A 144179-nucleotide genomic window follows, 5' to 3' on the forward strand; every position below is an offset into this window, starting at 1 on the left:
CTTCACATCTAAAATGCCGGCCTCCCAGTTTTCAAGGAGCACTCATTCCACTTCCTGAATGTTTACAGGAACCACTGCAGTGAGCTCTGAGCCACCGTCATTTTCGGACATGCAGACTAGTGATGGGAAGTTTGGATCATTTAAGTGACTCAGTTCTTTTAATATCTTTCATTAAAATCTTTTTTTGAGTCATTTAGTTCATTTCATTCTTTTGATCAGAAATGAAACAAAATTTTACATTTACAATGAACAGCCCCCCAATACGTCTACATACACAAATTTTGGCTTTAGTTCCAGTAATGAAAATATTACAATGCAGCTAAGGACATATTATGATAAACTAAATGAGCAGCTCACCTCTCATATCTTCTGGTCCGAATCGTTAGTTCTTTTTTCACGTGACTCTCATAGACGTGATGCAGTGCATTACACAGAAAACAGAATTGAACGGTTCTTTTCATGAGTTTTATAGTTATTTGTTTTTTTGAATCTATAGCATCTATGGGGGTCAAAAGAACGAACAACTCGGACCAAAAGACTCAAAGTTACCTGTACATAACCTACGGAGGTTTTGCGATGCTTTGCGCATGCACACCCAGTAGAAAATGAACAAATCACTCTCTGAGGCCACACGTTCTTTTGAGTCACATTAAAGACTCATGAACGACCCATCACTGGTGCCGACTTCTTTGAAGAGAAATTTCATAACAAATCCCAGTTTGACTTGAATGCCCTTGTATTATATACAGTATATCCTTGATAATAATGAATAGTGCACAAAATTACCACCAGGCATACTCCATTAACTTCTTTTTTACTCCATTACTGATGACTGTAATGCAGCTTGTCAACTTCTGAACTTTTGGCATAGGAATGAACTGTTGTTCACTTTCCCTACACTGTTCATAGTTCCCTTTAAAGTTAGCAGTTTCACTCTCTATGTTTTGGAATCTTATTTAAAATAGCCGAATACCCTGTGCAGGGAACTATTAGCCGATTGGAACGTACCCTGAGTCTTTCACATGAATTAAAAACCCTCGATGCCTTGTGTGCCAAAATACAAGTTGTGATCTACAGTATATTGGTAAATCAGCACCTACAATATGATTGACTAAGCCGGAAAGTCACTTTTTACAAAGACCACCGCACAATAAGTCCATTTCTTTCATTTATTTAAAGACAAATCCAATATTTTAATAATATATCTTAGAATATACCTGATGATCTCAGCTAATGAGGTTGTTTATTGTAATGATGGCTTTCTACTATTTCTGTAAATATGGATTTATCCTGCATTTGCTTCACATTTAGATTCTAAACTCATCCAAAAATGCCCTGGAGAGATTGTTATTTACTCATATCCTATAAGCATACGCTGTATACTGTATGTTTTATTAAACTTTATGCACATAAATGCATACACGATATGTGTGGGTAGTTTCACTTTTATGCCTTAAGGAGTATCTTTGAAATTCCAGTGTACAATTAATGCAAATGACACCTCATCCGTTACACATGGCATCATCATCAGCTGGTAAATAACCAGCACCTTCGCTTATGTATTCTATCAGATTGAACATGATGCATAGTACGATTTACTCGGGATCTTAGAAAATCATGGCCATCTTTCCATGGAATTTATATTTATTTTAAATGTCAAATCCTGTTCATCCTGGTCTTGTTAAACGGTCTATGAAAACTAAAAACTAAAAAAAAAAAAAAACCCAGACTTTAATTTTCGAAGCCCGAGATGGGCCCACGCTTGATGGTCTGATGCAGTTGCTACGTCCACGTTTACTGAAAAGCTAATCTCGCCAAAACTCACATTACTCAGGACAAATGAATTCGCTTCATGTAAACTTCAGTCTAAATGTACCGAGTCTCAACGTCAATCTGGCTGCCAATATTCATATACACTCCTAACACAGCACAGCACTAAAGTAAACAAGGCACTAGCCTAGCAGGAAGCTAATAGAGAAAGCAAATAAAGACAACAAGGGTGGTTCAGAGATACATTTGTGAGATACAAGACAAATGTTGAGCGAACTGTTTGCATTGTAAACTGAGGTGTGAACAACTTGGGTAGGGCTGCTTGCCCTGCTGTATTTCCGCTCACAGGGAGATATGACCAGCCTCTCCGTTTCGGCCTGTTTCGTGTATATGTGTGTGTGTGTGTGTGTGTGTGTCTTGCTTTCTCCCTCCCTCAGTCTCTCAGTGTGTAGTTGTCCTTATTTGGCTCCGAGGAGAGTTTCCCTCCTGACTGTGACTCACCGCTCCTCTGACTCACACACACCACGCTAACAAAAACAGTCCTGCGTCTCTATGGAGACCCAGACTCCCTTGCCCTCCCTCTCTCCCCTGCTCACACGTCTCCCCTCCCTCTCCCTTTCCTCCCTCTCCCTTTTTCCTCACCGGGCTCTGGGGCGAATGCCAGCAGCTACCCTCTTTCTACCTCCTGAAGCGTAGAGAAATACAGAAAGTGCTCTGTAAAAAGTATGAGCGCCCTTTTTTTTTTTACGGAAGACAGTCTGGTTTCATATCCGAAAGGGATAAAGCGCATATAAAATGATATTTTCGACTCAAACATACAGAGACATTATATAAATAGTATGTAATTAAAAGAAAATACTAGTTTCGAAGTTTTTACTTTTACAATTAAGATTTTGCAATGCCTGTTTCGCCGCCCTCTTACTTACAGTATGGATGGAACAATGTGCTCAAGGGTCACACTTTCCGAGGAAATGTCCAACAGTTTCAGACATGAGAACATTTCAGTTACAGCCCTAAATGTGCTTAAAATGATTTGCACCCGGTGTAGATTCATGACCTGATTCGTTGAGTTTAACGGCTATAAATGTCTTTTGCAGTTTCGGGTGTGTTGATTAGCATGCACTGTATAGTGGCTATGTAAAATACTTTCTAAGCTCTTTGGTTTTTCGGACACTCAAGGCATTTTTCAGATCGCAGAACAGGGAAACTGATTGGATTTGGAACTTTTATTCTGATAAACCTTATCAGATCTGTCCAATCATCATGCCATTTGCGAGTACTTATTTCTAGGCAAAATTTGAAAAAACAACTGCATCGAAACAGTGTTTCTTTTTTTTTTTTTTTTTTTTGCTCAGGGTTGAGGCACTGGTTCATATTTTTGGTGACTATACCACCGCCTAGGATACTGGCATTTGAAACTAAATCTACACATGCAGCGTGTGGGCAAACTTCAGTTGTGTTCAAAGGATGCAATATTGCTTTAGCTACAATTTGCTATGATACTGTAGCAATGGCGTGGTTGTATACTAAAAGATGAACTCATCATTATTATGTCACAGCAGTATGTGCGTGAGATGAAGTAATAAGTGTGGGCATGAATTGGGGTATTACTCATTTGCTATCGGGGAGGGGATGAAACAATCAGTCAGTGTTAGCGTGCTTGGGGTAGTACAGCACACATTCTATACTCATAATCAGTTATATTTTCTACTTTCGGGACAGTCCACAGGTCTCTGTGATATCCTGTACAGTTATCTGCCACTCTTCTATATGTTTCTGTACAGCATTACATAACCAGTCAAGCACAAGAATAAAAGGCTGTTCTCTTTTATAGGCTCTAACCGCTTGGGCATCATCCAGCCCATAGTTTACTGAACACATGTTTATCATATGCAAGAAATTATTGTTTTCACGACGTAATGCACTGTAAATAGCTAACTTATGTAAGCAACAATGAGTGTGTACACAGTTGTTTGATGGGAGAGCTAAAACTTCAAGGAAAGTTCAAGCCAAACCAAGACTTTTGATTTTACAGAATAACAGAACACATTTATAAGTGTAAAAACTACCTTTATTTCTCCTTATAATTCCCTGCAACACTAATGCACTTGTCCCGGTGTTTCACAATTACCTTCAAGGCAGAACGTTTTCTCAGTACATTGGATCCGTAATCGGACTGCCCGCTCAACTTCTGTATTGCTGGCCTCTCAGGAACTCCGATAATCACCCAAACATGTGGGATGTGGAAATAACTCCCAGCCGAGTTCCTGTAATGTGCAAAGGGTTTTTTTTTTTTTTTTTTGGTGAATAAGTGTGTGTACAGTTCCCACAGACAGATGTGCCTCTTCTGCAAGTTGATGACAAGTTATCTTAGCATCAGGCGTTCTACTTCGTGAAGTCTTCTGTAAATGTCAATCGGTTTTATGCCTTCGTGCACAAGAAATTTCATAACAAGTTCTGGTTAATGTTGTATCTATGAATACCTCAGTGAAACAGTTAGGATTGAGTAGTGACTACTTAAATTATAAAATTATATAAAAGTATTTTAAGTGTACAATGTACAATATATTTAAAAAATGCTTTTAATAGTCTGTTATGCTCTAATAGGTTCATGCTGTAAACCAAACATGGTAAACAGAGAAGTTGTCACACTTCCATTCGATCCTATACCATAAAACACTACAGTACTGTTGTCTGGCTTTGTGTTTAATTAACTATGTAATAATTTTAATTCATACATATTTATACATGTTTAATTTATACTCATTTCATACTCATTTCCCTAATTATTTTTATTTTCTTTTTTATTTTGTAAGGATGCTTTGTGACAATGACAATTATTAAATAAAATTTAATTTGAACTTAACACTGACTTGTTTTCATCTTTGAAAATATATGTATATATGTGAAGAAGTCAAAACTATGAAATAACACATGAAGTTACTTAATGGCTGAAATCATAAAGAACAAATCGCATTTTAAGTTCTCTGAAGGAGTTTTGCTTGCAGTGTATATTTATGGTCACTGACTTTACACCTACTGCTGTGCACAATGCATCCGTCACTCCACCTCGTGAAGCACATGATCTGAGTCAACCGAACAGATATTAATTATTACTTATTCTTTTATCGCAGTGCTTCTGACAGTGGTTTGTTAGTGTGTGTTATGCTGGTGTGAGCAAGTGGAGCAATGTTCCACAAAGTGCACCTATAGGACACCCTTATTTAAAAAAAAAATAAATAAATAAATAAATGATTATTATTTTTATATAATATTAATTAATAATTCATGTATGACTGGAAGTATGGGGCCAAGTATAACTTCTGAAAAACAACCGCACACCAGTTCCAACATGACTGCGCACCAGTGCACAAAGCAAGGTCCATAAAGGCCTGGATGAGCGAGTTTGGTGTAGATAAACTTAACCTTTGGTGTAGAAGAACTTAAGGTCTTAACCCAAAGGAACATCTTTGTGATGAATTAGAGAGGAGACTGCGAGCCAGGCCTTTACATCTAACATCAGTGTCTGACCTCACAAATGCGCGTCTGGTGGAAGGGTTAAAAATTTCCACTAACACACTCCTAAACCTTGTGGAAAGCCTTCCAAGCCTAGAAGAGTTAAAGCTGTTATAGCTGCAAAGGGTGAACCAACACCATATTAAACCCTATTGATTAAGATTTAGATGTTACTCAAGTTCATCTGCATGTGACGGCAGGCGAGTGACTACTTTTGGCAATAAATAATGTATATATATTATTAGTTAGTGTTATATATTGGTATGAACACGTATACAAAATAAAATTGATTTAAATTAAATAAAGACAAAATAAATAAACAAATCTGATGAACTATGTAAATAAGTGACATAATGCTAACCCAGTTTGTTTTAAAAAGGGCCAAAACACCAGCAAACACACCAACACACAATCTGTGTAATTATTTTGTATTATTGTTGTAGTGACTCATTTACCCTTATGCATAGTCTATAAAGTGTCTATAAAGTGTGTTATGACATTAAAATAAAAATACATAAGATAATAATCATTTGTATAATAGAGACGAGGATCCGCAGTGTGTGGGTTGCTGTACCAGACACACAATTCAGACACACAAATCCGGCAAATGAACTACAGGAGGTGAAACCAGCTGATATTCAAATTTCCAGATATGTAAAGTATAACCTTTATTCTGTGGAGTTTCAAAGTTTTCAGTGTGTACTCATGTTCCCATGTTACCGTATCACTGTTACCATGGCAACAGTGTACACAAACTATAGGGGAATACACAGACTATTGTAACGATCATAGCTAAAATCACAATCAGTAACCATCTATAAGCACTGCCCGGGGTGTTACATTCATTCTGAAACTCCATTGTGACACTTCCCTCCTGTTTTAATATTTACTCATACGTGAACATCTGACATCAATAGATCAAATAGAGGAAGGATAAAAGAAGATTTACTGTATATATATATATATATATATATATATATATATATATATATATATATATATATATATATATATAATTAAAGGTTATTGATCTTTGAAAAAAAAATATTAACGTGTCAACTTGTTTAAATAAAGGACAGAATTTGCACTTATAATATGTTTTGAACAAAAAAAATAATGCAACCAAAATTTATGTTTTTGTTAAAGTAATTAACATTAAATAGAATAAAGTACATTTTCAAGCTTATTTTTTTGTATTAATAAAGAAATTATAATGTAAACCTGTATGTAAAACTGCACAAGTCTTTTTTAAATGTTAATAATAAAGAGAAAAAAATACACTTCACAACATAAAGAATGATATAATACATAACTTGCGGAATCAGATTTATACAGTATTTTTCAGTACTTTAATACTCAAAAAATAAAAACCGCTATTTGGATACTTTTTTGTTTTAGATTAATTCAGGCGAAAGAGTGAGAGTTTAATCTAATGCTTATATGTCATGTATTAAAACTTTTTTATTAAATTTTTTTTATTTTGCATGAATCACTGAAGTTCCCCAAACTTTAAAACTATGTATACACACTGCAGGTTTTTACTCCCTAAGGGTCAGTTGGCTGAGCATACTTTAGGAATATCATTTGCTTGGTTTGTTGACTCAGCATTTTGAGCAGTAAGTCAAAGTGCACAATATACTCCAACCTGGGTCTTTGCTCTCACCAGAAAATTATTTTAATAAAGTTACAAAATGCTTGTCAAAGCCAAAGAAAAAAACAACAGTCTAAACTCTACACACATTCTTAAACTCTTGAGAAAGTGTTCTGTACAGCGCTCAGGTGTGTGTGTGTGTGTGTGTGTGTGTGAGTGAGTGTGTGAGTGTGTAAGTGCGTGTGCAAGTGCGTGTGTGCTCGTGCAAATGCGTGTGTGCGCGTGAGTGTATGTGTGTATCTGATGTGTATCTGATCTATTGCATAAGTATTTAGCTTTGTGGTGTTGGTTGACATGGTCACAACGCTGTGAGTAAATGTTGCTATGAGAAGGTGACTTTTTGTTAGAATAATTTATAAAACGATGGCATACAGGAAGAGTGAGTAAAAGGTGACTAAAAGATTTTCTTTGAGTATTAAAAGTGGTCCATTTTATAAATAACTTTCTGATCAAAGCAGTAGTTTGCATAGTTTTAGATACAGAAGTTTGATGTGTTTATTCACTAATTTCTGTGTTGGTGTTTTATATATATATATATATATATATATATATACACACAGTATGTGTGTGTGTGAGTGTATGTTATGACATGAATATAACGCGCACACACACACAGGAAAACAGAACACAAAATTTTTTTTTCGAAAAAGAAATTATTGCATATGGACGCCTTCTGCATTGTTTAACAATGTAGAAGGAAATACAAATAAGGAAAGACCATGAAGTTTGTGTCTTGAGAAGGTGTGTCTAATATATACAGTATTAAAAATCACAGAAGTTCTATGTTAATATGAGCAGATGTCCTCTATGACCTGATAGTTTTTTGCCAACATCGATGCTTATGCACTTTCTACCCCATGGCTAACCTTTTGCTCTGTGCCTAAGATCCTACTCTCAGGATTCCAAACTAAATGAATGAATCTTTAAAAAAAAAAAAACTCAGTAGATGAAGTTACACTCTGACTCACCTGGTTTTGTGAAGCCACAGATTCAACTGACTGCTTTGGTTCATTTGTGTATATGAGTGGTGTCATGACATGAATGTGCCACTGGTGTGGGTGATGTGCAGAAGTGTAAGAGATGCGTATTAGACCTCTGCCTGACCTGGGCTGAAACTGAAAAAGATAGTAGCAATCAAAGAGCTCTTTTTTTTTTGTGTCATTTGATCGTTAAAGCTAAGCTACTGCGAGAGCTTAAAGCTGTGAAATAGCCCTCTGACGTAGACATTAGAGTATAGTACTGTGCATAACAAATTATAAGAAATAGGTTAAATCATTTTGATTGAAATGAAGAAATGTGGCGACAAGCTGCAAAGTGTCTAAAGGTACAATTTAACAATTGGATGTTTATGTAACAACCTCAGCATATATATATATATATATATATATATATATATATATATATATTCATTACATACTTTTGCATATTTTTCATATTCTGGCAATAAGTTTTTATGCTTGAATAATTCACAGGTCACTGTGTGGCTTAACAAAATAAAAACATTCATTTTCAGGAAGCCTGAGGAAATATTTCACAAGACTACATTTACCATACAAGAAAATCTGGCAATTTGAAAGCAAAATATGAAGAAATGATGGGGTTGCTCAAGACTTTTGCACAGTACTGTAGTACTGTAGCCTCAGACTCCTGTTCTTCCCTGAACCTTTTGCTGTTTTATCTCAATCATCTTAAGGATGTTATGTACTGGACATTCTGAGATGCTTTTCTGTTCACTGTGTTGGAAAGAGTGAATAATGTGAGTTAATATAGACTTCCTGTCAGCTCAAACCAGTCCCTTCTCTTTCATGGAAAAATCCCAGGAGATCAAAAGTTTTGAATATCATCCAACCGGTCAATCCGGCATCAACAACCATCCCAATGTCAAAATCACACAGATCTCCTCCATTATGTTGCTGTATAACCTTGAACATTAGCAGAAGCTGCACATGTCTATGCAAAATAGTAAAATGTAAAATGTTCCTATTAAATTGGCACATACAGTAGATGTACTTAATAGTTGTTGTTTTTTTAAATACAGTATATGTGCTTACTAAAAATCATCACCTATTTATGACTTCTATACCTATCACTGTAAATGTCAGCAACCATAATGTTTTGACGTGTTACAGTACAGTATGTGACAATCGTCTGTCACGTTCTTGACCGTCTGGTTTGTTGACATTGCATTAAACATCATAAAGGTTTTTCCCTCTATAGAACTCATACAACTTTACTGCCATCTTTATTACACTGAACAACTTGTTTGCTTTGTTCCATGTACATTAGTTTTTTACCTACACAATGGCAAGGTGGAATAAAGAGCATCTGATACAGCGAGTGGCATTGCCAACACACACCTCCTGGGTCCCTGGTATGATTCTGAGCTGAAGTTTCCAGATTTGCACTGTGACACTGACTGCATTAAAAGTGCAGGGGTAGCGCAGTTGTACTACTAATCGAGTTGCCACTGTAATCCTCAATTGCTCAGATGTGTAATGAAATAAAATGTAAGTTACTCTGGATAAGGGCGTCTGCCAAATTCCATAATGTAAATGTAACAAGGTACTAATGATAATAATAAAATCCATAGTCATAATTCAGTATGTTTCCTGTTAAACTCACTTGGTCACACTGCCAGCATGTGCGAATATCACACTTTTATTGAAAAAAAAAAAAGCAACCTGGCATATATTCCCATAGTGAATATACATGAGCATACAGCAGAGGTCTGAATGCATACACTGTCAGGAACAGAACAATATACTACAGCAAACACAATAATGCTAACAAACATGAAAAGAAAGCATTAGTAAAGTAAAAAAAAAAAAAAACAGTAAAAAGTAAATGGTATACCTCAATGTAATTTTGGGTATAAGGCAAAATAATGATGTTATATACGCAGAGTGAGAAATGCCACAGCACATCAGGACTGAGCTTCTATAACGATCCAAGCCTGGGTCGCGTTTTGGAATGTACCGAGTTCAAGCGGTTAGGATGTTAAAAACTGTGAGTGGTCATCTGTCCATGTCTACATCGTCTACTGCCTTAAAAGCAACAGAAGCCAATTCGAATGTCTCTAATTGTCATTAGCGTATCGATTCCGCAGGAGCTTCTCGTCACTCACGTTTGAGTTCCTTCCTTTCATCTATCCTTTGTCCTTTGATTTGTGAATCAGATAATACACACTGCAGCCACAATCTCATGACTCTCTCGACCTTCAGTCAAATCAGTAGGTCACAATTGTGTCCTTCGCTTCTTCCTGTTGGACTTTGGTTTACATAGTGTTTTAGTTTCATCTCCAAGAATCTAATGTTCAAAAAAAGCCGCATATTGTTGAGCTGTTAAACATCGACGTGGTCGTACGACGTGTTTGTTCATTTTACAAACTAAAACTCTAAATATGTGACTTAGAAATGGCTCCCTCTAGTGGTTAACATTTAAAAGTTCTAAGTCAGATGTCCTTAAGTCACTTTCATGGAGGAGTCTAGTGGACAACAGTGCCCTCTAGTGTTGTTGTTTATTAGTCATCAGATACACACTTGTTTACGCGTGTACCTTCACTCTTACTAACAGAGGAATTTCCCTTTATAATGTCTTAATAAGTCACTCATCGTCTATACCGATTTATCCTGTATGCAGGGTGATACCTATCCCAGGAGACTTAGGGCACGAGGCGGGTTACACAAGGCGGGATGCCAATCCATCACAGGGCACACACACACACACACTACAGACATTTTTAGCCTAACCTGCATGTGTTTGGGAGGAAACCGGAGCACCTGGAGGAAAACCACCAATTACAGGGCGAGAGCATGCTCTCCATGCACACAGGCCCGAAACAGGATTTGAACCCGGACCCTAAAGGTGCGAAGCAACAGTGGTAACCACTAAGTCACCATGCCGCCTGTAAAACCTTACTAAGGCTGATTCCTTTAACTAATACTGATTTCTAGTTAACATACAGCGCCTCAAACGTCCTTCTTAAAGGGTTGTGCTCAAAGTCATTTTTTCTTAAGGTTTCCGCCAACAAGAGCAGAACTGCTGAGGTACCAAGATGTAAAACTATTGTATTACAATCAAACATCTACAGATTGTGTAAAACTTCAGTCGCGATTGGTCGTAGCAGGAGCAGTAAACTTACGTGAAAGCAATACAAAATAATTCAACATTTATAAAATTTCCCTAGGGAATGTTCTTGTATCTCTTCTCTTCTTATTCTTCTTGGCCCTTTTCATTATAGTTGTAGGTTTTTTTTTATTTTTTTATTTTAATCCTTTTGTAGTTAAAATGAGTGAAAAAATAGACTGAATCTTTTCCTCTCCATCCGCTCCAATCATCCTTTAAAAATATTTTTCCGGGTTTTCATTTTCTACAAAAATAACAGCCGTCACCATATGAAGCAGTCAGTCGAGACACATGGGTTGAGGGGTGCATGTTGGGGGAAGTCTGGACTGGGGAGTGTGTGAAACTCCACATGTTCAGAAATTGCTAAAAATCTCGTATTTCTTATTCCAGTCCATCTGTGGTGCCCTCTTCCTGCCACGCTTGGCATGTGCTTTCTCTTTGGCCTCCGCCGCTGTGGGGCTCAGTCTCAGCCCGATCTCTGCGAAAGGGTCCAGTGAGTGGCTGTCACCATCCTCTGAGTTCTACACACACACACACACACACACACACACACATATTATATACATATGCGTATAGAACCGCTTATTGTATATCAGCATTTCTGCTTTCTCTCTCGAAACCAATTTGGTATTAAGTGAACATGTACACATACAGTACTCCAATCAGCCATAACATTAAAACCACCTAGGTTTAGATGCCAGGGGAGTTTCTGGAGTTCGGTTCTGGTGCCTCTGGACTGACTTTTATTGGCGATTTGTGCTGCATTGGCTTTTCTGTGGGATCGGAGCGTACAGGCTGGCCAATAGGGCGCACAGGCCCTGGGTGTCATCATCCTGTCACCAGTTTACCAATGATCAATCACATCGGCTGTCAGTGGTCATAATGTTATGGCTGATCGGTGTATACAATCACATATACAGACACACATACATACACACACACCCAAAGCACAAGTCCATTCAGTGTCATACACTATACACAACTTATCTTGCCACGTATAATACCACACACACACACACACACACACACACGTGCACATACCTGTGTGCTGGTGTCTTGGCTGCTGTGGTCAGAGTGTGCTGACTGTGTGGAGTGGCCATTGACTCGAGGATTTGATGAGCCGTTAGTAATGGACTGACCCTCAAAACCTGAGGGAGGAAAAGAAAACACATTACTGCTGTACGTTAAGCCACACTGCTTTAGACATTTCCACTCACAGTGTGCAGAAACAACATTCACGCCCCTTCAAATGCTATTTCAGTTTCAACCAAAACACAATATTTTTTTTTTCCTTTTCTTATTTCTGATTGTTTCCCTTCAGACAATTCTCTCTCCTGTCACTCGACAGTGGCCAAGGTGAACACATGCTTTTTTAAAATGACATCATGCGAAGCAACTGTATCCTCTAACATCCTGCACTACACACAGAGAATGCACTATCTATTGTCCACTGTCGCCTAGCACCTCCAGGGCCTGGGTTCGATTCCCGGCCAGGCTCGATTCCCGTCTCTGTGTGCATGGAGTTGGCATGTTCTCCCCGTGCTTGCTGGGTTTCCTCCGGGTACTCCGGTTTCCTCCCACAGTCCAAGGATATGCAGGTTAGGCAAATTGGCGTTCCCAAATTTGCCCGTGTACCCTGCCAGAGTACCCAGAGTGTACCCTGCCTCGTGCCCTAAGCCAAAGGCCCCTGTGACCCTGAATGCAGGATAAAGCGGTATAGAAGATGAGTGAGTAAGTGAGGGTATGAGGACGGGTTCCCTTTCGAGCATGGTTCCTCTTACGGTTTCTACCTGCGTCATCTATGCAAATGTTTCCTTGCTACCGTCACCTCTGGCTGGCTCGTTAAGGTATAACTGATGAATTGATAAAGCCATACATTCATGAATCTATATATATATATATATATATATATATATATATATATATATATATATATATATTTTTTTTTTAAATGTTATTTATTTATGTAAAGCTGCTTTGTGCCATTGTCTATCGTTGGAAACCTTATATAAATAAAAGTGAATTGAATTGTAAAAATCCCAACATTTTATTATCCACTATAATCCAAAAAACAAAATTAACTGATTTATACAATACACATAAGACACATTATACATGGCAGTAAGAATAGAATTACCTTATCTATGAGGTAGTGTGAAGTAGTAGGTTCGAGTCAAACTGGGACTTGCGATGAAAGTTTTGAATGTATGAAAGCGTAAAACTGAATTACATTTACAGCCGTGGCCAAACGTTTTAAGAATGACACAAATGTTAATTTTCACAAAGTCCGCAGCTTCCGTGTTTTTAGACGTAACTAAAGTATAATCATAAGCATTTCATACATTACGTTTATGCAGAGTCAATATTTGCAGTGTTGACCCTTCAAGACCTTGAAGCATGAAGAGGTTTTTAAGACCTCTGCAATTTGCCCTGGCATGCGGTTTAAAATGCTGGGATAAGTGCATTACTGTAGCAGGGGATTATACAGAGAAATCAAGGTAATTTCTGCTCTCATATCTCTGTTCTATTATTCTATTCTGCTCTCTCGTCTTCTTTTTCTCTGTCGAGCTACTGTATACACGTCGCTCCTGAGCTTCCGGAGATCCAGACCCCCTCCGCCCCTGGACCTGTTTGACTCATCCTGGTGTCGCCCTCGGCTTGCTCAGCAGGGACAATCTTATTATTTTGATTCACGCATATTAACTCTCATACAAACTTCTGTAATTTGTTTTGATTGTGTAAAGCTGCTTTGCGACAATGAGAACTGTTAAAAGCGCTATACAAATAATAATGAATTGAAATGTATTGCACCAAAAGTCCCGGTTTGACTTGAACACCCAAAGTAATTCCAAATGAACAGCTTTTTTTTCTCCTTTGTCTTGTCGTTTCTCCGATTACATACTTAAATAAAACCAAAGAGACCAAATAATTGCACTGTAAAAATAAAATGAGAAAATAATCAGCTTTTATCACAATTCCTTTCCCAGAAACTGCACAGCACAAAATGTTTTATTTCTTACAAATGATCCATTTTATATAAGACCTTCCTGTCCTGTGAGCTTCATTTCTGACCACCCACATCCCACACAAGAGTAAAAATATCCCCACTCGCACCTTTTTTCTTGGGTCCTTCATGTTAACAGTACTGATGCATACCTCTACAATGTGGGATTTAGATGCTCCCTTTTTTACTCATGAAAATACTGGGATTTGTTCAAAGATGGATATTTTCTAAAAAAGCTAAATCCATATTATCAAGCAGTGCGTTTTCTGTGAATGTTCTTCAAACCACAGCAGGTGCATTAATAAACAATACTAAGTAAGTGCATATAATTACTTTATAGCACAAATGGTAATCCTTGTGTTTGTACTGTTATTTGGATGGAACTGTACCTTTAACATGGCTGCTGCTCGGGGTGATGCCCAGCTTCTTGAAATGCTCGTCTGTGTCTGGATCCACCACCAGTAAACGTGTCTCGTCCCCTCCGCGCTTGATGAAAGCAACCACCTCGGCATGACGCATGCCCTCAATATTCACCCCGTTTACCTGCACGAAGACACGGAGACACAAGGGCAGAATTATTAAACCAGCCGGCTTTATTGGGAATGCTTATAATCTTTGACTATATAATGAACCTACGGAAACATTCCAAAGAAAAAGTACAAAAGTCAACTATCTGCTGTAAAATTGATGCTTACAGTTTTTCACGGATTCTTAAGGGCCGGTGTTTGAACATAATCATGAAAAAGGTTTAACAATCAGCAGTGCTCGTTATAGTGAGACGCTGGATTAAATGGCAAGAAATGCCATCCAAGAGTGTTGTGATCTTGCATAACAATCCATGTCCGCACACTGATGACACTCCCTAAAAACTTTGTTTTGATGTGTTTTAAGCATACTCCTTGTAGTTCTGATCGTGCTCCATAAAACTTGTTCGGACCCCTGAAAGCAGCACTCCGGGGACAAAGATTCACTTCTGATGAAGAACTGAAGATAGTGGTGCATTCGTGGCTAGCAGATCAGCCTAAAACTTTTAGATTATGTCTTAAAATTATGTACAGTAAAACCTCGGATTGCTTGTAATGCGGCTTACGAGTGCTCCGCAAGACAAGCTAAGATTTTTAATGAATTTTGACTTGGAAAACGAACAAGTCTTGGTTTACGAGTACAGAGTATCATGTATCACGCATGCGCTTCTTGTTTTGATGCCAAGCGTCCTGTGATCACAGCTGAGCCAATGGTTTTTTTCTCTCTTATGCTGTGGAATTGTGGGTAATAGTTTCCCCTGCTGGGCCTTAGTGTGCGCCTCTCAATGGTATAATCAACATCCGTGCTTGCGTGTACTGTGTCTTATAACACTGTGACCACGTGGGTGTGCGTAAAACATATTTTATTTTGTGTTTGTGCGCGCATCTATAGCAAAAGCAAGTCTTATTAGAGGAGTTAAAAATCCATTTTCTCTCTCTGTATTAGCCTGCTCTACATGTCTGTGTGCGCGCATCATTGGACACTATGCCCCCCCCAACACACACACACACACACACACACACACACACACACACACACACACAGACCCCTCCTGCACTCGCCTTCAGAGACACACACACACACTCTTTCTCTCTGCTCTATACAGAAACATGGCTCTTTTCAAAGGTTAACGTGCAGGTTAATTTGTTTTATTTTTACTTTACAGCAGTGATTTCGATGGTGTGTCGCTCAATCGAGTGTCATTAAAGAGATTTCTTGTTTATTTTTCCGATAAAACAGTGTTTCCATTGTGTGTGCGCGTGTGTGAAAAGAGTGGAGGAAGTGTAACTGTCTAAGACGAGAAGGGGGAGAGGGGAGCTTACTTTAGATTCACACACACATACACAGCGGCTGCACGCACAAACAGAAACACTTATCTGTCGAGATTTATTTTTACTTTTTTTTTTAAAGGTCAAGTGCAGGTTAATTCATTTTATTCTTACTTAATATGTTAGGTTAATTATTTTTATGTATTTATTTTTGGTGGCGTGGAACAAATAATTTGAGTTTCCCTTATTTCTTACGGGAAAATTCCATTTGGTTTATGAGCGTTTTGGAATACGAGCCCGCTTCCGGAATGAATTATTTCGGATTCCACTGTATTGGTTCCACTGTATTTGTCTTTTCTGAAACTTAAACTTTATTTATTCAAATAAATTCCACAGCCGGATTGGGGATAATTAAAAGGTCATGGGGGGACTGGAGCCTATGCCAGGTGACTAAAGCCATGAGACAGGGTAGACCCTGGATGGATGCTAATCCATCATATGCCACACACTTCAGGAAATTTGGAAACGCCAATCAGCCTGCAGTACTCTTTATGTTTTTGGACTGTGGAAGGGAAACCCACCCAGCACTGAGAGAACATGTAAACTCAACGCACACAGACCCGAGGCGGGAATCAAACAACATGCAGCCCTCTCTTGATATGTTTGTGAAACTAAAAAAAATATATAGATATAAATCTGTTCCACTATAAGCAGGAGCTCTTTCACTGAAGTGGTAACGAAATTTTTCCACAGGCTTTAATACTTCGACATTATTTCCTGTATATATTTCCTGCAATTAGAGAAAATTACACACTTATACGCTCAACTAAGATATTCATAAAAAAAAGCCTCTCCTAGACCGTTATTAAATGTTTACGGCTTTCTCGAGACATGCAATTTCATGCACTGATGCTGTAAAACTCCACCACGAGTCAGGTCATGAACGTTAAATCAAAGCAATGAAAATTTATGCCGAATTAGTGTGTGGAGATTCGGTCTTACCTTTCCGCCTTTGTGGACTTTTTGCTGAGCTCAGCAAAACTATTGTTGTCTTTATACAGTATATTGCTCACATTTAAACATCTGCATCTTGGAGTTATCTTGAAAAATACTTGAGTAATTATACTTTACTCATTTTATAATCTTATGTTGGGGTATTTTGTTGGTATTACTGATATCGACTCCTTGTATTCTTTCTTAACTACAACTTCCTTAAAAAAGAACTTGATTCCTTCCATTTTTATTTAGACTACATCCATCAGGGAGGCGCTGATCTCCACCTCCCGTCACCCCCATGTTCCTAACAATATGCACCTGGTTCGCGTTAAGCTTTAAACAGTTGGTTCACTTAAGTTCCGTATTTTATTTCCGTTCACGTTTGTTTTAAATGTGTTGTGTTTTGATCGTGCTCACAGTTGTACATATTGTTCCTCTTTTAAGCATTTGCTTACAATGTCGATTAAAAAATCACTTTGCACTAACATCTGTTAAAAAAACAAACAAAAAAAAAAAACGGGCGCAGTAGCTTAATTTAAAAGCTGCTCTGCCACCAAGCCCACCTCAGAGCATCACTCTGTCCCACCCTGTCTCTGCCAGTGGTATCACTTCCCCCCTCCTGCTTTGTGGTGCACACCACTCCCCCCACTCGCAGCACAAAGAACGTTTCTCCCGCCCTCACAGCAAGAATTTACCTCCCCATCCCCATGCTTCCTGAAGGACTCTCCTTCCCGCCCTTTGCTTCATGGGGTGGACGCACTGATGTCTGATGTCTGTCCACTGGGGCTTGTGCACGGAAACATGCAAACAGTAACAAGAGCTCAGGATTGAACCAGAAACTGTACAGCTGTGTCCCCATTTTATCATTTTCAGGGATATAAGTATTCATTCTGGTCAGCCTTTATTTCTCATATATACATTACTGCACAGTAAAACTCTTTATTCATATATATCTCAGGTTTGTCTTAGTCGGCTGGGGTCCGAGGGCAGGGTCAGCCAGTATACGGTGCAGACAGGGTTAAGGGTTAACCTTCTGATCAGTAACTCAGAGCCTTAACACACCGAGTCAGCGTCCACAAGTAAAAATATAAAAAGGGTTCGTCTAGGGATCTTAATAAAACAATCTAAGAAGTAAACAATCCGACATATTTACCTGGATTTTATACACTATTTTGTAAAGATCTATGCATTAAGAGTCCCCTGAGAGGAAGAGAGACAACAGCAACTTTTTTTTTAATAATGCAAGTTGGCCACCAGGTGGTGCTACATACTATGCAAATTTTGCTCAGCCTATGCAAGGCTTAGAGTTGAGAAAGACAAAGAAAATAGGTCAGTCTTTTTCCACTGTAGTATTTCTCCAGTTCTATTTTGATTTTCAACATGCATGGCTAAATATAAAGATGATTAAAACAAAAAAAATATCAGTCGCTCCTGAGAGTGAGGTAACGAAACAGCTGGTTTTGCCATTAAATCAAGTTTCAAATCTTTTTCTAATAGTTGGCATCCATTGCCGATCGAGTTTTCCCTTTTTCTTTCAGTCCCCCACTTCAGTTAGTCTCTTAGCAACTAGTTTGGCCGTGGGATCAGGTTCACCAAATGGAAAAGGAGAGAGAGGAGAACAGAATTAGGTCAGAAAATCTAATCGTAAAAAAAAAAAAAAAGGAGGCTCGTTTCAGAAAACAACACCATGCTTGATCAAGTGGGACGGCATTATTTTTATATATCTGTATATCTGTATATATGTGTATATATTTATACTATATTAAGCATTTTCATCAGGTTTGGAAAGGAGATAAAAGGCAGGTAGCACATAGCTATCAAATATTGATGCAGGAGTACGGTGTTGTGGCAATAGTGTGGGTTTCAGGTGACACTGCTGTGGGGGTGTGTGTGTGTGTGTGCATCTCTGTGCGTGTGCGCGTAGGTGCATGAAGGAGCTCTCCATAAAATCGAACCTGCGTATGATAAAGCATGTTGATGAGCAGGTCCTGTTTCTGATGATGTTCAGGAAGGAGATAAAGAGAAACCGCTGCTTTTTAGGAATCACATGAATTGCCTAATGCAGGCTGCAAGTCTATTGCGAATAATATGCTGAAAGGTTTACATGTCAACAAAATGTGGCGTCGTTATGCAAGCGGTGCAAAAGCTTGGTGCGTATTGTGAGATGACATGAGTGTGCGAAGTTGTGGGTCGTGTACATTTAGGTAGCAGGATCAACATGCATGTTCGATACACTGAGAGAGAGCGAGGACGGAGGCACATGATTATCAGACCTACAGTACAGTAGGTGATCGTGACCTGTGGTTGGAACAGAGATCTTGTTTTCTCGGGTCAGAATGACACCGGAGTCGTATGATCGAGTCAGACTTCTTTTTTCTTTTTTCGCTATTTCTTTCCAATAGACCTTTTTTTCAAGAAACCCCTCCCCCCCTCCCCCTACCTCCACCCCACTGCACCCCTTCTCTTAATTCAAGCGCAATCCAAAGGGCAGGAGGAGGGAGGGATTAGCAAAGAAAAACATGTTGCAAGCGTCCAAGTTTCCATCAAATCAACAACAAATAACACACACACACACACACACACACACACACACAGAATACAAATTCCTGGCCTAAAGTAGCATTTTTTTCTGCTTGATCACTATTGAACTGTTGCATATTTGAACATTTTTCCTTGTTGCAGTCAATCAACAATTATGCGAAGCCTGTACACTTGCTTGACACTTTATTAGGAACACATGTACACATGCACATCCATGCTATTATCCAATCAGCTAAGCATGTGGCACAGCAGGGCAATGCATACATTCATGCGGATACACCTTGGGTTAATGTACACATGATGAGAAAATGCCAGCTGGAGTATTTTAAGTAAGTAAGTGCTGATCAAAGAATGGTGCAAAGCAAAAAAAAAATTTTTTTAAAGGGTGATCTGCAGGAAAAAACGCTTTCTGAGTGAGACAGGCAAGGGGAGAGTGGAAAGGCTAGACTGAGCTAGCAAAAGGTCTACGCAGACTCGGATCGCTTCATGGTATAAGAGTTGTGTTCCTTATACTGTATATAGCGAGTGGAAAGCATACATTAATGTATTATTTATAATTTCAGAGATGTGACTACTGTACTTTTCCAGAGGGAGAAATTCTACACAGTTTGTATGGATGTACACTTTACTACTGAATACCACTGCTTTAGAAAAAGTGTAGGTGGCCAAATTGCTATTTGCTGTATTCTCACCCTGTTTAAAAATGGATTTAATATTATTTATGTATATAAATTTTAATTTTTTGTTTTTATAGGAAAACATAATTGAAAAAAAAAGGAAAACAACAATGTTGGTGTATTCCTTTTAACACACACACACACACGCACACACACACACACACACACACACATTCTTTACAGGTTTGTTTTAAAGCCCAACAAAAGCAAAGTAGGTTCTCACCAAAAACACCAAAGAAGAATAACCAGTTCTCATTCATTCATTAAAATAAAAGAGAGAGAGAGATATGCTGATAGTTAAAAACCCACAGAAACATTTTCCCTAAGAATTTACGAAACACTTATTTATGATTTAAACTGTATATAATACTTGAGCACTATCGCCTTGCACCTCCAGGGTCCGGGTTCAATTCCCTCCATGGGTCTGTGTGAATAGGGGTTTGGATGGTCCCCCTGTGCTTGGGGGCTCCGGTCCCCTTCCGCACTCCAAAGTAATGCAGATTAGGCTAATTTGTGTGTTAAATTGGCCGTAGTGTGTGAATGAGCATGTGAGTGTGTTTATGTGTGTGTGCCCAACGATGGATTGGCTCCCTGTCCAGGGTGTACCCCGACCCGTGCCCTAAGTCTGGCTTTCTCTGTGGACTGTATGTCTGTCTGCATGTCTGTATATCTGTGTGTTTGTCAGTTTGTCTCATATGTTTCCTGAAACCGTGGTGCTAAATAAAGCCCTCATGTGGACATGTACGTGGGCTTAACGGTAATAAAGCTAGAAAAGGGAAAATCGGTATAGACGACATGTATATAGTAGGGCTGCAACTAACGATTATTTTAATAATCGATTAGTTGGGCGATTATGTTTTCGATTAATCGGATAAAACCTGACCGCTTCTTTAATTTGATATTTTGCTTATAACTATTAAAAAAACAAAAAAAAAAAACAAACCATAAATCAGGGTATTATTTATGTATAAAAAAAACTTTTAAAAATGCAAAAGCCACATATAGAGTTTAATAATCTTTAATTTTGACATTTTAAACCTTAAATGAAATGTAGTATATAATACATAGTGTATATATATATATATATATAGTTAAAAAAAATACACTGATCTATTGGACTATAAAAACAACTGTGGAAATGCAAAAAGCTAATAGTCACAAATATACTGTTATTTGCATTCACTGAAAACCACAACAATCACTAAATGTAATATTCTACTGTTATTCGCACCGTGTAAATTAAGCTAATCTAAAATAGCGCCATTTAACTAATCACTATTGCTCATAAGGTGATTGCGCAATGTGATGCTAGCGAGTAGCACGTGAACAGATCTAGCGCGACTGTCCCGAAGTTAGCAAACTGTTTAAATAAAAGCATTTAAACTATACAACTTGTACACGATGAAAAGATACAGTTTTTACCGACCCTGCTGACATTTCGCCATCCGTAACGCCAACATGTTTTTTCTAAGTGTTCGTGCATGACATGCAATGAAATCTCGGTCTTGAATAGCGTGCAGGTTACCGTCTTCTTAGAGGAGTTTAATGTAAATTGCTATAAAACCTTGGAGGACGCGGGGCGCGCGCTTTTTCCTGCCGGCGCTTCTGTAACCTCCATTGCGCGAGCGGCTGTGTATCTGTGTGTATTTGTGCATCTTGTGGTCGCGCGCCTCAGTGACGTAAGCAGCCCAACTAATCGATAACGGCATTCGTTGACAACGAATTTCATTATCGATAATTATCGATTTTATCGATTAGTTGTTGCAGCCCTAGTATATAGTAATTCCTTATGGACGTACACTACACTTAACAGCTACCGTTGTTCATTAAAATAAAATCTTAAAATATATATATAATACTATAAGTAGTGTTTGTAACAGTTTTTTGGTGTTTATGTTTTTTAAAAACTTGATGTTTTGTTAAAATTTTTTGTATTTTATATCATTATACACTATATGGCCTAAAGTTGGTGACACGCATTACTGAGGTCAGTCATTTTCCGTCATGTATTTAGCTTCAGCATATATAGACAACTGTGGACTCTTGTCTGAATAACACTGATTATTAATTCTATACCATACAATACCATACAAGTATAAACTGGTAACAGGATCGTGGCTCACACCAAAGGCTCATTTATGGCAGTTTGCTGGCTGGTCTGATCCCACAGAAAAGCCAATGTAACACAATTTACTGAAAAAAGGCCATATAGGTTCAAGGTTGTTGACCCGGCCTCCAAATCTCCCAGATCTCAATCTGATCAAACATTCTCGGAATGCCCAGGACAAACAAGAGTGATCCATGGACGCCACCAAAGGATCTAATGTCCCCCCTTCCAGACACCACAGTACACCCCAAAGGTCTCGTCACTGGAGTCGTGTCCCAAGGTAGCACGTTATTGGGCTTAATTTTTTGTAGTTTTAATGTTATGGCTGATCAGTGTATACTGTGCATTATGTATACATACAGTACAATGCATAATACTGTATTTATAATAGAATTAAGTTATAATGTCGTATGACTGTCAATAATGAGCACTCTTGAATGAAACGAATATAAATGTTCTCAGTACAGATTTACTTAAACATACAGTACATTACAAAAAATTCCTTTAAAACATTATAATGAGGAATGAAATGAAAGGCCATCACACACTTGGCCTTGACACAAAGTGTAACTAGGAACTGTTCAGTTTGATTTTCCAACTGAAAAAGTCATCACATAGAGTCCAATAAAAATAGCCAGTGTTTCCAGGTCAAGGATACAATAATAGCACGCAGTCACTTGCAATTTTTTTTCCCATACATACCATCTTGCTAAACTCTCAAACAATGGAAAACTTCAATGTCATCTCTGGCCAGAATAACGCATTTCATTCGGAGGCACAAACCACAGTGCCAAGTGCACACCTCAGTGGAAATCCAGGAAAGCTGAAGGTCAACATATCCACTAATGACAAACAGGATGTTTCCCCTTTGAAAGTCCTGATGAAGCTACGAGTACACACAGGGTTTAGAGTGAGGGCTGACACAGAAAAGTAACACTTGATCCTTTTTCTTCAAGCCCAACATGCCTCATGCATCTCGCTAATGCTTCTGCTTAGAAAGAAAGAAAGCGCATTACATTTACGGTGTTTCGCGGACGCCCCCTAATACAGAGGGAACTAAGGTGTTGTCACATTAGGCACGATTGATTCGTACTGTGCTCAGCAACAAATGCAGCCCTCCCCCTCACATTATTTTTTGTGCACCGTTCTCGGGCACGCTTGTGTATTTACTCAGCAGGTGGCAGCTATTTAGTTTGTGAGCCGCCATTAAACACAAGAGAGGAAATGTAGAAGGAAGTTACCTTAGGCCTAATATTATAGATATTTCAAGATTTCAAAAAACAAAGCTCTCGTGTGCCTTTTTACTTTATTATCTATAGATTTGTAGATCAGAGGATGAGATTGGCGCGTCATACAGTACATGAGCACAGAGATTTCAAAGGAGACCAATGGAACATCTAAACAGCAATCCACTTCCATATTTGATTCGGTCCAGACCCCAGGCATGGAATGATTGCTTGTGAGCATGGACCTTACTTAGAGGCTCAATAGTGGTAACGTGGTGGTGTTGGGGTTTGAACCTCAGACCTTCAGATCAGTAATCCAACACCCTAAGCGCTAAGCCAGCCCTGCCCTTGGTGGGGTGAGATGTGAGTAAATTAGACACTCAGATTGGAGTTAACCCCGTTCCATTTCTGTTAGGTTTTAAGGTTCTATTTAACTGGGTTTTAAGGGTAAACAGCTGACGCATGACTAGCAGGGTCAGTGGTCAAGGGTCAAAGTGCATAACTAATTTGAGGCTGTGTCATGATTTGACTGAGAGGTCTGTGTGAGATCTTGCTTATGTGAACAAACCTTGAGGATCTGATTTCAATTAAGGTTAAAAAGCTTAGGTTCGTGCAGTTCTGTCAGAAGCCATGCATTTCTATGTGTGTATGTGTGAAACAATACATTTTTAAGTGTTAGTTGTGAATCAGGGGTACTTATTTTACTGATTTATTTCAAAACAGCTGAGAATAAGACGATATGTAAAATATGTATTTTCTAGTTTGGTATGCAATATCCACACTCATCATACATTTAAAAAAAACATAGCTTTATAACCAACACCACTGAATCAGTGCTTTAGATCCAGTGTGGCACAGTGGCGTAGTGGGTTTCCTTCCACAGTCCAAAAACATACAGACTAGGTTAGGGTTAGGTTTGTTCCCAAATTACCCGTAGTGTGTATGTGTGTGCCCTGTGATGGACCAGCCCCCTGTCCAGTTTGTATCCCTAAGTCGTCTGGGACAGACTCCAGGCCCATGTGACCCTGTACAGAATAAGTGGTATGGAAGAACTTTATTTATCATGCGCTACAAAGCAAGCAGGATTATAGACAGAAGTTGTGTAATTAAATTGTATTGAATTGAATGTGATTTAAATCTGAATAAGGCATGCTCTAATTTAGAACCTTTATTAGCATTTTCAATTATACATAAAACATACCAGTAAACATCCAAAAAAGTTCCAAAAGAAATACCAGCAAGGTCGGTTAAGTTTTCTCATTTTCCACATCACTTCATACAGTAACTGGTCTGAACTAGAAATTTGCCTAGGTAATATTTTACCAAATTTATATGGCGCTATTCTTCAAAAAATGTAACAAACCAGGGGCCAGACATGTGCAAAAGAATGTGGAGTTACTGTATATCAGCCTCATATCTGACATCTCGCTCACGACTGCATGAATGTAAAAACCTCCCACACGTAAATATTTGGTTGTTTATTATGTGACGCACATGTCTAGTCTCACCCAAGATGCCTCATAGCCCTGCTATCTGTATCCGCTTCATAAGGGACACCTGTACACCTACACATTCATGCAGTTATCTAATCAGGCCAATCGTACGGCTGCAGTGCCGTGCAAAAAGAGTCGCGCAGATACAGGTCAAGAGTTAATGTTTACAACAAACTTCAGAATAGAGGAAAAGGTGTGATCTTGGTAACTTCACCAGTTACTTGTTGGTACCAGTTTGGCTGGTTTAAAGGTTTCAGAAACTCCTGGGACATTTCGTACACACAAGACTTACAAGTTCAAACAGAATGCTTCAGGTTTCTGAAATACTCAAAAGTCATCATGATCAAGATTGAGTTCATTATAATAACAAATAAATGCATTTAAATAATAGCCGACGCTATTGTCAGAGATGTCGTCCAGCTGCTTCTGCATCATCTTATAAAGATAACATCAGTATAAGTTACAAGAAGTAGAAAGAAGCAGAAATTCCCAGAGTGACATGTTGCTTAAAATATGTTACAAGACTTGTACGACGAGGTAGCCTACCTTTGAATGCAAAAAAAAAAAAAAAAATTGCACGGTAGAACTTTGTGTACATGATGTTCTAAATCGATTTGATAACCCGATAAAGAGACCTCTTTACCATTCTGTCGAAATATGTTAAAACATCTGCTGTTTTAAGGATCGTACTGCCGCTTCGGAACTGCATGGTTATTAAAGACAAAGTAAAGAAAAACATCTAATGAAGAAATGTTTATTATGGGCCTCCGAGTGGCGCAGTGGTAAGATGATCACTAGTTTGATTCCCGGGTGATGCTACTGTATAACCTCTCGCAGCTGAAGGTTTGGAGAGAGCTGATTGGCCGAGCTCTCTCAGAGGTTAGGGATGAGAGGTGCTCCTACATTAATCACGGCTCTACAGCCAATCAGGGGCGAATCAGCGGATAGCGCTGTCCTCCGAGTGTGTTACGCCGCCCCCAATGGTCCGTGAGCAAGAAGATCAAAAAGATGCGATCGGCTGGGTCACGTGGTTCGGAGGAAACACGTAATAGTCTTCTGCCCTCTCGGCTGAGTGGTAGAAGTAGCCTTAATGTGGAGCCCCCTAGTGACGGGGAGGAATAGGACACAACTAAAATTAGGGAGAAAATCTGGGGAAAATCCCCAGTGTTTTTTTTCATACCCTGTATAGGCCACAATACTAACACCACTGCCAGGTGAACTAAAGAACACTGATTAGAAGCTATCTACCAGTAAACTGGTGACAAGATCATGGGCACCCAATGCTCACCCATGCCTGTTGGGACCAAAGGCCAGCCCGTCTGATCCGATCCCATTGGAACAGCAATGTGGAACATTTTGCTAACATTAAAAAAGCTACCCATAATAGAAAGGTATCAAAACACCAGAGTTCAAGGGTGTTGATCCGGCCTCCAGATGCCCCCAAAGGTGTTCAGAAGAGGTCAAAGGGGAACTCACACCATAACAAGCATAATGTTTTCAGTTTTTATGTCACGACTGACCGGAAATCCTAATTATCATTAATATAAAAACACTGTTCTCACCTCGATGAGTCTGTCTTGTGGTCGAAGACCTGCACGGTCAGCTGGAGAGCCCGGATCCAGAGAGCGGATGTACTGACCCGGTCTGGATTTCTCACTGTGCAGGTTGAAGCCGTATCCTGTTTCTACCCGGACCAGGTTACACAGCCTGGGGACGAGCTCGGACATATCTGCCGGAGCAGACGGCACCACTGAAGCCTCCTGAGAGAGAAAGACGCACAGTTACAGTAAGCTTTGATTTGAAGACTGGGTTTTAGTGGGTCAGTGGGGGGTTATTATTATAATTATTTTAATTCTTAAGAAGAAAATGTTAATGTATTACAAGCACTGGCAGAGCAAACAGTTGTGATCATTCCCTTCTGCGCCTTCTCCATTCACGCTGATGGCGTGTGTCAGTCGCGCTACTTTCCGTAAAAGCATTCCAAAATTTGTTAAAACAATCCGATGTGGATACCAACCATCCAACCTCACGCTGCTGAATCAGTCCTACAGCAATCCATGAAGATAAGTCACATTACTGTGGAGAAATGATAAGTTGCTCTCGCACAATCTGTAGGTATTTCTGTCTCTGCCACTTCCTACACACCCTTTTGTTTTTCCCCCACTCCTCCTGCCGTCTGAAATGCTAAGCTGTGAAACTGAGTGCAAACAAAAAAACAATCAAAAGCTCCCTTTGTCTCCCAGTCCTGTGAACATAGTTCTTGGGTTTTTTAATTTATTTATAGCATATATGCACTCATAAATATAGCAAATATAGTAAACAGTAGATTAGATCAGTAATGCTAAAGCCAACATCACGCTCTGCTGAGCGTGCCAGAAACACTGAAGCTGCAAAGTCAGAGTGATAACGTAATTTAGGACTAGTGTTAAAGACACACTCGTCTTGAAAACATCTAATTAAACACAGGAAGCCTCGCCAGACACACACGAGCTACATCATTAACAATAAGAACAGATCTTCTCTTATGTTAGAACTCCTTGGGTCGTAAGCCTGTGACTTAAGTGTCTCTTACAGTAGGTTGTCTCTGTGTTCGGGGACTGACTGTCCTTCTTGTCGTTGTGATGACTGAACATGTGAGACATTTCACCGAGCTTTTCTATAAGCTCTCGCTGCATGAGGTCTGACTCAGATGTAGATGACGCACGGATGGACGCAGCGCTGCACAAATTAAACCCTCCGAGGTGATAAATGTCCTTCACTTTGTCTCTGTTTATTTGGTAATAATGACCAGCTGTCTCTACTTTCTCCTTTGCGAAGGTAATAATGTGACGACAACATTTTAGTCTCGAGGACATCATTTATAAAGCTAAAAACATCTGGACCGAACTAAAAAAGTGTTACTTAATCAAGTCTGGCTTAATAAACATCAGCTGATGATCTCATATAACATACTGTAGGTATACTGCAAATTTCTCTGAATTTGATCTGAATTTCCTACAGTACATGTTAGGGTTGTGCCGATAGACGATACTATTGTCTATCGACGATAGTCTCGTCTATCGACGATAGTCAGCTATATGGACGATACAGATGTCGCCATTAAAAACCCACGTTTCAAGAAAAGGAATCCCGTGACTTGCCACGGCTGCGCACGGCAAGCTGTGAAAATGCCCTTCATTACCTGTATGGGGCAGTCGTGTTTCAGTCTGAAGTATTGTGTGTCTACTGAAGCCGAAAATGTGTTCTCTCTCCTAGTCACCCATTGACAGCAAGCGACAGAGCTCATAAACATGTCGAGCTCAAACTGTAAATACTGATAAGTATTAATTCTTCATTTTCTTCTCTCCTTCAATGATGATACTTCTTCGACGGCGCTTTCTTCATTCAGTATAATTATTATTAGTAGTACTGCTCCGAATTTATTATTGTGATTTTTCCTTATTATTATTGTAACGCACCCGCGCGTGTGCAAAAAAACTACAATGAGGTATGATATGTTAGCCTAAAACAATTGTTTTATTGTGTTTATGCGCCTTTAAATATACACTAAACAATAAACACTGCCTTGTGCAAAGTGAAAGTGAGTTGCGCGTGCAACTTTTTGATCAAAAGGCTGATAAACGCGTGCGCAGATATGAGCAGATTTATCGATAAAACAACAGACATGAAATGAAAAAAATAACCACAAAAATATGTACTACTCTCTGAATACAACGCGACAGCACGCAGAATCCCTGGGCTTTGACTACTATCGTGTATCGGCGATCTTACAGGCTGACGATAGGACGATATGACAAGGGGCATATCGCGCAACCCTAGTACATGTTTCCAGTCAGTCTTTTTCTTAGACCTACCTTACAGCTACAACTACAGACTCTGTGAATAAAAAAAAACCCATCTCACTTACTCATCATAGGGAACGTGGTTCCAATCCCATTAGATTTAGGGCATGAGGCGGAGTACACCCTGGACAGCAGGGTGCCAATCACACACTGCGTGCAAATATGGGGAACGCCAATTAGAATAATCTGCATGTCTTTAGACTATAGGAGGAAACTCACCAAGCATGGGGACAACACGTTAACTTAATGCACACAGATGTGGGAATCGAACCCAGACCCTGGAGGTGCAAAGTGACAGTGCTAACAATTAATCCAACGTGCCGTCTCAACAAAACATCTATAGTTATTTAATTGCCTACCACATAAGGGAGGCATGACACCAGTGGAATCACGTCCCCAGGGTTATGGGTTCAAATCTCGCCTCTGGGCTGCGTGCATGAAGTTTGTATGTTTTCCTTGTGCTTGGTTCGCTTCCTCAGGATACTAGAAATAAAGGCCAATTGCTTAAAGTGCATGACTGGATAAGAGGTCTGGATCCTCAGCAAAGTATCTTCCCATATAATGTTAATCACAGGTCATTTCAGCCAGCCATTATTTAACCATGATTTCTTAACAATAGAATAAAAAAAAGATTACACAATAAAACGAATGTGACAAGGGGGGTGGGGGGTGGGAGGGGGGGTTGTGTTTGGGTTTGAATCCCATCCAAAACAACATTATCCTGTGAAACTCGAAGCGGACGGCTATAACAGCAGAGAGCACACTGGGTTCCCCTCCTGTCAGCCAGGAACAGAAATCTGAGGCTACAGTCATGCAAAGGATCAGTAGACATCTGAAGATCGTTAAAGGGCAATCATCACCTGGTCTTTTTCCAATCTTCAATCCACCGGTGTTTGTGAAACTGTACCTACCGTAGCTTCGGATTTTTCCTCATCGTGATCTTTAATGGAAACAGAGGCCTTTATAGTACATGCATGATTTTCTGCAATGCATGGTTCCAGATGATTGGCTGATTAGGAAATCTCTTGGCTCTGATGTGTGTGTATGGATGGAAAAACTCCTAAGAAATCTCTTCATTTGCTGAATGAAGAAACCTTTGCCAGTGTGTGTAGAAACCGCAAAGATTGATTGTTGCATTGACTGCAGTATTCACTATATATTCTGTGACTCTCAAAACATACAGTAAACTTATAACATCTTTTACTTTATTAAACCTATAACTTATTTTCACTTTTACATTTTCTTTCAATAATACAAGTTACAACAAAGTGCACAGAATACGAAGCATAGGCATGATAACGACCAAAAATGCTTCCAACAGAAGACGAGTTTACTATAACTCAAACTCCCGAGGTGTCCCTAACCACTAAGAATAGCCAATAAATCAAATCCCACAATTTCCAGCATAGTGGTTCTGAAAAACCCCCAACATGCCTCAGTGTCAGTGGGAGAATCCTTCCCGGGAAAGACAGACAGATGGAAACAGGTTCATCGTTCCCAGCATGTTAAATCCAATAATATGAGCAACCTTTAAAAAAAATGACTACATCTTAGATCCACACGCAGGAAAGCCTGTGGGGCCGCGGTAAAATAAACAAGAGAAAATCCACAGATGGTAGCCATTACGGCTCCGAGCCGCCAGGAGTGGTTTCACCAGCGTGGTTGTTAACGTTACCCCACCATCCGTCTGCTTGCGCCTTCAGATTTCCCAAAAGCGCCGTCTACTCTCCATGGTGTTCTCATTTACAGCCTATTTCTCAATGGAGGACCTTCAGGTCAGGGAGAGATCTGTTTTTACACATTTCCGCAGAAGGTGTAATGTAGGAGGAAACTTATGGTATGTATTCTTCATTTTTAGTGCATGGCACGGCTGGAAAATGTTCGAATTACATTAATAAAGTCAAGTGGCACAGTGGGCAGCGATGCTACAGCACTACTCAGTTACTGTATATCCGCAGCATGGGTTAATGTCTAGGAACTTTCTCTGTCTGTGTGGGTTTCTCAAACTGCCTGTTAACAGATGACTGACGTACAACGAAATTAATCCAATGCATCTGAAATTGCCAACTTTATTCCATTTAATTTATTCCAGGAAGTTAATTTAGCTGTCTCACAGGCTATTTGAAACAATTTTGCTGCCAAGTACGTTAATAGCAAAACCAGTCTCCTGACATTACAGCATCTTGACAAGTTCTTTTATAGGGATGATATGACGTGCAAAACCTAAATTCTCTTCACTTTATGGTCAAATGAAATTTGTCACGGCAATTTATATGCATACACTTTGATAACAAAACATGCAACATTTAAAGGTAGAAGAAAATACATACTGTAACTTTGCTATAAATGTCATCATACAGATAGATGGACTAATTCTTATCGTACGTAGTGGGCAGGACAAATAAATATCATATACTGTAGAGTGCAAAAGTCTTGAGGCCTCTGGTCTGTTCTGACGTCACTGGTAAACTAATCACCATCATCTAATCATCTGTCATCACCTGCCGTAAGTCATGTGTTTTTTTTGTATTCTTAAATGATTCATGGCTCATTGTGTGTAGCTCACAATTCTCTGAAATGTCTCAGGTACTGTACATGCACTGGATTAAAAATAAGGGCCAAAGATTTGCCGAAAAAACGAGAGCCAAAAACGTCCTTCAGAAAGCATGGAGAGCTATTACTCAAAATAAACACAAGAAATTCTGCGAAATATGAAGAATTGAGTGGTGGCTCAAGACTTTTGCACCATTATATTGGTTTATACCGACTCATAGTCCTCGAGTTTATACCGACCCATGCTACCTCGAGATGAACGATATCAGTCATGTTTACATAACGGAGTTAAAAAGTGACATTTGGCACTGAGGTGCACGATGCAATCCTTTTCCCTACACGCACATAACCTATTCCCATGTTCAGAGACGGTGGTGAGCGTCGACAGAGAATCGAATTGAAGTCTGAGGTTAAAGACATTAGGATGGAGACAGCGATCTGACCCCAGCCTTCTTTCCCTCTTACTCAGCAATAACCGTATAACTACAACTGCTGAGAAACCGAAGATTTTGGAAACGAAATGATCACCGCACCGCCAGGGAAGGCGGGCGGGTGTGTTCAGAAATACAATGTGTCTAAACCATTTTGGCTTCAACTCCTATTTGTTCAACAGAACAACAAATCAGCATTCCTAATGGGAGAATAAATTTAGAAAATGTTCCCCTTCCACACCCTCAGCCTGCGATGCACCACTCCCTGTCCCCTACCACGCAGGGGGACTTGAACACATTCGGGTCATTTCCTGCTACAATGAGGCGTTGCGCAAGACGCTGTGAGATCTAGTGTGTGTTTTTTGTGGTGTGGATTTTTTTCTGACATCTTTTAATCCGGACTCCTGGGATATCCAGAACATAACTCGTCCTGTTTTTGTTTTTTGGAATGTATAATTAAAAATACTACAACACATGACTCCCGTGCTTGTTCCATGACAACATGTCATCATTTCGACATGTGTTTCCTGTATGTATGGTCAAATGTCACCACGTCAGGTTCTGCAAGTTGCATGTTTGTGAGACAAGCTACATTTTTGGTTTCTATACCCCTAAGGGCAGAGAGTTTATTATTGGATGGAAAAAAAACATCAATGTGTCAAAACAGCAGCAGCTATGACACGGAGTACCCATTTACTTCTAGCCCAAGATTGTGCCACACTTCCCAGACTAGAAAGTGTGCTTTTGTTTCTAGGCTTTATTTCTAGTCAAGATCATCTATAGCAAAGAGACAAATGTGTGTGTATATGCCTACAGTAGTTAAGAGTAGTTCAGTGTGAGCGGGGTGGGTGGTTAGGGGCAAAAAGGAAATTATAATATTGATATTGTAGGAATTAATAGGGACGATGAGAGGATCTTATCCATAGACTTTACAGAAGTATTTCGAACAGTGTATTCACACAGTAGACTCACCAACGGTACGACTTGCGTACACACAGTTTGTATGATCGGTGCTCTTGCTCGGGCAGCTTTTTCAGGTTTTCGTGCATGAGCATGTGAGCAACCTATACAAAAGACTACGTGAACAATGTAACTTACATAGGAACATAGGAACAGCATAAACATATTGGACAGACATAAAGGGATCATGCTCTATCTACTACAGTATTACAATATGTAAAGACATTTTCTACAATATTCTGTTGTGATGATGTTCGAAATGCAATACAAATACTGTATGTTCCAAAAAAAGAAAACATCAGGCATATAGTCTCTTTCTCTCTCTCTCTCACACACACACACACACACGTTCTCTGTACAGTCATGGAACCTCCCTTAAGGGACTCGAGCCACACCCTCGATGGGATGTCAGTCCATCAGTCCAGGGGTTATAAATAAGCATGGCTTAAAATGAACACTTCCCGCTTCTTTATCATCAACAAGTGGTTTAATTTTATCCACTATATCACCAGGTTGTGGACAAAACTATTAGAATACAGTAGCATAAGCCATGTGACAATGGTATTCAGCTTGCGGAGATATCCGGAAAATCTCCAGACCTAAGCCCAAAAGAAAACTGTTGGATGATGTTTTCTCCTAAACATGATCTTCAGAAGGAAATCAGACAAGCATGGATTGAGCGAGTCACATCAGAGTACTGCAGATGCTTTTTTGACTATCCCCTGCCGGATCCAGCTGACTTTGAAGATTTTATTTCTGCTAAATATTCATTGTTGTATGTTAATTTCATTGCATAAAATAACAAAAGATTTGTTTTATCTGCCATTATTTAAAAAAAATTGAGAATGTTATTGAAGCACTGAATTTCACTTTTGTCCCTATGAGTTTACAGCCACCACAGTGCCTAGGATGAACGAATGCATGTGAGACAGTGAACTTTATGCTGAGTCTATTAAGAGCTGAGTTATTTTAATATATATTCATATCCTCTTATCAAGGTTCAGACAATTAAAGTTGCAAACACATGCTTTTCTCCTTAAGATTTCCCCTGTAAGATTTCAAGCTGTACCCTAAAACGTGTACTGTCAGGTTGGATTTGGTCTTTTCGTAGTATGGAGACATTTGTAAAAACTCCATTTAGCTACCAATTATTTTTAATAGTTAAATTGGGAATGACCAAACTAAGACGTCCATAAATAAACTATAACAACAAATTATTTTCAGTACAATACAATTTCTCATCACGGTTTATCCTTGTTATTGTTGATTTTCATTAATATTTTCTTTGTAATATTTTCTCATTGTCACCCTCTACACCGCTTTATCCTGTATACAGGGTCATGGGGTCTTGGAGTCTAACCCAGGAGACTTAGGGCATGAGGCGGGGTACACCCTAGACGGCGTGGGAATCCATCGCAGGGGACACACACTCATTCACACACCTTATACCTAATCCGCATGTCTTGGACTGTGGGAGGAATCCCACCAAACAAGTTGACACCATTTGAACGTCCCATCGCAGTATTGTGGTTGAAGTGTTCAATTTCAATTTGATCCATTTTCAGTTCACTGTTCGATTTGAACACCTCTCGTCAAAAAGAAAGAGATTTTGTAGATGTTTTATGTCTGAAAGGCTGCATGCTACGTTTATTATAGTTTCAAAATTGTGCTTTCATAAAAGACATTTCTTGTTCAATAGACCGAGTGATGTTGCTTTCAATATACCTGCATTGAGTCATGATGTTTCTTTCTATTTAAACTCATTCACTGGGCTTTGATGGGCGTAATACGATTCCTTCCTTACTTTCTAGTGATACGGTTACGGTTATAGCGAGTGCTGTCGAAAGCACATTCATCACACGGTGTGGACTAAAATAATAAATAGCAGCATAAGTGATGAGTATTATAGCAGTTGAAAATGTCCTTGTAGCATTATAATGGAATTTTCGGGGAGGAATGCTTCCTGTATGGTTTTAAAACAATTGGTTGTGGTATTAATTCCCCACCACATGCTCTGATTACAACCAAAGACCGTGTTCATCAGCCTGCATTGTAGCCACTGGGATTATAGATGAAAGTGGAGAACATTACCTAATGCCAACCACCATAACCTAGGCATCGTGGATGGTCAAGCTAGAGAATTACTAGAGCAAGAAAGAAGGAAAGAAGGACAAACTGTATAACTATGAGCTTTTTGACTGAGAGAGTGACTGATATATTTAGAGAGACTTGAGTTACGACAATAACTGCAAAGGTTTTATATTCATAAATGGGATGCACCAGGTTGGCAGATATTTCAGAGTAGAGGTGTCAGAGATTTTTCAATAGCGTCTAGGCCACTGCCTTTAAACCCAAGCAAAACTTGGATTAAAAATGAAGAAAAAAAAATTTCTAGCCAAGAGACAGAAAATCCGTAAAAGGCTTCAACTTTCTCTTTTTAACTCGTTAGTGTAGGCTTTTCGATATTTCCGTATTAGCCGGGATAGATAAGTTGAACAAACAAACTGTAATGCCAAACGCGAACGCTCGTGAACGCGCTGATAGATGACGGATAAGGGTACACACACTGACACACTTCTGCCTCTTGTTCATGTCAAAAGAAAGGACAGAAAAATCATTTTGAATTACATTTCAGTTTTAACTCAACTGTAGGAAATGAGCCGGAAAAGCAGAATTAAATAGAGAAATTGCTTTGAAAACAGTGCAAGGGAAAAAAAAGGGAAAATCAAGACCATTTGAAAGAAAGTCTGTGGTCTCGGTAAGCATAAACGATGTGTATCACTCATCCGACCCTCATCCCTAATCTCAGCCCACCCCACCCCTCTGTTTTCTGAGAAGACATGCAGAGCTAGGAAAGAAAGAAGGAACGAAAAGAAAGAAAGAAAAGAAGGTAAAAGCTAGATGTTACACAGAGAAGACAGTTACCAAGTCAGTTGGTCAATATTCTGTTGTATTTCTTCAAATCGAAACTGTATTACGTTCATTTGTGTTCGTGTACGCAGGCGCCGGACAAACGAGTGTCCATGTAGGTACGCACGTTTTTGAAAAGCATGTGATTCGAGGCTGAGCTCTAATTGGATTTTTTCAGACCATCCTTGGGGCGCAGCACTGTGTCCCCCAGACCCTCCCACTTTTGTTCTTAGCGAATCAATATTGTTTTTAAATATTTGGGCTTATGTGATTGGACTATTCTCAACGAGTCTTATTAAGGCTTAGCAGATTGTTAGTTAATGTAATAAATAATGATTGACGTGGAAGCCAGATAAATATGAGAGGAAATTCTTTTTTTTAGGAAATTTTCGTTTAGATCTATAACATTTAGGCAGACGCTCTTAACCAGAAATAATTCTTATCTTATTATTCATTTCATTACACATCTGAGCATTAAGGGCCTTGCTCAAGGGCCCAACAGTGTCAACCTGGTTGTGGGATTTGAACCAGGGATCTTCTGAACCGTAGTCCAATGCCTGAACCACTGAGCTACCCCTGGCCCTACAACAGCTTCCACATTTCTTGGAAGGCTGTCCACAAGCTCATGAATTGTTTCTGTGGGAATTTGTCTTCACTCATTCTGTAGAGCATCTATGAGGTCAGGTACTGGCTCACAATCTCCATTCCAGTTTATCACAAAGGTGTGTGATGGGGTTGACCACACGGAACTCGTCAAGCCATGCCTTTATGTCCTTGCTTTGTGCACTGGGGCACAGTCATGTTGGAATAGAAAAACTGTTGCCACGAAGTTGGAAGCATAACATTGTCTTGTGTGTTGAAGCATTAAGATTGCCCTTCACCGGGGATAAGGGCTCTGATTGAAACACCTGAAATAATTAATTTACAGATTGGGTCAAATACTTTTGTTTATAATATAGAGTAAATTTTCTGGCTCTCATCAAAGAGTGCACTTACAGTACATGAGCCCTACTAATATTCCACTAGTAACCATAACAACAGCCCGACTGGAACGAAGGGACACCACGCAAACACCTCGATCGGAACATTCTGAGCCTGTCCAGCTCGATCGGAATAAACTTCTTTCTGCACATGTGTACCCCATGTGGGCGTTACATTAGTTGATTTGACGAGTCTCTCAGAGGGGAAATTTCGCTTCCATTCCTGATCAGTCAACTCTGTGAGAGCAACTCTCTCCCATCTGTGTTTACTTCTATTTACTGGGTCTCTGGCTGAGGAAAGAGCACCCATGCCATACTCAGTAAAGCATCTAACCAATCATAGATGAGACTGAATTCTTGTAACCAATCATAACGCAGAAGATGGATTTGCCTAACCTAACCTCAACGTCTGAAAATAATAATATTTTGTCTAATACTGAATCTTTTGTTATATTGTATATCTGGCAGATGAAAGGCTTCACAGCAGGCAGAACCTCGAGAAAAAAGTTCGATTTTGATTAAATCATTTGTGTTTGTACACACACATCTTATTAGATGAGCATCCATGTAAACAGTTAAGTTGAAAGCTTTAATAAGAATGATTTCAATTAGACTGAAAAATATTGTCCATGTAAATGCACATAATGATACAAAAGGAGAAACAGAACCAGGACTATGATCATAGCTAATAATAGACAAAGTTTCCGTGTATGAATTTGCTTGCTACGGGATTAACCTAACCCTGGCATACTGCCCCTGCTGACTAAGTTTCGTTGTGTTGTTTGCCGGGCGATGCCATTGTCCTTAGTTGCGCCCTCTTTAAAATGTCCCCGGCCAATCTGAGGCCATCGTACATTATTTAAAGTCTGCATGATAGGCCTACAGAAGTTCAACCGAGCGTGTTATTGAGCGTGTGTATAAAAAACACAATAGAGCAATCAGTTCGGACAAAAGAGGAAAGGAGCATGACCTCCCAAGTCCCATATCTCCAGAACCGAGAGTGGCACATCCAATTGTTTAAACTAGCATGATACTATAATATTGACACTGATTTATCTAAAGAATAAAGCCTGCACATTAGGCACTCCGGAATTACTTCATTATGTTTAACAGTCAGTCATCACACTCAACAGAGATCACTCATATGGGATTAGAAGCAGCAGGGAGTCTCGAACTACAGTATATCAACCTACTACTATACACAGCTGCAATGAATAAGGCAAAGAAAAATATGTGGGATACGAGACTTTTGAGTGCATAATAATAGAACACAGTTATAAGAGTAAAAACTAGCTTTATTCCTCTATATAATCCCCTGCTTAATAATTAATAATGCACGTATCCTAGCAGTTCACTAGTGCTTTGATACCATCCAAGGAAAAAAGTTTTCTCAGTACGCCGGAGCCGTGATCAGACTGCCTGCTTCAAGTCTCACACACTGGCCTCCCAGGAACTCCTTTAATGGCTCAAACATGTGGAAATAGCTGGAGAGAGGTCAGGACTGTACTGATTGTAACTCACAGCCGTGTCCCTGTAACGTGCATGTGGTGTTCGTAAATGACTTTGACATTATTTGTTATGTTTTTCAAGGATCAAGCGTTCGGTGCTCACGAGAACGACTGCAGTGGGCTCCAAGCCACCTCGGCCATTATCATCAATCACAACCGTACGGCCTTCTTTAACACGTTTGCACCATGCAAATGTTTTACAGCAGCTAAGTTTCCCATCACTGAACTGTGCTTGAAGTTTTCTGTAAATGTCAAACAGTTTCATGCATTTCAAGAAATCCACGAGAAATTTCATTACAAGCCCCTTTTTGATTGAAAGCGCCACTAAAAGCAAAGCTAAAAAGCCCATGTACGAATCATGTACAAGCACAGGATCAGGCAAAAGAGTATAAAAAATATGTTGCCACTAGGGATGTGCGATGGTTTGGGGAAATTTTTCCACAAGTATTCAGTTAATAAAACAAAATTGCATGTGGTCGCATTTAGAGATCTGTGGCGTTTCATTTCCTGTTGTTATGTTTGTGCCATGTGAACCGCATAAATGCTACATGGCCAAACAAGACTAACATACTCATTGAGCTGGAAGTGTATCTGAGCACCACCAGAGCGTTCCTCAACCAGCTCACTGCCTGAAATCCCAGATGAACCACAGAACTCAAAGCAAACAGCCGACCATCGAGTATCGAGCCAACTCCATTTATGCTGACAGCAGTGGCAACCTGGGCAGCATTTAGCACTAATGAACCTGACAGAGGAGGAGAGATGGGGAGAAACATGGAACGAGGACTGACGGAGAAGGAAAGCAAAGACGTGTGCTTCTAAAGCTGACAACTTCTTTTTATAATCTCTCCACTCCAGCGCTGTGTGGTGGAATACAACGTGCTCAACATGCTATACACCTACAGATAACATTAAAGAAGATCTCGTTACAGATTCAGGAATATTTGTTTTAGCCTCTGGCATTAACTTCACTGCAAACCAGTCTTTAAGCCAGACTCTGATGGAAAGCAAATCTTGGGGTATGCCATGTTTAGCATTTTGAAGTAGATACAATTCATATATCGCGACACTGACTCCCAAATCACTCACTCACTCACTCATCTTCTATACCGCTTTATTTAAAGGTCTATAATGTCGTATCTGGGAATGTCCACTTATTCAGCCTTTATGGCACCAAACGTTAAGCATTTTGAGTAGATGGCTTGGAACAACAATACCATTATCGCCCTGGTTGTGTTTGCTGGGAGACAGGGCGCTGATGATGGCGAGAGGGGGGTTTTGTACGAACGTCTGCTTAACAACTGCATAATAAGAACAGTGCAGGGGATTCTGGGGAAACTCCGATCTGGGAACTTTGTCGCAATAATTCTGAAGTTTCACTTTCTCCATCCTTAAGTAATATTTGTCTTTGTCTATCTTCCTTTACCACAGCCACTGTGTATATTCTGACCTAACATACAGTATTTGTATGGAGTTGTAACCTGTGTTTTGTATGATTTGTACAATAAAAACTTGAATTATATAAAAAAAAGGTCTATGATGTCACATTTGCTAACAGGATCTGGAAAAAGGGTATGTGCTTGGTGGTTTTCGCCAAGAGTCAAATGGCATCTTTCAGTGAATGTCTTGGCCATGGCCATGTTGGACACCAGAGAGTGAAATTAAAAAGGCCTGCGAAACTACATTTGTGTTAACAATCCTACAGCTAAACATCTACAAACATTGTAGGCTTACCAAACCAGTCCCAGATCTCACAGAAAGACAGAAAAGAAACCACCCATTTGACTTAATTATCTAAACTGTGACTTAACAAAAATGTCTAAATGCCTAAAAGAATGAGATTTGGGTTTTGTGCTTATCTTACGGCTTGAGTTCATTTGAAGGGTTGCTTTCACACTGGGTTAATCGCTTTGTATCGCGTCTGGGTGCAACTGATCCCTGTTCCCGCCCTGGCCAACTTTCACATTAGTAACACAATCTAAGATATAACTAAATCCACCAAGAAGAAGAACACAAATACGTTGACCTTCAGGGTCACGGGGGGTCTGGATCCTATCCCAGGAGACTTAGGGCACAAGGCGGGGTACATCCTGGACAGGGTGCCAATCCATCACACGGCACACACTACGGCCAATTTGGGAATGCCAATAACCTAATCTACATGTCTTTGGACTGTGGGAGGAAACCGGAGTACCCGGAGGAAACCCACCAAGCACGAGGAGAACATAACTCCATGCACACAGAGACAGGAATCGAACCTGGCCGGGAATCGAACCCAGACCCTGGAGGTGCAAGGCGACAGTTACAGTTTACAACCTACTGTATAAGGCAACACTAAAGAGAATGCAAAAGGCTGAACTTGTGTACATATAATGAATTATTCATCCTGTTCTATGCATGCTTTACACCCTGCTGCACTCCATTTACTCAGTGCTCTACTAATGCCATTAATTCATTCTCACCTGCAACACATACACACACACACCTAGTGCACAGGTTATGCTTGAGTAAAATACACCACTTATGTCTATAAAGAAAATAAAAATAAATAATAATATCAATAATGCAGTGAAAATAGTCGTGAGAAAGGCTCGCGGTTCTCTGCAGACGTTCACGGAACAGATAATGAGACACATGTTTGGGTATGTGTTTAGCATGTAAGCCCCAGACAACTGATATACGAGTGCACATTCTTCCTTCAGGAGGTCGTGCTGAAGGACTCTCCACATGTTCTGTGTTTAATGCACAAGGTAAATGAATAACACGCTCATCCTAGCCTAATAAATCAACTAAACTTGCAGGGAGACACCACGGGGCATTTCACAGGCAGTCAATCACACAGATAAGACACGAATACAAAAAACATCGTTGCCCCCATCAACCGTAGACGTATACATATATCTATCCCATGTTTTTATGTTTGCCTGTTTCATCTGTGTAAGAGTCTGTGTGTGTGTGTGTGTGTGTTTCGGGGACTGATGCAACACGGTCAGATCCACACCCCTGTTATCAGTACAACACAGACGTATACACACACACATGCCCCTACTGCGCCCTGCTGCTTTCCATGCCCCTGGGGTCGACACCAGGCCATTTCACGCACACACACACACACACACACACACATACGCAACATAGGCCCCCAGTTATGCTGACAGCACATGGTTTCATGTAACAGTTATGGAGAGACTGACACAGTGTGTTCCGGAGTCCCATGACCCCCCTACCAGGAAGCAAAAGAGGGCAAACAGGATGGACAGTGATCAGAGTGGAAACACAAACACACACACACACACACACACGGCTTTGGATTACTATGCTCCTATTAACACTCTGTTATTCTCTGCGTATTATATCTGAATTGTATATCTAAATGCACCATTCCTTTTAAACTCTAGAGGCTGGTGTAAATGTAATCCCAACCATTTCTGAAACCAGTCCATCTGGCACCCATAATTATACAACGTCAGACCACATTTCTCCTCCATTCTGATGCTTGATGTGAAACTCTTGATCTGTACCTGTACCCTTGATTGCCTGGTTGTATAACTGCATGAACCATGGTGTACAAGTGTTTCTGTTAAAACAACCAGTCGGTGTATATGGTCTATACTGGTTAAACTGGTGCCTCATTGTTGAACCTCTATATTATAGTTAGGAAAATGTTAATCTTAATAAGAACGTTACCTGATAAACTATCATGTGTTAATCAGGATGAATCCTGTATCATCGTTTTCTTGAATGATCTTCAGGGTGGTTAGCACTGCACCTCCAGGGCGCGGGATCAATTCCCGCCTCGGGCCTCGTGCATGGAGTTTGCATGTGCTCCCAGTCCAAAGACATTTAAGATATTGCCCATAGTGTGTGAATGCGAGTGTGTGTATGTGCATGTTAGCACCCTGTCCACCCAAGTCTCCTGCGGTAGGCTCCAGGCCCCCCGTAATGCTTTATACTGTATACACGGGTTGCAGGAACGACACGCATAATGCTACACACCCCTTGTCCCCAAGCTCTGAAGAATCTTATCCATATTCACAACAAATCAACTTACACAAACGCATGTACAAGGCCTGGCACAGTGTGCGATTGTGTTACACTTCCAAAAACTTTCCAAAGCCACATAACTGCCTCGAAAAAGCATGTTGAATCAATTATCCGGAATTCGCAACACACACACACACACGATCCAGCTGAGACAGAACAGCTGGCTATATGCACTGAGAATCAAACTTTTTTTTTTTTTTTTTCCAGAAATGTAGCAATGTACTGAATTCGGAACCAAACCTACAGAGAAGATCTGCATGTTACAGAACCTTTTCTCCAGACTAGGCTGAAAATAGCAGACAGTTTGAGCATACAGGGTTGTGAACACAGCAGATGGAGGGTTTTTTTTTTTTTTCTGCGTGCTCACAGGTGGGCTGTGTATCAGACGACGTGCACAACCATGATTCGGATAAAAGCAAAGTGAGACTGCATGAGTGATGTCAAAGAAGTGATTAAGTGAGTGAGTTATAAATCTCAATATGCATGATTTCTCTCTCTCTTGGCTCAGCCTGTGAATGAGTGAGTGAGTGAGTGAGTGAGCGAGCGAGTGGGCAGTGAAGACTCCCTTGGTGTGAATAAAGCCTACGCCGCTTGACCTACGTAGTTACATCACGGGCCAAGTTGGAAAAGCTTGACAAGTGTTCGCAATGGCTCATTCTCAGGCAGGTGGCGATGAACAATGATGATGATGATGATGATGATGATACTGGACGACACTTTATTAAACCAGATTTGAAAAAAAGATATTTTCTAACTTGTAAACAAAGACCTAGTGTACTGTAGAAGAGAAGGGACGAATTGCTCAATAATAATAATAATTCTGCTGAGTGTGCATCTATAACGCCAGCTGCACACAGTGGGCTGCTGTTGTCCTCTATTATTTTCTCACGTGGGCCCAGAGGCCGATCCGAGCCAGGCCTGGCTAATGTTAAGCAGAAAGACGCAGGAGTGAGATGGTCGATCTCGGGGTTAATGAAGGGGAGGACATCACCAGTGCTGGCTGTCAACGAAGCGGTGAGAGATAACGAGGGAGACGCATGCCTGCTTTCTCACACACTCTGCCCCTTGAACTGTGTGCTTCCAACCCCCCTGCTGTACGTCCTCCTACATACACACCAGTCACAAACAGAGACCCTCCTCAGGCGCTGTCCCACAAATGCCCCACTGAGCGGCACATCTGGACACAACACAGCTGCCTTTCAGTCCTGGAGCTGGAGAGCAACAATAGGAAGCGCGTCTTTACAGCATTTAAATGGAGTGTATAAGCGGCATCTAGAATGCTGTGTACTGTTTGTACAACGTAAAAAAATAAATAAATATTGAGCAATGTGAAAACCGGTTCATTTAAAATGCTTTTAAACTACATACAGTCTTATGCAAAAGTTTAGGCACCCCTTGATAAATAACAGATTTTGGTGATTTCTTAATTCATAAAGATGTTGACACTTTTTGGTCTCTCTTGGAAATGAAAAAAATACACAATATTTTCAACAAAAATGAATGCATAGTTACTTTTTAGGTCAAAACTAAACAAATATATAAAAAGAAAAAAAACATTGTTGTGGCAAAAGTTTGGGCACCCTACATAATCAGTACTTAGTAACACCTCCTCTGGCAGATATCACAGCCTGCAAACGCTTTTTATAGCCAGCTTTAGTAAAAGTCTTTCAGTTCCTGTACCTCTTGTTCTTCCTTACAAAAGGCTCCTAGTCCTGTAATATTTTTTGGTTGTCTTGCATGCACAGCTCTTTTAAGATCTACGCACAAATTTTCAATGATGTTTAAATCAGGGGACTGTGATGGCCATTCCAAAACCTTCAGCTTGTGTCTTGAGGTATTCCATAGTGGCGGTTGAGGTATGTTTAGAATCATTATCCTGTTGTAGAAGCCATCCTCTTTTCAGCTTCAGCTTTTTTACAGATGGTGTGATGTTTGCTTCCAGAATTTGCTGGTATTTAGTGGAATCCCTTCTTCCCTCCACCCGTGCAGTGTTCCCTGTGCCACTGGCTGCAACACAACCCCAAAGCATGAGAGATCCACCACCATGCTTAATGGTTGGGAGGTGTTCTTTTCATGAAATGCTGCTCCTGTTTTTCTCCAAATATGCCTTTGCTGATTGTGGCCAAAGAGTTCTATTTTAACTTTATCAGTCCACAGCACTTGTTTCCAAAAAGCATCAGGTTTCTGTAGATGTTCTGTTGCAATTACTCTTGACTTTGGATTTTATGATGGGGAATGCAGGTAAGGTTTCTTCTGCTGACTCTTCCATGAAGGTCTTGTGGAACGGTGCACCACCACTCTGAGAGTTTCCTTGGTCTTCCAGATCTCATCTTGGCCTCCACAGTTCCCCTGAACTGTCTGATCTCTCAGACTGATCTCCGACTGTCTGTCTGACTGATCTCTTAATTACGTTTCTCACTGTGGAAACTGCAAGCTGACAACGCTTTGCTACCTTCTTCTAACCTTCTCCTGCATTGTGGGCATCAATAGCTTTCATTGAGTCACGAGTCTTACACAGCTGCTTAGAGGAACCCATGGTTGCTGAGTGTCCGCAAGTGTGTGCACAAGGTTTGAAGAGTCAAAGTATTTGTAAAGCTTTGAAATTGATTTAACGAGCTGATTAAGGTCTGAAACCTTGTAAAAAGAATCTGAGACTCTGGAGCTCTTAGGGTGCCCGAACTTTAGCACACAGTGCCATATTAATGTTTTTATTTATTTATTTATTTGTTAAATTTATGGCATAAGACGTCACTATGCATCAATGTTTGCTAAATATTGTGCATTTTTTCCATTTCCAAGAGAGTCTGTGTTAACGTCTTTCAAAAAAAAAAAAGACAATCACCAAAATCTGTTATGTACTTTTGCATAAGACAGTAGTATTGCATACTTTCTTTTATTATTATTATTATTATTTTTTTTTATTAACTATGTCTAACAAATCAGAATATAAAAGATCATACCTATTCTACAAATAGAGTTTTAAAGATACAAGATTAAAGTATGATTCAATAAACACAAGGTCTGTTCAGTACTTCATCACATATTAGGAGGCACTTAAACCAGTCTGGTCCTTATGCAATATGAAATATAAATCATACAGCTAATGCCATTACGACAAAAGCCTTATTAGCTAAATATGTCTTCCTCGCATTAATCCGTTTTGAAGAGACGGATACGAATCCAGCTGCAAAACATAAAAGTAATGTAGTGCTGTCATACCAAGAGCGTTAATGTTCTAAAGAGATTGTACCAGAATTAAAAACAAAAACAAAGCCTGATCAGCAGGCTGTGTCTCAATATTTCACAGCAGGTCCTGAGATAGGAAACACATGGCAAGAGGAGGGAACAGAAAAAAAATAAAAAATCAAAGAAGATATGAACAACAACTGCCAGACAGCCAGACACATAGACACACAGACAGGCAGACAGACAGATGGACACACAGACAGGCAGACAGACAGATGGACACACAGACAGGCAGACAGACAGACAGATGGACACACAGACAGGCAGACAGACAGATGGACACACAGACAGGCAGACAGACAGACAGATGGACACACAGACAGGCAGACAGACAGACAGATGGACACACAGACAGGCAGACAGACAGATGGACACACAGACAGGCAGACAGACAGACAGATGGACACACAGACAGGCAGACAGACAGATGGACACACAGACAGGCAGACAGAGCCACATGTGTAATGCGTGAGAAATGTTTTGAATGCTTGGCATGATGCATTGTTAAAGGCCTAAAGGGTCTAAACTGGTTTACAGGTGCTCTGTTTTCCTGGGACAGTCCGTTCCAGATTGGTGTTATAACATTATGGTATGTGGTGTTCCAGGGTTAGGGTTAGGGTTCATTTTTTTTTAATTAACATATAATAGCTTCAAATGCAAAGAAGATCATTGCTGAACAGTGCGTTTTTTTTTTTTTAAATATATTTTTACATTTTTTGTTGTAAACACTCTTTCTTTTTTGCTTCTAATGGCACGCCATGATAAATGATAAATACCGAGAACAGAGGAGATTTTATGGGAAAGTTATGTTCAGAAATATCTTTCTAAGAAAAAGCAACAACTAGGACATTCTGTCTTTTTGTTTCATTTTCGTCGAACAAAGATATTTTTGTACAAAGCTTACATAAAAAAATTATCCTTCATTTTTCTCGCCATGTGTTCATGCTGTTATCAGATGATAATTACAATACTGTGAACATTTTTAAATGTTATACCACATGATAAACGTCATGATTAAGGTATTCCTCTTCAACCTTGATCGTTCTAAGGAACATTGACCTGATCAGTGAGGCTGAAGAGGATTTCTTCTGCGTAGAAAATATGTAACGTGTCTCAGCTTGCTAAACCCAGCTTGGTTTACATATTATATATTATTAGGTTATTCACAAGTCCAGTTTAAATGATGTCAACCAAAAGGGATAGTTTGGGCTTTTTCAAGTCCGTTTTAAATCAAAATTGAGGTGCATAAAAGTACAAAGGTCTTGGTTGTCATAAATGTTCCTGCTCTGCACATTGACCGTGAGGTTTTTCACGGGGAACACGAGTGCAATGTGAGAGATTCCACAAGATCTTTCATAATTATGATGCATCTAATTCAACTGCTAGCTTATTCTTTATTCAAAAAATATTCTTTTGTGTGGCGATTCAAGTCTCCATAATGACTCCAAAATGAATATAAATATAACCGGAAAAGCATTGACAGCACTTCACTTTTTCCACACTTTGTTATGTAATGGTATGTGTATTATGTAACCATGTAGACCATGTTATTGGAGCAAGAAATGCAGCTGGTCTTCCTGCTAGTTTTACTTTGCAGCCAGTGATTAGCAACCAAAGCAACAATTCCCTGGAATGGTACAGTAGTTATGTTCCAACTAGGAGGAGTTCCAACTGACCATGGAAGCCAATGGCGATTACCATTGTATTTATTCTCGTTTCACGATGGTGGTAGGTCCTCCGGTCGACATTCACATGCGCATTCACACACTGAGCACAACATGTTGCCTAATCTGCACGTCCCGGAGGAACCCAACCAAGCACGGGGAGAACATGCAAACTCCATGCAAACAGACCCTGAGGCGGGAATCGACCAGGACCCTGGAGGTGTAAGGCAACAGTGCTAAGCACTAAGCCATCGTGCTGCGTACTACTGTTATAAGTGTGTATATGAAACTATTTAAACTATTTACGTGAAAGTTTCAAAGGAAGGTTTCTTCACTTCCTTGTCATGATTATCTCAAAGAACATTGGCTACCAAAGACCACCAGCATTTATTATCAGCTTATTGAACTGGGTTGTAAATGTAACTTGTGTAAAAGATTTCTTTCTAAATGTTATAATAAAATGCCAAGACACAACGCAGGTTCATTGACCACCTTGTTCAGATTAACACAAGCGCACGTCTTTGTTTACACAGGTGTGTGGAGGGACACTTATTCAGGACTTAAGGACACAATTCAGCAGGTCTATTTGAAACCAATCAAGTTTGACTCTAGATGTTGAGAATATTCTATGAGAAATCTCAGCACAAATGGTGTCCTAATGTTGAACGTCTCAGAGGACTTGCTCATAACACCTCCTCAGTTCTTCATGGTGTTACCCAGATGTGTGCTTACGAGTAAAGTGTGGGTGTGGGAGCATGAAAATGACTTGCAAAGCCAAGAATCTGAAGGCCCACACTTGGAAAGTTAATGAGACACAAAAGGAAAATGAATATGATTTGTAGCAGTTAGACTGGGATTAATGATAAAATTATGTATTTTGGTGAATATTTCCCTTTTTCTCCCCCGGTTTGGTCACTTGCCAACTCCCCCATCATTGCATTGCAGCTTCCCACCAGCAAGGGTGAAGACCAACACATGCTTCCTATGAAAAACATGAAGTTACTGTCTGGAAGTTGAGTGACCGAGATTCATATTTTTGAGTGTAAGCCTGTGTAGACCACAATCATGTGCCAAGCACCTAAACTAGAGTGAAGAAAATCTTAAGAAAGCATTGCAAATCTGATTTACGGTTAGCAACACAAACAGGACACCAGCATGAAAGTATACATCTTCATTGATTTTCCCTACATCCTCTACATCTATTAGAACAGATTTATGGAAAGTTCCTTCAGCTATATGCAACCATAAACTTGGACAAGACAGACACTAGTAAAAGATGACACAGTGAATTAGTTGCTAGCAATGATGGAGTTGCTGGTTGATGGATCTACTCATCCAACAATCCATTCATCTATCTAGGAACTTTTGTAGTCCAACTAGGGACCGTGAAGGCCAAGGGAAAAAACTGTATTTACACAACATTCACATGAACATTCACACACTACAGCCAATGGGAACACCAATTAGCGTAATCTGCATGTCTTTGGACCATGGGAGGAAACCCACTAAGCACAGGGAGAACATGCAAACTCCATGCACACAGACCTGACACGCAAATCAACCCCAGGACCTGGAGGTGCAAGGCGGCAGTGCTAACCACTAAGCCACTGTGCCGCCTCCCACACTTATGCTTGTCGTTTATGTAACATGGAATGCTTTGAAGTCTGAACTGGTCCACTGATGTCACATTTAAAACTTTATTTTGGTTTGAATGTATTCAAATCTCAGCAGATAAATCTCTCCGTCATAACATCACAAGATCTAATCTAGATGCTGTGCCAATTCTTTGATAAATTATCCACAATGTTTAGAACTCAATGCTAGTGACCTAAAAGCTTACATGACATATCTCAAAGGCATGCTCCATCCTTATATCCTATTGTAGTTTATACACTCACAGGCACTGCAGTTCTAGTTTTAAAGGAGGACTTTTATGCAAAAATGCAATTTTTAGGATGCATCTCAAAAAACTTTGTGACCTCATATAAGAAGATACCCTGCTCTGGCTTGCTGCTTAGATCTGCTGTTCTTTGGTGCAGCGAGGTTCAGCTCATAGACACTGAAATGGCATGTTTGGAAAAGGAGTAATATAGTAATAATTGTACCAAATAACAAGTATCATGACCAGAAAGTAGCAGATAATGCATTTTTTATACAACAAATTCCGGTAATTTCACTTCTGAGCAGAGCTGAGGAACAAGTTCTGGGAGGGTCTACTTGAGTTTATATGAGGTAACAATAGGGAAAAATCTAATTGTTTAAGAAAAATAACATAAAAAATGACAAAAATGCTATTACCCCTTAATCACATCGGTGTCATGAGTGCATGACAGGTTGTCAGGAATCTGTAGCAGGAATTTGGTCCATCCCAAGCTGACTCCCTTAGACAACAATGATACCTTTTATTATAGTAGCATGCACAGCTGATTGCCTCCTTGCTGATGCTCATACAAACACAATAGATTATCTTCTCACTACCGAGACTACAGCTGTGTGTTTGGGGTTGTGGAGAAAAAAAGAGTTCATCATTGGGGATAAGATATAACCTGACCCCGGGCCAGCCGTTTCCTTTCGGATGTCTGCTGCACATGACTCCAGCTTCCACTCTAATGAGCTTTAGAGAGTACAACCATCTGAAGCAGTCTACACGTAGAACTACAAACTTTTCTGTGGTGCAACTATTGCAAGACTCTTTTTCAGCCCAGAACAAAAAGACAGAAAGATCAGAGTCAGGACAAACAAGGTAGAGTGCAAAAATTACAGCTGGACCAGCTGGAGGAGAAAAAAAAAAAAATCAAGCCTCAACAAAGAAAGAACTGTTGCCAGTGGAAAGAGACGCCACCACAACAATCTAAACATCCAGTCCACATCATAGACCCAAATCCTGCAATAAATCAAGGAGACATTAATAGGAGACATCTTCTTTCTTTATTTCTTCCACACTTTAAAACGCAATCTGTCTCTTGAGTTTATTTCTTCCTCACTTTAATTCACAGGTTGCTACCAAGTCTGCGTCCTCACATCGAAATACGACTCGGCCTCTAATCTTTCATAACAGGAGTACGTCCATATACTGTAGGCTGAAATAAATAAGATCCAAATACATAAGTATGTACAGTAGACTACCATCATGACCTGGATAAGGACATTTATGATGATTTTCTGTTAAAACAACCAGATGTTTATTGGTATCCTATCCAATCTATTACAGATGCCCATGATGTTAACGTCACTATGATTTATGTGATGGTACAGGTATGCCAACCCTGAGAAAGCATGGCCAACCTGCTCTCTAGAATCAAGCTCGCAATCTCCATTACGCCATTCTATAACCGATTTTTAAAATGTACTATTAACAAACAATATGCAGTTTGTCATGTTACTGATAACCAGAAAGTTTAAATTCCTCTGTGTTAAAGATTCTCGTCTTCTTGGGTTGAAAAACGTACTGATTAATATCTAAGAATGGTGAAGAAAATCCTATTATAATATTATTATTATATTAATGGTTATGTATTTTATATTTAAAACACATTCTCTTCATCTAACAATTTATCATGGTGCATGTGCAATAACATATTAGAATGAGAGTATTAATATAAACGTATCATTTATCCTAAGCTGGAATTACTGTCAGAGCACATAATGCACAATATGTAAGTAATTATTTTTTTCTAATGATTTTAGGTAATAAACTATTATCAGATTATTGTGTTCGGTCTGAATAATTGTGGAAAATAATTATGTTGAAGAAAATAATATTTGATTTTATCCATTACTGTGTTGTAAATATTGTTCCCTCTGAATTACAGTGCAGCATGCCTAGTAACATCCTGCCTCATATACACAAGCCTGCAAATATCACAAGTTATAAAATATTACAGGAAAACAACTGCAGGATAGCTAGTGTAGTGTCATTTCATCAATCATGCTTGCATATGCTTCACTTTACCTTAATAACACTGTAAATGCAGTCAAGTGACAAGGTCACCAGTCTAATGAGATGAAGTCTATGTTGTCTAGTGATTATTTAAGCGTTCTAAGTTAATATATTAAATTAGTTAATGACAAAAACATAGTATTAGTGATAAAAGACGTCTCACCTAGGTTAAAAAGTGAAATTTCTAGATAGGATTATGTAACATTTTTCATAATATTTAATGCTTCTAATCTCCTGATCTATGCTTTTTTTTTGTTAATATGCATACACATTTATTAAATTATTTATTTATTTATCAGATTGAAAGAAACACATTTGCTAAATACAATTTCATGCGCTTTTATGTCTGTAACTTTTTGAAATTCAAATCTTTCTTATCTTAACTGAAATGAAATTTGGCCAATTTAGATTTCACATGAAAAAACATAAATATGAAAAATGCATTTTAAAATGCAAAATTGTTAAGATATTGCAACATAAATTTGACATGGTTACGGACACTACAGTTTTTTGTGTGTGAAAAAAAAACTTCTTTTGCACTTAATGCTTTAGGTTAAGGAACAATTTTTGCAGGTCATCTGCTTCTAGAAGCTTTTCATCAGTTTTAGAATCAATACTAATATTTCATTTAACATTATTATTGTTTACAGTGAGACAGTATAACATGGAAAAATGGCCATTTTGGGAGGAATTATAAAATCATCTCTTTAAAATGGCTTAAGTTAGGGCTTTAGGGAAGCACGATTGGTCATTTCCATGTTGAATAAAGTTCAGAAGTAGCTTCTTTGGCACACACATTTTTTTGTATTATATGTATGACATAAAAATGAAAAGAAATTATAAAATCAGCACCAATGCTGTGTTTTGGCTGTAAGCTTGTCACTGACAAATTTGGCCCAATGACATTTTCTTGACAATGCTGCTTACTAAGTATCTGCAGTCTGGCGAAGTATAAGACTTGGATATGTGATGAGTGATGAGGAGGATCTGCTCATCTGGAATGTAATAAATGTTTCATTAAATATCAGTATCACTTACTGATTAAGTTATTATATTATACAGTATATATATACAGTATTAGTCTGGTGTTATAATTATTAAGCTATATAACACCAGAATACTGACAGTCTCAGAGCTCTCTGTTTCTCTTGTTTATATATATATATATATATATATATATATATATATTTTTTTTTATATATATATATATATATATATATATATATATATATATATATATATATATATATTATTTTATACATTCCTGCATTTGTTGCTGGTGGAATATCTCACGTCTTTATATAACTCAGGTTTAAAGAATTAACCGCTAGATGTTTGGTATTGAATTCGACTTTAAACGTGTAATGTTGGATAAAAGTGCGTGTCTCTTGGGCCAGAGCATGATCTCGATGTCCTGTACTCAGTGCTGATGTAATGGATCAGCCTGCCTCCACCTGCAGCTCCCCCACGCTACGGAAGCCTAAATAATCAGAGATAAGCTAATGTGAGGAAAGCACCTGCTGCCTGGAACAGTGAGTGTGTGTGTGGGGGTATTGTTTGACGTGTCATTTGACGTGTCATGTGACAAGCCAAAATAATGGACTGAGCTGTTCTGTGTGGTGGGAAAGCGACACTCAACACTCAAACACAGAATCGGGGGGCAAAGCGGCACCGGGTCTCGCTGACTTCACCCAGTTAAAGGAGCGAAGACTGAGAAAGTGGCCAGGGTTAGAACAGAACGAGGGCTGTGTAGAATACGCCTCCTCAAACAGACCGAGCTTGAGGTCAACTTCAGGTTATGGTATGCAGGCATTTCATCGGATGTAAAAGAATGTTTACTGTTCTCATTTTATATACAAGTTTTAAGGTTTAATAAATAAGGACCATCCATAGTCCTCTTCCAAGCCAGGGACTGGTACTTTAGATTGATTTTAGTGTGCAAGGAACACCTATTCAACATGAGATGGACATCTGATGGGCATTGCAAATTAACCATCTGCAAACTAATTCGTTTATCTTTAACTTCTAAGTTTGGTTAGTTGAGTCACTATGTTTAAAACGTTATTGTTCCAACTTTGACCAAGTCAAAAAAGTGGTCATACAAGAACCAATCAAAAGTTTGGACACAACTTCTAATTTAATGTTTTTTGTTTTTTTGTTTTAGTAATTGATTTTCCTAGAACAATACAGAAACTTTCAAAACTATAAAAAAAAACATATGGAATTATACAATTAAGTAACAACAACAAGACACGAAGGTCAGAATGTCTGAAATATTTTTTGCAAAAACTGTATTATTAAGTGCATTTGCAAACCCATCAAGCACAGTGATGAAACTGGCTCTCACGAAGACCATCCCAGGAAAGCAAGACCAAGACCTACCTCTGCTGCAGAGGTGAAGTTCATTTAAAGCTACCAGCCTCAGAAATCACCAATTAACAGCATCTCACATGAGTTATAACTGTTATAAAGGCTTTTATAAAGGCTTATACAGAGCATAAGCACATCTAGCGGACACATCTCAATACGAACTGTTCAAATGAGATCATTTCATATCATGGACGCCTTAAGCATCATTTTTGAATGTGAAAATAACAGAAATAAAAATCACTGAATTAGAAGGTGTGTCCAAACTTTTGCCTGGCACTGTTTAATAGTATAATAGTATTCGTGTTGAAGCTTGTGGCCAGCCAAGTGTTAACAGGTATCAGATGATATGAATGATATTTTATAACAATGGCACTGCTTAAAGGTTTAGCCGTCATCGGACACCTACACAGACATGTGATCTGTAAAAGATACTACACTTTCAGGTTCTTCACACATTTGTTATATTAGATAGCATAAATATAATGCATTTAGAGACATCTGTCTGAATAAAAAGGAATATTTCCAAACTAATCAAGCTTTATGCTTATTGGTACTTTATATAATTATGATATGAACTGTTATACATTATATGATTTAAATCCTTTAAAGTATTTTTTACTGTTAGGTATAGTTTAACTGAAGCTCGTGTGTTAAGGGCAGGGTAGTGTGTGGGTGCTGATACGAGTATAGCAGTGTTGATTATTGAGTGTAAGATTAACTTAAGCTGTGTCTTTAATAAGAAGTATGAAGTAGCATATAGTGCAAATCATAAAATTATTTCATTTGTTTGAAGATTTCTTGTTCGTAGCACCTTACTGTTGTTGCTAAGACCATCCCTGGGTTTATGAGACATTCTAAGTAGCAGTAGATTAACAGTAAATTTATATGTGACATCATTCGTTTAAAATGTGTATCATTAATAATCAATAATAATAATATATACTGCATGCAATACTGTTCATATGATCGGACTGCAAGCTTGATGCTATTGTCACTGCTGAAACACTCCTTTAACAGTCCTTTCCCTTAATGGAAATAAACACCAACGCTCTTCTGTTTCATGCAGGACAATGTATGACCTCATACTGCCCACCTCACCACTTATTGCAACCTACAGTACAGTTCTGAAATCACTCGAGGAGATTTCCACATGGTTAGGCCGTCAAAGGAGTTCCTGGAAGGCCGGCGTTTCAGATGTGAAGTAGGCAGTGTGATTACGGAAAACTTGTGTCCACGCACTAGTGAAACTCCGGGTAAGTGCATTGATGTAACAGGGAAAAAACAAACAAAAATAAAAAAACAACAGAAGTTGTGCAATCCGCACAATCAAAAGTCCCAGTTTGACTTGAATGCCACCCCTCGTACATTTCATGATGTTGCACATATGTTTAATTGTCAGCATATGACTAAATAGGACAGTTTTCCAAACAATGAACATGCTTTCCAGTTCGGTAAACCTACTCACAAATCAACAGGAGAATAAACAGAGAAAGAATGCAGCAGAAAGGAAATAACACAGTGCAGTAAAAACAGAGCCGCGGTGGACTGGTGGTGTCGTATATCTATTCTCCTTTACTGACAGGCGAGCCAGTGATGAGGCCATAGGGAGTGTGTGCGCGCACATACACGCACACACACACACACACACACGTACACACACCAAATCAGCTCTGCTACTGTTGTGTTGTTAGCTTTCATCGGACCCAGTGCCACTCGTGAACTAGTGTGCACTTTGGGGCCTCAAGCGGCAATCCCTTTCTGAGACAGGAAGTGCTGGAATGCTCGGTAACCCTAGGACTCCAGCTGCCATGGCAACCATCAGCTCTGCATACATCGAGTTTTTCCTAACATTATGTCCAGCATCATGCAGCTCTTTTTAAAACTTATCCTGCAGTAATACTTGGATGGACCAACGAATCCCACTTGGGAGGAAGGAATCCCCACTGCGGATGTCGTTTTTTACTCAAAATCTGTAAAAACCCTCAAATGTCTGTAAAAGGTGGAAGACGGCCAGTGCTCACAGGGTGATGTTCTTCAAAGAGACAGAAAGACCCATGGGGGGCCTGGCTCTAGTTCCACAAGATCTTCCTTATAACTTTGTCCAAAGAGACAAGCGTCTATCATCAGAGCAATTCGCCGTGGCCTAGATTTCCTCTGTTCCTTCGTTTTCTTTATACTGAAAAGAGGCATCTATTGAAAACGTCGATCTGAACCAAAGCAAATCAGTGTAGTGTAAAGACCTAACAATGTAACATGTGAGTTCATGAGCACATCAGTCATTTGTAAGCGAAGGTAGCTGGTATAGGACCCGAGTAAAAAGCAAGTCTTTTTGATTTAAATGTATTGGCCATTAGTGGTAGTTTCCTTGTGGCTGGACTGGGACTTTTGCTGTGCTTTATGGCTGTTTTACAACCACTGGTGCAATAGGAACCAGCCATGTCTGCAATACACACTGTGAGACGACATGCATGTTGGCTTTATATAGTCAGATGAAAATATTTCGCCTTTTATGGCCCTCCCAAAGGTCCCTATGAATCAAGAGGCCCTTAACATTGGAACTTAAATTTTTACCCGAGTAAAATGCAAAAAAATTTTAAGTCTATACAAGAATTTATGTTATGAACACTGGAAAAAAAAGTTTACATTCATTAAATATAGCAAAACACACACACACACACACACACACACTGAAGCAGTGACCCTTCCTAGAATTAGGCTAGAATCTTCACAATAAAGGCAGCACGGTGACATAGTACTACAGTACTTGCACCTCCAGGGTCTGGGTTTGATTCCCGTCTCTGAGTCTGTCTGTATGGAGTTTTCATGTTTTTGGTGATTTTCCTTGGTTTCCTCCGGTTTCCTCCCATAATCCAAAGATATGTAGATTAGGCTAACTGGTGTTCCCAAATTGCCCAAAATGGTTGTAAAAATAGGAATACATACAACGGTCACTATTGTCCTCCACGGGCTCCGAGGCTCAGTGGGATTCAAAATGAAGAAAATGCTCATTTAAGCTGTTTCCTTATTACTAGGTTTTAAAAAATCCTTAAAATTGGATTATTCTACTCGCACAGTTGTATTTATGTTATATATTTTCCCATCTTAACCTGACCTACACATCACTCTGGAATCAGATCTAGCTGAACTCATCAGACCACATGACCTTTTTTCCATTGCTCCAAAGTCCAATCCTCATGCTCTCTAGAAAATTCAAGCCTTTTTCTGATTAGTCTCACTAACTAATGTCTTTCTTATGTCCACACAGCTGGTTAGTCCCAATCCTGTCAGTTCTCATCTCAACAAGCATTTAAGTGATCTCTGCTCATGATTTATCCCATCCCATATCTCTTACATGAAGCTGACAGTTCAGCACTATCCTTCCAGGACTTAATAGCGTGTCAATGGTTTAGGGTTCTGAACCTAATTCCCATCATTTTAAACCAACAGCTTTTTTTCCTTCCAATTTTTTTTTTTTTTTTTTTGTAAGTAAACTTTGTAAGTTTTCTACACATAAAAGTGTGTATTCCAGTTTCAGTGTAACCTCCTGAGCTGCATTTCCTTTGTTTTATATACTTTCAAAATGAAAGAAAAGAGTAACAGATGAGAAAACATCTGCTTATAACTACACTTATATAACTGAGAACACAAACTTCTTTTTCACAGATGCTTCACAAACTACATATAAAATGCACGTCAACAACTACGAACAAACAAAACATATGTCATTCTTTAATTAAAGAAATGTAAAAAAAAAAAAAAAGTCAGATTTATGTGGTATAGGAGAAATAACACAATTCAATTCATGCTGTACCCTGTCTAGAGTGTACCCCGCCTCATGCCCTACTGTTAGTCCCCTGGGATAGGCTCCAGACCCCCATGACCCTGTATACAGGATAAAGCATTCTACACATTGATGACTTGACCAACTGTTTGTGGGTGCATGCATCCAAGTACATTTTCTATGGAGAGAGCATGAGAGGAACACACCAGAGTCTGCCTGCTCGGTATCAGAGTACAGGAGCAGACCATTACAGCAGGGCGGCATTCATACCAAGAGTGCTCGCAAAACATTTGCAACTATACAAAAGATGAACGAGCTAATGTTTTGTCTTATGGTTGCGAGCACTCTCGTTATTGAATGCAGCGCTTTTGTACTACTTTGTGTGCTCCTGTACTCTGATACCGGGCAGGCAGACACAGCAGAGGAGCGAGTCGCTGCATACTGCAAACAAGTTGCAAAATAAAAAACATGATGCAGTGTCGGTCCCAAGCCCGGAGGTGGATTGTGGATTGTGTCGCAAGTTATTGTGCGGATCAGATGGTCCACTTTGGCGACCCCTTTAATTAGTGCAGCAAAAAAACTAACAACAACATACAGTACAGTGGGTGACTATTTCAGTTAACATCTGGAGCCCTGTTTCACTGATGTCTTCTTCCTACATCATGATAAAGTCAGCAGGATTTAGGGTTTTGAGCACTAAAAAAATGGGCTTCTCTAAACAACAATCTTCCCTCACTACCAAGCTTTTCTCCACGTTAAGAATAATCCTGCTCCTGCTGATAAGGCTGACCTGCTATACCGTACTACTGTATGTATAAATAAAGCAGGTGAAAGAACCTCTGAAAACGAATAATTCGAGGTTAGGAAAAACAAGGGACAGCCATTAAAGAATGAAGAAAGTAGGAATCAGATGCAATATTACAGCTCTATAGCCTTCAGGCTTTAAAGTACTTAAATATACCAGTGGTTAGAGAAAAGGTAGTCAAGCAGATGTGCTATAGATGGCTTAAACAGAAGCAGAAACTGGCGCAGATATACATTTTGTATTTGATTTCTGGAGACAGAAATAGAAACATTTCCTTTGTTGCTTAACAACATGAACGGAATGATCAGATACAAAAGCATATTCTATATACAGTCAGGACTGCGGAAAAGCAACCTAATAATACAGTCAACAATTAAAACAAGACCGGTCAGCAGTATTGTAATTAATCAGGTGTAACAGGTCTGTGGTTCTTTTGCTTCATAGTGTCATAATGATTAATGTGTCTAAGCATGACAACCTTAGCTATGGTTAACCCCTGACCCTGACAGGATGCAGCTCTGTAGGTCCTCTTAACGACCTCTTAATCAGATAAAGACAGTTATGTGGTAACATATAACATGATTCGATTTGTGCATAAAATGAAATAAAATATGGCCCCATGTACCTTTTTGGCAGCCCGTGACGGGGACCTCCTGCTGGGTTTGGGGATCTCCCGACTGGTTGGCGGCTTGGAAACAGAGTTGTTTTCCTGTTTGCTGGGGGTCGGAGGAGGGGAGGAGGAAGAGCCCGATGGACTGACACGGACAGCCATGTCCTCGGTGCAAGTGAGGCGGAGACTGCGCAGGTACTCGTCCGTCTCGCGGTCCACCACCAGCAGCCTTGTTTCATGCTCTATCGCTTTGATTCTCTGTACCACCTGAGAGCCGAGAAAGCACCACAGAAAACATGAAAATGTTAAAACGCGAACATGAAGCCTGCGAGTTCTCCTCCAAGTTAAAACTAAACGTTAGAAAGTTATGAAACTTTTTTTCCCTGTGATGGCTTGAGGGTGGGTTTCTGGGTTCCAAAAGCTTCCCAAGTTTCTGGGACGAAGCACTTACTGAACTTGGACGACTAAATAAATATTCTACAGCATCTCAGACGTGGAAGCTACTAAAACATTCACAAATCATATGATTGAGTCAAGGTGTTTATGTTCTTGTTTTGTAATACTAAGAACTGGCCGGCCTACCGCAATAATTGCAGTCATCCCTGACTGCAGCTGCATGATTTCCAAGAAGAGTCCTCTTGAAAAAAGGGACCAATATCAAAGCTTTAGTCCTGTAGGCTGCCTCTGAGTGCCACTCCAGCCCTCAAATTTCATCGTCATATCGGGCCAGTGATAAAGAACAGACACACATACAGTGCTTTCAAGTGCCAGCTTGAGACAGCCAGAACCATTCCACTGAGCCAGCAGTTAGCGTGATTAACTATGTTGTTTTGAGGGGGACTTCTTGTGCTTGGAATTGAACTTAAGTCATATTTCAGTAGGGTCACATCTGGGATGTTTATACCCTGATGCACAAGGACTTTTCTACGATGTTTTACAATACAAAAAAAAATTTCTGCCACAAATTATTATTAACTGAGAGGAAAAAAAATATATTTTATTTTACAGAATTGTTAATTCAGTCTGGACTCCCAGTCAAAAACTAGGACACAGCACTGTCGGTGGATTTTTTGCACTATTTTTATTAATTTAACACAGTACATTAATGCTGAAAGCCTACTGCAATACATCCCAACTAGGAAAGAACACATATGGACTGATGTACTAAACAAAAAAGTGTTAAACAACCAGAATTTTTTTTTTTATTTTAGATTGTCCACAGTGCCTACATTTACCTTCGATGGCAGTTTGGCACACTCCCATGCATTTTCTCATCAGATTCATGAGGTAGTCACCTGGCATGGTATTAAATTATCTGGTTTGCCTTGTCAAATGTGACATTTCTTGCCTTCTTAATGTGCTTTAGACCATCAGCTGTCTTGTCCAGAGGAATGGGGAATGGAGTCAACAGCCTTATTGGTGCTACTACGGTACAAATCCATATTATGGCAAGAATCACTTAGTTAAGTTAAGAGACAAGACAATCCATCATTACTTTAAGAATTAAAAGTGACTCGATCCGAATAATCTTAAGAACTTTGAATGTAGCCCCAAATGATGTCGCCGAAACCATTAAACTTCATGGTGAAACTGGTGTGGGGGAGCTTTGCTGGTGATACCGTTGATGAAGGCACACTTAACCAGCAAGGCTACCAAAGCATCTTGCAGCAACATGGCATCCCATCTGATTTGCACTTAGTGGGACCATCATTTGTTTTCCAGCAGGAAAGAGAGTAATGGAGTAATGAAGTAATGGAGGTCATCAGATGACCCAGCCTCCACATTTAATCTAAATCCAGTTGCGGTAGATTGGGATAAGTTGAACCAGAGAGTGAAGGAAAAGCTGAGAGAAACGATTACTCAACACCTCTGGGAACTCCTTTAAGATTGTTTCGACTAGTACTGTATATGCTATATTTAATAAATAATCTGGATGTACTGTCAGATATTCTTATAAAAAATAATTATAAGGATTTCTCAGTATCCATAATATACCAGTAAAGTGGATGGTGGCGTGCATTATGTGCTAATGTTTAGGACATTTATACATCAATGCAGTTATCTAATATTAATGTAGACAATATATCTAATCTTTACTTTAAGAATGTGAAACTAAAGCTGGGTGGCTCGGTGGTGCAGTGGGTAGGGCTGCCCTGACTCCTCTAGGTTCTGTGGTTCGATCTTGACCACAGTTGGCTGTCTGTGTGGAGTTTCTGTGCATGCTTTCCACATGGCTCAGTCTCCAGTTTCCTCCCACCTCCCAAAACATGACGGTAGATGGATTACCTATTCCAAATTGCACCTAGACGTGAAGGTGTAAATGCTGCCCTGAGATGAACTGTCGTCTCACACAGGTTGCATTCCAACCTCATGCCCAGTGTTTCTGGGCTAGGCTTTGGATCCACCATTGTGATTCTAGAAATGAGCATAAAAACTCTAACACACTAACAGCCTTGAAAATGAAAACCAAGTTTCCATTAAAAAAAAAAGAAAAATAAGTGGATTGAGAGTATTTTTTAAGTGATCCTTGACTTCCAGTGGTTCAACTTCAAGAGGTGTGAAAGCAATATGCATTTAGTGGAAACCATCCTTTGAATACCCGATACTCTCCTCTGACTTAAATCTGACATAAAGAAACCGGTGAGCCCGGGAAATCCTTGTTTCCTGTTGTACAGGTTCTATTTAGGATCTTTTTAAAAGTAAACTAAAAAGCTAACTTGAGGCACTGCATGGAACTCAAGGTACCGCTGAAGATGAAATTATTCAAATTTATGCAAAGTCATGTAATCATCATCTTTAGAGGGATAGGTCGAGTTTTTTCAAGTCAGTCCTAAATCAAAATTGAGGTCCGAAGTAAGTAATCAAGTAATCAACACTAGTTCCATGTAAAACCTGTGCCAAAGTTGTGTGTGGATCGGATGGTCCACAGAAGTCGAATGCTTCCACAGAAGCAGCCAAAAGACTAACAACAACAACAACTTGTTCCAAGCAAAAATGCATAAAGTTCAGTGTTCTGCAGTCCAACTAGCTGTATGCCGGTTAGCCATTCGTCTGGCTCTGGGCAATGAAGAGTTACATCTGTACTAAATATGCAGTTTCTTTGAAAGATAACTTGATTTAGTTCAGTGGGACTGCAAAAGTCTTATACGAATCTCAGCTGGAATGTATTTTTACATTTTTACTGAATGATGGTTGTGCAATTTGACCCCCACCTACTTACATTGTACAACCAAGACCAATGGATTTGTTATTTTTTCGGCTGCTCCTGTCGAGGGGTCGCCACACTGGACCATTCTGCACACAACTAGGCACAGTTTTTTACAAAAAATTTCCTTACTGATGCAACCCTTTCAATATTTTCTGGGCTTGGGAGCTTAATGGCTGGGGTTTGAGCATTGGATGGGAAATAAGCCCTGGCCTTCCACATGACAGGTGAGAAACCATCAGTGAGCCAACAATGCCCAACCAAGACCAACAGTAATGTACCTACATGCACCTTAATTTTGACTTGAGACAGACTTGGACTTTAAAACAGCCATCATATGCACACTCTGTTTTGATTAAAAGCATTTGGTACTCCACTTTACGTCTCTTATTTGTCAGCTATGTTTCTTCATTTCCTAGACATGTGACTAAATAGTGACTCCTTCATTGTCTATACCACTTTATCCTGTATACAGGGTCACAGGGGGCCCATCTCAGGAGATTTATGGACGGGGTGCCAATCCATCACAGAGCGCACACACACACGCGCACACACACACACACACACACACACATACACACTCTACATTTGGGAATGGTAATTTGGGAATGCCAATTAACCTAATCTGCATATCTTTATACTGTGGGAGGAAACCAGAGCACCCAGAGGAAACTTAGAGGAAAATTTGAACACATTTACTCTTCTAATGTCTTGTATTCGTGCACACAGACCTCGAGGCGGGAATCTGACGCCGGCCCTGGAGGTGCGAGGCCACAGTGCTAACCACTACGCCACTGTGACTAAACACGCCTTTTGGAAAATAGTTGTGAAATATTTGCGTAGTCAAAAAAACTTTCATTGTTTATTTTGAATCTTTTTACATTTTAACCCATTTGCTTTGATGCCTTGTAGAGTGGTTTATTAATTCTTTGAACTATAATAACAATTAATTGAATCTTAGTTTTAATTAAATGTACAGTAGCCTTTGAAATGGTTACACATGTATCGTGCTGTAGTTCTTTGAAGTACAATGTAATACATCTTTCAAAGTAGAAAAGAAGCTGAGGAGTTACATGTACTGTCCGTTTCTGCACATAACATATGATAGATATACTGTATAACTGGGCTGGTTTGATATTATACATAATATATACTTGAGATACAGTGTAATGAGAAGGTATGTTTTGTGTATGTGAGAAAGAGAGAAAGAGAGAGTGTGTGTGTGTGTGTGTGTCGGCTGCTTACTTGTTGGTGTGTTTCCCTCTCCACGTTCTCCCCGTTCACCTCCACCACTCGGTCCCCCGCGCGCAGTCCCGACTCCTCGGCGGGAGAAGCAGCCTCGACCTTGCGGATGTACTGGCCGGTTTTTCCCTTCTCCCCGTGCAGGTGAAAGCCGTAGCCGTGCTCAGCCTTGGTCATGCAGCACAGCCGCGGTTTCAGATCGCTCGCCATGCTTTCAGCATCCAACAAGTCCACGCGCGAAATCAGCCTGTTTTATCCAAAGACTAAAATACAAAAAAAAAAAAAAACCATCAGCGTGGAAACCTCGTGCCACACAAGCGCTTTACAGAGTCCATCACGCTTTAAAAAAAATATATAATAATAATAAAAAAACCCGTGAAGCGGTCCTCGCCTTAAAGCTTCAGCGCTGAGGACCCGTGTAACACTTTATTGCGCAAGCCCAAGTGTTTGTGTGTGTGTGTGTGTGTGTGTCCATTTGCTTTGCTTTGCGTTTTTCCTCCTGAAATGCCTGAGTTTATCAGTCGCATGTCAGCTTTAGTGATAAGCAGCAGGAGGGTCCCTGTGTAACATCCTGACAGTGAGAGCAACAGGCGATATCTCCTCTTAACCTCTTAAGTCTCCCATCACCCGCGCGCGTGCATGTGTGTGCGTGTGCGCGCGCGCGCGTGCGTGCGTGTGTGTGTGTGTGGACTCCACACTGCTCTTCTGCTCCAGTGAAAGTTAAAGAACCCCAGCGAAGAAGCAGCTTTCTGAAAGCCATTTCTCGATTTACACAATGTGTATGCTTCCCCATATCGGAGAAGAGTTTAGGTGTGTGTGTGTGTGTGTGTGTGTGTGTGTTGTATAATTTGCAAAACAGCAGATGTTCCAATTGGTGGTTCTGTCCATGCATGAACATATTATTAGCCTCCTAAAAGTAATAATAATAATAATAATAATTGACCCTGATGTGAACCAAAACACCCAGATGAGATTCATGTGACAGAAACGTTATAGGGGGTTTAAAGAGCGCAGTTCTGGCACTGAGGAACGATGGGAACGCAGCTGTGCAACCACGGGACAATGCTGCCGCCTACTGGCTGACACTGGCTAGCAGCAGGAGTCTCCTTTAGTTTTAAATAAAAAAGAAAAAGTATACTATAACTAAACTAAGTTATATAATCAGCTATCTAGAGTTAACAGAACAAAATAGAAATACATAGGATATACAGCATAAACCAACTTAATAAAAATCTGAAAATAAATAGGCAGTAATAAGTTAAGTGATTCGCTGTGGCGACCCCTGAAAGGGAACAGCCGAAAGACAAAGAAGAATAAGTTAAGTTAAGCCTTTATTTGTCACATATATTGTACATTATTGTACAGTGAAATTCTTTCTTACATCATATCCCAGTGTAATATAATATAATATAATATAATATAATATAATATAATATAATATAATATAATATAATATAATATAATATAATATAATATAATATAATATAATAGCAACAGTATTAAAGGATAAAATGAACAGGTTTATTTGCAGCTTTACAACCAAAGATGTGTTTCACAAATTTGTTGTAAATTGCCAGTAGAGTTGCTTTGCATAGGCTTCAAATATTCCATCCATTTAAACCATCATCAAAAATAATGCTTGGCTTTAATAACCTATGACTTTACTCCAGTGATCACTGCTTAAGAGGAAGTTCTATGGCTGAGGAACCCAATATACTTGTAATCTATAGGCACACACACATACAGTAGACACTAGGGGCAATTTGGGCATGCCAAATATACACGTGTGTGTGTGTGTGTGTGTGTGTGTGTGTGTGTGTGCGCGTGCATGTGTGTTAATTACTATACTGGAAGTTAACATCTGGCAATTTGCAATCAGTTCCTTTAGATAAGCAGTCAACTCAGGATGCTAGCTATAATTAGCCAGATACTGCAGATTACATACATGTGTCTGTAAAATCTGCTTAATTAAAAAACCATCTAATAATACTTGCAAGTTAATAGATTAGCACCCAAAAAAAAAAGTATAATTTTGAAAACTTAATGTTTGTTAGTTGCAGCGATACATGTAAATTATCCAGTTAACAATAGCTACAGTAGCGGGCTCTGTGGACTGCTGAACTAAGGGAACTGGGTATTGACTGTCTGGTGCTGGCTTAGTATAATATATGGTATGTTTATATTTATATTTGTATAGTACAGTATATTGACTGTCTGATGCTAGTTGAGTATAGCAATAATTATCTGAAAATAGATTTCATTTGCAAAGTGTAATTGCACAACACCAGCAGAGGTGGCTGTAGTTATTTTCTCCAAAGTGACTTACAAAATGATCGTGTATTGGGCAGGTATGAAACCTGGATCGCCTGTGTAGACAGCTACAATGCTATTCACTGCATCACATGTATTACAATGCTATATGACACAAGTTTGCAAGTTTTATAATTATTATGATTATTATAATTTTTACTTTTAATTACTAGTTGTCAGAGAGTTTCCTTATTGCTAACTGAAAGATTAAACAGTGCAAAGCTGGCAATCCAAAGCAGTTAACTTGAGTAGATCAACAGGGCACATGGGGTAGGGAGAGGGCATATGGCAGAAGTGTACAGTAGCTTACTGGTTAAGGCATTAACCAGTAAGTCATCAAAGGATCCCCGGCTCAACCCCCAGCACCACCAAGTTGCCAGTGTTGAGCCCTTGAACCAGGCCCTTAACCCTCAACTGCTTATATGTGTAATGTGATGAATGTTAGCTGCTCTAAATGAGGGCATCTGGCAACTGCTGTAAATGTAAATCAACAGCTGGTGACTGACCTTCGTGTAACTATAAAACAAACCAGCAAAAAAAAAAAAAAATAAATAAATAAATAAATAAATAATAATAATAATAATAATAATAATAATAATAATTTAAAAAAACATTTAAATCAGTATTTAGGTGTCAATTTTGAATTTCTTTTTATTAGTTACACATTTAATTATTGAATACAAATGTAGGGATAGAAGAGTACACTAGCAGCAAATTGCTTATGCTCCACTGCATTGAGGAATGCTATAGCAGGTGATTTATTTAGACCCTTTTACAGTATAATCTTATCTACAATTTTATCATAACAAATCTGCCTTAGTCATGTTAAACATGCCTCAAGAATTGTGCCTTATTTGCATGTTATGTGCATACTGCACATCCAAATTTCCTACATACAGTATACAGTGCAAATATTGTTATATATTTCTAACATGTTGGTGTCATTATTAGGCCAGTCACCATTTCCAAACATAACTTAAGGATTAATAATTAGATAAAATTAGAACATAAACAGAATAAAATTTGCATGCCTATAAAGGAAGCAACAGACCAGACCAGCAACAGATTTTATAAAATAGAAAGGGGCAAGTGTGACACAGTTAGCAGAAGAAATCATACTCAACAGTATGCACAGTGTTTTACATACAGTACTGTGCAAAAGCCTTGGATAAAAATAGATTTTTTTTTTTAATGGAGAAAAAAAATAATTCAATTAAATTTTATTTATCTATTACTTTTAACAATGGTCATTATCTCATAGCAGCTTCACAAAATCTAAAGAAAATTATACAAATATGTATGAGATGTGAGAAAATGTGTAAATTATAATGCTCAGATAGTCTCTGGTGAACAAGCTAAGGGCAACAGTGGCAGTGGCAAAGAAAAACTCCCTAAGATGGCAATAGAAAGAAACCTTGAGAGGAACCAGACTCAACAGGGAGCCCATCCTCATTTGGGTGATAACGGATAGCAGAAATTGTTTTGCAGAAATACACATGAAAGTTCATTATAACAGAAGATGTCCAAGTTAACATGGAGTCCAGTTCGACACCATGATGGCATCAGGGCAAGTCAAACAGGTGCAGCCGGCAGAGGGAGTATAATAATAATATTAATAATAATAATAATAATAATAATAATGCTGTAGGAAAATAATTAACGCAGTAAAATCAATAATTTCTGTGGAAATTCTTTGCTTAAAAAACAGTAGTGTTAGACAGTGCAGTTTTATAAGTACAACATGGTAACTGATTATTTATTCATTCATTTTTAAAGGACAGTATGTGTCGAAATATTAAAGGGTATTGTACATAATAATGCAGACATTATGATCATATATATATATATATATATATATATATATATATATATATATATATTAGTGCTGTCAAAATTAGTGCGTTAACGCATGCGATTAATTTGAAATATTTAACGCATTTAAAAAAATTAACGCAATTAACGCGGTTGCAGTTTTTTTATTTCCTGTTGTGGCCGACGTGTGTTCAACGTGCAAAGAAGTATGGATAAGACCAAGGAAGGACTTTTAGACGGAAAGTTTCAGTATAAAACTCTGCCGGATGGTTCTGTGGATAAAACAAAAGTAATCTGTACATTTTGCAAAGCCGAATTTAAATACCAGAGAAGTAATTCGTCTTTGACATATCACTTAAAAGCAAAACACCCCACCGAAACAATCTCTACAGGGCCTCGCCAATGTAAATTGCATTGATTGTTTTGAAATTCAAATGACACAAATGGCACATACCTGTGTTTTTATTTCTGTAATAAATATGGCTTTCAAGCCAACAGTTAATTTGGAGAATATTGATGGTTTATTGCAGGTATGTTGTTTACATGAGAAAATCTGTGTTACAAGTTAAACAAAAATTCCAATAAACAATCATATTTGAATTTAAATAGTTTAATTGTCTTGAGTTTACATTAATTATTTACATTTAAATATCCAAAAAGTTTCAGTCTTTTAATTGTGATTAATCGCGATTAATTGCAAAAAATTTTGCGATTAATTAGTTAATTTTTTTTAAACGATTGACAGCACTAATATATATATATATATATATATTATTTTTATTTTTATTTATTTTTTATTTTTTGCTACAGATAATATAGGGAGACTTTTGCATAGTACTGTACAGCAGAGGTTGGTAATCAGTGGCAAAATTTGTAATGTTGTAAAGCTGCTTTGTGACAACGAACATTGTTAAAAGCACTATACACCTAGAATTCAATTAAACTGGTCCTGGCACTTCATACATCAGCTGTTCAGTTGTGAATCCTCAGTCACAACTCTATAAACTCCAGTGAATTTATCTCTTTAGAAGGACCAACTTATAAAATATATTTTACATTATTAAAATATCTATTGTAATATGACAGATATAACTAATGTTTTGCTGATTTGCTTTTATAATACATGCAATACATGTTTATATTAGTCCTTTATAAATGTTTCATTGACATCAGTGTGGTGGTAAATTCCCTGCCACACTTATTATTGCACCTAATAGTAAACAATGATAGCTGCAATAGAGCTAATAGAAGCCCATTAGGACAGGAATGCCACTGCCCCATGCTCACTCTATAAACACTTTCAGTGCAGGAAAAGCAGACTAGATTGTCTGTTGTTTATGGGAAATTGTGCTAGTTTAAGAATAAACTGCAGCCAAGAGCTTGTTGCAAATAATCAGAATTTAGTCTAGTAATTTCTTAAATATTATAAATATTATCATTTTAATATTTAATGAGTTAATATTAACTTTTCAGTAGTAATGACACATACCTCTGCTGTCTTAAACTAAAATTAAGTAAAAATAAATAAATATTAATCTTAAAAACAGCTCAAAAAGGGGTTGTTAGTCTGCATGTTGCTAGGCTTCTGAATGACCATGTATTAAAAAATCTTAACTGGTTATTATAGTGTTAATGGGGTTAATGAAAAATCTAAATCATGCCAAGAGAAAAGCATAAAGGCCTAGAGCAAAAGGCCTTTATGCTTTCCTCTTGACATGATTTTGATTGTGGGTATGTCATTGCTGAAGTCATCCTTGTCTACGAAATCTATGGTCTTGAGTTAAATTTACATGAAAAAGACACTAATGTGCGTAGCTTTTATGACAATGAGTTATGGAAAACATTTAGCAAGCTAGACTCAGGAAAGATGAAAACTAAAAATAGAAAATATTTGCAAAAAGATTTTTTTTGTAAATTTTTTTTAAATAATTTTTTTGTCAGAAATGGCATACATTAAGAAGAAATAACTGAATTAAAACTATTGTAACTCTTTATTTTGTCACACCATTCTGCATAAAATATGTATAAAAGATTTTGGTTTGTGAAAATCCCACATTGATCAGCACTCATTGAAATATTTAAACCGATCCATTTGACACCAACAACCAAGCCAAATCTAGAGTCAAAGAGATCAGATTTTCCCCCTAATTGATGTTGCGCTGCCACATGACTATTATAATATTATATAATAGCTGCCTCATTAGTTACAGGTGTTCCTAATAAACTGGACAACAAGCATATGGTTATAAAGGTTACATACATTATTCTTGTATAATATTATTGCCATTATAATGATGTTGCGATTAATTGGGCAGATTTTATGCAAGAAGGAATAATTATACTGAAAGTGAATAAGCTTCAAGGGGAAAATAACCCAACAACACAGCTTTTTTGAATGGAAAAAGCTACAGAGGCACAGCAAATATGAAATAATAATAAGGAATGTAAGAGAGAAGCAACTAGTCACCCCCCCCCCCCAAAAAAAAAAGAAAAAAAAAGAAAGAAACAATAAGCACTGAACTGTACCACAATCATCTCTGTTCCTACACCCCACGCAGAACTCCTCTGCTAAAACAGACGTACTGTATGGAAGTGCATGTCTAAAAGCTTTTAGACAAATCAGCACTCTTTTGGAACAATACACTCTGGTCGGGCAAAACAAAGAAAGACGTCTGGGAATAACTCAGCTTGTCATGTCTGCGGGAAAGAAATGGGTCTGATCGACCAAACCCACAGTGAGGTGAAGGATGAGGGCATCATTTTACAGAGCAGCTTCTCCGCACATGAAACAGGGGCATTACATGGCATTGAAGAAGCATGAATGGAGCAGAGTACCAGCACATGAATTGGTGTAAAAGGATAAAAACGCAACTTAATTGCCTTAGAATCTGAATCTGTTGAGAAGACAGATGTTTAAAAAAAAAAAAAAAAAAAAAACAGTGACTCACTTTTCAATAGTGATTTCCTATTGAAAATCTATGAAGGGTGTTGAAATTGTGATTGCAATAATAAAATAGACATTAGCAGCAGATCATTTATGTCCTGTAAGATTCAAGGTATAACCTCAATCATTATTTATCATAGTTAAACATTTTCAGCATGGCAAAATAGTCTTATATAATCTGTGTGCATTGTTGCTTCTGATGTGTTTACCCTTTGTCTGTTTTGATGCCTTGTTATGACATGACTGTATGTAAATTATACAACCTTTGCCCTTTAATAAGAGGCACAATGTCAGTCTGAGAGTCAAATCATTTAGCCTTGTTTAGGATGAGGGTTTCATCTATATCCCGAACTTTAACCCAGTGAACTCAGATTGTCATCGCTTTTGCTGCCACCAATCTGCCTGGCTCCAGCTTAATGGGATGCCTTCTACAGTACCAGATATTATAAAATGTCACGTGAGCTGGATATTAAGCTACTTAACGTACCTGTTTTTATGACATTGCAGTTTGCACAAGTACAGTTCAAGGCTTTGTAGAACAGCTTTATGTATCAAATGAAGGGTTCATTGAGATACCTGTGGGAAAAATAAGTATATTCAGTATGTTATATAATAATGCAGACTTATTTTCTGCATTGTTAAGTTAACCATGGTTACTGCATGGGGAATCTTAATGTACAGCCTAATTCTAGAGGTGTGATAAAAGTGATTGGGGGTAGGTCAGATTCCCCAAAAAACAGATCAGTCTTAAATCGTCATTTAAAGATTTCCAAAGACTCATCTGTACGGACATCTAAAAGAAGGGACATTTTTAGCTCTGTAGGCAACCATCAGGGTTATGAAGTTGATGCGGGACCCGAATCAGTTTATCTTATTTTTATACTTTATCTATATTGCATATGTACGCCGATCAGCCATAACATTATGACCATCTGCCTAATATTGGATAGGTCCACCCTTTTGCCCCATAACAGTGATGCACTGTGTTCTGGCACCTTTCTATCATAACCAGCCTTAATCTTTTTATCAATTTGAGCTACAATAGCTCGCCAATTGGATCAGACTATTTGCTCCCAGCATTATGCATCAGTAAGTCTTGGCCACACACAATCCTGTCGCCAGATCACCAGTTTTTCTTCCTTTGATGACTTTTGGTACGTCCTGACCACTGTAGACCAGGACAATCCCACAGATCTGCAGTTTTGGACCGAGTCAACTAGTTATCACAATTTGGACCTTGTGAAAGTCATTCAAATTTACATTAATTTATTCATTTACATTCAGGCATTTGGCAGATGGCCAAAGAACTTGGGACCTTCTGAATCACAGTCTAATGCCTTTACCACTGACCTACCCCTGACCCTCAAATCTTCTGCTTTTTTCTGCAAATCTATACTCATTTTTTCTACTTTCAACATGATTCACATGGGGAATTCAGGCTGGCCCGTGCAGTCGATACAATGCAATGGAAGCGCTACTGTACTGTAGCTCAAATTAAGGAAATGGTCAATGCTGGGTCCAATAGAAAAGTATCAGAACACACAGCACATTACTGTTTTGGTGGCAAAAGGAGGGACCTACTCAATATTAGTCATATGCTCCTAATGTTATGGCAAAACAATCAAGCCACTGATGTGAAATATTATTATAAGTAGGATTTAATTTATTTTAAACTTGCAATCTCTATTCCACAGAAACTTGTTTAGTGTTGTCAGTTGTATTTTCTCTCCTTGGACATTAGAGGGCAAATGGGTATATTCATTACAGGTTAGAAAGTCAGAAAAAAGGATCGCTCTTAAGAATCCATCCTTACATAAACCATTTAGATCTTGAATTTCAGGCACAAAATATACTGGCCAAAAAAAGATGCCATTGATGCCGGTTTGCATCGAGCAAAGAAAACAACTAATGAGATGGTTATTATTATGGAATTGGGTGTGAACCATCCAAACCTGATGATAAACTGTCAACCTCATGAAAGATATGTGGTCAGAAACAAAGACTCAAAAATGGCCACCATCATAGATCATTTAAATGTTTGAAGTTGCATCACAAAATAATTAACAGTAGAAATCAAAGCTAATCAATAATGATTAATAAGAGCACTTCCACACACAGTGTTAGTGCGAATAAATCAGATAAATACTGAAGATTTCAGTTTGAAAGGGAGCATAAAGATTTGACTCTGGTCTATTAGACGAAGGTCATGAGTCCAGATTAAGCCAATTTTAATGTCTGATTACATAAATGTACTAATTGAATAAATTATCCCATCTATAGATTTTTACTTTCCTAATGGCATGGGCATATTCCAGAACTCAAATAATGTAAAAATATGGTTCTGGGAATATAAGAAATCATTTCACACATGAATTGGCCACCAAATTTTGCATCATAATCAAAGATAAAGGTGGTCGAATGATATACTTGAGTGTACAACTTTCGATGGCCAGGCAATGTACACAACACTGGTCATTATACAGACATTTTAATATTCATTTTTATCCTTATTGGTTACTATGGTGACAATACCATGCATATTTCTAATCTTCACCTGCCCAATTTCAGTAAGGCTGTGTGGACTGTAAGAGATCAGTTTTATGCCTTCATTCACATTTTGTTTTGGGCTGACAGGAGCACAACCTGATATGGTTGTCTGCTGTTGTTCTTCAACCACCTTAAGGTTTAACATGTGCATTCTGAGGGTCTTTGCACACTTGGCACACATCCTTTGTATTACTGTATGACTAGGTCCCCGCTCTGCTCTCTCCAGTTTGTCATCTTTCACATTAGTAATATTTTTTCATACCAGAATACACTAGCATATCTACAATCTGTAATACAATAGCATATCTACAATCTGTGATACAAACCGAGTTGGTTTGTGGTCCTCCAATAAGCACAATGAGAAGAGCACAAGGAAGTCATTAAACTAAGCTTAATATTACTCATATTTTATATAAAATGGCAAGAATGTCCCTCTATCCTGCCTTCCTATTTCATCATCTATGGCCATCCAGTTCACAAAATGTGTTCTGTGCATGCTGGCCCAGATATTGGAAGAGACACACTGTGTTGATGACCTTGCATTCTGAATTGCAGTCCACTTCCATGTTTAGGTACAGTTGGCTTTAATATTTGATTTGAGCTGTGCCAGAGTGCTGATTCGTATCTGGGCACAATACAGAGTGTTCACATTATACATAAGTACCAGACTTTAGAGTCAAGTGTGCTTAGATCTGTGATGAGTCCCTAGTATAAAAGCAACAGATGCTCTTCTGTTCACAACTATCAGCACAAAATCTCACCAATAAGACACTCTTTTTTACCTGCAGAACTGTAACTCCCCCCAACCCTCCATTCTGCACAAACTATATAGACTATTATACATAAAAATCACAGGAGATCAACAACATTTGTAATACTTTCAAGTTACTTTCAAAGTCATTGAAATCACATTTCTTTTACAGTCTAATGTGTGAGGTGAATATGAAATGATGCTCTTGACCTGTATCTGCATGGTTTTATGCACTGAGCTGCTGTCACATGTTTGACTGATTGGATAACTCTATGAATGAACAGGTACACACATGTTCATATTAAAGAATGACATTTACCAAATAATTATTTAATAATATATAAGCATTTGTGCTTTTTTTTTTTTTTTTAAATCAGAAGTCATCAAGCACAACTCCTAAAATTAGGATATTTAAACATAAAAGTAAGAAAGTAAGATAAAAAAAAGTAAAAAACATCAACATAAAAGTAAATAAACTTTTTATGGGTATAGAAGACTTTCATCCATCCCTAATAGAACCACTTTTGTAAATTGACTTGACATGTCTTAAGAAACACATTGCAACACCACTCTACATTACAAAATAGAGATTTATACAGTATCTATACAGAGCACTTTGTCTTGGCACTTTGTGATCTCAGGAACAAGGTCACTGAGTTACAAGTAACAACTAAATAAGACTAGTAGCAATAATCAACAATCAATAATTAAGTCTAGCTTTCACAACAGCAAGAGTTGATCATTTAAATACTTCACAAATCTGATATACAAACCAGATGTTTATACAGATGTGAACTGCATGTTCAATCATGAAAACCTGACCAAATTGCCTGCTCAGTGGGACTTTTCAGTAATAAAAAAGCAGGTCACAGATGCCAAGGGAAAAAGTCCATTGATTTGCTTTTTGAATGAAGTTTCAGAGAAACACTTGTCACTCTGGGGCCCACAATACATCAAACACAAAGACAAGGCATCATGAGCAAAGAACTCCAAAACCACACATATCTATATACAAATTCATAAACACAAAAATATGGCTTACAGCATTTTTCAATGTTAGTGGTTCAAAATTGTAAATGTGCTTAGAGCTTTAGTTTTAACATTTATACCAACATTATTATTAAAATTAAGCGACATCATGATTTTAAGCAAAACATATCCTCCTCACAAGTGAACTAAAATGAGCAATAGATTTAAAAAAGGATTCATTGCTTCATTTGATAATAATATTAATATGAGTGGTGTTCGAGTCAAACTGGGACTTTGGATTGTGCGGAATAACAGAACACAGAACAGAAAGTTTTTTGGCTGGAGCCATGATCGGACTGCCTGCATCATGCCTGAAACACTGGCCTCCCAGAAACACCTTTAATGGCCCAAACATAAGGAAATCGCTTGTAGTGAGGTCAGGATTGTATGTGTGGATGTGGCAAAAACTTCCAGCCAAATTCCTGTAACGTGCAAGTGGTGTTCCTGAACGATTATGTGTACAATTCCCACAGACAGATGCAGCTCCTCCTTAAGTTCGCAAGTTAAAGTTATCCATCAATTTTCAAGGATCAGGCATTTTACGTGGTGAATGTTCATGGGAACGACAGCAGTGGACTACGAGATCAGTTTTATGCCTTCATTCACAAGAAACGTCATCACAAATCTCTGTTTGACTTGAACACCCCTCAGAATAATAATTATAATAATTATAATAATAACAGCGAGACTAGCTCTCGGAGAAGCCATATATAGCCGTCTACCTCAGCACACTAAGCTCCATTATCTTTAATTACAGCTGGAGAACAAAGACAGACAACAGCTACACCTGATGGTAAAAGCAAAAAGGCTTTAATGCCACACACATCCAAATAACTATTTCTCTCACACATTGTGTCTCTTCACACCATTTGCTGGTCATTACTGTTTTTTCCTCATGGATTTTCTGTTGCCACCTTCGTCCTTATTGGTCCGTCTCTTAGATGAACTCGTCACATGAGTGGACCACAGCAGTTGGATTTCTGTTTCTGGGACTCGATGAAATCATGGATCTGAAACTTCGGTTCATGAGGCTGTTCGGCCGCTCTGTGTTTCAGCTCTCTGTGTTTATAACAGGGACAAAAACAGGTAATGTTAGGCACCAGTTACTTTATCATCATTTTACAATATTATTTTAACATTCCTCTCTCTCTCTTTTTTTTTTTTTTTACATTAACACCTGGAATCAAACTAGCGATCTCCGGATGATAGGGCGAGCACTTTACTGCTGCGCCACTCAAGGTATTTTAACACTTTTCTTAATGTAAAAACCCAGTTTTGTCATAAGAGTTATGAGGAAAGATTTGATAAATAAAATAAAAATTATTAACTATAATTATAAGCAAAAGAGAATAGACATAATAACATAACCTGCCTCGCTATTGCGAGGAATGCAAGCTCCACGTTAACACCTGTCTTGGCACTCGTCTCCATGAAGGGAACTCCGTACTCCTTGTTTAAATTAAAAGGGAGGCAAGGTTTGTTTTTAGAAGGAAGGAAAAAAACTCAGTGTGTTCACACATACAGCACAACAGTCACCTCTGTGAATTCGGCGGAGCAACAAAAAATGTGCAAAAATCATTAAAGATTGACTCTTATAGTTCTTTTTTTCTCTAAAATATTAAATACACTAGGACCTTTTGGATTGTACAGGAATGACATATGAAAAAACTATTGCAGCTTATACAGTATACAGTTCACACATTTAGCTCCATAACTGATTATCAATTCTTTAAAAAGCTGAGTATGATGGCTCTGTAACAGACCCAGTAAAGAACCTTAGATTGAGTGTTCTTGGTTTGTTAGTATCTAACACACTGTTATTAAGTCTAAGCAACAGGACTTGTGAATATTTTGCAACTCATACAAACTACTTCATAGGTTACAACATTCCCACTAACCTAATAACACACAAAAAAACATTTTAGACCTGTACTGCACTTTTCTTACAAAGCACCGCCCGTACAATTCCACGTTGCCTTCCTCACCCGTAGCCTTCAGACAAACTCACACCCTCGCACTTGTCTGATCTTTCCTCCTACTGTACCAAACCACCTGCACCTTGTACTGTACATCCATCCGCCTCCAGTCTCGTACACTTCATACCGTTAAAACTCATGTTTTCTAGGTAAGTAAAGACAGAACTGTAGCAAAAGCATTCAACACAATGTTCATGTTTCATCAGCTCACATTATCGTTAAACATGGGCTATTATTAAAGATGGCTTCTGTAGGAGACACTCTTTTGCAGCTTGTTTATGGATTTATGTAAATTATTTACTTGATTGAAGCTTAGTGAGAAATGTAAGGGTTTTTAATGACTAACAGATTTTTCTTTTTTTAGTTTTATTAAAACATAAAATGTGCCATCTTTTATATAATTGTAACCCTAAACTCTGGTTCCCATTTAGTCTTGTTATTTTTCTTACTTAAACCCTTGTAACTAAGGAATTTTTTACAGTTCCATCTTTACAAACCCCTAGTTTATCTCTGCTTTGTTTTTACTCACTGTTAGAATTACTGAAAAGGCTGGAAAAGTGAATTTAAAAAAAACTAAAACGTGGAATAAAGGTCTGTTACCTTGGCCAGCTTCTGTCCCTCCTCAAGCTTAATGACTCGTTCAGCCGCCATGTCTGACTGTAGAAATGCACACAGTAATAGATGTTTATTACTCAACTCAGGCTACCACTTGGATTTTTGAATTAAAAGCGCCAAATGTACTGTTAATTTAAAGCGTGTAAGCCAGGTTATGTAAGTATCATTCATGATAATCCAATCCTGTCAGTTTTTGTTGTGCATGTTTTGATTCATACAAATTCACATTTCATACAAACTTAAATAATTCTTTTGACTGTGTAAAGCTGCTTTGCGGCAATGAAAATTGCTAAAAGCGCCATACAAATAAAATTGAATTGAATTGAATTGAATTGAAAAGCCTTGATTACGACTGCTGACTTGCAACTTGTTGAAGGCAACTTCTCCAACTGTAACATTATCTCTTATCACAGTCATTCATGATTTTGTTCTGACCAAATTTTTTCATGAAGTTCACGATCATGATCACGATCCTTCCAGATGTTGGACAGTTCTTTATTTGATTCCAATCATTTCTGCAATCTCCTTTAGTTATTTTCTTTGCTTGAGGCAAGGCAATAACATGACTCTTTCGAGACACTGTAACAGATTTTCTATGACCACGAGATATGTCTTCCAGCATAGGATGTTTAAGAAATGAGAAGATACTCACTGCATCTGTTTGGGTTAAAAAAATTAGTTGTCTCTCAATACAAAGGTACTACTCAACATAGTCTCCATCATGAGAGATGCATTTACACAATCACTGAAGCAAATTTTCTTGTCGCAGTTGATGGTCTCCTACAGAGCTACAGAATGTTTACAGAGATGACACCATTGAAAAATCAATATGAACAGATGGATGAAGGAGTTTAAAGGGAAAACAAGCATTGAAGACAAACCCCTGGAGACCATCCACTACGAGAAAGGGGATTTTCAAAGAGCATTCGAGTTCTGGTGCATAGATGTGCAGAAACAAAGGCTTGTAATGGAGAGTAGGACTGTTGTATAGAGGAAGTGTTAATCTACCAAAATGTTCAACTGAAACAACCTATGTCAGTTATTAAAAACGTTATGCCTACTTTTGCATTACCTTAGGTACAGCCCTTGTATTAATCAATGCAGTAATAATATGGTCAAAGCTTTTTATATATTCGCATGTATAAATCCAAACAGCAACTTTTTTTTTTTTTTTTGTTGCCTTAAAGTGAACAAGAGAATTTGTTTGTTGCTTTGTTATGGTGTAGACCTGAGAATGGTATAGGTCTAATACTGAGGGAAGAGTATGCCAAGGGTGTAGTGGAAGTGAGGAGAGTGTCTAATAGAGTGATGAGTGTAAAACTGGAAATTGATGGGGTAATGATAAATGTCATCAGTGCATACGCTCCACGGGTAGGATGTGATGTGAAGGAGAAAGAAGATTTCTGGAGTGAGTTAGATAAAGTGGTAGTGAGTGTCCCCACAGAAGAAAGATTGGTGACCGTAGCTGACCTTAATGGACATGTTGGAGGAGGGAACAGAGTTGTGGGGTAGGTAATGGATATGTATGGAGGTCCAGAAGAGGAATGTGGAAATGGAAATGGCAGTGGTAAATACATATTTTGAGAAGAAAGAGCAACACAATGTGACATAATAATGGTGGAAGATGTAGTCAGGTGGTTTATCTGCTGTGTAGGAGATGCAATAAGAGACTGTAAAGGGGTTGCAGGGGATAGTGTAGCTAGCCAACATTAAATCGAGGTCTTTGGGATGACTTTGGAGGTTCAGAAGAATAAGGACTGAACGCAGGATTAGATGGTGGACATATCAGGGCTTACTCTAAAAATGGGTCATATACTATGAAAACTAATTATTGCGCCATAAATTATATCTAAATGTTGAGCAGATGGGAAGTTATGAGCAGTTATGTATCAGATGCTGATCAGCTTTTTTTAAATAATTTTTTTGCTTTAAACTTTTAACTATGTATTTCCAGAAACTCTTTACCCATCAACGACGGGTGCTAACACTCGTACTTATAAAAATGTTAATGATAATAAGTTACTTTTCAAATACTCAAAAATATTTCTTTATTGAAAAAAATGTAAGAAAAGATGACTGGAAAATGACAAAAATCTATTACATGGTTTTTACGGCCAAAAAAAAAATGTAACTAATAACCCTTTTATTTGACTGGATAATTGTGTTTTTTCAAGTCCAGCTTTTTGTCAAATTATGCAGTAAAGAACAGCAAATGCTGCATTTACTAAATATGAGCACTGAGTTTATTAAGAAATTCCGGATTAAGCAATGTGCAAGCATTTCTTATCACACACAGCCAGCTGTACAGCTGCCTTTGAATTTCAGAATTTTTTGACGGCCAGCATGTTGTACTTTATACTAGCAAAGGTTCATATTGAACAGCTGCCAAAACCACTATTAAATGCTATAAGCAAGTTATTAATTTCCGGGATAAAGACAGGGAACCATAAAGCTCATGATGCAGCCTGATGAAGGTCAGTGATCTGACTTGTATCAGAAATGTTTCAGCTGACACGAATACCAAGAGCTGCTTACATTATATATAAAATCCTTTGATCTTGTTCCATCTTGTCCTATATTTACAGATGCATTACATTTTTTACATATAAACCTAACAAAAACACAAAAATGTTAGTTTTTTTTTTTTTTATGTCAGCGGAGTTTCTTTAGCTCCTCCTCAGGAAGTTCCACTTACCTTGTTGCCAAGCAACATGATGACCACATCCTTCTGCGCATACTCATGAATTTCAGTCAGCCAGGCCTGTGTGGTGATACAGATGGAAGAAAATAATTGAGATGACGTGAGAAGACAGACCTTGTATCGAGGAAAAAAAGTGTTGCTGTTTGAAAAGGAGTGCAAATGGTGCTTCAGATCAGAAAACGACTTGATTTGTGCACTATAATTCCACACTCACCCTGATATTGTCAAAAGATGATTTTCTGGTAATGTCATACAAAAGCAGGAGAGCTGAAAGGGTGAAGACACAAAATAAGCATAAGCATCTGTAATATTTTACTGGGACAAATTGTCTTTTCACAATATTCAGACTATAATAGAAAAGGGTTGAAAAGGGTGTTGTTACCCTGTGCATCTCGATAGTAGGCATGAGTGACACTGCGGAACCTTTCCTGTCCTGCCGTGTCCCAAATCTGTCAGACATGACACATGAATCAATAAGATAATCCAACACTCCAGTATTGTAAACATCTATTGACATCAATAAAAACAGCTGGATTATACAGTATAGTAAAACTGCATCTTTAAAATGTCATTTTTTGTCAGGCTCGAAAAGAGTCCAAACAAGAGGTTGAAACAAGATGTTTGAATCCTGCACCAGACTTGGCATTTACCATAATTCTGGATACAACCCATCTTTTAACAGGAAGAAAGAAAAGGTTGACTAAAAGTGTGAACTGAGCCTTCAAACTATGGCAGAAATAGCAGAAGTTATATAACAGCCAATTCACACTAATAACCTGAAGGTAGTCTCACAGGAAGCAAAGTATATTTTCGCTGCTCAGCTGTGCTATAAGCAGACATGATTTCCAGAGCTAGGATACTGTGTGTAATTCCTCGAACGGCCGAACGGAAGGTTGTCTGGGAACTGCAGAGATATTCAGTGTCTTTGAAACATTTTGGATAACAAAACAGGATTTTGTGTGTGCATGTACACGCGCATGCGTGTGTGTTTGTGCTGCGCAGAGAGTAGCATGGAACCTGTTTATATATAATGCTAGCCCAATCTGAGGGTTACCACCGCAAGTATGTATTAGACCTGTGAGAAACACCGAGTACCTATCAGCAGTTACACAGGATCCCATCATACACATAAACTTATTACTACTACTACTACATACACACATACGTTTAAGACCATACATTTTGGAACAAAGATAAGTAACCAAAAAAAATTTAAAAATTAAAGATTTTTTGGTAGTTCGGCCTCTGTAAACCACCACAGTGAATTTAAAATGAAACAATCAAGGTAATGTGAGTGAACAAAAGGCTTTCAGGCTTAATTCAAGGTATTTGACAAAGTGTGGTATTAACCATTCAGGAATTACAGCCATGTTCATAATCACCCAATTTTGAGGAATCATAAATAATGGAACGAACTAACATAATTACAAACATAAGGATTGCCTTTAATGCTTAGATTAAAAATCCTTTGCAGTCAATGACTGCCTGAAGTCTGAAACCCTTGGACAAGGCCAAATGCTGACAAAATTCCTCCCTTGAGATGCTTTGCAAATCGTTAACTGCAGCTGCTTTCAGTCTTGTCTTTAGTAAGTGAAAAGCATGCTCTGTTGATTTGAGAGCTGGTGACTGACTTGGGCAGTAAAGAATAACCAATTTCTTTGTCTTGAGGAACCCTTGGATAGCTTTATCCAAACATATTTATTTCAAGATTTATGGACCTGACTGTACACAATATTTGACAAAAGGATCACAGGTAACATTGATTGTTATTGCTTTTTTTATCAAGTGTTTCAAGTCCATGATGTGTGGGAAATGTAAAAAGACAAGACGTGCTTGCCATTTTTTTATTTTTTTTTCAAAACATAATTCGTGCAGTTCTGAAGTTTGCCCCTTCAATTAATTTGTACATTCTATTTGTAAATAGACGATGTTTGCTTAGTCTATTTGCATATTTTGTTTTTTCCCGAAGGCATTTTGAAATACCAATGATTCATTGTTTATTTCATCCGCTATTGTGGTTCAAGTGTGCCTTCCCCATCACTGTTGATGACGCGTGTAACTGGTGACACGGTTCAAATCAAACAAGTCTTTACTTCATACCATTCGTTTATTTTTTTACTTAAAGTAAAAATAATCCATTTTTATAGCAGGCATGTGAAAAGGACTTGCACAGGGTCTGTGTTTCTGTTCATCTCAAAGATGTTCGGTGGAGCTAAGGTAAGGGTTATTTGCAAGTCACTTAAGGTTTTTTTTTTTAACTCAAAACTTGGCTATCTATGTCTTCATGGAGCTTGCTTTGTGTACAGGGGCATTGTTATCCTGAAAAAGGTTTTACTTTCAGTAAGCAAAATTGTACTGCTACAGCATACTACAGCATTGCTCACACTCATCGTGAAATGGGTTCAAATCCTTTTTTTCCCTCTTCATTCTCTAAAGAATCCTCCACAGTTACAAAGTAATTGTCTCTCCAGAGATGCTTTGCTCTATTGAGCTCAGGTCCAGACTCTGGCTGGGCCACTCCAGGACTTTCACAGAGTTGTTCTGAAGCCACTCCTGTGTTTCCTTGGTGTTGTGCTTTGGGGCATTGTCTTGTTAAAATGTAAACCTTCATTAAAGGCTGAGATTCTAAAAAACTCTGAACAAAGTTTTCACTTAGGATAGTTCTTTATTTTATCTGCACCAGTTTTTCCCTCTACACAGACTAATCTCCCTGTGTCACATCCCCACAGCATGATGCTGCCACCACCGTGTTTAACAGTAGGGATGATTTTAATAGGATGATTCACAGTGCCTGATTTCCTGATTACAAATTGTTGTTTCTCATTGTCTGATCGGCCATCAGGTGGCTTTTGGCAAACTCCTACGGGCTGTCATACGCTTTTAGTGAGGAATGGCTTCTCTCTGGCCACTCTACCACAAAGCCCTGATAAAAAAGATGCTGCAGTGATGCTTGTTCTTCTGTAGGTCCCTCCTATCTCCATAAGAATCTCATTTACAGTGGTGAGCCTTAGATACTTGGTTACCAATGCCCTTCAACACCGATTACTCAGTTTGGTTGGGCGGCCAGATCTGGAAAGACTTTTGGTTTGTTCTAAATTTCATCCATTTAAATCTGTGTCTTGACACAATCCTGTCTCGTGAATTTGTCTCACTCTGAAATGCAGTGCATTTCCTAATTATGTCCAGTAAAGTCAATTAGGCACAGGTGGACTCCAGTCAAGTTACAGAAAAAGCTCTAGGACCACGGAATAAGATGCAACAAGGCTTAATTGCAAGTGACAACAGAATAAGGGTAATAAGACTGATAACTGAATAAAAATAATAAATTAACAAAAAACTATAAACACCTGTATTTACTTTGTCAATGTGGGGTGTAGAATGTTGAGCAAAAAAATATTTAAATGCATTTTAGTATGACTGTAAAACAAAAAATGTGGAAAACTTGAAAACTTCCTCTCGGCACTGTATGGGTGTGATGCTCAGGTGTCCACAAACATTTGGCCATATTGTGTGAGATGACAAAGGATTTCCCACATTTTATTGTATTTCTTTCTTAAGAGGAGAGTTTTCACTTGCAATCATATTTATATCAGCCAGCAGTCACAACAACAACAAAATGACACTAAAAACCAAAAATAAGATTACTACGTATTTCGTTTAAAGAGGACCTATTATGCCTTTTCAGATATTTTCTTTCATGCAGTGTGTCATGTAGCTGTATGTGAACATAAACTATCTGCACTATCTGTGAAGCTGACAGTTCACGGTAAATAAAGTTTTTGTCTATTAAAAAAAAGAATCGGCTCACATTCACCTAAACGAGTCGTTAACAAATCTATTTTTACTCTGTTACGAATCCACGTCACTCCGTAACATATTAACAAATTTCCCACCCACGTTCTACGTCCCAAACAACTTGCCCGGCCACGTTCTACGTTACGAACAACTTGCCCGCCATCTTACAATTAACATTACCACACTCTTGTTAATGTGACCAAGCATTCATGCCAGGTTCGCTTAAACACTTTGTAATATATAAAAACAATAAAAACGTAAGCAAACGAAAACTTTTTAACTGTTTATTCTCCAGTTTTGTATAATACACGTTTGCTTTATCTACTTGTTTGTGTTTGTCCTTTTTGCTTTTTTTGCTTGACACACGCTGTAGCGGTTGACCAGTCATAAATCACCGCGTCATCTGACCAATCACAGCAGTGTGGGCTCACAGAAAGGAGGGGTTTAGACAGACTGAATCTTCGAACTGCTTCACACGAGTCGTTTATGAATCATTTAAAATTGGGATAAAATAAAATCAATTTTTAGATAAAACTGAAGTGTTTTTTGAACTTGCATACATGTACACTTGTTTTAAGAGACTCATTAAGCAATATTAACAACCTTTAAAATGGCATAATTGGACCTCTTTAACTTTTACGTGTTCTACGGACAGGATCATTTTGCTTCTAGAAATTATTACAATTATTACAAAGATCGTTCACAGACTAGAACAATCTTGAAATTAGTCAAAATGTCTAGAAATAGGTTTAATCTGCAATCTAAAGGGAAATACTAGATAATAACTATATTCAAGATGCAGTGCTGTTAAATCCTCCTATCACCATTTACCAGTACTATTACGAATGCTACATGGTAAAAGCTAATACTTAGAAAATTGGCATTTTTATATGCAATCTACAATTTTTATCTTTGTAGAGCAAATCCTACACCGTTACACTAAATATCTAGTTTCCTTGAAAATGAAATGTTTTATTTTATACATGTTAATTATTAAGCTTATGAGCACCTGACTACCTTGGATCCTGGACAACAGATGCAATATGATAGAATAATTTATATATAGGCAGCTCACTTACCTGAAGCTTGACTTTCATATTATCCACTGCCACCACCTTGTTCTTAAAAAAAAAGAAACAAAAAAGTTTAAATCACAGAAATACAGAAAATTGGCCAGTTTGTTATACAACAAATACAGTAAATATGCACAGATCCGCTTTTAGAAATGAGACTCACACTGCTCCGATTCCTCGCATAGCGTAGGACCCTTTAAAGTGTAGCTCTATGCTTAGCATTAATTACCCAAGAGAGAAGAAAGATGGCAATCAAAAATAACAGTCAGCCTCTCTGTTCCTTTTCTTGACGACGTGTCTGGTCAGCATGTGCTGAACGAAACGTTTGAAAATTACACCTCCTGCCCCGAAAACATGACGCTTATTAAAATTATTTCACACGTCACTGCCAAATGGCTCAATGAACCTGACAAAAACACAGAAATGCTTCACGCTGATAGGTGTTAAAAGTGACAGATTCAAGCCGAGACACACTGTTAGCGGCAAGGATCAGAAACAGGCAAAAACATGGAGATTTGCCAAGGAGAAAACAATTAATTAAACCTCACGATATAAGCCAACGTCTTTTTTCTTTTTTTTTTCATATCATATGTTTGAACAGAATTTAACTAAAAATAACGCAGGCCAAGGACCATGAACGTGTTTATGTCTGTGCCATGTTCCAAGCCTCTTGCTGTCTAGGTCAATGAGAAATTAACTACTTAAATGCTCTTGTTTGCAGTGTACATTGGAATCTTTTAAGCATTTTCCACCAGACAGTGTTATGCAGCTTGTTATGGAACAAGAGTCCATATTTAGCCAGTGACAAATGACCCAAGTATCACGGGATGTCACAAGGTGTCAAAATCATGCTGCGAATTCATTTCTTTTTCTATCACATTTCCAAGGTGCAGTACTGGATTCAAATCTGCTGCCAGCAGGAATACGCTGAACTCATTGACATGTGTGGGAACCACTTTAAAATGACTTACACTATGAGAAATGGTACATTAACATGTTGGAAGTAGCCACTGTGAGATGAGTGTAATCAACAACACTCAATAATACTATGACAATCGGCAATATACCAAGGAGTGTGCCAAGGAAATAAATTCTCCACACCAATTACACCACCAGCATCCTGAACCTATGACACAAGACAGGTTGGGTTTATGAAATCATGTCGTTGATGTCAAATTCTTCCCCAACCATTTGCATGTTGCAGGTGAATCAAGGTTCATCTGACCAGGTAACGTTTTTCTAAACTTCAGCTGAACTGTATTAGTATGCCTCCGCCCAGAGCAGCCTCAGATTCCTGCTCTTTCCTGTTCTGTGCAAACCCAGTGTGGTTTTATGTTCTTCTAGCCCATCCACCTCAAGGGTTAATGTGTTGTGATGCTGTTTCTGCTTTCCAATGTTGTAAAAATCAGCTTGAACCAGTCCAATAATTCTCCTCTGACTTCCTTCATCAAAAGTGTTTCCACCCACAGAACCGCCACTCACTGGATTGTCGCACTATTCTATGTAAGATCTACAGACTGTTGGGCATGAATATGAGAAATTTATAGCACTGTTACACCAGAGAGTTTGCTGTTGCCAAATACCACAGTGTATGTGTTGTAACCAAGTGTCTGTGTTGATTGGTTAGATTTCGATCCAAGATAAAAAAGGATCATGGAATGGAGTTAGATAAGTACATGTGAAGGATTGGTCATAAATTGGCATGCTACCATAATATAAGTGCATGAGTTAATGTTAGCCAGAATTATCTAGAAACGCATTCGAGCACACTCTTGTAACTTCAACCTGGAGAGGGTAAAAATATGAGTTTTCTGCTTGTCCCTGCAGCATGAAGTACAGTGAAGACCACATGAATCAAATTTCTTAGCATATACTTATTATACCCTAATTTGTTACATTTGCAAATTACACATACTATATACATATTGGATACTGAATATGTTGTTTGTTTGAATATTATATATGTTGTTTGGTTGGTTGGTTATTTAGACTGTAAGCTAGTCTATACTGTAATCAGATTCCATAACCACAGATTTAATGCTATATTAATTAATTAAAGTCTGCCTTAAAACAAATATCAATTTATAGATTTAAAAAAAATTTACCCTCCATGTTATCTCAGTCAATATCACGCACTCACTCACTCACTTACTCATCCTCTCTACTGCTTTATCCAGTATACAGGGTTGCGGAGGGCCTGGAGCTTATCGCAGGTGACTAAGTGCACGAGGCAGGGTACACCCTGTATGAGGTGCCAATCCACTGCAGGGCACACACATACACACACACACTCACATGCTCATTTACACACCACAGGCAATCTGGGAACGCCTATTAATCTAATCGGCATGTTTTTTGGCTGTGGAGGAAACCAGAGCATCAGGAGGAAACCAACCAAGCATAGGGAGAACATGCAAACTCCATACACAGATCCCGAGGCTGAAATCGAACCCGGACCTTGCAGATGCAAGGCGACAAGAACTAATTTGCAAGAGTGTAGTTTAAAATATATAAAACAGCCTGCACCTATATCTGAATCACAGCTAGAATTGCACTGACAAGTTACATAAAAAATATTGATTATCTCAATTTAGTGGAAGTTTTAACACTTGCTATTCAGAAGGCTGGGTTTCAATTTCGAGCCTCAGATTTCTGTTCTTTCCAATGTGGGCATATGCTTTTTTAGCCCATCCACCTCAAGGTTCAATGTGTTGTGCATTCTAAGATACTTTTTCTGCTTTCCAATGTTATAAAAATCAGTTTGAACCATTACAATCAATTATTGAAGCAGAGTTTGAGAACAGCCTGTACCAATACCTGAATCACAGCTACAATTGCACTGACAGGTTAAGTGAATAACACTAATCATCTCATTACAATGGCTGTAGACATTTGTGAAGTAAATAACATTGATCATCTCATTACATTGGCAATAGGTATTTGTACACAGACTTAACACTTGATATGCATAAGGCTAGGGTTTATTTCCCAGCCACTGGAATCAGGGCGTCCTTACTTAAGGTCACTGAAATAACTTGAAATTCAAAAGTTTGTGTAATTTGTGAATATTCATTAATGAAATTTCAGATGTTGCTTTTGAATTGTGATTCAACAGAATAATTGACAAAATGAACCGAGTTTAATGGCCTGTACAAAAATGATGGGTCCCTTAACCTAATATTTTGTTGCACAACCTTTTGAGGCAATCACTGTAATCAAGTGATTTCTGTAGCTCTCAGTTAGACTTCTGCAAGAGTAAACAGGTAGTTTAGCCCACTCCTTGTAAGCGAACTGCTCCAGCTGTCTCTCTTTTGAAAGGTGCCTTCACCAGACTGCATATTTCAGCTCTTTCCACAGATGTTTGACAAGATTTAGATAAGGGCTCAAGAGCAGTCCAGTGTTTTGTTCTTGGCCATTCTTGTGTATTTTAGGGACACTATTCTATTGGAGAGCCCATGATTAAGACTAAGTTCTGACACTGGGCAGTATATTTCGCTCCAGAATGCCCTGATGGTCTTGAGATTTCATCGTTTCCTGCACAGATAGAAGAGACATCAATGAAGCCCCAGAACTTAACCTTAGCCTCCTCTGTGTTTCCCAGTAGGTACATTGTTGTTTTCCTTAAAAGCTTTATTTTTGCGTCTGTAAACATACACCTGATGTGGCTTGAAAAAAAAGCTCTCCAAAAGACTTTCTCCCAGAAGCTTTGTGGCTGGTCAATTTGCATTTTGGCAAATTCCAGTCTGTTTTTTTAATGAGTTGTTTTCAACAGTGGAGTCCTACTGCGTCATCTTCCATTGAATACCCTTTTTCTCAAACAGTGCTGGATGGTGCAATCCAAAACTTATGTTTCTTGGCCTTAAATCAATATGAATATAATATTAATACTGGTTTATATAATATAATATAATATAATATATATGAAAACTGAATACTGGTTTCAATGATATAATATGAAAACTGGTTACTATTCATATTATCCTTCTCTTCAATTTGCCATTGATTTTCATTAAATCTTTCAGCCATGTCCAGGGAGCATTAATAAACTCCCATGGACCCTAAACTTATTAAACTGTAGTTAAAAAAATATTATGCTGTTTGGTGATGGTCCTATAGCCTTTACCTTTAACATGCTTGTCGATACTTTTCATTCTAATCTCCTCAGACAAATCTCTCCTTTGCTTTCTCTTTCCTGCGTTCAATGTGGGACACCATGATACAAAAAATGAAAGTGACAACCTTTCACCATGTAAATAGACTGACTAACTGATTGCAAGACTGAAGATGCCTGTGATGCTAATTACAGCTTATTACACCTTAGTCTAACATGGCACTATGGTCAAATTATTGTCATCCTTCATTTTCATTTAGAGCTGTGCCAACTAATTTGTCCAAGCCAGTTTGCATTGTTTTTTTAATTTATTATTAGTCATTATTATTATTATTCTGTTCAATCAAATGTCAAAAGCAACATATGATGTTCATTAAATTATTATTACTTTTGGCAGATTTAAGTTGTTTCTGTGACAAGTGTGGGTTTCTCTTTCTTTAATAAAAGAATACAAACAAATGTATCCACATGTATAGGATAATCTCAACTGAAAACATAACTGGCAATCCTACATGTATGACTCTAATCTTTGTTCCAAAATGCATGAACCTGATGGTAGATGTGTGGTTTGGAATATTTTAAATGCACATTCTGCATCAGAGCTAAATATTTACATCAGAGTACAGTGCAGCAAATTAGAAATATACCAGAATAATGGAAAAAATCATCCAACAGTATTAATCCCATCCAATAAACCACTGAAATCTGGAATGACTGATAGCTGCATGGGTGTTTTCAATGCTGCAATGTTACAGTAACTAACTGGAGCCCCCATCAGGTTTTGGCTTAGGAGCTTGGCTTAATTTTCTCCCTTGAAAAATGCTTTGGACTGGCACTCAAAGTAAATAGAGAATGTTTTAAATGTGAAATAAAATTGTACAATGTACACTATATGGGCAAACAATTGTGGATACCTGACCATAACACCCAGATATTTTTTTTATTAAACGCACTTTGTCCAGATGGGCATTGTCATGCTGGAACGGGTATAAATGTCTTGGTTCCAGTCAATCTTACTGTTTATTAAGACCTATACAATTATGTACTTCTGCCTTTGTGGCAATAGTTTGGAAAACGCTACCTTACAACTGTGATGATCAGGTGTACACAAACATGTGGGCTGACTTACTGTAGCTAGCATCAGAAAAATATATACATACAATTAAATAACTATTATTATTACTATTACTGACAAATACATATCCAACTCTTATTGTAGACAGACATATACAGTAAAGTTGCTTTACCAGCCATGGTTTTTATAGGATTTACCAGCCAATCTAAAAATTTTGATGTTAATCTAAAAATATTTTTTTCATGAGGCAATTAATGTACAGTATCGCCACACTGACTCCAAAGACGATTTTTTTTTTTTTTAATTTACAGTATACAGTTTATGCTTGCATCTGAATGGGACAATTTTACCATTCCTCTATAATCCTACAGGTAATGTGCTCGAAAGTATTCACACAACATCCTACAGCGGTAGGAGCAAATTATGAATAAATATAAATAAGTAATATTAAAACGGGATGTTTATGAAATCATAATGACACAATCACAATACAATCAGCACCTGGGTATTGTAATAATATCATATTGGAAGGTCCCTGGTGACTCCAATCCCTAATATAAAAACCGCATGTGTCACCTACTGTACACCTTTTGTACCCGTTAATATCCAGGCATTACTTTCCAAATAATACAAAATATATTTTAGTACCAGTGTTCAAGTCAAACTGGGAATTGTGATGAAATTTCTTGTAAATGAAGGTACATTTACAAAAGACTTAGAAAAGCACAGGATGGTGACGACTCTTTACATCACAGTAAAACATTTGAATAGTGCAAATATTTTAAAAGAGGGCTGTAGATCCGTGAATGACGATCCTAGCTGAGGTGGCTCAGAGGTGACTCACTCTAGCCACTCCTGTAAACATGCAATTAGAGGGACGCCTGAAGCTGAAAAATCCACAGATAACTTGTCGCTAATTTCTGTCAGTGGGAACTGTACAAACAATAAATCACAAACTTGTAAATTATAAGAACTTGCCACATCCCCTGTATATAGACCTGACCTCGCTCTATGTCATTTCCACATGTTTGGGTCATTATAGGAGTTCCTGGGAGGCCGGTGTATCAGACATGAAGCATGCAGTTTGATCATAGCTTCGTTTTTCATAGAAAGCATTTTACCTTGATGTATTAAAGCACTAGTAAAGGGTTGGGATAAGTGCATTAGTGTAGCAGGTTTGACTTGAATGTCCCTTGCACAAAATAGTCATACAACCTGACAAAGTTCTCTGACTAGAAAAATACATGCTTTTAAATCTTTAACTCACATTGCCTGTTAACAAAATCATCCACGTCCATACCTAATGATTCTGACGTACAACTGCAGCAATGTCATGTCAAAGTCATATGTATCATAAAATAGCAATAAGTTTTCACACTGCAGTCACACACCCAACTCAGTGTTTTTCCGCATTTATCATGAGCTTGTCACTTACTTTAATAAGCCTGCATCCATTCATTCACAGCTCTACAAAAAACAACACACCTTCCAGACCTATTTATTTAATATAATAAAAAAATCATGATTTGTCAAATAAAACTGAGCTCTACCCTCAAGCATTTATAATACAATATGACTTCTTAACATGTAAATAAATAACATATCTTCTCATGATCATATATATGTACAGACCACAAGTGTTACTAACACATTTTCCAACCCATTTCAATTAGTTTCAATATGAGTGTGTGTCAGATAGTTTGACACTCAGTGGTGATATATCAGCCTGGGAAAGTTGAAGGGGTGCATAATTAGCTAAAACCTTTATCTAAAATTTAGGCAGCTCTACAACAACAACAAAATCATTACAGTTGAGCAATAAATTATATAATGTGATCTGTTTTATGGGATAATAAGAATGTGTGAGAGAATAAGTGTGGCAGAAATCATGAATGAATCTGCCTATTTGCCTTTAAGATCTTTAGGCTTGTAATGGCCTACTGCTGTGTTTCCAGCAAATACCATCTATGGGAAATGGGATATTTGGAACCCTTGCTTGCAAACAAACAAGAATACATTAAACTTAATATTTTTCATCTCTCCTTTCATTTTTACTTTCTTTGTGTGCCTAGTCTATCCACTTTAGACTTTTTTCTTTTAGGTTTATCTTTCAAAAAAGGGGGAAAGATCAAATAATCCACCTTGTTCAGCTTCATTACATCTGTGACTGTATTTCATTTTCAATTTTTTTTTATCGCTTATGATGCAACATGAATTAATGCCGACAAGCTTGTAATTTTTTCAGGTAAATACCTGATATCAGGGTAATTAGAAGGCTGCATAAATCTACAGAGCATCAATTCTTCATTCCATTTGGCTCCATTGAGGGTGCTGTTGCAATGGTTCTACAAACATTCAAACCCATCCTACCTTAAGGATAGGTCCCGGATTATGACTAAATTCCTCCTAAACTGAAGGACAACAATTTGAAATTAATCAAGTATTGGAATCAACCATACACAATACTGTACAAAAGTCCTTATTTTACACCAGTCGTTCGCAAGTTTTCGTCTGGTCCCTGTACCTGAGCAATTTCATAAGAATGAGTTTTGTTTGTTAAGCCACACAGAGACCTTTTAAGCATAGGAAAAACATTGACCTTAAAGTATAAACCAGTGAGAAACGGTGCAGATGATGAAAGATGATCAGGCAGGTGATTAGTACACTGGTGATGCTGAATGCTGAGTGGTTGGAACAGTTGAGAGAGGAAATGAGGTTGCAGACTGTCGCAATAAAAAACATTTTTGCCACTTCTTTAATTTATTCTGCACCTTTCAGGCAAAAATGAGAGGTGGCTCAAAACTTTTGGAAAATACTAAATGTTAAACTAAATGTTAAAAGTTAGATAAGTACCCAAGTTGAAACCACTGTAACAGACCTCACTTACTGCAAGATCTCATGACACATGATGCAATTGGCTGAAATGTTCAGTGGTTATTTGCGACTCGCCATTAAACCATGGAAAAGGATGCTGAAGATATATGAGGAGGAGGAAAGCTCAGTGAATGTCTTATTGAGTGGCAGCATTTGTGAATGTCTCCGGCGGGCTACAGCTGCAGCTTGACTCCCAAAACTGACCAACTCATGCTCTACTATTTTTTTTTTTTTTACAGGCAATTATGATCTATATTATCTATATATGTTGTCAGTATAAAAAATGTTACCAGTTATCAATTATTTCCACAATTAATCTACACTGCCTGGATTTAAATGAGCAAATCCTTTGTTCGGATAATTACTACCTACAGTAATAAAATAGTATGTTTTATTAATACAGTAATTCTTCTAACCCCGACTGATAGAGTGAGTAGCTTCTACTTTTTCAAAAAACAAAAAAGCAAAACATGTCATAAGACAAATCCTGTGGTCATGAAAAATATGTAACTGTGTTTGCGAAAGGTCCAATTATTTTTTTGCATCTAGAAAAAAACAGCTAAGGAGATTGCTCAAACCACTGTAATTGGGTTAAGAACTGCCCAAGGCACAATTAAACCTGGAAGGATAGTGCTGAATCATCAACTTTGCAGAAAAAAATGGTCCCTTAGGATAAGAAGGGAAGCACAAAAATCGATGCAGCCATCATGCACAGTGCCCACTGTACAAGCCTCTGGAGGCAGTGATGTGATCTGGGGTTGCTACGAAGGGTCAGCAGCAGTACTGTGGCAATAAAATTAAGTGAACCTGAATGACCAGATTATCCCATTAATGGATTTTCCTTTTTGATGGCACCATCATATTTCAGAATGACAATGCAAAGATTCATTGGGGTCAAATTGTGAAAGAGTGATTCTACGAGCACAAGAAATCTTTTTCAAACATGAAATACACTGGCCACCATTGAAAGCCTTTGGGATGTGTTGCCAAGACTTTCAATTTCCACTCCATCAACACTTGATCCCATTGAAAAATTATTGCATCTCTGGATGAATGAATGTTGTGACCAAATCACTTAACTTAAGTCACTTGAGTTTGTGAACTTTATTTGGTTTCTTGACACACAGAGAAAAATCCAAGAGTACCAAAATGTGTCACTTCAAACCACACAAGAATGTCATTTTAGCTAATTAGTTAGAGGTTTCCATTTTAGCTAATTAGTTAGAGGTGTGGTTTCCTCACTCACTCATTATCTATACTGCTTTATTCTGTATTCAGAGTTGCAGGGGGCCTGGAGCCTACCCCAGGAGTCTTAGGGCACAAGGCGGGGTACACCCTGGGAAGGGTGCCAATCCATCACAAGACATACACACATACACACACACATTTACACACTGTAGCAATCTGGAAACGCCAATCAGCCTAATCTGCAGATCTTTGGCCTGTGGGAGGAAACCAAAGTACCTGGAGAAAACTCACCAAGGACGGGGAGAACATACAAACTTCATGCACACAGAGACAGAAGTCAAGCCTGGCTTAAACCCTGGAAGTGCAAGGCTACAGTGCTAGGCACTACGCCACCGTGCCACCTTGGAGGTGTCCGGCCAGGGAAAGTAAACGCAGAAAGGAGATCCTGTATCGTAAACTACTGCATGTTTCTATGACATGGAATGACAATTTCTTGATGGAGCTTAACCTACGTAGATTGGTCATGACCCTGGTGATTGTTTATAACATTGCTTTCAATTTAACACTTTGGGGAAGTCAGTTTGCCAACCATATAGTTTGAAAATTGAAAAAGTGTGGCTACAACTAGAAAATTAAGTGGTGAAGCACTGGAGTTACTGAATGCTCATTTACATTTGTTGTTGACATTACATGAAGCTCTTGTCTTGTAACTGCAAATGGTTTTATGCATTGTGTACCACCACATGATTGACTGATTGGGTAATTGTATAAATGGGCAGGTGTACGAGTGTTCCTATATAAAATAAACGTGGAAAGGTGGATGCATTTTGGTTCACTGCTAATTAGATCAGCCTATCGAAACACTGAATGATGGAATCATTTTAGACCTTAATGATTCTTTAATTTATGGTACTATTGAATTGACCATTTAGAAGAAAATTCCGCTCTACTGTTACCCAGAATAATTTTAAAGACTTTTTACACCATAGACATGCTCTAGTCCCTCAATTAGTTATAATGGGTTTCTGTTTTTCTCCACCAACATTGGCCTTTCGATGGCCCTACTCTCTCTTACTCAGCATGTGGGAGTACTGGAGCAACTGCTACAAAGATGAGGAAGTGTTCCCAAAATAAAACTGCCATGTTCCAACGCACCAGTGTACTTTGCCATTTAACAAGTAGATGAAAAACCTCACTGCCAAACCGTGCTCAAGTGGACATATTTTTGAGAATAATTCTCTCTTTTTTTTCAGGAATTCTAGTCTGACTTGTTCAGCATCACACCACAAATAACTAAGTACTAGTTTGAATCAAAGTTTGTAATTAGATGTTATGTGTTTATAATATGTTAAATGAATAGTCTGTACAATGTAAACAAGTCTTTGAGCAATGAGCACCATGCACACACACACACACACAATCACATACTCATTTAGACCTGGGGTAATTCAGTCTATCAGCATTTTTTTTTTTAGAGGTGGGATGAAACAAGAGAACTTGAAGATCACACAGACAAAGAAAGAACATGGGAAACGCTGCACTGACAGTAATTTGAGCTTACATTCAAACAAAATACTAAGGTTTTTTTTTTTTTACTGTTTTCCAAAACTCAGTAAGACATAACATATATACAGTATATATAGTCACTGTACACACAGAATGGTAAAATGCTTACATAAATGTCTGATGGGGAAAAAAAAGGTTATGTTGATTTACATGTTGCGGAAATCTGATGGCAATTTATTGTGTTATGTGATATTTATTACATTTATTCTAAAAGCAATGCCTATTCACTATGACCATTTTCGACGGTAATGCATCGCCAGGTTGCCGCCACACACCTAAATAGTGCACTCTTGTTAAACTTGAGAACATCAGGTCTCTGGAGCACACTGGTAATCATTTAGCCCGACTGAAACGTGAATGGGCATCAGGCACTCCTTTTATTGAGACAAGCCTGAAATGGTTTGCCTATTCAATACATTCGGTAGATATGTTTGTTCTCTGTACCAGCTGATTTCCCTTCTGTATGCTACCACATACCGCAATGAAAATAAAAACAAGGCGATCTAAGAATCAATGAGACCTCTTCAAGATTACAAAAACAAAAACGAATGTGTCTGTGTAAAGCATGTGTTCTTGCTCACCCTAAAGTCTATTCCAACAGTGGCAATGAAGTTGCCTCCCAGAAAAGCACCATCTTTAAAACGCACCAGGACGCAAGTCTTCCCAACAGCCGAGTCTCCTAGCAGCATTACCTACAGGGATCAGGGTCAGACAAAACCATTAGAACTACATCCACTTAACATAGAGTGCGTTACAGATAAGTATACAACAATATACTGCAGATTACATCTGTCTATTTTGTAAAGGTCACTGAACGCAGATTTAAATCTGAAGAAAGCTCACTGCATCTCTTCATGTTTTGATTGCATACTGAGACTGGATGCTGGTTCTCATGCATGTTTACATAGGGTTCTTCTACTAATTCCTGTTCAGGTTCCTCTTCTTGTTCTTCTTCCAACGCTTGTGTTATCAGATGTGAGCCAAATGCAAAATTAAACTGTGCATGCACAGCACAAATACTCAAAAAAGCTCACCTGAACGTCACACTTACGCACAACTACGCTATGCAGCACAGGTTATGCATCATTGTGCATTCATTCAAGTTCAGTGGTTCGACGACGTGGATCTCAAGGTATCCCACCTTAAGTAAACATTTACCTAGTGCTCAGAGGAAAAAGTTCAGCTGAGCTACAGTTTAATTTAAGATCTGCTGCAGCACAGACCAAACAGGAAACAGATTGCTCAAACTCAGTGGTTGCATCAGGCAGTAAACTTTTTTTATGCAAAGCAACACACTGGTCATGCAAAAAAAAAAAAAAAAAAAAAAAAGTGCTGTATATCTGATCAAACTGTTGGTGCACAGAAAAGTGCTAGATCACAGGAACTCTACTAGGGACACAATGTGCTGTTATAGCTATATAATAAGTACTGTCTAATATTATATATCATATACATATACAATTTATATAGCTTATTATATATTATATAATAAGCATATATAATTGTGTGTGATCTGCAATAATAATTATAATAATAATACATACCTTAAAGGAAATATCAAAATATTCATTAACCGAGGCGCAGCGTTCCAGCATGTTTCTCGACGTTCCATTTTTAATCTCATGATCCGACATGGACGCCTTTTTCGTGGACATAATGATCAGCTCGGAGGAACGCAGATCAGGTCTTCAGTTCAGTATTCTTCCCAAGACACCAAGTGACTGAATCGCAGGTGCCACACACACACACACACGCACGCGCGCACGCACACACAAACGCAGCGCGCTCATCAACGATCACATGCCATCGCTAAGAACGCCAGGGATCGGTCGCCATTAAAAGGAGAACAGGAGAAAGCTAAGAGAAAAAACTCCCTGGAGAACGCAAAGCTGCGTGAGGGCACAGACGCACAGCAGGTTGTCGCTCTCGTGCGCTCCGCCGCGCCGCCCATCCACCCCATCAGCACTGCTGCCGCGGAGAACCAGGAAGCGGCGTGTTCATCATCTGCATACACAGATCATTATCAGCGACAGGACACGCACACACACTCTCACACACAGACAGACAGGCATCCATATACACATACTGTACATATATACATATTTATACTATACACCCACTTCAAACACAGAGCCAAAAAGTAGCGCGAGCAACAGGCGCGAGTCACACACTCCAGGTGGGCAAACAGAAAGCGAGGTCTGATAACAACAAGAAGAAAAAAAACGTTCACCTAAAACGCAAATATACGTTCAAAACTGAAATGAATTTATATTATACCCTAATACCACAAACTACCTCATGATACATGAAAGCTTCGAGCGCGAGACCGCAGGTGTAAGCCTCGCGCTTCGCTTTACTTCCGCTTTCTTTATATATAGGTTATATATCTCCTAAGAACCATATTTAGAAAGAGAAAATAAAACAGTGTTCAACAGGTCGCTTTAAGTGGTTTGTCACTTCCTGGTCTAGACATTTACCCCCTCCTGTTATACACCTCAAGCAGTGCAGCTTGGCTAGCTGTGCGTTTTAAACGCCCCCCCCCCCAAACCCAACACACGCACGCGCGCACGCACGCGCGCTGCGCCCCCACCGCCATCACCATCATCCGAAATGTTTCATTACTGTGCACTCAATTCGATACACAATGCTAATTTCTCCTCCTTTTATAAGCCACTGCAACCGCACTAGCGCTGCCTCAGTGACGTAATCGTGGTACACAAGTGCTAATTTCTCACAGGAATGATAATAATAAAAAAATCAACACCAACCTACAGGACAAGAACTGTTACAAGACACATCAATGAAAGCAGATTTAATAATGTGCCACAATACATGTAACAATGTAGTTGGTAATAGTGGGGCCTCACACCTCCGGGTCGAGGGTTTGATTCCTGAGATTGGTGGGTCTCCTCTTGGTAATCCAATTTCCTCCCACAGTCCAAAAACAGGCAGATTAGGCTATCTGGTGTTTCTAAATTGGCCATAGTGTGAATGAATGAGCATGTGTACCGTGCCTCATGCCCTAAATCTCCTGAGATACGCTCCAGACATCAATTAAATCATATATAACATTGTGGCGCGATGGTGTAGTGGTTCGTACGGTTCGATTCCCACCTCGGGTTGGGTTTTCTTAGACTAATTGGTGTTTCCAAATTGCCTGTAGTGTGTGTATGCACTTCTTCCTCATGCCTTAAGTCTCCTGGGATAAGCTCCATGGGCCCCCAGGATAAAGCCGTATAGACTATGTTGGTAGGGGAGGTAGTTGTATTGGGTGCCATTTCGCCTCAGGGCACACTGATAGGGCTACAAGGTATGTTTTAGGGCTGTGGGGGAAATCAGATTCCCCTAAGGGAAATGAAGAGTTGAATTAGGTATGTTGGAGAGAGAAATAGCAGAAGAAGAAAAAACACAAATGGTGCCGTGCATGAGGCTGGGACTGAGAGCTATTGGTCTACAAAAGCTCAGTTGGTATATCCATTGGCATTCGCCATTTTGTGATGGTTTGTCTCCACCCTCTGTCCAAGAGTTTGAACAGTGCATGCTGAGAGACCCATTAATGCAAAATGAAACATAATAAAAGTACTGGTCTTATTTATTCTTTGCTAGGGCAGGTGCTTCATTTATTTGTAGCCTACAGTAAATTCTACAATAGCAGCTAATCATAGAATAAAAACGTGAATGGGCTACACAAAAGGTTCGACTGCTCATCTTGATATCTGAAGGTTCTACTGCTTGGTTGATATCTAAAGAAGTCATACAATTTCTAGATTTAAAAGTATACTACTGTTAATGCATTCCACTCACATAATAAAAAATACTTTTTGTAAACCAAATGTCTATCAGAGTATGTAGTAACATTTTAGTGAGAACTCAATAATAGGTTTTCACTGGAACAAGCAAACGTGTGCTATATAAAAGTGTGACTTGTGCAATAACAGTCCTCGAAAAAGTCATTACAGAATGTCTTCTGTTGATTAGTATTATCACCATATGGTATTAGTGGGTTGTTGACAATGAAATCAATTACTATGCATGATTCTCTGTTTTGTGCATGGACTCAGCATTGTACACAGTGATTACACTTAAATATCACATCAGATGTCATGACGATATTTGGCATTCATTATACATTGCAGACCCAATGCTGAAACCCAATAGCTGTACTAGTACTGTGCTTATTATTGAGTTCTTCCCAATGTGCAAAGTTATGACATCTAGTGGTGCTTGGCTTGACAGCCACTAGCTGCCCACACAGTTCTGTCATGTTAGGATGCCTAGTCACTGTGAAGGCGATGATGATAGCAATGAAGGAACCGGGGATAAATTTGCCCTGGTCAAACTGCACCAGGGGCTCCACTCTATCCAATCAGGATGGTGTTTGGATGAAGAACAAAGCCAGTCAGGTTTTAATAACGTTTTGAGAACGAGTGGCATGTAGATTACATGTTCAAAGTATATAATGATATGTTGTGAGATTCTAAAATAGAATGAGAACGTGTAGCCAGTTGCCATATCTTGGGTCAAATCGCTGAAAATTGATCCAGTACTGTCACAATAGTTTCATACATAAATGAATGTTAATTTTTGTCATATACCATAGCATACATTCTCCCTCTCTTTCTCTCTCTCTCTCTCTGATTGAAAAAAAGAGAGGTTTCTTTAGATAAGCATCTAACAGCAGGTCATAGCACAGCTCAATGGGGAGCAGGAGGCCTACGTGGGAGTGATCTGGCACATGTTGCCATGGTTATGCCATCCATATGGAGCCCAAGTGACTGGCCTAAAGGCTGAAGACGCACTTACTATTCTTTCATCACCTCTGACCAGTCGTTTCTACTCTTTCCAGCTTTATCTGCCAATGCTCAGACATCTTCTTCTTTTATAAATTCTGACCTGGAATCTTCTTTTAATAAACCCTGCATTGTGTAGGAGTTTCATTTCCTTGGTCGTTTCTGGCCACCTCATGCAAGGCAGCCGTTTTATTTTTAGCAACACTTCCATTTCTGTTAGAACATGTGGGCGCAATTTATGTGTGAACAAGTATGTGCAGTTTATGAATAAACCGTGATGGGCACGATTTTGATTAAAGGCTGGAGTCATAAGAGTACAATCAATAGCCGTGGAAGCACCACAAATTGGTGTGACTAGAGGAGGGGGAGAATGACTGTATCTGAAAATCTGGAAGACAAGTTCCTCCAGAAAGATGGTCCTAATCACAACAGGCAACTAGGCACTTTTTTTCTCCATTTTTAATATAAAATGCATTTTAACACTAATACAATTTAAAGCCCTTATCATGCACCTTACAGGAGAACATATGACTGGGGGAAGGGGGAGATGAAGTGGATGGTTACCATAGCAGCACATCAGTCTCCAAGCAAGACCTCCAGCACAGAGATTTCTTAATTTCAGCACTCCATCACGTAAACATGACAAACAGGCTCCTTGGGCTGCGGATAACATGAACCATTGCCCTCTTGACTGTCTTCTCTAAAAAAAAATAATAATAATTTTTGGGCTTAATGAACATCTGTCTCTTGCGTAATCCTCACAGATCTAACTAATGACTCATTATGCAGCACTGTATTCAGAATCTGCAGGAATATTTGAAGAAAAGGCAACACTAAGGACATTAACCTTTACCATTTGCTGAGGGTTTATTCTTCAAAGTACCTCAGAATGCTGAAAAAACAATTACCGCACTCAGAAATTAATTATATTACAATAAAGCCAGTTAAAATTACTATGTTTGTCATTAATTATCTTTTGGCGAAGAAAGGAGAGAATAAGCTAAACAGATTTTCTTTCTCTCTTTTTTTAATAGGAAAGCACTTACTTTAATTAAAGGCCTTTTTTTTTGTTATCAGTCATAACCTATTATGTGCATGCGATTTGTAAATGCATTTGTGTATTTCGAGTCATCTATATTCCAGTCCTTGTCCTTGTGTAATGTATTATGCTGATTCTATAGGACACTGCACATGCAGCTATGCATATTTATTAGCTCTAGTGCTTATGAGGCACTGAGGAGTGGCAGGGGTGAAAGCCCAGTTTCTTGAGTTCATCTTTATGTATTTATTCAATGTACTATAACTTGTAAATACCAGACAGATTTTACATCAAATATTGCATATCAAGGACACTTTAAGACATTTGTGTAATATCATGTCAGCAGATGGCACTGCAGTCTCTCATGGGTAATAAAGCATAACAGCGTTGGTGAATAGTTTGTAAGCGTTTTGTGACTGTGCATGGTAATTTACTCTGCAGTACTCTACATTGAAACTAACAGTGTGGTGGATTCAGCCTTGCGTCCATTGTTTTCATTACAAGATGTCTTCATTTGAGTGTCCTCACCTCCACTGCATTTCATGCACGTAATTTTGATTTAGCTACAAAATGTGTTAATACATCACATTAGTTTAGTGCATTGTGTTATTCCAGAGGATATGCTTATATGATTTTGAAATACTCTACGTATATGGTCTAAGGTCTACGGCCAAGCCTGCAATGACATTGTATTTAAATACATACACTTCAACATGGAGTTGGTCTTGCTTTTTCAGCTATAACAGCTTCCACTCTTCTTACAAGGCTGTCTACAAGCCTTCATTCTGGAGTGTTTCTGTGGCGATTCGTGCCCATTCATTCTGTAAAGCATTTATGAGGTCAGGAACTGATGTTGGACGAGAAGGCCTGGCTCACAATGTCCATTCCAGTTTATCCCAAGGGAGCTCGATAGAGTTGAGGTCAGGGCTCTGTGTGGGCCAGTCAAGTTCTTCCACATTTGTGAACTCATCAAACAATATCCTTACAGTCCTTGACTTCTGCACTGGAGCACAGTCATGTTGGAATAGAAAAGGGCCTTCCCCAAACTGTTGGCACAAAGTTAGACGCATAGCATTGTCCAAGATGTCCTGGTATGCTTAAGCATTAAGATTGACCTTTACTGGGAATAAGGCGCCTGATTGAAACACCTGAATTCAATAATTAACAGAAAAACCCTTTGCTCATATAGTGTATGTTGAGATTGTGTGAGCTGCAAGATGTGGATAAGATACTGTATACTGTAATAATATAAAATGTTAAAGTGGTTGATCTAGTGGGTATGGTATATATATACTGTACGGTATCATACCATATAACCTGACCATATTCTTTCCATACCCAAGTGGAACGGTGAGGCTACAGGAAGCAGAGGTAAAGAATGTGCAGGACAGGGTGCCAATCCATCGCCTGTAGTATGTGTGTGCGCCCTGAGATGGATTGGCACCCTGTCGGGGGTGTACGGCGCCTCGTGCCCGAAGTCCACTGGGATAGGCTCCAGGCCCCCCGCAACCCTGAATACAGGATAAAGCGGTATAGATGTTGAGTGAGTGAGTGTTTTACATGGTAACTGTTATGATAGTATGATAACACTCTTACAGGTGCACCTCCACCATACAGTATGTTTTTGGGAGACTCTTGTAGGTATTAAAAGTTTGATTGGGCAAGAGGGAAGCACCAAGGTTTCTGGTTTGCTCCTGAGCTTAATTTACTGTCTGTATCAGGGAGTTGCTTTCAATATGCAGAAGACTCTCAGAACTTTTGGGATTGGTGGAATTTCTTTTTTCTGAATAGGATTGGACTGGTCACAATATATTGTCCCTAGGTAAGTGTGTGTGTTCCATCCATGTACTCAGATTTCTGTGATAAGTTCTAGATTCACTGTGACCCTGACTAGGATAAAGCTCTTACAGAAGATAAAGGTATACTCCCAGCATGCCAAGAACTGGCATCACAAACTGAGACAAGACTGATGTTGGCTGAATTTTCTATTGCTATTTCTAATAAGCTTAAAAGCTCTTACAGAACCTGTTTTTTTGTTGTTGTTGTTGCAGCAAGTCACACTTTCTAGCCTTCTGTTGAAAACATCCTGGACCTCGACCACGATGAATATATAATCAGTGCACACTGATTGACCTGTTGTCCCAGGTGGCATAAAGCTTACTGATGTGTCACTTTCTATTGATATGGTAGCGGTCACATTCATGGAAGGAGAGGGTTTGCATTGTAAGTTTATTTTGACTGTTTGTAAGGAAAAAAATCAATGTAGTGGCTCAGAGGGTTTAGAGGTTCAGAGACATTATACTGTACATCGCCAGAGTTTCCCCTATGAGACAGTTTTTCAAGACTTTTTCCCTATAAACTACCCAAGAAAATCATTTGTTAGTGGCCTGTACATAAGAACAAGCAGAGGAGGCACAAATTGTTATACATACAGTACTGTATGCTCCTTATTGTCCTTCCTTCTGTTTGAACATCATCCACCAGGAAAGAAAAAATCTACAGCAATAGCTGGCTTGCGGTATTGCTTTTGTAACTCAAATATACAATTCTAGCAAACATTTACAAAGACAACGTCCCCTCTTAGAACTTACTCATACAGTATGTGCTTTGAATTCCAACACTCATACCCTGGGCATTTCTCTTTTCTAAAACTGTACATGTTCCCTTCCCCTCATACTTCTGTTTACTTAGCAAGGTATCTCATAGGACCCCTATACTCAATTAATTTCAATGTATAGTGCTTTCAACAGTGGAAGGCACAAATGGCTTTACAGAATTAAAAATTATGGATAAAAATGGGGAAAATGTAAGGAAAAGCTATAAATTTTAATTGTTTATAAGTTCGCCCCAGACGGCACGTTGGCGTAGTTGTTAGCATTGTGGCCTCGCACCTCCAGGGTAGGGGTTCGATTCCCTACCCCTAACCCTAGCATCACATGGTCTGAGTGCATGGGGTTTGCATATTCTTCCTGTGCTTGGTGGGTTTCCTTCGGGTACTCCGGTTTCCTCCCACAGTCCAAAGACACGTGCATGTGTGTGTGCACTTTAAAGAATTGGCACCCTGAAGAAAAAGTTCCTTTTTCTTGATTAGAAATGACACAGGTGTCTCCCAGAAGATAATAAGACAATGTACAAGAGGCATCAGTGTGAAAAAACTTATTACTCATCTTTCATTTGCATTTGAACAAAAAGTGGCATGTCCAAAATTATTCATACCCTTCTCAATAATCAATAGAAAAGCTTTTATTGGCTATTACAGCAGTCAAATGCTTTCTATAACTGCTGACCAGCTTTTTGCATGTCTCCACTGGCAGTTTTGTCCATTTATCATTTATTTCTTTTTGGACATGGGACTTTTTATTCAAATGTAAATAAAAGCTGCGAAATATTTTTTTTCCCCACAATGATGTCTCTTGTACATTGTTTTATTATTATTACTATGTATGTGTGTGTGTGTGAGTAAGTAAGAGTATACACTCACCTAAAGGATTATTAGGAACACCTGTTCAATTTCTCATTAATGCGATTATCTAATCAACCAATCACATGGCAGTTGCTTCAATGCATTTAGGGGTGTGGTCCTGGTCAAGACAATCACCTGAACTCCAAACTGAATGTCAGAATGGGAAAGAAAGGTGATTTAAGCAATTTTGAGCGTGTCATGGTTGTTAGTGCCAGACGGGCCGGTCTGAGTATTTCACAATCTGCTCAGTTACTGGGATTTTCACGCACAACCATTTCTAGGGTTTCCATTTCTATTCTCTTTACAAAAAATGGTGTAAAAAGGGAAAAACATCCAGTATGCGGCAGTCCTGTAGGCGAAAATGCCTTGTTGATGCTAGAGGTCAGAGGAGAATGGGCCGACTGATTCAAGCTGATAGAAGAGCAACTTTGACTGAAATAACCACTCGTTACAACCGAGGTACGCAGCAAAGCATTTGTGAAGCCACAACACGCACAACCTTGAGACGGATGGGCTACAACAGCAGAAGACCCCACCGGGTACCACTCATCTCCACTACAAATAGGAAAAAGAGGATACAATTTGCACGAGCTCACCAAAATTGGACAGTTGAAGCCTGAAAGCCTGGTCTGATGAGTCTCGATTTCTGTTGAGACATTCAAATGGTAGAGTCAGAATTTGACGTAAACAGAAAGAGAACATGGATCCATCATGCCTTGTTACCACTGTGCAGGCTGGTGGTGGTGGTGTAGATGGTGAGGGGGATGTTTTCTTGGCACACTTTAGGCCCCTTAGTGCCAATGGGGCATCGTTTAAATGCCACGGGCTACCTGAGCATTGTTTCTGACCATGTCCATCCCTTTATGACCACCATGTCCCCATCCTCTGATGGCTACTTCCAGCAGGATAATGCACCATGTCACAAAGCCCGAATCATTTCAAATTGGTTTCTTGAACATGACAATGAGTTCACTGTACTAAAATGGCCCCCACAGTCACCAGATCTCAACCCAATAGAGCATCCTTGGGATGTGGTGGAACGGGAGCTTCGTGCCCTGGATGTTCATCCCACAAATCTCCATCAACTGCAAGATGCTATCCTATCAATATGGGCCAACATTTCTAAAGAATGCTTTCAGCACCTTGTTGAATCAATGCCACGTAGAATTAAGGCAGTTCTGAAGGCCAAAGGGGGTCAAACACCGTATTAGTATGGTGTTCCTAATAATCCTTTAGGTAAGTGTATATACTGTACAGGTACATATACATATATACACATATATATATATATATATATACACACACATATATATATATATATATATATATATATATATATATATATATATATATATATATATATATATATGAAGAGTGGAAAGGCTGTTGGTCCTGATGACATACCTGTGGAGGTATGGAAGTGCTTAGGAGAGGTGGCAGTAGAGTTTTTGACAAGTTTGTTTAACAAGATCTTGGAGAGTGAGAGGATTCCAGAGGAATGGAGGAGAAGTGTATTGGTGCCAATTTTTAAGAACAAGGGAGATGTGCAAAGCTGTGGCAATTATAGAGGTATAAAGCTAATGAGCCAGACAATGAAGCTGTGGGAAAGAGTAGTGGAAGCTAGGTTAAGGGCAGAGGTGAGCATTTGTGAGCAGCAATATGGTTTTATGCCTAGAAAGAGTACATCAGATGCAGTATTTGCTTTGAGGATGCTGGCGGAGAAGTACAGAGAAGGTAACAGGGAGTTGCATTGTGTCTTTTTAGATTTAGAGAAAGCGTATGACAGGGTGCCAATAGAGGAGCTGTGGTATTGTATGAGGAAGTCTGGATTGGCAGAGAAGTATGTTAGAGTGGTGCAGGACATGTATGAAAGCTGTAAGACAGTCGTGAGATGTGCTGTAGGTGTGACAGAAGAGTTTAAGGTGGAAGTGGGTCTGCATCAAGGATCGGCTCTAAGCCCCTTTTTGTTTGCTCTGGTGATGGACAGGATGACAGATGAGGTAAGACAGGAGTCCCCATGAACTATGATGTTTGCAGATGACATTGTGCTCTGTAGCGAGAGCAGGGAACAGGTGGAGGAAAATTTGGAGAGGTGGAGGTATGCTCTGGAAAGCAGAGGAATGAAGGTTAGCCGCAGCAAGACGGAATACATGTGTGTAAATGAGAGGGACCCAGGAGGATCGGTGAGGCTACAGGGAGCAGAGGTAAAGAAGGTGCAGGATTTTAAGTACTTGGGGTCAACGGTCCAGAGCAATGGGGAGTGTGGAAAGGAGGTGAAGAGGCGGGTACAGGCAGGTTGGAATGGGTGGAGAAAAGTGTCAGGTGTGTTGTGCGATAAAAGAGTATCAGCGAGAATGAAAGGAAAGGTGTACAGGTCAGTGGTGAGACCAGCGATGCTCTACGGCTTAGAGACAGTGGCGCTGAAGAAAAGACAGGAGGCAGAGTTGGAGGTAGCAGACCTGAAGATGTTGAGGTTCTCTTTGGGAGTGACAAGGATGGATAGAATTAAGAATGAGTTTATCAGAGGGAAAACCCACGTTAGATGTTTTGGAGATAAAGTCAGAGAGGCCAGATTGAGGTGGTTTGGGCATGTTCAGAGAAGAGATTGTAAATATATCGGTAGAAGGTTGCTGAGGTTGGAACTGCCAGGCAGGAGGTCTAGAGGAAGACCAAAAAGGAGATTTATGGATGCAGTGAGAGAGGACATGAAGTTAGTTGGTGTAAGAAAAGAGGATGCAGAGGATAGGGTTAGATGGAGGCAGATGATTCGCTGTGGCAACCCCTGAAAGGGAACAGCCGAAAAACAAAGAAGATATATATATATATATATATATATATATATATATATATATATATCTGGAATGAATTTTAGATCTTTAAGTCCATCTCATGAAAAATCGGAGCAGAAACAAAGGTGTTGCGTTTATATTTTTGTTGAGTATATATATATATATATATATATATATATATATATATATATATATTACACTCTACTATTCAAACGTTTGGGGTCAGTTTCTAACTCCATGATCGTTCCTGATTTTTATTTCTTTCTACATTGTAAAGGAATGCTGAAGGCGTCCAAAAAAATGCATTAATCTCCTTTGAACAGTTAATGGTGAGATGTATCTGCTACTTATGCTCTGTAAAGACGTCATAACGCCTCTAATCTGAGGTCCTGTTAATTTGTCATTTTTTATGCTGATAACTCTAAATAAACTTCTCGTCTGCGGCAGAGGGAGATTTTGGTCTCACCCTCCTGGGATGGCCTTCATAAGAGCCAGTTTCATTATGGTGCTTGATGGATTTTGCAAATGCACTTGACAATACTGTTCTTGCAAGAACTATTACAGAAAGGCTGACCTCTGTGTCTTAAAATACCAACTAACTGTTGTTTTTCTTGTTGTTACGTAATTACTCAATTCCATATGTGTTATTTTATAGTTTTGAAATCCCCAGTATTGTTGTAGAATGCAGAAAATAAATCACTAAACAAAAACAAAGAAATTTTCAAGTGACCCCAAACTTTTGAACAGTAGTGTACAGTCATGGCTAAAAGTTTTGAAAATTACATAAATATTGAAAATTAGGAAAGTTGCTGCTTAGGTTTTTATAATAGCAATTTGCATATACTCCAGAATGTTATGAAGAGTGAACAGATGAATTGCATAGTCCTTCTTTTTACTCACTTTTGTTGCCAGCAGTTCAGACATTAATGGCTGAGTTGAGTTATTTTGGGGGGACATCAACTTTACACCATTATACAAGCTGTACACTGATTACTTTACATTCTATTAGAGTTTCTTTAGCGTTGTCCCTTGAAAAGATATAATAAAATATTTACAAAAATGTAGTATTTACAGTAATGTATATACATACACACAGTGGAGAAAATAATTATTTGACCCCTCGCTGATTTGGTAAGTTTGTCCATTGATAAAGAAATGAAAAGTCTCAGAACAGTATCATGGTAGGTTTAACAGTTTTTACAGTTTTAACAGTGACCGATAGCACATCAAAAGGAAAAAAAAAAAAAACTTTAAATAAAAGATAGAAACTGATTTGCATTTCATTGAGTGAAATAAGTTTTTGAACCCCTCCCAAGCATTAAGAGTTCTGGCTCCCACAGAGTGGTTAGACCCTCCTACTCAATTAGTCACCCTCATTAAAGACACCTGTCTTAACTACTCACCTGTATAAAAGACACCTGTCCACAGAATCAATCAATCCAGCAGACTCCAAACTCTCCAACATGGGAAAGACCAAAGAGCTGTCCAAGGATGTCAGACACAAAATTGTAGACCTGCACAAGGCTGGAATGGGCTACAAAACCATTAGCAAGAATCTGGGAGAGAAGGTGACAACTGTTGGTGCAATTGATCGAAAATGGAAGGAGCACAAAATGACCATCAAAATGGACGGAGCCATGTATCGTAAAATCCTGAGGGACAACCTCCTTCCCTCTGCCAGGAAACTGAAAATGGGTCGTGGATGGGTGTTCCAGCATGACGAGGACCCAAAACATGTGCAAGAAGAAGCACATTAAGTTCATGGAGTGGCCTAGTCAGTCTCCAGACCTTAATCCAACAGAAAACCCATGGAGGGAGCTGAAGCTTAAGGTTTCACAGAGACAGCCTCGAAACCTTAGTGATTTAGAGATGATCTAAAAAGGGAAGTGGACCAAAATTCCTCCTAAAATGTGCGCAAACGTGGGCATTAATTACAAGAAACGTTTGACCGCTGTGCTTGCAAACAAGGGTTTTGCCACTAAGTATTAAGTCTTTTTTTGTTAGAGGGTTGCAAAAATGCAAATCGGTTTCTATCTTTTATTTAAAGTTATTTTTTTCAATTTTTCTTTTGAGGTGCTATCTGTAACTGTTAAAATAAACCTACCATTAAATGATACTGTTCTGAGACTTTTCATTTCTTTGTCATTGGACAAACTTACAAAATCAGCGAGGGGTCAAATAATTATTTCCTCCACTGTGTGTATATATATATATTTCTTCTGAAGTAACAGCTCAGTAGTTGTACTTTTATTCTTTTCCTCCACTCATTTAAAATCAGGTTATACTGGAAAAAACAAAGAATGAAGAAAGGATTCTGTTTTCTGGCACCTGGCACAAACACTAGCTACACCAGGGGCCTCTTATCTATTACACACAATTATCTAATTAGAGAACCTGAGACCTTTTTAGTAAACATCTAGAGATTCTGCATATAAATCAAAACAATCTTGTCTTTATTTGATTGGATTAGAATGGATAAGATTATAGTAAAAAACCAGAGTGTCTTTAGCTATACTAATGTCTCTAGGCGTACTGGTATTCTATTAAATCCTTACATGTTACTGTAATAAATGCTGTTAGAACAAAAAAAGAACTTTTTTTTATTTACATACTTAATTTTTTTTTTATTTACATACTTAAATATTTAAATAAAAAGAATAAGAGATAGAAGGCAATAACATCAAGCAATCACAGTATACCATTGATTTCATATTTATTGTGCCTGGAACAGAAACATATCTGCTCTTCGACTTCACCATATGTCTCCAAAGAATCGTCTTGACAGCGTAGCCATCGCTGCCACTCAACACAATGTTTTGAAAAGCATAGAAACGATCCCAATCTAAGTACCATTTCATGAGACACACATAATGCACAAGGATCATGAAACAGACTAGACTGAAGCAGCGATCCTGACATGACCAACAGATAAAAATATGACCTCCCTCTCCAGGAGGAATTATAAATACAAAAATAATCCATTGATTCTCACAATGCACCACTTTTATATAGATATGCATGTACATACACACACACATTCTCTCACACATACACACCATTTATTGTCCTAAAACAATAGGCTTCTCTGAAGCGAGTGTGTAAAGACAGAAAACTGTAACAGCCTACAACATGAGCTTACGGAAGAAAACACCACAATGTAAGAATGATCTGTTATTGGCTGCTGTGCAAATGAAGCCAATTTGACCCATTTAGTGATGTGTGATGGGGTGGACAAATCACTATGCTGAGCTTTCAAAAGAAAATGTTTACTTGTATAGATTATTCATTTTTATTCACACTACTTTTCATAGAAGGCTTCAGCATATGTTCCTTTCTTATCAAGCAAAGAAAACATCCAAGGGATTTCAAATTTGAAAACACTTCAACACATCAAACCTGATCAGGTAATGCTGAGCTGTTACCTTCATGGAAAATAAAATGGAAAAAATAAAAATAAATAATAATATTCATAAACGGAGATCATGTAAACGCTAGGTAAAGTTGCAACGTTAAAAAAAAAAGTTTAATAGTAAAAGAAAGAGCATTTCCACAATGCAATAGATTCTCTCAGAGGATTAGGACTAAACATCTGTTTGGTTAGAAGAAGACCATTTGTTAGTAAAGATTATTTGGGGGACAGGGAGGAGGCTTCAATATGTTAGGAAACAAAGATTGGATATGGAGCAATGGAAAAAAGGTTAAGTGGTCTGAAAAGTACAGATTGACCCTATTCCAGAGTGATGGGTGTGTCAAGGTAGGCACATAAACGATGCACCATCATGCATAGTGCCTATTGTACCAGCCTCTGAAAGCAGTGTGGGGTTGGTTCAGTTCTTCAGGTCTAGACTGGTTCTTTAGGTGGACTTAGCAATATTATGTGGCAATAAAATAAAGTCATCTGACGAACTAAACGTACCGAATGCCCTGATTCTCCCAGATGTTTCCTTCCCTGATGGCATGGGCATATTCCAGGACTTAAATTGTACAAGATTAGATTACCATTCCTAGCAGTTTTTAGCTTTGGCCAACCAAAACACTGCTCATCACATCCGAGCTTCACTTGCCTGGTGAGCTAGCTAAAGGATGTTTGATTGTCCACCCCTGGAGTCCCAACTCAGAACAGAAAAGCTTGTGCAAATATTCAGAAAAATGAAAATGCCACATGAGACAATGTGACAATGATTAATGCCATACTTCATTGATAATACATTTAGCCGTCTATCATGAGGACATACTGCATTGCAGTAGTAGACTAAAACAGAAACCTATGTCCAGGAAACGCTAATAAATTGTATTACTTTGTGGAGCTTTATTAGTTGTGGATAACATGGCTGACGATTATAATTAGTGGTTATCCGCCCTTTGTGGCATTTACATTTGGACTGCAAGACGATGAAAAAGAGGTCTTTCCACTGATCATTAGCATGGTCAACTCACTCAGATGCTAGTGATACCAACCATGTACTTTTGTCTCACCTGTAGTTTTTAAATGTAAATAATAATAATAATAATAATGCAGTGGTAAAAATCAATATGGCATCATGTCAAAAGAAGCCATTCCACATTCTCACACACACAAACATAGGAGTCAGTCACAGCATTACCAGACACACACATATTTTGTTCTTTTTGTTTTCCTTCTTCTAATGGACGGATATTTGGTGGCGTTTGTCCGGTTTTGCTAATTTCCTAACTCTATTTACGATCCACATGATGAAGAAAGTGTGACTCGATAAGCAGCACTTGGAATATCTTCAAATGGAGCTACTGCTCGTTTAACCTCTAGAGTGACTTCATAAGCTCCATGGTGTTGTCTGTAATTCAGACATTTCTCTTACAGTAAAGTGCACTTAATCAATTGGCTTCTGAAGTTTGGATATTAAAAAACAAAACAAAAAAAAAAAAACAAAAAAAAAAAAACACCAACAACAAAAAATTACAGGCTTTAACGTTTTGTAGCCAGGGACCCGTTTACCTGTAAAACATATTCCACAGAACCTCATCATAAATTGTAACCATTCTAATTAATTTAAGTGTAATAAAAAATAAAAAAAAATCTTTTGGGACTGATTGAGCCATAAAGTTTTTTTTTTTTCCTGCACCTTCTACTGACATAACACGATAGGTCTATCCTGATATTATTTACAAACTTAAGTCCTTAAGAATAGATTAAAACTTACGTAATTCATGTAACCAGTTGAACGTGCTAATGAATATCATTTAACGTATAGAACAGTTTTTGTAACGGTAGGTAGTGATTAAAAAAAAAAAAAAAAAAAAATCCTAACCTAACTGGCTATGCTTCATTATGAGAACCACTAGGCTGCAGGACTCTAACCACTAACCTTCAACAGGCAGCAACAATGAATTAATAAAAATAATTAATTGGCTACAATTAATGTATACACAAAAGAAAATGTGCGCTTTCTTTGATTTGTTCTGAAAATAGAAAAAACAAAAAAGCTGGGTTAACCCAGTCAAATCAAGACTGCATATGGATACACCCCAGAAAACTTGTAACGCTTCTCAGCAATGATTCTTTAAAATTAGAAAATGTTCTCATGTGCAAACATCAACAGATTCTTCTTCTCTTACATTGTCCCTGACACCAATCCTCAAGACAAGGTATCTCGACCAGAAAACATGGGATGATCCAAGAGACCCATTCCCCGTAAACATCCCTGCGAAGGGACTCCTCCTCTCCTCTGTAGCTCACTTTAGTGATCTCATCGTTGCTCGTTCGAATTGTTTTTTTTTTTTTTTTAGGGTGCTACCTGATGCGGCCATTGCTTTTGACAGCACCCAGTTCAGATTTGGGATCTGGAGACATGGAGCTCCAGCTAGCCTTCTTACACAGCTGTACACTGGGACAGAGAGACCTCCCAGTGGAACACACGTCTCCAGTTGCCCAGAAGGTACCCACTAAGCTGTCCACCCAACCCTCCAGAGCATTCCCCACCAGAGAAGCCTTTTTCTGTGACTCTTCCAGGGCAGTCTCCATAGGAGGCAGCTTGAGAACCTGAGAGAGCTGCTGGAAACCATGCTCAAGGTAAACATTGCCTGCAGGACCTGTGTGCAGCCAGCTGTGCTCCTCTGCAAGACACACAAAAAGTAGGATAAGTATGAGTCAGATAGAGGAAAAAATAAAAACTTGAAATTTTTTTAAAATAGCCATTAGTATGTGTGATGTGGCCTGGGAAAGATCTTCACATGGACAGGTGGAAAAACTACAGAGTTTCCTGACCTGGAAAATATGGCATGCATCTTAAACATGATTTAAAATCTGATTTACTTCAAAAAAAAAAAAGAAAAACATAAAATATAACATTTTTCAGTTTAATCTCAATTTACTAGCTAAAAAACATTGTTATATTTGAAAAAAAAAAAATACAAAGAAAACTTTGGAAATATAATGTTTTGATCACCATCTCATGATCAACCTCTCTCAACAGCGAAGGTCAAAGCTTGTCACAGCATTTAAACATGAGCCTTGTTTTCTTTTCTTCAGGTTATCTGTTTAATAGCTGAACTGATAATGCCTCTGTTTCACTGTGGCTGATATCTGTTTAACAAATCATGAGATTCACTGGCTAAAAAAAAATAAAAATAAAAAAAAACACACCGAGCCAGCAAGGTTGTAGACATTTCTTAGGCTGAAGGTTGTAGACATTTCTTTGTAGGCAGGGGAAAACACAAAAGGCATGTCGAAGCATTCCAAACCAGCAGGTGGCGATAAGACCATAAGTGTAAAGCCATGTTGGTGAATCACAAGCCTGACAAAAACTTATCATTAAGCATGGCAAATATAGGCAATTGAGCACGAGGCACGTGCTCTTATAAGCCAACAACATTGTTTATTCTGTCCACATGTCAATATTGAAAACCAATTTTTTTAAACATATGCATATGAAGAATTGTAGGTAAAAAGCCCCAAAGCAAACTGGAAAAAAAAAACGTTTAAAAATCCAATTCCTGCATATGTGTGGACAAGGCATTCAAGCAACCATGTCATGTTTTCTTAAATTAGAGAAGTCAAGGCATGCATTAGGCTATAATCAAATTACAAGCTTCAATGCACAAATCGGACTTTGCGGTCATGACAGACCCGTTCGCCTACACGGTAAACAATGTACATCTTTGTCTTAAATGCAGAAGTTTCTGTACCCTGAAAGATGCTGCCTGAGCACATGACTTTAATATATTTTCTAAAATAATTTTGCATGACTCACATCACGAACATCAATTAACATTTATTAGACAACCTATCACAGCATCATCAAAGCAATGAATAAATGCGATAAAAGTGACAATGAGAGCCTGCACTGGGTTTGCTTTTGAGGCAGGCAAACAGCTCGTCAGTTACACTTGATCAGGTCAAGAAGGCAAAAAAGAAGGCCAGATGGAGAGCTTTTGCTGTTTTCACAGCTATATGTTGGCGCTACTGCAACAAGAGATGTGTGGGTACAGGAGACGGGCCAGTGATGATGCCGCTGCAGTGTGGAGGAATTCACCACTTATTTACACCCAGGAAGATTTTGGTTTGCAGCAATCACCAAATCACCATTTTGCCATCACCAAAGACGACACATATCATGACGCACATATACACTTAAACATATATTGTCATTTAAGGCCACTTGACTGGACTACTTCTTAAACCCAAAGCTCTCTTACCTTTGCGAAATGGCTCCTTTCCTTTAAAAGCCAGAGGCATAACCAGAAAGCGAGCTTCGGCCACACGCTCCCATAGCTTCAGCACACGGACTGTCCATACTCCCGGCCTGAGAGGACGCTGCAGTGGCGGCTTGTACTGTGTAAACTCTGCTTCTACGTCCACGCTGATGTCATAAGACGCTGCTACAACCTGAGCAGGATCAATCCACACTATGGTGGCTGTAAGGTTGGGGCCACGAGCCCATTTCTGTACTGCCACAGGCTCGTCCAAAGGGCCCATCACGCCGCCAAAGTTCCGGAAAATTCTTTCCTTAGGGTCCCAGTCCGTTCCTACCTGTCGAAAGACAAGGAACAAAACAGGATCAAGTTCCCACTCACTTACTATACTACTTGACAAATTCTTGTATAAAATCTAAAATACTGTATATGCTTTTACAAAGAAATGTCCGTATGACTACACAATATCAATCTTTTTACAGAATTTTCTATAACTGCAAAACAGCGTGTTACAAATTGCATGCTTACTTATCTTTAAATCATTTTTGACCATATTATTGGCATTCAAAAAGGGCATTTTCTGTGAATCACATTCCTTCTCATCGTAGATTTGCTCTTATATAGATTATTATTTTTTTTTTGTATAAATGTATGGACTCAAAACCAGCTTTAATGCGCAGTAACTATATTTATATGGGCAAATTTTCCTTTAATCCAATTGAAATCATTCAGAACTGTCTTATATGGATGCTGATCTGATAAGATGCGCATGCACAATGCATATTATCAGAATATACCTTTTTTCATGATGTAAAAAGTGGTTTTCAGAAGTAGAAGTGTTTTAAGGCTTTAGATTATTTCTAATAAATCTCAACTTCTGTGTTATGACTGCGTATAACATGATCAATATTTACTTATAGCTAATATTTACCTACTAAACAGATTATGAATCGTTTAAATCACCCCTCTCATTCTGATTGGACTGGTTCAGGTCAGATTATTCTGACGGATGTGGTTACATGATATTATGGTATATTAATTCCAGCTGGGTCAATATTCTAATTACTAGTGGAATAATAGGGTCCTTGTAAACACATCCATTGTTATAAAAGCAAAAAAAAAAAAAAAAAAAAAAGACATAAATACTAAGAAAATCGGAAATTCATGTAAATATTAAATATGACTTTTCACACAGGTTAGTGCTGATAATCCAGATTGAAAATATCAATTTAGAAAATGAAATGCCAAACAGAGTTATTTTCACTAGTGGTCTTAGACCCCTGGAAAGTAAAGCAAATCATGGGGATGAGAACAGACACATAAATTCAAAAAAAACACACAAATAAGTTTTTTTTTTTGTGTGTGTGTGTGTGTGTAACAAACAAACAAACAAACCAAAAAACTTCAACATTTCAGCTAAAAGACAGGCATTTTTTGTAAGCATATTTCCGAGCCTTAGGCATTAAAATAACAGGTTTGCCTTGCCATGTTTCTCAAATACTCATGGAAACCTTCCCACATAGTAAACAGAATCATGGGTCTGCTGTAGATCTGGAGCAGGATCAAATTTAATCCTACCTGGCCATTATAAAATGCACAAATTGCAGCGATCTAAACAGGGTAGCCGATTCTCAGCAGCAGCTGCCCACAAAATGTGAGTCTAACACAGTGATGAGATTCTGACAATCAGGCGCAGTAACGATATAGAGTAATATTTTCTGACTGGCCTGTAACGGATGCCCACTGATATTTTTGGTCAATTCCTGTTCACCACGAAGGTGATGATCGATAACCAGAGCATTGTTTAAAACAGCATCACAGTTCAAAAAGCTAAAAAAATTTTTAAAAAAAAGGCAGTTCAAGGTGACGTGATTGGCGTGAAGTGTCTCAAAAGAAGTGTGTGTTAGCCTGCACCGCTCTGGTTAGGAGTGGTCACCTTATGTGCAGTTGGATATAATTTGTACAAAAAAGCTTTGTCTAGTAACCTAGAGCATGTTTTTAGTTTGAGATTAGATTACGTGAGAAAAAAAGTAAGTTATTTTATAGCGCATGATTTATTATGAAATACAGTTGCCAAAAAGGAAAGTAAAAAAAATGGTTACTGTCACACGAAACTAGAAAATAAAAATTTGTTGGAAAAAAATCTGATCAAATTAATAAATACAATTATATAAAATAAAATAAGATAAAGAGGAAATCAGCCAAAAAATGCAAATCAGTGCATTTCTATTGGACACTATACATAAAACGTATTTTTGAAAAAATAAATAAATAAAATCTTCAATGCCAGTTAAAGCTGCTCCTTCACATTTTTAAACACAGGAAAGTATACGGACAGAGAAGTTTGACTTGCAAGGTCCTGCTGAGTTAAATGAAATGCACAAAGATACACCAGAGTGTGGATAGTGCTGCATTTGGAGAAGTAAGTGTACCCCACTATTAGGGGGAAAGTGCTAGAAGATTGTATACTCCCTTGTAGGTAATAATCTGTGCCTTGCTCTTACCTCAAGGTTCTTTAGCCTCTCAAACTCATTCAGGTTGCTCTCAAGCTGTAGTGTGGCCTGAGGAACAACCCACACCTCCAGCATTTCCATCTTCCCAGATATGTTCTTCACCTCCTGGCGCACCAGGTATCCCTGGAAACGGTCATCATAGAAATATAGATGGACAGAGATAGGATAGCCAACAGGCACAAACCTGTGAAAAGAGAGAAAAGAAAAAAAGCATATTCAAGGGTGGATCATGTCATTTTTGTTATCTAAAGAAAACTTGTAGTAATACGTGAGGCTGGTTTTAAACAGTTGCCCTCACTATGTTCTGTGTGGGGTTTACAGGTCCACCCCGGTGCGGTGCACTGCACTGCAACCTTGGCAACACGCAAACTGTTGTTGTGATTGAGTCAGCACTAGCCGCCCATGATGAGTTAGAAAATACAGTATGTCTTGGTCAGAGAGAGGAGACATCAATATTGCATTCTCTGACTCCTAATGACTCCACAGACTCAACTACAACAAAACATGGCATGAAGATTTTATTAGCAAGTACTTATCTGAAATCTAAATCGGAAACGCTTTTAGCCCTGCAGGCTGCTGAGGTACTGAAATCCAAATAAAACATTTATACGATAGGGTAATGTCTCGACACATGGGCTAGAGTGGCTGACAATCGGACTACTTGACAACCAGTTCAAATAAGAAGCTTGACATTTTGCAAAAGTATTTTTCTTGGATAAATGCAAAATGAAAGAGTTTGAAAAAAGATATACTAAAGCATGTTTAAATCCAGCGCTGGGTTGCAAAAGTTATACAGTGTGTTTAAATGCTTAATTTTCTTTCCTGACTGGTAAGCATTATTGCTCATTAACAACTATCACTAATATAAAGCCTTAAATTCCATTTTTATAATTTTTCAGTTAAAATCAAATCAATGTATGTGCTGGTATTTTTGCGCTCTAACATCGATATTAAACAGAATTCATTACTTTGTCAATAATTTATCTATTTTTAACCTAATAAAAACAAACAAACATCATTTTAAAAGTACTAATGGCTTCCTAGTTGTGACTTGATTGCATATTTTGACATATATGTGTTTTGAAGGAAACAGGAAGTCAGAATGTGTTGAACTGCTGACAACAGCTAACTGTTTTTAAGATATGCCGCCGTGCCCAATCAAAACCAAATCGATTACACTTTAGAAACCGAGGCCACTGTGAAGAACTGTAAAAAGATTAACAGGAGCCAGGAAGACACACCAACACCAAAAACTACAAGTAATAAATATTACTCCAGAGCAAAGCCGCCTTTTGGGTCCAGAAGTACAGTATTGTTCTAGGCCTAGTTCACACACACACATTTTGTTTTGATCTCCTTTTTTGTCTACATTAAAAACACAAAGTTTAAGGAATGAAAATGTTTGACTTCTTGACCACAAACTGTATTATAATAATAATAATTATTATTATTATTACTATTATTAGTAGTAGTATTATGCGCTATATTTTTGTGTTTAAGGAGGACTAATGTCATTGGAAACAAGAAAACCAAACTCTTCTACTCCCATCTCCTAAATGATGTGAACGAGTAGTGATTATCGTTTCATGTCCTAACAGTTATTTTTAAAGCTGTGTGTGTGTGTGTGCCCAACATTTCTCATTAGTCTGCTTTCTGATAAAGGAACATTTCTGGAATTGCACCAGCACTGACTCTGCAAAAGTAAACTTTGGATCCTTAAACAGTAAGAGCTCTAAGACATATCGTCTCCATAACACTAAGATACAGGCACCACAAGCTTGAAACACGGGTCTTGATTAATGGCTCTGGGTTTAGTGTCTGAGATACTCACCTGCAGGACTCATGCATGGTTTTCTGACTATGGAGACCAAGTCTGAAGAAGGACGTGTAGGCTGTGAGTGCAACGTCACTGAGATTGTCCATACCGTCCTCACGCTCAAACAGGCTTTCCCAGTAGGCTTTGAGTGCCGCAGTACCTGGTGGGTAGTTCCCATAGAGATGGGTATCGAGAATATTAATGGCCTCCTGGTTGACAGTGGATTCAAATTTGCGGGCGAAGAATGTGGGCCTTGTCAGCTGCTGTTGTGGGTAAAGAGGAAAAGGTCTGATTTAAATTAATTAATTAAAAAAAAAAAAAAAAAAAAAAAACACTGCTAAATGCATTCTCAGCTTGATTCAATTCCATCGGATATTTAAATAAAAAATTATGACTAAACATTTTAAACACTTTTGTCTATATACAACTAAATATGATGACTTCAATGCTGCAAACAAAATGGTTCACCATATCTTACTAAATAAATGAGCGTCAAAAATAGGGCTTTAAAGCTGGATAAAATGCCCAGGTTCTGGAAACCTTTTTTTTTTTTTTTTTTTTTACAGATACCACGGCACAAAGTTTGAGATGTGAGGTGTTTAAAGAGTTGTAAAAAAAAAAAGAAATTCCACCAGAAAACATTTGTTCCTTGCTACCATTACCCTTGGCTTGCTCATCAGGAACTATCTAATCATTCTGATTCATATACATTCACATTTTATATGTGAACTTCCTTAAATTCTTTTCATTGTTTAAAGCTGCTTTGCGACAATGACAATTGTTTAAAGCACTATACAAATAAAATACATAGAAATTGAAAAGTCAGTTCTGGAAAAGAATAAATCGATTGAAAACATTAGCAGGGAGCAAAAACAATGCAGACCTCTGATTTTTTCAGCAGTCTTTTAAGGGATAGGAATAGTTTCTTCTTTTGGTAGGAAATTGGTTTAAGGATCAGAACAATTCAGACAACCCAGAAACCACCAAGGCAAAGGGCTACAATGCACTGGTGGCTACCTGAACACCAGTGGGAACTGAAAGACAGCCACAACCTTAACTGTTCCAACACTGTACCAACTGTTAAACATGGTGATGGTGGCATATTGCTTTGGGGCTGTTTTGCTGACATTCCCACAAAGTGGATGGAATAATGAGAACTTCCTTATAACTGTTCAACTTAACTTTAAATCATCAGCCAGATGATCGAAACTTGGGACAAAATTGATTGTTCCAGCTGGACGCTGACCCCAAAAACAACAAAGCAGCTTGTGGAATGGATAAAGCAGGCTAACATTATGGCTGACATTAAGCTTTTGGAAGCTCCAAGCGTTTAGAAATGTGTAAACGGTGCTTAAAAGTGTGCCAGGAAACCAACAATTCTAATTTGAACACTAGCAAATTCTGCCAAAGAGCAGCGGTCCCTAAGAGCAGAGTTCTGCCAGAAGTTTGTTGATGTTAAGCTGAAGGTGAAATTTGCTAAAAGACATTAAATTGAAAGCATTGGGTGTGTTGTATGCATAGTTTGATCCTTTATGTATACTTTTTGTATACTGTTGTATGCATACTGGTTTAAGAAAACCCCAATAAATTAAAACTTGTGAGAAAAATTCTTGGGAGTTTACTAAGAAATATGTATCGCTCTCCACCAGAAAAAGGAATAATAATAATAATAATAGCCCAAGACATTCATGTTCATAAAGAGTACATGCAACTTCTGTTCCCATTAGTACAAATATTTAGCCACTAAATAAATAAATATCCATATTTTTTTTTTCCAGTTTAATGTCATCACACCATATTTTTACTGGGAAACTTGGCGTCCCTTTTACTGGCTGCCAGTAAAACGATCACATCTTCAATACTGCATGCTGTGAGAGAATAATCTCTCACACAGTGATCCAGGATTCAAAGGAAAAGGGAGTAAAGTAGTGTGACCGAGAGCTTTGCTGGCTGATTTAAAAGATAATCACATCCAGCTTAATGTCAGTTAGGTAAAATCTGCGGTCATCACATGACATAAAAGTCATCACCGTCACGTGTTTCTATATATAGAACAGCGTGAAGTGCACATATAATACATAATTTAAGGGCACTCCTTGACCTGTTCTGCCAGTTCAGCATTGCTAGTGTGGGGTGGGAACTTCATAGTTCAAGTTACATAGTTCACTGGAAAACCTTAGAACCACTTTTCAGCCAACAGTCCAGAGCCAACAGCGAACATTCCAGATCTCTTTTGTACTGTCAGCTGTTCTCAATCACTATATAAGTAGATGAAATCACTATGACTCTTCTAGAAGGCTAATACATCTATCAACTGTAGCACTTTGTACTGTTTTTATTGCTTTTAAGTGCAATATTAAATATTTAATACTAGTGCACGGTATTGTATATGTCCTAATGCCATATTTTTAAGTGCGGTGCTTTCCTTATCCCACAAGCTCGATATATTTCTCCACACCGACCTGAATTCGGATGAGATCAGCAGGTTTGAAGTCATTAGGAGAGCATCCGCACCAGTCCACTATATGCTTGTACTGGCACTTGCAGCCCAGCTTGCGGTTCCAGTTAGTGACTCGCAGGTTGTTGTCCACTAGCGTGTTGCACATGTGGCTGTTTCCTAACACTGTGTGAAAGAAAGACTGAGAGGAAAAAAACAAAGAGGAAAGTTTTTTCACAATCTTATAAAACAAATAAAAAATAACATCTACTGAGTACTGGATTTAGTTTACTTGGAAATGTAAGTTTCCTCATTGTCTTTTACAACAAACTACAAAGTAACTTTAAACAGGTTTTACTTAAATCTACTACTTGCTTTGGCATTTTAAGGTATTTTAAGGCTACACAGATGAGCCAAGATACCCGTTGTTTAAAAAAGCAGCAGGAATGACATGTTTGTCTTTTACAAACAGTCAAACCACTGAATATAGCATCCAACACACTTAAATGTCACACTGGTACTGTACTTCTCGACTGACCTGTTTTACAGACTGCACTTTTAAAACAAAAAAGCTGTATTTTTTTTCTTTAACCTTCAGACCTAAAGACTCTGAGCTTGCTAATAAGATTAGGCACCTCAGCAGGGAGCAGGGTGTAGGTGTAGAACTGCTTCAGCCCGATCACCAGCATGTCATTGGAGTTGACCACATACTCCACGAAGCGACGTGTGAGAGAAAACCAGTCAGAGCCTCCAGACACCTCCAGGCCCTCGGGGATGGTGCGCTCGCCCAGCCGCCACATGTGATTATCACATTCATGGAAGAGTCTGTCCAAGCCCTGTTTCTTAATGAACCTTGTTCAGAGCAGAGAAGATACAGATTAACGGAGCTATAATTGAAAAAAAACATTCCGCTAAAAGGTTTATACTGATTTGGTCTTTTTTTTTATATTGAATCCAGCCAACTAAATCAGGGTGAGTTACCTGAACATGTTTCGCTGTACTGAGCAAAGAACGTAAACGTGCTGACTTCAAACTCAATAAACGGTTAAAGACAAGGAGACATTTTCCATCCTCAACAGTGCAGGTTTTTTGCTACAGTTGCTACAGTGGCTACTAGCAAAAAACTGCACTGTTCTACAAGGCTACAGTGTCCACTGTAGCCTTAAGATAACTGTTGTTGACTCTTAAGAATGAAACCTATTGTGGTCTTCTGCTGCTGCAACCCTGACTCAAGAGTTTGACCTGTTCAGCATCCTGAGATGCTAGGCTGCTTACCATGGATGTAAACAATGCCTAACGTCCTGTCAATTCAAACTGGCCTGGCCTTTTTCTTTTGACCTCCCACATCAACAAGGTCTTTCTGTTTACAGAGCTGCCACTCACTGGATGTTTTTGCATAATGCTGTGTGTAACTCTAGAGACTTGTGTACACATGAACACCCCAGGAGAACAGCGGTTTCTAAAATACATAACCCAGCCTGTCTGGCATCATCATAGACGACGCCACAGTTGAAGTCACAAAGTCAGTCTCTTTTTATTTGGCATATTCTGTCTAAGTTTAACAAGGCGCTCTTGACCCATATTTGTATGATTTTATGTATTCTAATGACCACAGCATTGAAACAGTACACTATAAGGTAATTTGATTACTGAGACTGCATCAGAGGTTTTGTGGTATCTACACGTAATCAGATTCACACAACTACATCAGTATCACATAACCATTGTCTATAATAATAATAATAATAAACAGTCCCATCTCTACAAGGGCAACGTTAACTGCCTCTGAGCTTCGTTAACAAATACCTTTAACTGAAGATTTCATGAAAGAACTTTATACTTTTTGCATTAAAGACTTTCCCTAACAGCTGCCCCTTCTTTCTAGTACACTGGTTCCCTTTTTCTATTTCCCCATTTCCCTGTTAAAGGAGAAGGCTTTTTTTTTTTTTTAACTTCCTGACTGCAGTAATGAAGATTATAATAGTGTCAAAGATTTGAATCATACATCAGTGAGTTATAACCTAAATCAGTGTAACCAATGGTAACAATGACAGGTTTGCAACAAAATACTACTTGTTTTCTGTTAACTTTATGCCTTAGTATTACAAAAAGGACAGCCATAAACACAAATGACATTTCTATTTCTCAGGGCATATGGGATATAATTAAAAACTTGTTAATAAATACAGTCTATAAAAGCTATTACTGAACGTTATTGTGTGCCTAGAAATTTAAATGATTTAAATATAACGATTCACAAATTTAAACCAAGAAACTAACAGAAAACAAATGATTGACTGAATAATGACATCTCAATAAATTAGAATATCATCGAAAAGTTAATTTATCTCAGAAATGTAACTAAAAAAGTAAAACTTGTATATTATATAGATTCTAGATTCATTACTCACAGACTGATATATTTCAAGTGTTCATTTTAATTTAGACGATTTTTCCATGATATTCTAATTTATTGACATCCACCTGTATATAAAGACAGTCATTTCTTTATTCAGGGCTTTTCCGAATGGCGCAGCAGAACTGCTTCTGCCCGATCATCCATTAGATCATGAATTTGAATTTAAACCCCAGAATCCACGACTGGTGATCCAAAAGTGCAAACCTAGTCATGAGTGATGTAGGCGTGGTATCTCCCTTTCTTATCAATCACAATGACACAAGCTAATAATGAGCCTCTGTGAGCTCATGCATGCAGAAGCGGCTCGATTGCCTTCTCTCTTCCTGATTCGTAGTTATTGTGAGAGTGGCCTGATGAGTGGAAACTGGCCATGACTAAATTAAGGAGAAAATAAGGAAAAAATGTGCTGGGGATACCTCAAGAATTCTAGCTCCTACAGTTTTATACAAAAGCGTTTTGCATGTAAATAAAAAAAGGAAGCAGCTACCTGGCATTCTCTCTGCCATGAGACTTCAAGAAGTTCTTGTCACGGTTCTGTGAGAGAAAAGCCACCAGCTCATCGTTGGTCCTGTTCCAGAGAGATATAGGAAAAGAAAGACATAGATACAATGTCAAAAATCTGACTAGAAGGTGGTCAAGATAAATGTGGCGACGTCGACTAGAAGGAATTAACTTCTGTGCAAAGGATTTGGTGATCATTAATGTCTCTGCAAGCAGTGAGCTATGAAGGCCTTTTTCTTTCTTTTTTTTTTTTTTGAACAGCAGACGTCTGTGGGGATTATACCCCGCAGTGAAAAGCTTCTGATGTGGCTAAAGAAAAAAAAAAGGAAAGAAAAAAACCTGCAAGCTTCGCTGCACTATGGCACAAAGAGTGCTTTCAATATACTAATGTGTCTCATGGCCAGAAACTTCACCTCCTATGCCTCCTGTTCACAAATATTTCACACCTGTCTAGAGAAAACATCCGCTCGCTAAATTCCACAGGAGTCAGTATGAGCTCTCCACACTACTTAGAGGCCTGTTGTTTACAATAAAGCAAAGATATTTGCCTAAATCTCACAAATTTTACTAAACCTTACAAACCAATTGCTATTTTAAGAAACAAGGGAGTCTTTAGAACCTGTACAACTTCATACCTTTGAAACAAAACATTGTTATTTTAAAGACGAAGGTCACCTGTTCTGGAATAGTTTTTGTAAGGCCAGAATTGTCATGTGCATTTGCAAAACCCATTAAGCACTAAAAGGAACCTGGCTCTCATTAAGACTAGGGTTGGGTACCCAAACCCTATATACAGGTATGCCCTCATAGCCTATATAACTGGTACGTTCTAGAACCAAATCAGAGTGCAGATTCCAGATGCCTCACTTCAGTGACACAGTTTCTGAAAAATTATTTCCTGAATGAGAAAATGCACATGAACGTAAGTCAGAAAGCAGTAATAATACAAATCCAACTGATGTTTGTAGTAATGCAAGTGTCCACGTCGTTTTTACATTTCAACTTAAAAGCAACACTGGGAAATAAGTGCATGCAGTAATTACACATGCTTTGACAGCAGCTAGTGTTAGCACGCTAAGCCAATCACACTGAAATTAAAATGCCTAAAGCTAAACAGTCTAAAGTGCGGCTGTATTTCCCAACAAAGTATACCGACACTGCAACAAGCAACAAATGTCTTTCACCAAGTGCGTGTGAAGGGTGAAAAAACGTCAAACCTAATGAAACATTTGAGGACACGCGGGGCGAAGTTAAAAGCAGAAGGATGCAGCATGTTTAACAGCTTACAGACATCAGCTGGCAGTGATTGCGTCCCCAATCCTCAATCACACCAACACTAGCAATGTCAGGAGAGGAGTCGATAAGCCAAATATAGTCATATTTCTGCAAAAGCATTGATAAAATTTGAAGCTGGTTTGTACCAAGAAAACCAACTACTTTGCAGTTAATGGTATTAAATTGTTGTAGTTGGATTACGTAGTATGTAAATTAGTTGTATTTTGTATGCACTTATATTTATGTACGCATTACATATATTGTTTATTTAAAATATTTATTTTAATAAAAAGCTTTTTTATGTTATCCACCATTGTGCCACTTTTTTTTTTTTTTTAAAGCATCAATTCAGGTACCATTTTAAATGTATCGATTTGGCACTGGTACTGTAAAAATACCATTTAACATTCAGTGTAAATTACTTTATCCCAGTTATCACAGTCAAAATTTAGGCTATGAGCTGTTACAAAACTCCCACACCATAATGAGAGCTGGGTCGTTTGGCAAAAATTGCTAATTTGTGGTGGGATGTGACTTTTTATACAGTAATTTATAGCTGGATTATCTATGCTTTCATAATCCTATTCCTGGGCTTCTGATTTAACAGGTAATATCTGGGGAGCTGCAGCATCAAAAGCTGTTATTCCTGTAGTTAGAACAACAAGTTGGGATTTTTGGGAGCTTTGTGGCAGCCCCAATTTATCTGGCCAAAACTGTGTGCAAGAAAAAAAAAAAAAAAATTTTTTTGTGAATTACAAATGTTCAAATCCTGGGAAGATATGTGCAAATTTAACAATTACACAACATCATACGATGCTGCATAATATGATAATAATAATAATAATAATAATAATAATAAAGATTTCTAGTTATCTGGCATCACCTACTTTTATTAGTTGGTTAGAAGTTTTGGGTACACAGGTTTCTTTTTTATTTAGCCTATAACACTATAAACACCAAAGGTTGATTTCTGAGCACATACTTGATTGATAGTTTCCAAAAGTGAGTTGGGCATTGTCAAAAAAAACAACAACAAAAAAAAATGATGAAAAAATGTATATGACCTGGTGGGGAAGTCAGTGGCACTGAGGTTGATGAAGAAATCCCATTTCCAGTCGTGCATGGACAGCAGATCCTGCATGCTGCGCAGGTAGGCCTTCAGCAAACTGGCCCCGCCCCAGATAGTGACCATGCGCCAGGGCGTAGCCCTGACATTGGTGTACAGCTGAGCCATCTGCACGACTTCATGATGCAGGTAGTTGGAGCGCTGCAAGAGACACAGAGGTCAGGCATGTTTGCACAGTGCACTCTCCAGACGTGCCGACACCTGCGTCACCTTCCCTGCCGTTCCACGCATTCCATGCTGGCGCTGCTTATTTCTGATGCCAGAAGGTAATCAGCTATTCAATTCAATTCAATTTTATTTATATAGCGCTTTTAACAATGGTCATTGTCCCAAAGCAGCTTCACAAAAAAAAAACAAAAAAAAAAAATTAAAGATTTTTTTTTTTTTTAGGAAAAAAAAAATCACTTTTATCCTTTCTCAAAAATTCTTATAAGGCTGCGGGCCAAAAAAAAAAAAAAACTAAAAAGAGCAGCTAATTATACTTGGATTAAAAACCTACGCACTTTGCACTAGAAAGGCAGGCTTTGCAAAAAATAAAAATACAGCTAGCACCCACCAAGCACAGGGACAACCTGCAAACGTCACATGCACAGATCAGGGCAGGAAGCAAACACTCGACCCTGGAGGTGTAAGACCACGGTGCTAACCACTATGCTGTCTTATGAAAGTATAGTAAATAAAAAAAAATAAAAATAAAACACTGCTGCCATAATTAAATTTGAGTTTTAAAAAAGTGCATAGTTAACAGTGTGTATACATTTTGGGCCCGTGTGTGTGTGTGTGTGTGTTCAGATCATATAATTTACATGGATTAATGCATGAGGCGTGTTCAAGTCATTCAGGACAAACAGAATATAAAAGGACGCTTCCAGGACAGTATGGTGATGAGACTCTTCATTTAAATTGTGCAAACATTTTAAAGAAGGCTGTACATCCGTAAATGACGATGCCGCCTGAGGTGGCTTGGGACTAACTAAAAATTTTTACTGACGTAGAAGTGAGACATTTATTGATTATTTGATGCTCCATTGAACCATGAAAACGTTTCAAATAGCAGCTGATGTACAACAGTCTATAAAGGGGCAAAAAAAAAAAAAAGAAGAAGTAAAAAGAAAAAAACAAAACGCAGATGCCTCCCTAGGGTTATAGCAGGAACTCCTACACTTGAAACTACTTCACATCTGTTTCTCTCGGCAAGAACCGCTGAGTTTCTCTGGCACTAACTTATCAAATGGAAAATACCCTGAAAGCCCCTTACATCCATTCAGGGACATATAAACAGTCACTAAGCTCTAATTCACTATTTCACGCTTTTACTAAAGGTATCTCAGTGTAGCAGCTGATAATATTTATTTTTTTTTCCAGAAGTGTAGAAGTCACCTTGTCCACGTGGATGTAGTAGAAGTGGTCTTTGTGATAGATGGCTTTGAGGAGTCGTTTCAGCTGCCGCACGGCTCGGCCGTGAACCATAAGCACAAATGCCACCCTCACTGGGTTCTCCACTTTGGACAGATCATTGTCCAGAACATCAGCCTGCTGGACAGCACTGGATAAGACTACAGGGCATAGAACAGAAATTCAAGAGGAGGAAGATTATTACTGTATTAGTTTACAAATAAAAAAATTAATTTTTTTCTTTCATTTGGTTTTAAAAGCAGCTACAATTATTACTGTTATTGGTTATTACGAAGTACAACTACCGTGCTGTGTGCAGTACTGAGGTAAAGCCTGAGGCATCAGCTCCCCAGCCTGGTGTTTGCACGCGACGTTGGCGATCTCCTGCCGGCACTGGCGCGATCCAGCGCGGTGCAGAGCCGACAGAGCGTCTTTACCAACGATCTCACAGCTGGGAACGAAGTCGTTGCTCGGGACCTGGGCTGCACCGTCAACACTCCCTGTTTCTCCCTGAGCGCCTGGCAGGATCTTGCCTCCTTCCTGCCCCTTGGTGTCGGTAAAGTTCCGACTGCTGGATGGATCGTACGGCGCGATGACGTCTACGACTTGGTTCCCATGCACGACTCTGGCTCCTTCCATCCTTTTATCATTCTTTCTTCGTCTTCCATCTCTCTTTGGGGAATGAGGGACAACAGTTCTGTCCATGTTATGCTTCTCTCGGCCATGAGAGTGGACGTTCTGCTTACTGTTTTCTAAGATTCTCCTTCCATCCTGGTTGTTGTGATCAGGAAGCTTGGACCGACGCTCTCTGCGCTGGAAGTATACCGAGAAAAAGGGAGGAAAAAACAAACAAACAAGAAAGAATGAGAATGAATGCATTTATCTAGAAACAAGATTATAACAGACAATCGCTCACAGCAATTCAAGTGTGAAGTGATTCACCAAACCCACTGAAATAGTGGGCAGCCTAAAGACACAGCATGCGTCATGTCATTTCTTTTTTAAGTTGAAGTGTTTTTAAAATGGCAACCTTGTTTTTAAACAAAATGGCAGAAAATAAGCAAGATGACTGAAAATGGTGAGAAAAGCAAACTCAAAAAGTGGTATCTGCACAAAATGACAAAGTAGTCAACAGTCCCTAAACTAACACACACACAGCCTTACAAGGCCAGAAGCACCAGCCAGTCATTAAATGAGTGCAAAAGGGAGGGGGGAGGAATACAAAATAACAAAAGAGAGAGAGACAGAGAGAGAGAGTTTGTGCTCGGTAAACGTGACCAAGATTGTAAACAGAAGATGATAAGATGAGCATGAGAGCTGCCACACTCTAAGCTTCCCAACAGGATCACTGTACATGAGGGACGCAGCCGCGCCTCATCAGCACCCTTTCCACCAGTTCCAGTAACACTACCTTGTTAACTCCATCAGTGACACTCTCAGGCTCCATCAAGCTGGATACTGGCACTACAAGATCATTTGCACAGAAAGAGTAAGTGCAGGACTATAATCTGTGCAGTGGTACTGAATATGTACATGATGCATCAGTCAAATGAATAACGTTTATGGAAATACAAGGGAGAGTCAAAATGACCCACAATCTGGCTGTAGAATTCATTTGAATTAACTTATAGAAAAGACCGACATAATCTTCTTCCTTTTTAATACACTTTGTCCATCCGTTAACAAGCTTTCATACTCCCTCATTTAAAAAAGTTTTAGGCAATAATGCGAGCCATGAATTCACTGCTGTCTTCACTTCTTCATCAGGTCTTTGAAATCTGATGGAAATGTAAGATCAGGAATACAAGGAGGACGCTTTAACAAGCTTCGACAGTGTAGACAGAATGTTTACAGATGTGAAATCAAAGGATGTTCCCGTTCTATAGTCTGCTGTTTACTAAAAGAAACTTTAGCCTTCCTTAGAGAGTATCAGTCCAAATTTTGTGTGCAGATATCCAGGTACACCCTTTGGCCACAAAAAAAATCTAATCACTGCACGCTGCTTTTCATTTGTGCAAATCACAAGGGGGGCATTAATTTTTTCTCGCACCACAGTTACAAATGAACTGATGTAACACAATCACACCTGCACAGCAGTGACTGGGGAGACAGCAGCCTTAAACGGAAGGTGATAAGTGGAACACAAGTTTTATTAATATATCAGAGTGCTGATGGTTTTCGTGAAAAAGTTTGACATTGTGAGGAATTTTATATGCCGCATCAGTAAACAAGAACGAGACAGACAGGCTGGTCCACAGGTCCTCATTCTTCATCCAGAAAGAGATGATGTGGCTGCAGGCATTCGTTCCAAACAAAGCAGAAGTTACACTTCATTCCACCTGTTCAACTACGCTATTGAAAGCCAAGAATGACTCTCAGATGTGGCATCTGCTTGGATGAACTAAAAGCCTGAACCCACACAAGCCCTTTCTGGTTAAAGTTTGACACCTGAGGGCTGGAAGGTTTCAGCAATATGTTCACATCAACTGCGACACCTGCATTATTTATCACTGCGCTGCAAACAACACTGGCATTTCGTGCAGTTTTGCTCTATACGCGTTACACCAAATATAAACACACAGGCAAGCAAAACCACTGAACACTGTGGTTTGTTCTGGCGCTCTCCTTCAGTGTGTATGATTAATGGATGAAAATCACGTAGTTGCAGAATGGAAGACAGAGTAAAGTTCTCACATTGGTTTCTACTTTTATTTTTACCATTTTAACATGATGGAGATGCGGAATCATTTTTTTGACTGAGAACTGTTTAGACCCACTGGTGATGTACACTGCAATTGCCTAGACTCTGAGACACCCACAGAAATGTCTGGAAACATTGGCGTCGGGTTAGAAAGCTCAGAGAACACAATAGCAGGCCTTTTCGGCCACGTCTTATTCATAGCCTGGTGGTGAACCCAGCCGCACTACCTGAGCTTTAAAACATTTAAAGTCCCGACAGTCACTGGTTACCATCATTACCTTACTGAGTTTCAGGTGGCATTGTACTGCTGAGATAAACGCAAAGATACGGACAGCACAGGAAAAATATCCCACCCTTGGTGCACGCACACACACAGACACCTCAGTCTGTGCTGGAGTCATGCTGTTCATATTACATTAACCATGTGGAACACAGACATTGTTACAACATTACGACGCTCCAAACAAGTCTGTTCATACACTGCAGCACAACAAAAAATTATAAATTTAAATGCTTGAATGAAATTCAATTTAGGATACGTTAATGTTTTACTTAACATTACTACTGCATGTCTGAAATAGAACTGCACGATTCTTCCTAAGATGTGAATAAGGATTTTTCTGTCCAGGAACGATTCTCTTTTTTAAATTTTTTTAACAAAACATTTGCTGCACCTCAAGAAGGAAATAAATAAATAAATAAATAAATAAATAAATAAATAAAATTATAATTTAAAAAAGTGCTGTCACAGGATTATCATCTCTGGTAACAAAAAAAGGCGCTTTTCTTTATTTTACAGCCCTTAAATTAAATAAGCTTTGAAACATGAACAGAATATGAACAGCAATAAATAAATTAACTAATAAACAGCAGCTGTGCATTTTGGACACTCAGACAACTACAAGCCTTCATGCTTTAGTTTGTATTGTAATAATTTTTATTAGCATAGGGCAAATGTCAGTATTTGCTAGTTAGTTTTAAATTAAATCCTCCTCCTCTAATTAACTTTAAGAAAACACAAATACATAATTTTCCGACATAATCTCCTTTATCCGTCAACAAGCTTTTGTATTCCGTCATCTAAAAAAAATGTCTTAAGGCTGAGCTGCAAGCCACAATTTCACTTCTGTTTTCACTTCTTTATTAGGAGTGAATCTTTGTCCTTCTTTTTAAGAAACCAAACAAGTGAATGTCTGATGTAGCGAGATCAGGACTATAAGGAGGATGCTATAACACCTGTCGACAGTGTGGGCAGAAGTGTACAGACGTGCATTGTCATCCAAGATCTAAACCACAATCCTTTGGACAGCAGTCCTCAGCATTTCACACAAAGTTTAGGTTACAGACTCATAGTTAGTTTGAAATGAAAAGCCTCCTCCTCTGGTCTCTGACTGGCTGGAATTGAGCGAGCGAGTATCATGATATTGGAATTCTCTGAATGAAGAAGACAGATGAGAAGAGCGATTGAGCTGTATGATAATAATTTGATAATGTCTGGCCTGATTAGTGAATTAATTGTGTGCTGTTTTACACTGTGTGAGTGTGACCCATGAGTGTGACCGCAATACAGCAATCTGGGAACACGTGAATGCAGCATAATCTGAATGCAGGAAAATACATGCGAACGAATCAATGTCATTAATGAATGAATCAAACTGTTTGGGTTTTTTTTGCTTGTTTTTTGAGAAATCGTGCAGAAATAAACAAAATACGAGACACTAGTTTTCCGGAAATTTCTCAGATTTCGGCCACGTGCCCTGCCAGGCCTGACTAGCATGAACATGTCACAACATTAGCCTCGAGTCTCGAAACCTGTAACTCACGTGTCCATGTGATGAACAGTATTTTACCCTAACCTTCGAGGGAACGTTTTGGGGGTTGTTTGATTAACAATGGCTTACCACTGTTAAAAGCAATAAAATCTCATGTACAAGAACACTGCTGCTTATCACACGAGCTTATTTTTCCTGGCTGTCTCACACACTTCATAGAGTTTATAGCCCCCCTGATGCTACATCATGTGTGGGAGAAGAACAGCGCCCCTGGCCTGGCACACAGACTGCCAAAGCAACCCAGAAAGAATACACACACACACACAAACCATAACATAAAACTGGCTTTTGAAAAAAAAAAAAAAAACCTTGATGAAGAAGCCTTCCCACAGAAGGCTTGCTGATGTTGGCCTGCGAGTACGTTGAATGAGAGGATAGAATAACACCAGAGTCACAGGACCACTACTTCCTGCCACAAGGCAAAGGCAAGTCTGGACCGCTGGCACACACAATGACGCAGAGGTCAGATGCTTCCTCCTGTTCAGTACGAGTTCCTGTGAGTCTTAATAATAACGCAGTTGCCACGGATCTCTTTAATCGGGTTAAAGTGAAGAACCTGTTCGACATAAAGGTTCATCAGCCAAGATTACATTAATCAAGACCAGAGCTCTAGCCTTTAATTAGGGCAAGAACAACAACTGGAACAAATATTTGCACTCCTTAAACCCATGTATACAACATAGATAGAGTACACAGAACACCTAACAATCATATTCATACTAGTACTAGTCAAAAGTTTGGACACTCGTTTCGATTAGTTTTCTACATTCTAGAACAGTACTGGATTTTTTTTTTAAACTGTAAAATTATGCAACAATAACAACAAGTGTCAGTTAATACTTTAACACAACTGTTAACTGTTCTAAAGTTCTTGCAAGAACAGTATCGTCAAGTGCATTTGCAAATCAAGCGCAGTGATGAAGCTGACTCTCATGAAGACCTTCTCAGGAAGACAAGGCCAAAACTTACATCTGCTGTCGAGGAGAAGTTCATTTAGGGTTACCAGCTTTGAAAATCACAAAATTAACAAACAGCACCTCAGATCAGAGCCGTTATGAAGGCTTTACAGAGCAGAAGTAGCAGAAACATCTCATTATAAGCGGTTCAAAAAAAGAAAATTGCATATTTTGGAATGTTGTTTTACAATTTACAAAAGGAATAAAAAATCAAAAATGAACATGGAGTAAGAAGGTGTGTACCAGACTTTTGATTGGTTGTGCATGATCCAGATTTAATCGCTATTATGACTTGCTGTTATAACAATCCTGTCGTGAGAAGGCAGAACTAGATTTTCCAGTATGGCTTTGATGGCATTCATTCACAAGAGCGGGTCAGGTACTAATGTCAGGTGAGAAGCTGGGACCCAGTCAGTGTTCAGGTTCAGGTCACTTTCACTTCAGCCTTACATAATGCGGTAATTAGGTTTAGGAAGACATTGCTTCCTAAACCTAATTACCGCATTATGTAATGTGCGCCACTCAAACAGCTCAATGTTTTACAGAGATTTATAAATATTATATATATATATATATATATATATATATATATATATATATATATATATATATATATAGTGTTTGAGTACTGCTAACTGCAAATCCAACTTCCTCCACTTCTCAAATTATATATATAATTTTTTTCCATCTCAAAAAAGTGTTTACTACATTATCATTACATTTACTCTAAGCACCATGTTTTTTTTTTCACGCATCATTTTTAAAGTGCACACACTCAGTTGTAGCAGTTCAGATACTCGTTTGCTCTTTTCATGTACATCTGGAAGATTAAAAGCAGAGTCCATCAAATTACACGTCAGAGTCGAAACATCTCAGTCCATCTGGTTTCCGAGACAAACAGCCATGTTCAAAAGAAAAACGGGGACATTTGTCTTGAGAAGTTTCTGCTGTGTCAGTGATTGTCGCCATGATGTGTGTATGTTTTAGATTTCTGATGAGCCAACCCAGTAGTGAACTGAAAGGTTTTAACTAAAAGAAAGAGAAATCACCAACGAGCACTGACATGACGTTATCATGATATCTACTGTAGGTGCTGATTCAATTTACTGTATAGTGCAATTCTCTAAGTATCACCGTTTTATAAATATCCCAATTCTATATTACTTTTTTCAGATTTCGTTACAATCTTAAGACCTTAAACCTTTCCAAAAAATTTCAGAACAGTAACAGTTTGTGCTTTTGTGTAAAAAGTTTTATATCTTAATTCAACAGCTTCACAACTGAATTGTGCATGAGTAGCCCATTCTTTAAAGCATTAGTTTTCGCATTTAAAAACCATGGGCAGCATTTTAACATTTGACATTTATCATAACATTTAATTAAACCAAAAAAAGCTGTATTTCATACTGAGCAGCACGCACCACTGTTACGCCATTGGAGATAATAGTTATTTTAAAATAAACTTAGCAAATAATTCACTCCTACCACACGGGATGAAAATGTGTAAATAGTTCAGAGTGTACCACCTATTTAATTACAAAGAAACGCTGGTGTGTAACTGCCTCATACACCTCCAAAGTCTTAAAACTCAACTTAAAAACGTATGCATGTTGAGCAGTTTTGAGTATGCAGGTCTACACTGCTGCTAAGTTGTGTGAATCTCTAATGACTAATGTGCGCTTGGGTAGGTGTTAAGGGTGACTTGTTTGCAGGGTTTGGAGAAACGGAAAAAAAAACAGATTGGAGGCGTTTCAATGTTCGCGACGTTTGATAATGTCATAAAAACGGATTTCTGTTGCAGCACAGAAGCTAATGCACCCGACACAGAATCGTCGATTCATGTCATGATCGAACGTGCATCGCTATAGAAAAATATTTTTCTATAAAAAGTATAGACTTTGGAGTTAGTGTGGCGATAAATGAACGGTCGCACAAACGAATCGTGATATATACCAGATTTCTTCTTGACCTCTATTATGCAAATTTCACGCAATTATTTTAATAATTGAAACACGTAATATTGCGCACTACTGGAACTGCAAATGCCCCCTCTTGTGGTGTACAACTTAACAGATACATAAGCTACAGAAAAATACTATAAAAACAGACATTATTGGTTAATATCCTTTTTAAAACATCCATGTAAACAAAAGACAAAAAGAAAAAAGTTCACACTGGACCATAGTTTTCAGCTGCATTATACACTTGCACCCATGCCCAATTTTAGACAACTGTTTTTCATGTCCTAAAGTGTCATTTTTAAAAATGATAAAATAGATGACTACATCGTTAAAACATGTGACCCTGATTTGTTCATGCTTATGAACACCACATTTGCCTGATGCATCTTTAAGCACATAGGTAATAAGGGTCACCATGGCAATGTGCAGTATTTCAACTCTTCTGTGTTCCCAAACTGTGAATCAATGGCCTCTTTCATCACCTCGTTATCACGCTGGGTGTATTTGCCCAGCGAGCGGCAGAGTCGTAACCTTCACACTGGTGGGAAAGCCTCAGCAGTGTCTCTTGCACAAGCAGAGAAAATGACAACATATGAAAAACAGCTTCCCCCCTCATGAGCCCGTGGCTTTCGCTCCTGTCAAGAACATTACGTTGTGCAGCATCCTACCAGCTTGGTCACGCTGTTCCCCCGCAGCTACTTCTCATCGTGGATGACACATCACGTTTTAGTGCACGTTACATGAGGGCTCACGCCACTGCTGCGTGCGTCTCAGAGACCGCAAGTTGCTTAAAACAGCAAAATTTTTCCCATTAGGGAAAGGGTCGTGTTTTGAACCGTGGCTTCTCAACTTATAGTACTGGGCACGTTCTAACAGCTTGTGTGAGAGCATGCAGGCAGGACATGCAGTAGAATTTCCCTCAGGGGGTACAATTTGATCAAGCCCTTACCTTGAGTCGTTGCTGCTGTTTGAAAAGAGAAATGTGCGACAAGAGCGTGCACCCATGAGGGCTAATTATGAGAAAAGCTGTTGGAAAAAGTTTAGAGAGGGAATGCAAGCTCCAGGCCTTTCATCAAATAAGTCGGTTTTACACTAGCTGGATTTGAGTGCTATTTTGCTGTTGTAGCTAAATCATTTTTTTTTTTTTTAGATCAAGAGTTGAGATCTGCCATCAACAGTACATGATTTTACTGCAGCTGCGATAAAAGATAGCCATGGCAGTTCTGGAAATGTCAGAAACCTTTATCATCAAAAAAAATAATAATTTTTAACATCTCAGCAATATTGCTGCTCTGACGCTTGTCTGAAATTAACAAAAGGCACAAAACATTCTAAGGGACCAAAAAAAAAAACACTTTTCTTTTTCTTTTTTTAAACCTGATGTTCAATACATACTTTTGCACAGTGTGCACCTTAATTTAGCAAAGATTTCAATTTTAAAAGATATACAGCTTCTGCTCAATCAGGGATACTAATCACTGTGGTCTGCACTGTGCGAGTATGATTTTTGTGTAACGCTAATCTGAGCGCCCTTCGACTCTCAGACAAACATCTGCAACGTCAGCACAAACCGCATATCTTTCCCAAAACATCTACATCGACACCTGGCACTTCTTTTGGGCTGAGCCACAGATCATATCACGCTTCACCATACAAATGTTTGGCGTCTCGCTTTTAACTACGCATTCCAATGTCATCTCAGCAGATCCGTACCTGTAAATGCAAACCATGATGGTAGGGACACAAGTCCAGACTCACTGTTGTTAAATTATAAGACAGATCTTTCGAAAGTCCCTCGACATTTCAAATCCTGACACGTCAGCACACTCTTAACACTCTGTATTTATTAATTCTGCATTTCAGTGCAGTCGGTTTGACTCAGGTACCAAGCGTGTGCGGGTCTTCCCCTAGTCAATAAGATAAGCATGGCTTTTATGATGCAGATTCCAAGCATGTTTCCGACTGTGTTCAACTGCAGAACAGACGAAGATGAAGTGAAGCATTTTCACAGCGCTTGCTGTCTGTAACAGTTTCATGATGAGCTCAATGTGATGCTTTCGAAATGAAAATAAAGCGTGTTTTTACATTAGGCACGACTGATTTGTACCGTGCCCAAGAACGATTGCTTCCCCCTTTTCAAGTCCCCCGCTGGCCAATGTTCACGTTGTTTTTTTATTCTCTGTTCTCCAGTATACACACATATTTGCACTCTCCAATACAGCAGGTCTTCAATACTACTCGGTTTGTGAGCTGCCATTAAACTCAAAAGAACGAAATAACTAGAACAAGAGTTAATATTTGCGGTATGCCTAATATTTCAGAAGATGATATCAAGAGCAACACTTTTGCATGCCTTCCTACTTTATCAGCTATGGATATGTAGGTCAGAGATTGGAGCTTAGATTTCTGAAGAGATCGACAGTGGTGATGCTTTTGTATCTAAACATTGATCATCTTCCGTTCTCAGGTATGACTGCTTCCATATCTTGTTCGATTCGCGCCCGAGTACGCTGTATCGTTTCCAAGATCACCTCATCAAGCAGATCCAGTCACAATTCCCCTGCACAGAACGATTTTGCTCTCACTGATTAAAATGAGCCAGACTTTGGGGTTAAGAGTCCTCAGAAACGATCCCAGGGCTGTTATGAAGGGTAAAAGTTAACTCTCTTGTGTTTAATGGTGGCTCGCAAACCAAGTTGGAGTACGCTGTATTTTTCCCGAGACAATCTCTTTAAGCAGACTCGGAAGCGGTTCCACTGCATGAAATGATTGCATTCGCATTGATCAAAGTGATCCAGTCTTTGGGGTCAAGTGTCCTCAGAAAGTTAACTCCCTTTAAACTCGCAAACCAAGTAGGAGCATGCTGTATCTTTCCTGGGACAACCTCTTCAAGCAGACTCAGGCACGGTTCCCGGGTGTGGAACAATTCTGTTCTCACTGGTCAAAATGATCCAGACTTTGGTGTTAACTGCTTTCAGAAATGATTCCCGAGGCTCTGGTGCGAAATCGTCCTTATACATATTTCTGTCTATTACAACACAAACCAGATGATTTTCTTCCCACCACTTGATCCAGATTGTTTCGCATTTTATCAAATATGTCCGTTTCTGACTCCAGAGTCCCCAACATTTAAAAGAAAAAGAAAAAAACAGAGTCTTTGGGGGCTCAGCGGTAGGTTTGTTGCTTGCTATTCAGTTACCACCCAATGCCCAAACCACAGCCACTGGACACAGAACCGGTCCCAAGCCTGGACAAATCAGCTGCGGCGACCCCTCGACGGGATCAGCAGAAAGACAACAACAACAAGACGGAAAATCTGTCTGTCTAAAAAAAAAATTTGTCTTAATAGAAGGACAATAATCCATCCAGTATGCAGCTTTTTTTTCTTTATTGGTTATATCGACACCGAAGGTGCTTTCGCACAAATATGTTTTTTAATTCTCTGAGTTTTCACCACCAGCTTGACTGAATGATTAACATCGATACCGTGAAACCGTGATATCTTTAGACCAGCTTGGACATTCCTCCCAGAGCCACACACACACACACACACACACACACACACACACAGTGCTGTATATACTGTAGTACCGGTTTATTAATTAATTAATATACAATTAACGTGTTAGAGCAACAAATAGCGTCCAAACCTTTTAACCACATTATCACCTTGTTAATTATAAATAATTACTATTATTAAATTGTCTTTATCAGGAGCCAGGGCTCCACACCCGGGCATTTAAAATCCGCCTCCAGTTGAAACACAAATGTTTGTGTGAGTACAGTTAGCTGGTTAGCATGTCTCCAGCACCTCGGCGCGTGCTGTTAATAAACAGCGTTACTCGGTGTTAGCTTGTGTTACCGGTGATACAGCAGCTTAATTCTCATTCCTGCTCTGTGTTGCTAAGTTCAGCTAGCTGGCTAACAGTTCAGTCCAGAGTCTCAGTCTCCCGCTAGCTCTCTCTCTCTCTCTCTCTCTCTGATACACACAGAGCAGCGCCGCTTCTGACTGAGCTCCTAATAACATTACCGACATTATCTCACCTCGGCCTCTCCTTCTTCCAGACTCCGGAGACTCCATACCACCAAACCCTGGATCAGGAGAATAGTTAAAGCAGCGGCGATGGCAAGTTTGTACCGACGGAGCAGCTTCTGTACACGAGTGCTCGCCACCATTTTCCTCCCCGTGGTTTACATTTAGCACTGAATCATCTCGCCAGAGTGACTCGGTACGAAGTGAATCGCCAACTGAATCGAGCGCGACTCTGAATCATCTGACTCAGGAGTCGGTCTCTGTGACAGGACGAACATGCAACAGCAACACATCCAAGCAAGAAAATCAGTCTTTAAGTGGCTTGCTCTGACAGTGCAGTAATTTAAACCATGTTGTTCAGCACTACTTACTTTCAAACAGTGTTTAATGAATCAGTTATTGAATATACAACCTCTAAATTTCATCTCTTCTTCCTCTTCTATATCTCTTATCCTGTACACAGGGTGGCGGGGGTGGGCCTGGAGCCTATCACAGGAGGCATAGGGCACGAGGTGGGGTACACCCTGGACTGGGTTCCAATCCATTCCTGGGAACACACACATACAGACAAAATGGACAAATAACACCAGTGAACCTATTCTGAATGTTTTTGGATTCTAGGAGAAAACCAGTACCACTAAGGAGTACCCAGAGGAAACCCCCAAGCACGGGGAGAAAATGCAGACTCCAAGCAGACAGTGGGAATCAAACCCTCGACTCTGGAGGTGTGGCTAACCACTACACCACATTGCTGATTCTCTCAATTTCAATCTTAAATTATTTTTATTGTTCATCATTGCTTGGTGAACTTAATTTGTCGCCTTGCAGCTCCAGGGTCTGGGTTCGATTCCCGGCTTGGTGTCTGTGTGCGTGGAGATGGCATGTTCTTATTGGGTTTCATCTTAGAAAACATGCAGATTAGGCTAACTGGTTTTAATTCCTAATTTTGTGTGTTTGCCCTGCGATAGCCTGGCACCCCATCCAGGGTATACCCCGCTTTTTGCCCAAAGTCTCCTGAGATAGGCTCCAGGCCCTCTGTGACCCTGTATACAGAACAAAGCAGGATAGATAATGAGTTATTGATTTTCCACCATTGTGGATTCACCAGTCTGCTAAAGTTAACAGTAAACTCAGTATATTTACTTTACTTTGCCAAATATAATTCTCCTTTGACCAATTCAGTTGAGGGGGCCTGTATTAAACCGTACACCAATCATACCCACACATATACACAAACGGGCAATTTGAGAACACCAGATAACCTAATCTGCATGTCTTTGGACTGTGAGAGGAAACTGGACACCTGAAAAAAAACAACCAAGAAAAGGCAGAAAATGCTAACTCCACGCATACAGACCTCGAGGTGGAAATCGAACCTGGAGGTGCAAGACCACAGTGCTAAGCATAACACCATCATGCTGCCCTATATATACAGTATATTTATAAATATTCCATATGCAGTATATTACTGTTTTTTTCTACCAGTCTTCATGATGGCAGACGTTATCTTATAATAAAACTGCATCGCTCAAATAAAGGTACTGTAACTATTTAAAAATGGATGTAGAGTACTGTTTTTCAAAATGTGCCTGCAGACCATTTTTTATCATTCTTTGAATCTTTGATTCATTTATTCAGTCATTTTCAGTAACAGTTGTATCCTGGTTAGGGTCATTTCATGTTTGCACAGTCTCTCATATGCACATAAGTAAGTAGTAAAACTATCTTCTCCTACTGCCCATGGACAGTCATGCTGCACCTAAGACGCACCTTATTTTATTCCCCATATTTTAAATCATACTGTATTTTTATAGTTCTCACGATGTACAATTTCATCTTGTAAATTTTACTACTGAGTAATTAAAATGTCTATTTTAATTCGATTTTATTTTGTACACTTGATTTCCAGTTTAAATTTTATTTAATTGCAAATTAATGTTTAGCTTAAAGTGAAACCTTTTTATTCGTATCATAATTCTATGTCCCATTTTTAGCTTACAGACAGTTGTATAAGAATTTTATTGCATGGTGTCTGGTTGTGTATGGGACAAATAAAATTTGAATTTGGATTCAGAGCTTAATCTGGGGAATGCTGGGAAAAAGGTGGGAGAATACATAAACCAGTCTATTGCAGGACACCTTAACCTTAATGCTTGCACACACACACATACACACCTAGGGCAGTTTTACACACCCAGTCCATTTACCTGCACATTTTAGCTAAAGCGTCCAAAACTTTACTTAAACTGTGTACAGTTTGTAACCTAATCTCAGAAACATTCTGAGAACTCTCAAGCTATCAAGTAGAAACCCTAATTAAATAGACCCCTGAGAATGGATCTAATCCTGAATTGGCAATAAGTCTAATTGCGTGCCGTAAACACTCCAGAATCTGTTGGGGCCCTGGGTAAAAATTTGCAGGTTGTCTCTAGAACCAACTTTCAGCTTAGTTATTGTATGCAAAATAAAAAAGATTGTCAGACCTTGGGGGCCCCCTACTGGCTTGGGGCCCCAAGCAGTTACCTGCTTGCCTGACAGCAACAGTGGTACTCTTAAGATAAATCATTATTGATAGTTTTTTATTTTGATTTTTAATAAAAAATTAGCTCTTTCATTTACCACAGTCCATCTGTTGCCCTTTTAGAAATTAAAACACTTCAGTTGCAAAATTAAAATGAATCAGCATTTTAGCTGAAGCAACATATTTAAACTTTCTCTTATTTCACTTTAGACTTTGAAAACAATGGAAAATTCTTTTTCTATAAAAGTTGTTATAATTATATGTTTTTTTATTGAATTGTTTTTATGTAATGCTCAGTAAAAATTGAACAAGCATACATAATTAACTACAGGTTTAGTTTGGAAAAAAATCACATTTTAACAGAATGCATTGTAATTAAAAAACATTAAAGTAAACGAGTAAAGAAATAAAAATTAAATGACTAATGAATATCTCCTCTCTGCATCCTTTAAATTCAATGCCTTTGTATTGATTGCCTCACCTTTGTATTGATATCTATTGCCCTCTTTGGCACCTCCTTTGTACCTTTTTAGTCCTCTAGAGATTTTTTTTTTGTAATTGAGGTCACCCCGCTCACTGCACCTCTACTCTATCACCACTTTCCTCCATAGCTTCCTGACCCTCACACCTTTTCTTCTTGACTGCTTGAATTAACCAACACTTTCCTCTCTTTACCTCCTTCATCCATGGACCTCCTCTGCCCTCTATCTTCTAAACCTAGGAAGTTGTCTCATCCTATTCCTTCCTGTCAGATATGTCATGCAGCACTCAGAGAAACTTAGGACATGGCTAAGTAGGAATTCACAATTTGACACTGATCTCCTCTTATACCACGTCCTCTGGTTCAATTTCTCATCTAATGTGACAGTTGCTAAGACCTCCTTTAACAAGGGAAAGCTAGAAGTCTCCACACATGAGCATATTTTCTTCAGTTCTTAATCTACCACCTTTTCTCTCGCCATCCAACCTGACTGCTGATGACTTTCTTTGATGAGAAGAATGGAAAAATGAACTAGCCTTTATTCTAACCCATTCCTACACAACACATTTGGGATTCCCCTCTTTATTCTTTGGCATAATTTTCTCCTCATTAACATAAAAGATTATGCAGATTATCTTTTCCTGCAATCCCACCACCTGCATGCTGGATCACATTCCATCCATTCAAATGATTAAGATCTCACCTTCACCTCTTTCAACATTAACATGACTCTGGTCGTGTACCATGTAGTCAAGACAGCAAGGGTTATTTGCATCCTGATTAAACTCACTCTGGATACTTTAGACATCATCAGCTCCTGAGTGGACCCACTTTCCTTTTTTCATTCTAAAATCCTTCAACATACTGTCCACAATCAACGGTCTCTCTATCTTGCATAAAATAACATCCAAGATTCTGATCAATTTGACTTCTAAGGATTACATTCCTGAGAAACTGCTCTTGTGGGCATTACTGGGAAGCTAAATTCTGCTAAATCAGCCAAATTAGCAGCCTTCAATACTCAGGTCCACATTAATGAGTTTTGATATTAGTGATAAAGTATTACAGTGGTTTGCTTCTTACCTAGAGGAACTGTAAAATAA

The 144179-nt window shown here is 38.6% G+C and overlaps 3 protein-coding genes across 3 annotated transcripts; all 3 read right to left on the reverse strand.

Annotated features, from left to right (window-relative positions):
- Positions 1–9574: 9574 nt before the first annotated feature.
- LOC128544874 (Na(+)/H(+) exchange regulatory cofactor NHE-RF2) lies at positions 9575–63634 on the reverse strand. Its single transcript, XM_053515172.1, has 7 exons — positions 63382–63634; positions 62994–63253; positions 58559–58810; positions 26462–26659; positions 14456–14609; positions 12104–12210; positions 9575–11583 (listed from the first exon to the last, which is right to left on the reverse strand). Exons 2-7 carry the CDS (start codon positions 63198–63200, stop codon positions 11416–11418), a joined length of 1086 nt encoding a protein of 361 aa, XP_053371147.1. The 5' UTR covers positions 63201–63253; positions 63382–63634; the 3' UTR covers positions 9575–11415.
- A 10182-nt stretch (positions 63635–73816) lies between these two features.
- Positions 73817–97803, reverse strand: LOC128544562 (ras-related protein Rab-37-like). Its single transcript, XM_053514765.1, has 11 exons — positions 97653–97803; positions 97478–97555; positions 96902–97361; positions 95939–96049; positions 84550–84591; positions 80058–80124; positions 79890–79942; positions 79670–79735; positions 76960–77016; positions 75756–75832; positions 73817–75442 (listed from the first exon to the last, which is right to left on the reverse strand). Exons 3-11 carry the CDS (start codon positions 97010–97012, stop codon positions 75334–75336), a joined length of 693 nt encoding a protein of 230 aa, XP_053370740.1. The 5' UTR covers positions 97013–97361; positions 97478–97555; positions 97653–97803; the 3' UTR covers positions 73817–75333.
- Positions 97804–112369: 14566 nt separating this feature from the next.
- xylt2 (xylosyltransferase II) lies at positions 112370–140264 on the reverse strand. The gene is made up of 11 exons (XM_053515325.1): positions 140086–140264; positions 128897–129404; positions 128577–128752; positions 127135–127337; positions 124782–124862; positions 122511–122727; positions 121901–122077; positions 119454–119701; positions 117614–117806; positions 115113–115446; positions 112370–113531 (listed from the first exon to the last, which is right to left on the reverse strand). The coding sequence occupies exons 1-11, from the start codon at positions 140215–140217 to the stop codon at positions 113209–113211; spliced, it is 2592 nt and encodes an 863-aa protein (XP_053371300.1). The 5' UTR covers positions 140218–140264; the 3' UTR covers positions 112370–113208.
- Between the last annotated feature and the right edge of the window lie 3915 nt (positions 140265–144179).

This window comes from Clarias gariepinus, chromosome 16 (genome assembly GCF_024256425.1).
Source record: "Clarias gariepinus isolate MV-2021 ecotype Netherlands chromosome 16, CGAR_prim_01v2, whole genome shotgun sequence".
In the NCBI taxonomy this organism is placed as follows: domain Eukaryota; kingdom Metazoa; phylum Chordata; class Actinopteri; order Siluriformes; family Clariidae; genus Clarias; species Clarias gariepinus.

Excerpts from the sequence above, each read along its gene's own strand:
- LOC128544874 (XM_053515172.1), bottom strand. The coding sequence starts at position 63,200 with ATGGCGAGCGATCTGAAACCGCGGCTGTGCTGCATGACCAAGGCTGAG. Across the intron at positions 58,811-62,993 it reads AGAGGGAAACACACCAACAA|GTGGTACAGAGAATCAAAGC; the intron begins GTAAGCAGCCGA and ends CTCGGCTCTCAG. Across the intron at positions 11,584-12,103 it reads GCCAAGACACCAGCACACAG|AACTCAGAGGATGGTGACAG; the intron begins GTATGTGCACGT and ends GTGTGTGTGTAG.
- xylt2 (XM_053515325.1), bottom strand. The coding sequence starts at position 140,217 with ATGGTGGCGAGCACTCGTGTACAGAAGCTGCTCCGTCGGTACAAACTT. Across the intron at positions 129,405-140,085 it reads TGGAAGAAGGAGAGGCCGAG|CGCAGAGAGCGTCGGTCCAA; the intron begins GTGAGATAATGT and ends GTATACTTCCAG. Across the intron at positions 117,807-119,453 it reads ACCATGCATGAGTCCTGCAG|GTTTGTGCCTGTTGGCTATC; the intron begins GTGAGTATCTCA and ends CTCTTTTCACAG.
- LOC128544562 (XM_053514765.1), bottom strand. The coding sequence starts at position 97,012 with ATGTCCACGAAAAAGGCGTCCATGTCGGATCATGAGATTAAAAATGGA. Across the intron at positions 84,592-95,938 it reads CTGTTGGAATAGACTTTAGG|AACAAGGTGGTGGCAGTGGA; the intron begins GTGAGCAAGAAC and ends TTTTTTTTTAAG. Across the intron at positions 75,443-75,755 it reads GCATTCCTCGCAATAGCGAG|AGAGCTGAAACACAGAGCGG; the intron begins GCAGGTTATGTT and ends TTATAAACACAG.